This window comes from Labeo rohita, chromosome 12 (genome assembly GCF_022985175.1).
Source record: "Labeo rohita strain BAU-BD-2019 chromosome 12, IGBB_LRoh.1.0, whole genome shotgun sequence".
In the NCBI taxonomy this organism is placed as follows: domain Eukaryota; kingdom Metazoa; phylum Chordata; class Actinopteri; order Cypriniformes; family Cyprinidae; genus Labeo; species Labeo rohita.
In genome coordinates this window covers 1,718,493-1,862,671 of record NC_066880.1, presented here as the reverse complement: position 1 = coordinate 1,862,671, position 144,179 = coordinate 1,718,493, and the positions used below count along the sequence as shown (strand labels likewise).

At 29.8% G+C, this 144,179-nt stretch overlaps 11 protein-coding genes across 13 annotated transcripts in view; 4 read left to right on the top strand and 7 right to left on the bottom strand.

The window, feature by feature from the left end:
- vclb (vinculin b) overlaps nt 1-7,764 on the top strand; it is a 43,000-nt gene extending 35,236 nt beyond the window's left edge. The window contains exons 13-21 of the mRNA XM_051123578.1: nt 1,058-1,186; nt 1,276-1,425; nt 1,518-1,626; nt 3,108-3,410; nt 4,574-4,698; nt 4,781-4,966; nt 5,038-5,241; nt 6,685-6,789; nt 6,867-7,764. Coding sequence (XP_050979535.1) covers nt 1,058-1,186; nt 1,276-1,425; nt 1,518-1,626; nt 3,108-3,410; nt 4,574-4,698; nt 4,781-4,966; nt 5,038-5,241; nt 6,685-6,789; nt 6,867-7,013 — 1,458 coding nt within the window. The 3' untranslated portion in view covers nt 7,014-7,764. The remainder of the gene's footprint in view (nt 1-1,057; nt 1,187-1,275; nt 1,426-1,517; nt 1,627-3,107; nt 3,411-4,573; nt 4,699-4,780; nt 4,967-5,037; nt 5,242-6,684; nt 6,790-6,866) is intronic.
- A 4,751-nt stretch (nt 7,765-12,515) lies between these two features.
- adkb (adenosine kinase b) lies at nt 12,516-21,081 on the top strand. 2 transcript variants are annotated; one of them, XM_051123581.1, is made up of 11 exons: nt 12,516-12,662; nt 15,355-15,429; nt 15,618-15,671; nt 16,623-16,701; nt 16,809-16,981; nt 17,349-17,457; nt 17,576-17,746; nt 19,076-19,111; nt 19,228-19,342; nt 19,440-19,526; nt 20,562-21,081. In XM_051123581.1, exons 1-11 carry the CDS (start codon nt 12,544-12,546, stop codon nt 20,684-20,686), a joined length of 1,143 nt encoding a protein of 380 aa, XP_050979538.1. In that variant the 5' UTR covers nt 12,516-12,543; the 3' UTR covers nt 20,687-21,081. The 2 variants fall into 2 exon arrangements, with proteins under 2 accessions (XP_050979538.1, XP_050979539.1); XM_051123582.1 differs by lacking the exon at nt 12,516-12,662 and adding an exon at nt 13,170-13,321.
- An 83-nt stretch (nt 21,082-21,164) lies between these two features.
- On the bottom strand, nt 21,165-26,884 carry LOC127173672 (dual specificity phosphatase 29-like). The gene is made up of 3 exons (XM_051123583.1): nt 26,464-26,884; nt 23,114-23,337; nt 21,165-21,833 (listed from the first exon to the last, which is right to left on the bottom strand). The coding sequence occupies exons 1-3, from the start codon at nt 26,622-26,624 to the stop codon at nt 21,601-21,603; spliced, it is 618 nt and encodes a 205-aa protein (XP_050979540.1). The 5' UTR covers nt 26,625-26,884; the 3' UTR covers nt 21,165-21,600.
- Nucleotides 26,885-27,051: 167 nt separating this feature from the next.
- LOC127173675 (dual specificity phosphatase 29-like) lies at nt 27,052-29,865 on the bottom strand. Its single transcript, XM_051123585.1, has 3 exons — nt 29,726-29,865; nt 29,290-29,507; nt 27,052-27,683 (listed from the first exon to the last, which is right to left on the bottom strand). Exons 1-3 carry the CDS (start codon nt 29,863-29,865, stop codon nt 27,469-27,471), a joined length of 573 nt encoding a protein of 190 aa, XP_050979542.1. The 3' UTR covers nt 27,052-27,468.
- Nucleotides 29,866-30,592: 727 nt separating this feature from the next.
- On the bottom strand, nt 30,593-33,525 carry LOC127173674 (dual specificity phosphatase 29-like). Its single transcript, XM_051123584.1, has 4 exons — nt 33,387-33,525; nt 32,364-32,530; nt 31,144-31,364; nt 30,593-30,950 (listed from the first exon to the last, which is right to left on the bottom strand). Exons 2-4 carry the CDS (start codon nt 32,513-32,515, stop codon nt 30,748-30,750), a joined length of 576 nt encoding a protein of 191 aa, XP_050979541.1. The 5' UTR covers nt 32,516-32,530; nt 33,387-33,525; the 3' UTR covers nt 30,593-30,747.
- A 4,346-nt stretch (nt 33,526-37,871) lies between these two features.
- LOC127173676 (dual specificity protein phosphatase 13-like) lies at nt 37,872-43,021 on the bottom strand. Its single transcript, XM_051123586.1, has 3 exons — nt 42,789-43,021; nt 41,095-41,312; nt 37,872-38,847 (listed from the first exon to the last, which is right to left on the bottom strand). Exons 1-3 carry the CDS (start codon nt 42,911-42,913, stop codon nt 38,636-38,638), a joined length of 555 nt encoding a protein of 184 aa, XP_050979543.1. The 5' UTR covers nt 42,914-43,021; the 3' UTR covers nt 37,872-38,635.
- A 1,617-nt stretch (nt 43,022-44,638) lies between these two features.
- Nucleotides 44,639-47,320, bottom strand: LOC127173678 (dual specificity protein phosphatase 13-like). The gene is made up of 3 exons (XM_051123588.1): nt 47,172-47,320; nt 45,225-45,442; nt 44,639-45,072 (listed from the first exon to the last, which is right to left on the bottom strand). The coding sequence occupies exons 1-3, from the start codon at nt 47,285-47,287 to the stop codon at nt 44,873-44,875; spliced, it is 534 nt and encodes a 177-aa protein (XP_050979545.1). The 5' UTR covers nt 47,288-47,320; the 3' UTR covers nt 44,639-44,872.
- LOC127173670 (sphingomyelin synthase-related protein 1) lies at nt 47,240-63,011 on the top strand. Of its 2 annotated transcripts, none has more exons than XM_051123579.1 (7): nt 47,240-47,361; nt 55,531-55,859; nt 58,080-58,347; nt 59,725-59,820; nt 60,064-60,181; nt 61,813-61,963; nt 62,040-63,011. In XM_051123579.1, the coding sequence occupies exons 1-7, from the start codon at nt 47,321-47,323 to the stop codon at nt 62,342-62,344; spliced, it is 1,308 nt and encodes a 435-aa protein (XP_050979536.1). In that variant the 5' UTR covers nt 47,240-47,320; the 3' UTR covers nt 62,345-63,011. The 2 variants fall into 2 exon arrangements, with proteins under 2 accessions (XP_050979536.1, XP_050979537.1); XM_051123580.1 differs by lacking the exon at nt 47,240-47,361 and adding an exon at nt 49,867-50,036.
- A 3,771-nt stretch (nt 63,012-66,782) lies between these two features.
- Nucleotides 66,783-76,061, top strand: LOC127174336 (voltage-dependent anion-selective channel protein 2). Its single transcript, XM_051124729.1, has 9 exons — nt 66,783-66,903; nt 69,387-69,458; nt 69,554-69,603; nt 70,879-71,031; nt 71,141-71,193; nt 71,280-71,507; nt 72,843-72,993; nt 73,305-73,362; nt 74,539-76,061. The coding sequence occupies exons 2-9, from the start codon at nt 69,392-69,394 to the stop codon at nt 74,628-74,630; spliced, it is 852 nt and encodes a 283-aa protein (XP_050980686.1). The 5' UTR covers nt 66,783-66,903; nt 69,387-69,391; the 3' UTR covers nt 74,631-76,061.
- A 1,674-nt stretch (nt 76,062-77,735) lies between these two features.
- LOC127173689 (catechol O-methyltransferase domain-containing protein 1) lies at nt 77,736-83,435 on the bottom strand. Its single transcript, XM_051123604.1, has 7 exons — nt 83,278-83,435; nt 80,870-81,000; nt 80,560-80,665; nt 80,365-80,483; nt 79,726-79,780; nt 78,384-78,517; nt 77,736-77,930 (listed from the first exon to the last, which is right to left on the bottom strand). Exons 1-7 carry the CDS (start codon nt 83,357-83,359, stop codon nt 77,778-77,780), a joined length of 780 nt encoding a protein of 259 aa, XP_050979561.1. The 5' UTR covers nt 83,360-83,435; the 3' UTR covers nt 77,736-77,777.
- Nucleotides 83,436-99,542: 16,107 nt separating this feature from the next.
- LOC127173686 (zinc finger protein 503-like) lies at nt 99,543-103,682 on the bottom strand. The gene is made up of 2 exons (XM_051123599.1): nt 103,254-103,682; nt 99,543-101,120 (listed from the first exon to the last, which is right to left on the bottom strand). The coding sequence occupies exons 1-2, from the start codon at nt 103,479-103,481 to the stop codon at nt 99,846-99,848; spliced, it is 1,503 nt and encodes a 500-aa protein (XP_050979556.1). The 5' UTR covers nt 103,482-103,682; the 3' UTR covers nt 99,543-99,845.
- Nucleotides 103,683-144,179: the final 40,497 nt, after the last annotated feature.

Genomic DNA, 144,179 nt, shown 5'->3' with positions numbered 1-144,179 from the left:
TTGTAATTTTTATGTGCTTTTGTCATATTTTGTAATAACTTTCTTCTAATAATTATTCTGTTTATAATTATTATTATAAATAATAAATATTCTGTAACTGTATTGATTTGTTTTAATAATTTTAGTATTTCCCCACATCAGCTTATTTTATTTCAGTTATTTGTGTAAGTTTCTATACAAGTTATTATTTTATATAAACTTATATATTATATAGTGTTTTTTTACTTTTATTTCATATGAAATATTTTATATTAAACTGAATATTTAAAATTTATTTTGGTTTCATTTCAGTTAACAAAAACAATTTTAATAGCTTAATAGTACATGTGAATAATAGCAACACTGTAACTGAGGTCATTTAAATATAAACGTCTTAAAGGTACAGTAGTAAAAGTTTAGTTATAAACACCAGAGAAAGAGCAGAAAATGATGATGAAAAACTAAATTATGGTCAAGAAACCTTAGCTAAATGTAAAAGTGGACTTCAGGTAAAAAATAAATGTGAAGTGTAGAAAACAGTCCCTTATAATATGCATGCAAATACACAATTATCTCTATTTAAATGAATAATTGTGCTAAATGCATGCATGAAACAAAAAAGTGCACACAAACACAGGGTCATATTTAATATCCCACATACTGAATGCTTAAGTAAAGAGCTCCACCTGCTGGTAAATCATATAATTTTCACATGCATATTTCACGTGTTTATAATTATAGCTTTCTATTCATCTGTAAATTCTGAAAAATAAAATGCATCACGGTTTCCACAAAAATAACATTGCTAATAATCCGAAATGTTTGTTGAGCAGCAAATCAGCATATTAGAATGATTTCTGAAGGATCATGTGACACTGAAGACGAGTAATGATGCTGAAAATTCAGCTTTGATCACAGAAATAAATTCCATTTTAACAGATATTCACATAGAAAACAGATTTTCTAAATTGTAATAATATTTCACAATTTTACTGATTTTACTGTATTTTTTAATAAGTAAATGCAGCCTTGGTGTGCAGAAGAGACTAAAACATACATGTGTTTGTGTTTGTCGCAGGAGCTGAAGGGTAAGATGCAGGAAGCCATGACACAGGAAGTGTCTGACATCTTCAGTGACACGACTACACCTGTCAAACTCCTGGCGGTGGCAGCGACGGCTCCTCCAGACGCGCCCAACAGAGACGAGGTGCGACACAATCACATTCACACACACACTAATGCTGGAGTCTGATCGTGTTCCTCTGTGATTGATCATGTGTGCTGTGCTGCGATCAGGTGTTTGATGAGCGGGCCGCTAACTTTGAGAATCACGCGGGTCGTCTGGGAGCCACGGCGGAGAAAGCGGCCGCCGTCGGCACCGCCAACAAGAGCACGGTGGAGGGAATCCAGGCGGCCGTCAAATCAGCCAGAGATCTGACGCCTCAGGTAACACACGGACTTCACCCGCACGAGACTAAAGCTGACTGAGAATTGACTGCGAACAAGTGTCATTTTTATGTATTTATTTTTTTCTTCAGGTCGTCTCTGCAGCTCGAATCCTTCTGAAGAATCCTGGAAACCAGGCGGCTTACGAACACTTTGAAACCATGAAAAATCAGTGGATCGACAATGTCGAGAAAATGACAGGTGACTTGAACTATGACATCAGCTCTATCTATCTAATGTTTATATTTTTATTTTTTTATTTTATATTTTATTGTATTTTTTTAATATAGTTTTCTATTTTAGCATTTTTTATTTAGACAGAATGCTGTCTATTGATATATGTAATGCACTGATTTTTAATTAAATTTCATTTATATTTTATTTTTATTTAATTGTATATGTTATATAATTTAATAAAATTAATAAAAATACTTTTATTAAAATGATCATCCATCTATCTATCTTCTATCTGTCTATCATTTTTTACTTTTATGTATTTATTTATTTTATATTTTATTCTTTTATTTTTGCTTTATTTTTTATTTTATATTGTTTTCTATTTTTGTTTTTTGTTTGACATTTTTTTTTATTTAGACTGAATGTATCTATCAATACATGTAATGCATTTATTTTTACTTACTGAATTAATTTTTTAGCATTTCATTTTATTTTTAATATATTTATTTAAAATGTTATTTTTATTAAAATAATGATTTATTAAGATCTAACTATCAATCTGTATTTTTTATATTTATTTATTTATTTTATTTTATATATTTTATTATTTATTTTTATTTATTTAATTTTTTTTTTTTTTTTTTCAGTAAATATATTTTTTATGTCAGGCAAGATTCTGTCTGTCGATCTGAAGTATTTATTTTACTCATTTAATTTTAATTTAAATTTTATGGTTTTATTTTTTATTTTACATTTTCTTTTTTTGGTTTATTTTTTTATTTATTTAATTAATTAATTAATTGTTTATTTATTTTATGTCAGACATCTAGTGTATTTTATATTTTTATTTTTTTATTTTTTTTATTTTTTATTTTACATTTTAGTTTTCATTTTATTTATTTGTTTCTATTTTTATTTTATTTTTTATATTTTATTAATATTTTTTATTTTATTTTACATTTTTTTTAATTATTTAATATTTTTATTTCATTCTTTTTTTAGTAAATATCTTTGTCAGGCAGGATGCTATATATCGATCTAAAGATTTAGATTTAATTTTAATTTAGATTTAATTTTTTTTTTCAATTTTTCAATTTTTTTTTTTTTAGTTTATTTATTTTTTTAAATCATTTAGTATTTTTATGTCAGACATCCAATGTATTTTTTCCTTTTTATATTGTTTATTTTTTATTTTACATTTTAGTTTTCATATTTTATTTTATTGTCAGTAGTTATCAGACAGGATGTCAGCATTACTTGATACACAAATGGTTGTTTTACACAGAAAACAAGAGCAATGAAAAAAAAAATAGTTACAGTATTCTACAAATATCAAAGTAATTTAGAAAACAATAATGTTGAAAAATACACCATAAATAGGTTGAAATCACACCGTAGTTCTGTCTATGGATAGGGACAGTGTTTACTGTTGTATTCAATTTTCAGAAATCATCTGCACTACAATATATGAACAAATCCTGACTCTCTTTCTCTTTCTGTCTCAGGTCTGGTGGATGAAGCGATTGACACCAGGTCTCTGTTGGACGCGTCAGAAGAAGCCATTAAGAAAGATCTGGACAAGTGTCAGGTAGCTATGGCCAATCACCAGCCTCAGATGCTGGTCGCCGGAGCAACCAGCATCGCCCGACGAGCCAATCGGATCCTGCTGGTGGCGAAGCGAGAGGTGGAGAACTCAGAAGACCCGAAGTTCAGAGAGACCGTGAAAGCGGCGTCCGACGAGCTCAGCAGAACCATCTCACCCATGGTCATGGACGCCAAAGCTGTGGCCGCCAACATACAGGACCAAGGTGAGACACACAGAAAGATGTTAAGTACCTAGCAACACCTTAGCAACCATTTACTGCACCCAGCATCACAATCACACGGGCTAAAATAATTTTATAGTTATTATAAATCTAATATATATATTAGATTTATAATAACTATAAAATTATTTTTTTCAAAATAAATTATTAATTTATTAATTAATGTAATATTTCACTGCTGTGCTTGTTTATATCAATATACAATTTGGCAAAAAATGTTGTGAATTTATTATAGAAATTATATTTATATATATATATATATATATATATATATGTATATATATATATATTTAAATATAATTCAGTTATTATTATTATTATTATTATTATTATTATTATTATTATAAAATACAATTATTTAACAAAATTAATAATTTGTGATTTGAATATAAATATGATTGTTATGATTTTGATGATGATGATTATTATTATATAATTATAACTATACAATTATTATTATTATCATTATTATTATTATTATTATTGTTGTTATTGTTAAAATATTAAACAAAATAAAAAATATTACTATTGTTAATTTTTCCATGCTGTGTATGTTTGTATGGCTTCACAATTTGGCCCAAAAAAATTTGTATATAATGAGACCATATGAATATAAAGTTTTATTATTATTATTATTATTATTATTATTATTATTATTATTAAATAAAATTATTTAACTAAATTATACATATTATTATTGGAATATTTCATTGTTGTGTGTGTATTTAAGGCTTGAAAATTGGCCATAAATATTTATTTTTTTATAATAATATTTTAATAATATTTTGTAATAGTAATTATATATATATATATATATATATATATATATATATATATATATATATATATATATTATTATTTTTTTTTTTTTACAAAATATTGTCAAAATATTATTATAAAAAATGTGAATGTAAATATTAATTGTAATATTTATGATTATATTAATTTAAAATATTTTATTATTATTATTATTATTATCATTTTTAAATAAAATATTAAACAAAATAAAAAATATGTAATATTTCATTGTAAATAAAAAAAAAATGACAATTTAGTATATATTTATAAATAAATATATATATATATGTATATTCAAATTAATTCACAGCCTTAGTTAAACCTATAACCATTGTTTTTCTGAACAGGCCTCCAGAGGGGCTTCTTGGACTCGGGTTATAAGATCCTGGGTGCCGTAGCTAAAGTCCGGGAGGTGTTCCAGCCGCAGGAGCCAGACTTCCCTCCTCCACCTCCAGACCTGGAGCACCTGCAGGTCAGATTCCCCTCAGACCCCTCAGCTGCACACATTCACTGCACCAGCACCATTTCAAACACAAATCCCGCTTCTCCTTCAGATAAGCGACAACGCCGCTCCTCCAAAACCTCCTCTGCCGGAGGGTGAAGTGCCTCCTCCCAGACCTCCACCGCCGGAGGAGAAGGACGAGGAGTTCCCCGAGCAGCAGGCCGGAGAGATGGTCAGCGAGCCCATGATGGTGGCCGCCCGGCAGCTGCACGACGAGGCCCGCAAGTGGTCCAGCAAAGTGAGTCTGTCGGTCGGGTTTGGGTTGGTTTGCGCATATGTGCGGGTTACTAAACTAATGGTTATATGCAGGGTAATGACATCATCGGAGCCGCCAAGCGCATGGCTCTGCTGATGGCCGAGATGTCTCGACTGGTCCGGGGCGGCAGCGGGAATAAGCGAGCGCTCATCCAGTGCGCCAAAGACATCGCCAAAGCCTCCGACGAAGTCACGCGCCTCGCCAAAGAAGTCGCCAAACAGTGCACAGACAAACGCATACGAACCAACTTACTGCAGGTAAGAAGAGTTTTTATAAAGAATATTTATTTTATATTTTATTTTTTGTTTTATATTGTTTTATTTTTTTATTTTATATAGTTTTCTATTTTTTTTTATTTTATTTCACTTAGAATGCTAACTATCAATACATGTAATGCATTTAGTTTTGCTTAATGAATTTTAATTAATGAATTTTATTTTATATCTTTTTTAAAGCATTTAATTAGAATGTTTTGTTATTTTTATTAAAATAAAGAATTATTACTTTTTATGCCATACAGGAATTTTATTTTATTTTATTTTATTTTATTTTATTTTATTTTATTTTTTTTATTTTATTTTATTTTTATTTTTCTGATTAAAATTGTATAAAATGCAATAAAAAACTCATAAGTTTGCTTTGTTTGTTTGTAGGGCTACACAATTTGGCACAAAATTTTGTTATTATATATATGACAATATAATACTGTAATTTTACAGTTGTACTGTTAAATAAAATTAATATTGTTAATAATATATTGTTGTTGTTACTGTTAAAAATTATAGTATAAAATTTTATATATTAAAATATAATTTATTAAATATTGTTATTAAAATAAATAACATAAATTAAGTATTAAAATGGATTAAAATATTAATCAAAAATCAATATTACTATTGAAATATTTCACTGTAAAATAAAAAAAATTACTGTTTTATTTTATTACATATATATATATATATATATATATATACAATATTACTATTGAAATATTTCACTGTAAAATAAAAAAATACTATTTTATTTTATTATATATATATATATTTTTTTTTTATAGACTGGGATGCTAGCACTTGGTTCGCAATTTTTTATCATCATTTTTTAATAAAAAAAGCTCAAACTTGACAGATTTTTACATTTGTACTGTTAAATAAAATTGATATTTAAATTAATATTGTACCCATGAAGATTATTACTAAATAAAAATATTACTTTCAGAATTTAAATGATCCGCACTTACTGTATCTTCTTACTAAATTGTAATATTTTACAATATAATATACATTAAAATTTATTAAAATCTGAATAAAAAATAAATAATAAAATAAAAAAGTGAAAATAAATGTAAAAATAAGTTAAAAAAAAAAAAATAATAATAAAATATTAAAATGTAATAAAAAATTAATCAAAAATAAATATTAATTTCAAAAGTAAAAAATAATTTAAGAAAAAATTAAGAGAAAATTGTATAACTGTAAAAATACAAAAATATGCATTCATTCAGTAAAGTGTCCAACCAGTGAAAGGCTGTGAAGCAGCATGCATTCAAATGCAGTTTGCTTGTATTTATTTCATGCTTTTTAGTGAACAAAACATTAGATGCATGCATACAAATCAATGAGAATCCTGATTTAACACTGCTACAATACTTAAAATATTCCTAAAACAAACGTAAACCAACTTTTGGGCTCTTTCTGCAGGTGTGTGAGAGGATTCCCACCATCAGCACACAGCTGAAGATCCTTTCCACAGTGAAGGCCACCATGTTGGGACGCACCAACATCAGCGAGGAGGAATCAGAGCAGGTCAGATCTTGCCCTCCATTCCTTTCTAAACCCTGTTTATCAACGAAACCTGTCTAAACGTGCTGGTTCTCCCGTAGGCCACCGAGATGCTGGTCCACAACGCTCAGAACCTGATGCAGTCGGTGAAGGAGACGGTGAGAGAAGCCGAAGCCGCTTCTATCAAGATCCGCACGGATGCCGGATTCACCCTGCGCTGGGTCCGCAAGACGCCCTGGTACCAGTGAGAGAAGATCCGGCGCTGATATCCAGGCATGCACTGGGGGAAGCGTTACAGTCCAGGTCCTAAATGTCAGTACAGACGTGTCGTCCACATCTGGACTATTCCATATCACAGTGTAAAAGAAGGGACGTACTTGTTTGATTGCTTTTTTAATGATGTATTTTGTTTCGATGGATCCCGGTTTAATTTTTTTGTTGTTTTTTTTTGAGGGAATGTTTAATCCTGGTTAGGTCATAGTTTTGGTTTTTTTTACAGAGTTGAAGCCATTCATTCATATATCTATATATCTCATTTTCACTCTTTGAATGTATTAAATGTCACAAGCTAATATTATGTTTTCACCAACAAAACACAAGCATAGATTTTGGATTCTTAAATCCTCATGATGTGTGGATTCGATCAACTTTCATTCAGGGATGACGCTGCAAACTCGAGTACTGAAATGAAGAAGGAATCGAACCTGCGACCTGGTGCTTCCTGTGATCTATGCCAAACCAGTCCGTTTGCATTATATATCCACACACGTGCGCACTGCCGTCCCCGTATTTCCACTAAGGCATCACTGTGCTCAATACACTACTACAGAAAGCACACTCAAGTATATTTATATGAGTGAGAATCGGCTCTTTGCATATATTTGCCTTTTCTATCGCTGAGACCAGCTGTTTAATGTAAATAATGTGTTCATCTTTAAAGAAGACAGCCTGTAAGACCTGATGTGCCTTGTCATAATAAAAGAACTAATTATCAACTCAGTCATTTGTGTGGGACTATATTTGTTCGCATTTCGTAAAATGGGCAATGAATATGCATGCTTTAAGAGTCATGCAAATGAGATCGGTCTTCTGTAAATATAAGGCCTTTGATCTGATGTTATTTATCTTATTATAAGTCTATTTATTTTAGTTGTCACCACAGTTAACACTAACACTCAATTATGTTCTAACAATTAAGTATTTTTTTTATCAGTTAGAATATTTTTAGGAAGAAATTATATATGAAGTATGACAGATAATTCAGTATTTAAAAATGTCCAAAAATCATGTTTCCTTCATATTATTATTATTATTATTATTATTATTATTATTATTAAAAATAATAATTTCTCCAGTTAATTTTTGAAGTAAAATATGTACACTGTACAAACTGAACTCCTGCAAAAAAATATTAATTAGAATATTTTTTGACATATATTTTTGGCAATATTCCCAATTAAAGTTAAAAAGTGTTTTTGGAAAAAAGAACGAAAGAATAATGATTAAGGGGAAATTAAATTAGGGGAAATAATAGAAATACATAAATATATATATACAATTTTCAAAAATCATGTTTTTTCATGTTTTTCCAATTAATCTCAATCAAACTGCAGTTGCATTATGTTAAGTAAAAAATAACTACAATACAGCTAAGTAACAATTAAACAATAAAAACATTTTTGAAAATATTAAAAAACTAAGTTATCTGTTTTTGCAAAAAAAAAAAAAAAAATATATATATATATATATATATATATATATATAAAATTTAAAATAATATTTTTACTAAATATTAATTTCTCCAGTTTATTTATTTCAGTAAAATATTTACACTATACAAATGGAACTCTCTTACAAACCCAAATAATAATTTTATTATTAATAATTTAATATTGTAAATATCTAAGCTCATCCTCACTATTAGTTGTTTTATTTTATTTTTGCAAATAAAATCTAACCTTATCCACACTGACACTCATTATGATCCAACTAATTACTATTTTTTTATCAGTTACAACATTTTTTGACATACAATATTCCCACTTAAAGTTAAAAAGTGATTTCAAAAAAGAAAGAAAGAATAATGATTAAGGAGAAATTCTGGGGAAATATCAATTATATATATATATACACACACACACACACACACACACACACACATATATATATATATATATATATATAAATGTACAGTTGCAATCAAAATTATTCAACCCCCCAGAGACGATGGTACTTTACAAATACAAGCTTTTCTAAAGATCCAGGACTTTATAAAAATTGCATCTACAACAGTTTAATGGCGTATTAAAAGTTATAATGTCAGTATAGAATGTAATGTTTTTGAGTTATAGGATTTTTTAATATCACAGCTATGTCATAATTATTCAACCCCTGTTCAACATTGCTGTTTTAAGTCACTTATTTTTTTATGTTAGGGAACAAAATTGTCTTAAAACACAATTAAGCCTTTATAAACTTTATTAAAAAACAGAATTAGCTTGGGGTGTGACACATACACACAGTTAGCCCATGCATGTGCTGAAGTTGAGTCGCTAATATGACAGTCAACAGAGCTCTCACAAAAACTATAGAGAAGAAATTGTCTTATTTTATTAGAAAGTCTAAGGCTACATTAAGATTTCCAAGACATTAAAAGTTCCTTGAGACGCAGCTGGCAGCCTTATTCCTTAGTTTGAAGTGTGTTGTACCAGAAAACCTGGTGGTGTTGAACAAAAAAGCACAATGTCATAAAATGTTTGATCAGAGTAACTGAGAAAAACCTGCAGTGTACAGCCAAATACTTGCAAGATGACCCAACAAAAGGAGGAAAAACATTTCAATGCAGAGTATAAGATGAACACAAGACAAGTATGGCCTTCATGTTGAGGCATCTTGCCGAATACCACTCTTGCCCAAGAAGAACAAAAAGACAGACTTGAACATCCTAAAATTCATCTGGATAGACCTGTGGAGTTCTGGAAGAATGATTTATGGAGTGATGTAACCAATCTGACGTTTTAGACCTGTGGATCAGCAGTATGTCTGGTGCAAAAAAGGCAAAACTTATTGGCAGAAGAACACCATCTCCACTGTCAAACACTGAGGTGGATCAGTCCTGTTATGGGGTTGTTTTACTTTAGCAGGAAGTGGAAAACATGACTGTACGAAGGACATCCTGGATTCTTTGAAGTATCAGGCCATTTTGGCAAGAATTGTGATGCCTTTGATGCAAAGACTGAAGCTGATGATCAGTGGACTTTCTTGCAGGACAATCATCCCAAAGTATACATCAAAATCTACTTACGCTTGGTTCAGGGATCAGTCATAGAATGTCCTTGAGTGGCCTGTTCAGTCTCCAGATTTAATTCTCATTAAAAATATTTGGTTGAATTTGAAAAAAACTGTGGCAATGTGAAAACCAAAGATTATCAGTGATCCGAAAGCTTTTTCAGGCGAGGAATGGACCAAGATTGCAGTAGAAAGGTGACAGAAGCTTCTAAGCACTTCCAAACAGCGTTTATTGGTGGTTTTAAGGAATAAAAGATTCTGCACCAGATTTTACTTTTGGGGGTTAAATAATTTTGAACATGAATGTTTAGAGCCAATTTAATTTTCTTTCATTAGTCATCAACTTACGTTCTCAAAATTACTCAAATGTGTATGAATAAACTTTCTCTACTAGTGTACTGATGGCTTTGTTGAATTGTTTTCACAAAATTTTGTTCTCTGCACCAAAATGTCTTGCAGGTCAAGGGGGTTGAATAATTTCGATTGCAACTGTATGTATGTATGTATATTTAAAAATAATATTTTTTATTGAATTAAATATACAAATACAAATACACTATACAAATGATTTATAATTTATAATTTAATATTGCAAATACAATCTAAGATCATCCTCACTATTAGTTGTGTTTAATTTAATTTTTTTTTTCTGAATGCATGCAACAAATCTAATTCTTATTCTAAAGTCTAAATAATAAAGAATAATAAATGTGATTATTAAATAAATCTAAATAAAAATGGTTTTACCCCAAATGCATTTATGCTTATTAGAAAAACATGTCAACAGATTTTATCATTTTTTTCTTTAATCCACTTTTTAATATTCCTTGCTTAAAAATATCATAAATTACTTGGATTGGATTAAAGTTTATTTTTCCTACTGTACCTTTAAGACTAATACTGTAAATGTAAATAACCCCAGCTTTACTTTCAGCATAGTTCACTGCCGTTCTTCAGTAAAGCAAAATGACTGACTTACACAGATATTGATATTGAAAATATTGAGCAATTTTTCATCCTAAAATAGAAAGCATCCACACACCTGGACTGATTTTAATGCAGTGTATTACTATAAACACCAATATTAAGGTATTAAAAGAGTCTAGCAACTAGAGTATTTTGTCAGAAACTGCTATTTTATGTAAGAGAAGGTAGAAATGATTACACAGGCAGAAAATATATATAAATACCTTTACTGGGCAACGATTAATCATGATTAATCACATCCAAAATAAAAGTTTTTGTTTATATAACATATCTGTGTGTACTGTGTATATTTATTATGTATATACAAAGACACACACATTCAATATATATTTAGAAAACATTTACATGTATACAGTGGGTACAGAAAGTATTCAGACCCTCTCAAATTTTTCACTCTTTGTTATATTGCAGCCATTTGCTAAAATCATTTAAGTTCTTTTTTTTCCTCATTAATGTACACACAGCACCCCATATTGACAGAAAAACACAGAATTGTTGACATTTTTGCAGATTTATTAAAAAAGAAAAACTGAAATATCACATGGTCCTAAGTATTCAGACCCTTTGCTCAGTATTTAGTAGAAGCACCCTTTTGATCTAATACAGCCATGAGTCTTTTGGGGAAAGATGCAACAAGTTTTTCACAACTGGATTTGGGGATCCTCTGCCATTCCTCCTTGCAGATCCTCACCAGTTGGTGGACAGTCATTTTTAGGTGTCTCCAGAGATGCTCAATTGGGTTTAAGTCAGGGCTCTGGCTGGGCCATTCAAGAACAGTCACGGAGTTGTGAAGCCACTCCTTCGTTATTTTAGCTGTGTGCTTAGGGTCATCGTCTTGTTGGAAGGTAAACCTTCGGCCCAGTCTGAGGTCCTGAGCACTCTGGAGAAGGTTTTCGTCCAGGATATCCCTGTACTTGTAAGGTCTTATATAGACAGGTGTGTGGCTTTCCTAATCAAGTCCAATCAGTATAATCAAACACAGCTGGACTCAAATGAATTTGTAGAACCATCTCAAGGATGATCAGAAGAAATGGACAGCACCTGAGTTAAATATATGAGTGTCACAGCAAAGGGTCTGAATACTAATGTGATATTTCAGTTTTTCTTTTTTAATAAATCTGCAAAAATGTCAACAATTCTGTTTTTCTGTCAATATGGGGTGCTGTGTGTACATTAACGAGGAAAAAAAATGAACTTAAATGATTTTAGCAAATGGCTGCAATATAACAAAGAGTGAAACATTTAAGGGGGTCTGAATACTTTCCGTACCCACTGTATATTTATACTCACATAATTTACATTACATATAAATATACTTAATACATAAACGTATTTTTTTTTAAATATATACGTGCATGTGTGTGTATTTTTATATATACACATAATAAATACACACAGTACACACACTCATATATATTATGTACACAAAAACTTTTATTTTGCATGCAATTAATCGCGATTAATCGTTATATTGCATGATCAGCACAACATAAACAACGGCTAATGTGCGGCAGCAGCAGTATAAGATCTGATCTGAGATCAGCTCAGTCGGACCGCAGGAAGATGTCGGTGTATGACTCCACTGGTGCACAGAAAAACACGCACAAGAAGAAGACACTGAGGTAAAACACAATTCTGAATCTGATTGTCAGTATCACGGTGCGCATCTGAAAGTCGTGTTTGATGTCGACTCGAGTTCAGGCAGATGATGTTATGCTTTCATGATCACAGGTGCAGATACAGTACCTGCCACCATTAAACACACACCGCATTATATCATTACTAAAACACAAACATGCATCATGCACTCGCGTAGTTTATGATTCATCTGCCGAAATGACCATTGCAATACGGGTTTTGATAATTGCACGCGCGGCTGCGCGGATGCCTGAACAAAATGTACCAGCGCATCCATTCCTGAGCGTATGCATAATGTATTTCATATCATAACGTCATGTATATGCACCACAGTGCATGCACTTTACACGTCGAGAATGTAAGACACTGCATGCATGGACTTTTGTCCTTCGATCCTGTCAGATGCACGCAGCGAACGCGCTACACATGTTATGATAGTAAAATTTCAGCTTAAAAACACATGTGGGCCTGTCAGCCAACCAGAATGATGGATCTGTACGTAACCAATCATCTGGAGGCTGTTTCGGCTTCCGGGTTGCGGGACGCACGGTGTGGGAAACTAACAGCACGCGCTCGTAGCGTGCAGCTGAATCACCGACACTACAGACAGTGTAAAAGTGTGTGTGATCATGCCTACACTCAGGTAAAACTTCACTAATCCATTGGGAATGTTTTTTCCAGTGTCATTCTTTATGCTTCTGCTTCCGGTTTGGGTATTGTGTGTCTTTATGATGCAATGTGCTTTATTTCCTCATTTCTGAGAAATTCCTAAGAAATTCAAGTTTGTTGTTCATTATATATATGTGTATTCTTACTGTATTACAAAATGTAAGCAGTTGCTTTTTCTTTAGAAATTCTGTGATGTTATATCTATAATTAAGATGCAAAAAAAAAGTCAAAATGACCATATAATGACCATATACACAATTTAATGATAGTGATTCAGATATATTTGTACATTAATGCCTATTTTACACAACATTTATAGCAAATAATGCGTACTATTAACAAGGCTGTTGAAAATGGCATAACTGGATAGACAACTTTTGTTAGTCCTTCAAGCAATTAATTATTATGGTGTTTGCTGACTCATGTGGTTGTGGTTATTAAACATGCATGCACACGCACCCATTAGATGCCAGAATGCATGTTGCACATGTGCATTCACTTTCATTTGTGTTGCCGTTTTGCTTCCAGTTCCCCAAAAAAATCATTTTTGTCAAAGTGCATGAAAATGTTGCTTAATTGCACCCGTGTGCTTTTCAGTGAGGAAATAATTTGCAGTCCTGTGCATAGTTTAGTGTGTGTAAAGTGTTTAGTCAGCACTTTAGCATGTGCTCTGCTGTAAACACATTCCATTTAGACCATTAAACACATTTTGTGGATGATGCATGAATTTTACAGCGTGTTAATTCAAATTCATTGCGGTGTAAGCAGTGTTTTTGTTGTTAAAATCAAATGCATGTAGAGTTGGCATGATGCATGACTGGTTTGATGTGTAAAATGGATATTTGTCAGGCTAATATTAGACGGCAAGTTCCTTCAGAGCCACGAAGAGTCAACTCGAAAGCCTTCTGGAAGCTTAAACAGCAGATCATGGCGTTAGCAACACCAAAATCAATGGTTTGGTTTCCTGGGAAAGAACTACTAAAATATACACCTTGAGTGCAATCTGCAAAATGCAAAAAGTATACTGTAAATGTGAAGTATAAGGGCTGTAGGGCTAGAAAGTGGTGCTGCGGTGGTTTTAAAGCCAACAATATTCTACAATGTTAATTTCACGGTATGGAGAAGAGGAGGAATTCTGGTCTATTTGGTTCCCTGGCTAATAAACACACTCCTCATTCCAAGGGTTCAAGTCTCAAAGGCAGGGTCTCAGAAACCCGATCATATGACCTCCACCTGTTACTGTCACAGAATGCGTGTTAAAGTAATATTTCACTCAGGAATCTGCTCGTCTTTTGTGTCATTCCAAAGAAAAAGGAAATGATTAGCAGAATATTAATGCTGTTTTGATGCATATAATTAAAATAAGTGTGGACTGAAGATGGCAAACTCCAGAAATGCCAAAAGAAAATGCATTTTTCATTTATATAATATTATAAAAAAAAAACATGTGCGTGCACTGATGCGTTGGGTCGCAGTTGAAAAATTTGTGCTCTTCAATGCTTAAAACATAAACATATTTTATTGGACTGTCCTGCTTTTAATGCATGTAGAAAACTATTTTAGTGAACACACTTAGAGTTATTTAGTATAATTTTGCCAGAAAAAGTTTAAGAATTTTTATCATATAACTTGTGTTTTTGCTGGTTTTTATTGTATTTGCTATACTTGTTTTTTTTTTTTTTTAATAAATACTTGTTTTTGCCATGAATATAGCCTAAGATGCTGACATGGCATTAAATAAAAAATATACCACTGCTACTATGCTTAAAATAGGTAAATAAATAAATAATAATGCATATACAGATTTGGAGTGAGAGTGAGTACTTTCTAGGATTTTCATTTTTATGCAATGCATGTTTATTTATAAAGCACATTTCATATGCAATAGTAATTTAGAGTTCCTTACTGAAAGGTTATTAAAATATCAGTGCATTTTATTTATTTTTTGTTGCAAAATGATAAAATTAATTAAATAAGAATTTGCATCTGTGTTTCATGTGTTTGCAGTCAGAATGCTCTGTTCGGGATGGGGAATCCGCTGCTGGACATCTCTGCCGTGGTGGACAAGGATTTTCTTGATAAGTAAGTGTTGTGTGTGACTGCAGACGGATGCAGCGCTGTGCGTTTAAAGGTCATGTGTGTGGCTTGTTCTTATGATTGCAGTTGAAACGACACGCTTGAGTGATCATACAACCTCTGTGTCGATCATGTCCTCCAGCTCTGTTACTGTAATTATTTATAACTAACTGATTGATTGATTTCGTGTGCAGGTACGGCTTGAAGCCCAATGATCAGATCCTGGCGGAGGAGAAACATAAAGCTCTGTGAGTGTCAGCAAAATCTTTGTAAATATTAATACTACTACTGGTCAAACGTTTGGAATTGGTAAGTTTAAATAATTAATAATAATCACAGAACCTGCATTCGTTTAATCAAAAACACAGTAAAAATTGTGAAATATTATTAAAAGTCAAAAAAGCTGTTTTCTATGTAAATATATTTTAAAATGTAATTTATTCCTATGATCAAAACTGAATTTTAAGCATCATTACTCCAGTCTTTATTGTCAGATGATCTTTCTGAAAAAAACCTTTCAACTTTTAATGTTGTGTAGACTGGCACAAATAACATTTTAAGGAAATAAATGCAGTAAATAATTAGTGTAATGGTCATGAAATGAGTATGTAAATGTTGTTTTAGCATCTGTGGCCTGCAGGTGGCAGCAGCTGCTTCTGTTTACATGAGTGATGGGAAGTTCGGATCGTTTTACCGACTCTTTGAGTCTCGTTCAGCAAAATGAACGAATCTTTTTTTTGAGTCATTTTGTTCATTTTAGCAAAATATAATTAATATGTTACATGTTACTTCCCTAACACGTCTACTGCTTACACAAACGTTGATGACACTACAAAAAAGACAAAACTATAATGCTATAAGAAACAGAAAAGATTCATTCATTGTTTGTCTGGGTGTTTAGTCTATGATTAGCTCACCTCGCCTCTTATCTGACAAGTTTTTCGGGTTTGAGTCGTTCGTTCATCATGTGACAGCCCCATAAGATGAACGAACCACTCAAAAAACCAGAAGACTCGAAACAGGTGAACTAATTCCAGTACAGAACCTAATAGGATGTTGCACATGCACGATTGAACGAATCACTCCCCGAGATGACTCGTTCTTCCCGAGTCACATTAAAGATTCGTTCAAAATGAGCAATCAAACCTGAGATGTTTCATCTCATCAGGATCTCATATATTCTGATGTTTGTGTTGCAGGTTTGATGAGATTGCGAAGAAGAGTAAAGTGGAGTATCATGCTGGTGGATCCACACAGAACTCGGTCAAAATTGCTCAGGTACAGTACGTTGTCTGTATCTCATGTGCGTTATGGGTAGGCTGCTTTATATCAGTAATTTAAACCAGCATAACGGTAATGTATGTTTGACATCTTCTGTCTTTCAGTGGATGATCCAGGAGCCACATAAGGTGGCCACGTTCTTCGGCTGTATAGGAACAGATCACTTCGGTGAGATTCTGAAGCAGAAAGCGGCTGAAGCTCATGTTGACGCTCATTATTATGAACAAAGTCAAGAACCGACAGGAACGTGTGCGGCCTGCATTACTGGAGACAACAGGTCAGATATAAAACAGTCTCTTATGTTCACCAATGCTGTATTTATTTGATCAAAAATAGCGTAAAATTGTGAAAAAATATTGTAATTTAAACTAACTGTTTACTATGTGAATATATTATGAAATGTAATTTATTTCCGTGATCAAAGATGAATTTTCAGCATCATTAGTCTTCAGTGTCACATGATCCTCCATCAGTGACATTCATCTATGCGCTAATGCAGTTTTTCCTACAGCGTTCAAACTTTGATTCATACTGTTTATGACAATCCTGTCTGTTCTGATTTAAAACATAATGTTCCTTTTAGGCTTTTGCACATGAACCTAAGCCTCATTGGGATCAGTGTTTGACTTATTGTGTGTTTGCAGGTCTCTGGTTGCAAACCTGGCAGCAGCGAACTGCTATAATAAAGAGAAACATCTGGATGTTGATAGTAACTGGGGTCTGGTGGAGAAAGCAAGAGTTTACTACATCGCAGTAAGTGCTTCACATTGGGCATTATGGGTGTTTAAGTGTGAAAATCCGGTTTATCAGCAGCTGTAATTCATGCAACAAACTACTAATGTTAATCTGAATCCTGATTTCTGTCCTGCAGGGTTTTTTCCTGACCGTATCTCCGGAGTCCATCCTCAAAGTGGCCAAACACGCATCTGACAACAACAAGATCTTCGGTCTGAACCTCTCGGCTCCCTTCATCAGCCAGTTCTTCAAAGAGCCGCTGATGAAGGTCATGCCGTACGTTGATATCATCTTCGGAAATGAGACGGTGAGATAGATCATTGTGGTCTCTACAGATCCTTAATGTGTTTAAAGAGCTCATAAGACAGGGTTCATACAAGGTGCTTGAAGTACTTGAAGTTGACTTTGAAATTTAAGACCTTTTCACGCAAAATTAAAAAAACATCATCCTTTTTTCACTTATTTCAGTTAATGTCAGAAAACAGTCGAGCTAAGGAAGTATTAGTACTGGCAGTGTCGTGTAAACATGGCTGAAGATGTGAAAACAGGAACAGATGAACCAAGTCAATTGAGTCGTTTATGCTGGAACTGCTCAAATTGATTCAAACTCATGACTCCATTCATTTCAAGCGATTCAGTAGCCAAAACCAGATCAAATTAAAAGTCATTCATTTTTGAATTTATTTCATTTTTAATTTCATTCATTTCATTTTGATTATAAAAAGCATGTAGTGATGGGTGAAACGGAGCTTTTCAAAACTTTGAATTAGTGAAAAAATTGCATTGCAAAATGATTCACTATTTCGAAGCGATCCAACTGGATCACGTATCGTGAATCATTTGTTTCAGACCAGGACTTCAAGTCATGTATCACAAATGATTTGATTTAGATTCAGACTTCATGTATGGTGAATCATTTGATTCAGGTCGGGACTTTGGAGAGCATACCGCGAATCATTTGATTTAGATCGGAACGGTTTGTGAATCATTTAGCGAATTGAATTATTTGCGTGGATCGTGAATCTTTCGCTTTAGATGGAAACTTCGGAGCACAGATCACGAATGATTTGATTTAGACCTGAACTTTGGAGCGGGTTAGTGAATCTTTTGCTTTAGATTGAAACTTTATAGTGCAGATCGTGAATCATTTTATTCAGATTGGGGCTTCGGTGTGAGTTTGCAAATCATCTGGTTCAGATCTGGATTTTATAGCGATTTGGTGAATAATATTTTTCAGATTTTTTTTTTTTCCCCCTTAAGCATTAGAAAACATTAAATCATAAGTAAAGTACACTTTATATATAAATAATAATATAATATATATCTAAATATATAAAAGAAAGTTTACACAAACACATCCCTCAAGAAAAATAAAAGTGGTTTTACTATGGTAAAAGTGTAGTATACTTTGTAATACTTTAGTAGTAATTCTTTGCATGTGCTTCACTTTATTTACGGCTTTATTTATTGACTAAAGTCCTTGAAAATCCAAAAATAGTTCTTGAAAAGTCCTGGAATTTCATTTTACAGTATTTGTACAAACCCTGATAAGAGTCTAAAATATCATGTGTGGTGTGTGATTTGCATATGTGTTTTGTTGGCACTGATTATTGCACAATGTTTTTTTTGTCTGTAGGAAGCAGCTACATTTGCAAAAGAGCAGAGCTTTGAGGTGAGTGAAAAATACTGAAACGCCATTGTTTATTCTTGCACAATCAACACAAAATGGACTGCTCCTATAACATACTATCTAAACATCATCTTGTTCTGACGCTCATGTTCCTGCAGACAGAAGACATCACTGAGATAGCGAGGAGGGTTCAGCTTCTGCCCAAAGTCAATAAGAACAGGCAGAGGATTGTGGTCTTCACTCAGGGCAGTGAAGACACTGTGGCCACTGTGGGTACGTCCATCAAACAATGTCTGGACGGGTTTAGATGATTTGAGTTTTCTTTGAGTTGTGTTTCCTTCAATAACGGTCTGTCTTTGTCTTCTTGCAGGTGATAAAGTGAAAAGGTTTCCAGTTTTAGACATCGACCAGAATGACATCGTGGACACTAATGGTGCTGGAGATGCTTTTGTGGGAGGTAAATAATTCAGCAGATCATTTTAGGCAATTGTATTTGAATTAATGAAGTTTTGAGTTATTAATTCAGTATTTTTTTTTAACTGTGCATTCTTTAATATCATGCTAAGGTGTTTGATTTGTCAGTTGCAAATAGATTATTGGAGTACGTTTACAAGATTTTACCATTTCAGTTTTTTTCTCGAAAATCAAGTCATGTTTCATTCAGTGTTACTTGTGTTTTTAGCAGTTTCTGAGTGAATATTGTTTCAAAGTAAATCCTAAAACACATTTATATTTCAGTTTATGTAAAATATATGACCCTGGACCAGTCATAAGGGACCATTTTTTTAAAATTGAGATTAAATATGCTTTCCACTGATGTATGGTTTGTCAGGAAAGGACAATATTTGAGGTGCAGAAACATCAAAATATTATAAAAGAGACCAGTATTGTGAGTTTTTGTGCGGACTTTTTAGAAGTTATAAGCAAAAATGGCTATTTTTCATATCTCCAGACCACTAGGTGGCACTGTGCTAAAATTTTGCAGGTACCCTCAAACTATGGTTATTGTAACACACACCAAGTTTGGTCTGAATACGATGAAGCGTTGCAGAGATATAGCCTCACGTCCACCATAACAAGCTCCTCGTCAAATATGTTTGCGCGTTATTTGAGAACGGTTTGATTAATCAACTTGAATTTCTTGTTTTTTTGTCAACATGGAGAATGATCTGGTTCAATTTTTGTGAAAATTGTAACGTCTAGGTGGAAAATTGTCAATTGTTTCTAGCTCTTGTGGTTCATATGTTTTTAGCATAAACGTAAGTATAAACTTGGACAGTTGGTGGCGCTAGAGGGATTGAGTTAGAGAGTTCAAATTTTCTGTGGTTAATGTTCAGACTGTCCTCTAGACGTGTGCCAAATTTGACAACTTTTTACCATACTTTTGTACTGATGCCTATGTAGGAGTACAGTAGATATCAATACTGCTCACTAAACTTTAGAACAGAGCCTATACATGAACTGTATTTTTTTTTGTGTGTGTGTTCTGCAGGATTCCTGTCAGAGTTGGTTCAGGAGAAGCCATTGGAGGAGTGCATCCGTGCCGGGCACTACGCCGCAAATGTTATCATCCGGCGAGTCGGCTGCACTTTCCCTGAGAAACCCGATTTCTGTTAACTCCCTCACATATTTCCCAATAAGGAGTCTTTCCATCTCATTTTTTTTTTTGTTCTGAAATTCCAGCAACACAACCTGCGTGCCTCTGCATTCGTTTACACGTTTCCTGTTAAAACGGGCATTTATCAGGATTGCGACGACCACATATGTACACTCCGATGAATTTGTGTTACGGTTTGTCTTCGATCTGTTTTTATGCTACATTGCAGGATCATTTCTATATTTAATCTATTAAAGATCTATGATATCCTTTTAAAAAAGTGCATTTATATTTCTCAATTTGTCAAATAATAGTAGTAAATTAAAATAACAGGATTATATATTATAGGAGTTTTGCCTAGCAAGTTGATGACTTTCAGGTATTGTTACTTTGAAATACCAAATTGTATCTTAAACGCACAAAAGTCTTTAAATATGCATAAGCTGTATCTGATGTGGGAAATTTTTCCACTTGCTCTTTCCGCTTCTGAAACAGGACCGTTCAACTGACAAGTTTAATAAAAAGATTTTAATTGTTCCAATGTTGTACATCTCTGTTTTAAATTGTCAGTGCTTTTTTAGTACAAACATCATTTTTAAGTTTTTTTTTTTTTTTTTTTTTTTTGAAGTAATGTTTTTATTTCAAGTAACAATTTAATTTGTGGTTTTAGTTAACTGTAGTATCCCTGGTGTCTGTGTGTGTATATATTCTCATACTTTGATAGAAAGAAGCTCTAATACCTGGAAAAAGCTTTCTGTAAGCACTCCCTCTTATACATTTCATTGCCATGAAACCAAACTAAACCAAAACATACTTAACTTTAACACTGTTTACTGGCCACTTAACCAGTGCCATTGTCTACATCAGAAAATGCAATTTGAAATAGTTCTCATCTAATATTTAAATACCTGAAATATGTTTTTTGGTTGCATGTTTAGGTATCTGTATTCTCGTCCACTCGTGTGTTTTGAGCTCTTCTCTGCTCCAGCAGATGTTCATCCAGTTCTCTCAGCTGTTTAAGGAAGCCCCAGTTCGGGATGATGCGTCGCCGGCGTTTGACGTGATCGATGGCGTCTACAACCGTCATATTCTCGTAGATCATCAAGTAGGCCAGGAAGATTGTGGCGGAGCGACTGCGGCCCATCACGCAGTGAACTAGAAGCTTATCTGGAGAAATAAAGGGCGAGATGACACAACCTCACCAAGCAGTGTCGGTATAAACTAGCAGTCCAGAGTTTGGACACATTTCGTCGTTTTTTTGAGTATGTTCAACATGTTAAAAGAAGTCATGAAAAGTCTTGAGATAGCAAAAAAATATATAAATAAATAAATAAAAATAGTTTATATTCTAGCTACTTTATTGTCTAGATTCCAGCTCTATTCAGTCTGGACCTTCATGGTCAATTTCATGAGGTGCATCCTGGGATGCTTTTAAACACTATTGAAGGAGGAACATGTCTGGTGAGCACTTAATTATGCTTTTCCTTCAATATATATTCCAGGTCATTAATTTCACTTATTTTGCATTTACAATTTTAGCTTTGTGAGGAAATTCATTCAAGCATAAGACTTTAGATCAGTGGTTCTCAACCTTTTTGTCTCCAAGGCCCTCCATTGTTTACAATTGTAAAAAATATTTCCGCCACATTAACACTTTCTGCCAGACTAAATTAAAAAAATCTATAAATATTAATACAAAAATAAATTAAAAGTTAGGTAAAAGGGATCGCACTCTTTTAATCTAACAAATTTGCATGATTTCTTTAGTCCTCAATTTACTGGATAAGTAATATTCTGCATAATTCTACTCGTATATTAGTTGACATGATGCATATTCATTATAAAAATGGCTTTTCCAGGTCTACACATCACACTTTTAAAATTATGTTTTCTCAAATATTTAGGTATCCAAAACTTTTCAAGAAACTAAACTAAAATGTGAAATGCAAAATGTGTCGTAATCATCAGATTTATTTGTAACAATAGTAAACAATGCATTGTATGGGTCAAAATTATTGTTTTTTTATTTATGCAAAAATCATTTGACTATTAAGATCATGTATATGCATTACTAAAAACTTAATTTAGACAACATCAAAGGCAATTTTCTCAATTTTTTCACATTTTTCGGCCAAATATTGTCCTATCCTAACAAATCTTAACATTAGTAGAAAGCTTGTTTATTCAGCTTTTCAGACTGATGGTTTTGTGGCAGGGTCACAAATAAGAAATATCTTTTAATTTTAATAGTTTTAAGAGTTCAAATCATTTGATGCCCGCTTGTAAGTTGGCTGAGGGCCCCTATAGGCTCCTGGCCCCTAGTTGAGAACCACTGCTTTAGTTTGAAGGTTTTAAAATAAAAAAAAAATCAATGAAATGTGTGCACATTTTTACTGGTAGTATGTTGATTCACTCTTGAATAATATAAATGTTGTGTTTCAACTCACTCTCTGGGTTTCTGAGGGTCTGGTGGATGTATTCGGCTGCAGAATAGAAGTACTGGCTGAGGTTGAACGTGGGAACGTCTTCCGCTGTGATCCCGTAGTAATTCACGTCCATGTCTTTGTAGTATTCAGCGCCGGTATCCACATTGTTCCACTCGCCCTCCGCAGCGTTCAGGATGTGCGTGATGCCCATTGTCTTCAGCTTGTATCGGTCCATTGCTGTCTCTCTTCACAGAAACACAACAGCTTAGACGATCCATATGGTTCAGTCCAAGTCTCCCGTTTACGATGAATATTAACATTTTAAAAAAACGTTCGAACTCTATAAGATAGGAACTCACGACCGTAACTATAACTATAACCATAACTATATACAGTATACATTTTCAGCCAATCAAAATCCATAAAATTTAAAAGCGCGCGCTGCGGTTACGCTGACAGAACGCAACTTAAGCGCGCGCCTGAATAAACAAAACGACCGTTAACGGTTAGCGTCAGTTAGACGCTAGTATAGTGTTATCGTTCTTGGTGTGAACTGTCTTGAATTTGGATCTGGCATTTGTCAGCTGTCTTCACTGACTCTATTTCACATTTTTTGCGTCAGTTTACAACTGACTGACTTGTATTTTGACTAGAAACCACGTAGTTTACAATGAAAACCTCTGAATGATGGAGGTTTTTCTTACAAACACACTTTGTTTAGCTTTGTAAGATGTTAATTGATGAACTAGATAAGTAAAGTTTGAGAACAAACTTTAAGTTGGCTTGAGAAAGCCTAGCCTGAAAGTTTGAAGCAGTTGTAAAAGTACGGAAGCACCTAGCATGATTTAACACATTGCTTATATGATTTAACATGGTGTTAACATGTTTTAGCATGATTAGCTTATTGTTTGTATTTTTATAGGCTGATTACAATGTTGTTAGGATGATTAGCATGTTGTTATCATAATTTTCAAGTTACTAGAATGTTGTTAGCATGATTAGCAAGTTATTAGCATGTTTCAAACCTGATTAGCATGTTGATAACATGTTTCGCACATGATTAGCATGTTACTATCATGTTTCTAACATGGTTAACATGTTACTAGCTTGTTGTTAACATGTTTCTAGCATGATTAACATATTACTAGTATGTTGCTAGCATTTTTCTATCATGATTAGCATGTTACTAGCATGTTGGTAGCATAATTAGCAAAGCTGCTAGCATGTTTCTAGCATGATTAGCATGCTGTTAGCATGTTTCTGGCATGATTAGCAAGTTGCCAGCATGTTTCTAGCATGATTAGCAAAGAAACTTTAAGTTGGCTTGAGAAAGCCTAGCCTGAAAGTTTGAAGCAGTTGTAAAAGTACGGAAGCAGCTAGCATGATTTAACACATTGCTTACATGATTTAACATGTTGTTAACATGTTTTAGCATGATTAGTTTATTGCTTGTATTTTTATAGGCTGATTACAATGTTGTTAGGATGACTAGCATGTTGTTATCATAATTTTCAAGTTACTAGAATGTTGTTAGCATGATTAGCAAGTTATTAGAGTTTCAAACATGATTAGCATGTTGATAACATGTTTCGCACATGATTAGCATGTTACTATCATGTTTCTAACATGGCTAACATGTTACTAGCTTGTTGTTAACATGTTTCTAGCATGATTAATATATTACTAGTATGTTGCTAGCATTTTTCTATCATGATTAGCATGTTACTGGCATGTTGGTAGCATGATTAGCAAAGCTGCTAGCATGTTTCTAGCATGATTAGCATGTTTCTGGCATGATTAGCAAGTTGCTAGCATGTTTCTAGCATGATTAGCAAAGTTGCTAGCATGTTTCTAGCATGATTAGCATGTCGCTAGCATGTTTCTGGCATGATTAGCAAGTTGCTAACATGTTTCTGGCATGATTAGCAAGTTATTAGCATGATGTTAGCATGATTAGCATGTTACTAACATGTTGTTAGCATGTTTCTAACATGATTAGCAAGTTACTAGCATGTTGTTAGCATGATTAGCATGTTACTAGCATGTTGCTAGCATGTTTCTAACATGATTAACAAGTTACTAGCATGTTGTTAGCATGATTAGCAAGTTACTAGCAATTTGCTACCATGATTAGCATGTAACTAGCACGTTGGTAGTATGTTTCTATCATGATTAGCAAGTTGTTAGCATGATTAGCAAGTTACTAGCATGTTGCTATCATGATTAGCATGTTACTAGCATGTTGTTAGCATGATTAGCAAGTTACTAGCATGTTGCTAGCATGATTTAGATAGCTAGATAGATTAGAAATATTAGAAATATTAGAGTGGAAGCTTAAATGAGTCTAAATGGATTAGAAATAGTACATAGAATGGAAACTTGATTGAGCCTCAAGGGATTCTGGGAGTTTGAAGAGTGTTGCTCATTTGAACATTCCGTCAATGTAAGTCTATGGGATTTTTGGTGGCTTTGATAGTCTGGTTTACGAAAACTATAAACCGGATCAGTCTGAAAAGATACAGCACACCGAGTCAGACCAGTCTGAAGGTCTGGGCCGAGTTTGGTGGTTCTAGCCTGAAAGCTCTAGGAGGAGACAAATTTGGCTCAGAAGAAGAATAATGATAATCTTAAATAGTAGATCAGTAAGTTGGCTTTCTCAAGTCATGTGGACTACTTTTGGATTACTGTGATGTTTTTATCAGCTGTTTGGACTCTCATTCTGATGGCACCCATTAACTGCAAATGATCTATTGGTGAGTAACTGATATAATGCTAAATTTCTACAAATATGATTAAGAAACACTCATCTACATCTTCGATGGCCTGAAGGTGAGTACATTTTCAGCATTTTTTCATTTTTAAATAATTTTTTCTTCAAAGAAAATGTAAATAAATCAAAGAATTGAAGTTCAGAATATAATATACAACAAAAACAGCTCTGGCTCTGACTTTCGTGATGGTTTAAGGAAAATAATCAATTATAAACCAAGTTATAACATTATTTAGACTGTACAACTGGGTAAATATTATTAGCATCACAACTGATATGTGACCCTGGACCACAAAACCGGTCATAAAGGTAATTTCTCTGAAATTTCTACATGAATAAATAAGCTTTACACTAATGTATGGTTTGTTAGGATAGAGCAATATTTGGCCTAAAATGGGAAAATCTGGAATCTGATGATGCAAAAAATTGAGAAAATTGTTGTCCAAATTAAGTTTTTAGCAATGCATATTTTTGATCAAATCGATAATTTTGAGCCACACAATGTATTGTTGACTCTTGCTGCAAATATACCTCTGCTGCTTACGACTGATTTTTGTGGTCCAGAGTCACATATTAGTGTCAGTCAAACAAAACGACTCACTCATTTCCAATGTAGACGTTTGGCCAGACCTCATTGACGTGTGTGTAGGCGACGCTGCCGTGCGTGAGGTGTTTCTCCAGCTCGTAGTTGTTTGGTGTCACATATTCCTCTTTCTCTTCAGAAACCTCAGACTGCACCCCAAACTTCCTCCTTGAGGTCATCTTCAAGCACGCTTCGATTAAAACCGTATGAGAGGGTAAATATAAGGCCCAAAGGCAGAAGCTTGGATGAAAACCAGGCCGAACGCAGAGCTACGTCTCATTTTACGTGTAAATCAACAGCTGGATGTTGTTTGATCATCCCGAGGAGTCTCAGTATTGTTTCTGACTTCAATATCTGTCTCTTTCTCTGTATTTTGGTGTTCAGGTTGGGTTGAGAGGTGCTGAGCTGAGTCGACTGCTTTGGTCTGATGACGGGCCGGAGGTGGGTGTTAAATTCTGGGTTATTTTTAGAGGTCTGTTCCCTTTTTCTCTCACTAGAGAGAGCTGAACCCCCAAAACACATTTGCGTGTTTTCCTGCAAATTTCAACCAATGCAAGACACGGCATTATAAAACTGAACATTACAGTACACAAGTGAACCCAAATTAATGCTGAGAACTATAATCAGTCATGATTTAGGATTATTTTCCTCAAAGTCTGAGCCAGATTTGATTGTGCATCATTTTGTAAATGGCAATTCTGTCATTTATTTACACTTCCTTAAATGAATAGTGCTTGACAAGATGTTAATTGATGGACTGGAGTGGTGTGGATTACTTGTGATGTTTTTATCAGCTGTTTGGAATCTCATTCTGACGGCACCCATTCACTGCAGCGGATCCATTGGTGAGCAAGTGATGGAATGATAAATTGTTCCAAATCTGATGAACAAACAAACAAACTTATTTACATCTTAAATGGCCTGAAGGTGAGTACATTTTCATCAAAATTTCATTTTTGGGCAAACTATTCCTTTAAATTATATATGTTTCCTGTTGGAAACATATATAATTATATATGTTTCCTAATGGATCGCATCTTTTCTCTCCAGGTTGAGGTTGGAGTCCAGCTGACGGAGCTGTTGAAGGAATCCAGCGTTGGGTAGAATGTTCCGGTGTGCACAAACCGCATTTATGGCTTCTGTGACTGTGAGTTTTTCATATATCATTAGATATGCAAGAACTAGTGTTGCTGAGCGACTCACTCCTCTGGCACAATGAACCAAGACCTTTCCGCCTCCTGAAAAACAAATAAAACAACCATCACACATACAGGTTTAACCTCTTTCAAATCCAATGGCATCTACAGAACATCAATTGCTATTTGCAAACTCATTTGACCTCACATTCAAGTACAGTTGAGGTCAAAAGTTTATAACTTTTTGAAAACTTTTTGAATTTGAAGATCAGGGTAAATTTGGGAAACATGTAAGTATCTTCTACAGCCTCTGAAGGGCAGTACTAAATGAAAAATATGATATTCAGGCAAAATAAGAAAAATGTACACATCTTCATTCTGTTCAAAAGTTTTCACCCCCTGGCTCTCAATGCATCGTTTTCTTCTGAAGCATCAGTGAGCGTTTGAACCTTCTGTAATAGTTGCATATGAGTCCCTCAGTTGTCCTCAGTGTGAAAAAATGGATCTCAAAATCATACAGTCATTTTGGGAAGGGTTCAAATACGCAAATATCCTGACAGATCCATTCGGAATTGATTGAGTCCTGAAAAATGATTGTTATTTACCAGAATGGAGAGATCAGTTGAAAAGGAGTAACTGCTGAGGCAGAGCAAGTTAATATTACTGGTATACTGTTTTGAGTAAAATTATAATTTGGTATTTTCAGTTTTAATGTTAGTTAAATATTTACTAACAGTTATTTAATAATTGTTCTGTGCTTTTGTCATTTTTATTAGTTTTTGTTTTAAATGCACTGCAAAAATGATTTTCCTAATATTTTTGTTTTGTCTTGTTCTACTACAAATATCTAAACATTAAATTAAAGATCTTAAATCAAGATACATTTACATAAGCAAAATGGCTTGAGATATTAAGTTTAGTTTTCTAAAAATGTTTAAAAATTTTGTTTGTTTTTGCTTAAAACAAGAAAAATATCTGGCGATGGGGTAAGAATAATAATCTTAATTCTGAGGAGAAACAAAATCATTTTTCTTGCCCCATTGGCAAATATTTTTTCTCATTTTAAGAAAAAGTTCACTAAATTTTAAAGTTCAGAAAACAAGTCTTACTATTGATGTAATTTTACTTCTCAAGTAAATGTATCGATTTATTGATTTAAGAGTGTTTAGATATTGGCAGTGGAAAACAAGACAGAAATACTAAAAATACAGAAATAAAATACAAAAATAAAGTAATAATTTTTTTTCTATGTATATATGTATATATTGTTAAGTATTTTTTATTTATTAGTTTTATTTAGCTTTAGTTATTTTTCATACTTAAACTAAAAAAAGGGAAATGCTACACGTATGTAGCAGAAAGTTTAATGTAACGGAAAAGTAATGTAGCGTAGAAAAGCTACATTTTATTTCAAGTAACAATTTTTTTTGTTGTTGTTTTAGTTAATGATAAAAGATACTATCATAGTTTGATACTACTATAATGATACTATTATAGTTTTTAATAATATTTTGTATCAGTTTTACATTTATATCTTCCATTTTCAGTTCAAGTTATTTTGTTGGGTTTTTTGATGAAAAATAAATGTCAGTAATCATTCACAACAAGACCAGACACAAAGTAAATTGTCAATTTAAATGCATAAACACAATACACAATAGTATCTATGTAATGCAAACTCTATTTATGAAAGTTCACAGTGTCTTACTTTGCTGTGACAGTGCTTTGTGAATGAAACTGGCTGTGGGGTAGAAAAACGGTGTGATGTCAAAGTCTCTGCTGTCTGGTGCCTCCACGCCGTGATACTCTATGTTTGCGTCAGAGTAGAAATCAGCTCCGGTGTCGATGTGAGCGGGTCCGTGTGCAGCGTTGACGACATGAGTGATTCCTAGATGGCGTAGAAGTGTCTTGTCTCTCGCTGTTGAACTGAGAGTTAAAATTATGGCGTAGCTCTCAGTTCTCATTTACACTCATGTTCAAACTTGATCTGTCATGCGATGCATGAGATCCAATTGCATTTGTGCATTCTTTTAATCAAACATAAGCATACATTAGAGCTACTGCAGAGATAAAAATTACATTACATTAAGTGGAAATCATTGGAAATCATGTTGCATTCGAGTCTCGTGGTGTGATATACGTACGCGTCACTGATGTAGATGTTGTGCCAGACTTCATTATAGGAGCCGGTGGGTCGACGGTTCTTTAGCAGGAGGGTCAAAAGGTCACAGATAGGCGGAGTCTCGTATCCATCATCCTGTTTTTCAACTTCCTGTGTGCTCATTCTTTAATGGGTCACATTATGAGGAATTTAATGTAGATTGATAGTTTGAAATAGAAGAGCTTGATGTATCAAAACATACTGTAATTTTCTGTTCTTAACAAACTCACGTGGTGTTTCTCTGAACTCCTTAGTTCTTCTGCCAGGTCTGTAATCCACGAGGAGCCGTGTTTGTGTGTGACTGTGATGCAGTAAATGATACGTGTCTCTATTTTGGCCTCTTTGCGTGTTGGTAAATATAGATGAGAGACAAACTGACAGACAGCTGAGGATCTTTGAGATGATCTTTGAAGTGAAGCTCATTCAGTTCATTCATTTTGTGATTTTATGACATACATTTTACATTTCACTATATTAAATACATAAATATATTGTAATGTTTATATTTGAATATTTGAAATATAATCATATATTTTTATTACATTCTCTGAAGTCTAAAATGTTTGATTTCGTGATAACATTTTACATTTCACTATATTAAATATATAAATATATTTTATTATATTTTAATATATGTATATATTTCATATGAACTCTCTGTCAACACACATTTGTCTTATTGTGTACAAACTTCATAATCTATAAATTTAATAACTTTCTCAAACTCTTGAATCCTCTCATTTTTTAACGAAAACACTACATTGTTAAAATGTGAATCTATTTATCTAATTCTAAGCATTAAGCAACAGTAGAAGATATTTTTGATGACATCAAAAAAAAATACAAAGCCTTAAAAAACAACCAAATTTTAATTTAAATGAAATCCTGTATCAAATCATATTCATATATAGTCATATATGTGTAAAGCGGTTTTTAAACCATGTATTTCCGTCAGGGAATTTTCATAACCGTTCTTCATGTCAAACATATCGTGTCAGTCCGGTGTTAGAAGGCAGTGCTCTGGCAGTGCAATTTTTTGTCTAGTTCTCTCAGCTGCTCCATAAAGCCAGAGTTTGGGCAGATATTCCTGTGTTGTGCGACGGCTTTAATGGCGTCAACCAGCGTCATCCCCTCATGAATCATCAGATACGCTAAAACCAGCGACGATGAGCGACTCAGACCCATTGCACAGTGCACAAGCACCTTACCTAGGAAAAAAACAAGATAAAAAGAATTTTAAGTATTTATCAAAAGAAATAATATGAAATTATTTCTAGAAATTTTTTTTTAATTAAATTTTGAAATTTTAATCTTGCATAAAGAAAAATGACTATATTTTGCTTAAAGAAAAATGCATTTTAGGATGTATTTTAGCATTTTGACATTGTTTCCTTTCCTCACCTCCAGGGGTGCTCATGGCAGTCTTAATAAACTTGGCAGCAGAGTAAAAGAAGGGGCTCAAGTCAAAGGAGGGCATGTCAAAGGCCTCCACGCCGTGATACGTGATTTTAGTGTCTCTGTAGTAACTGGCTCCAGTGTTGATGTTAAACTTCCCATGAGCTGCGTTCAACACGTATGTGATGTTCAAGGACTGTAGCAAGTGCTTGTCCTTTGCTGCATACCTACATGAGATTCAATCACAACACATACACACAGACACTTATTATTAATCAAAAACATTTTTTTTTTTTTTACACATTATTATTACACATTACACACATTTATAACACAGGACATAGAGCATACCAACTTTGTGATGCACATTAATTAACAAAAAAAGGAGCATGATTTCAAAAATTGAATAGACTGATTTTAACAAGGATGTAAAACAGATTGAAACACTGCAAAAATGAGTTTCTTAGTATTTTTGTCTTGTTTTCCATTTTAAATATCTAAACATTCTTAAATCAAGATACATTTACTTGAAAAGCATAATGCCATAAGATATTACGTTTTGATGTATCAAAAGTGAGTTTTTGCTTAAAATGCGAAAAGGCAAAAAATAAATAAATAAATAAAAATCGAAATAATAATAACTATTTTTCTTACTCCGATGACAATTATATTTTCTTGAGCAAGAGAAAAAATATATATTTTCTTGATTTCTTGATTTAGATATTAATGGTGAGATACTGAGTAAAAAAAAATTTTTTTTTTTTTTTTGCAGTGAGTAGGAAATATTTTGTCAGAGAGGAGAACAAGTATTCTGTCTTTCTACTTTGTTTTTTAAAGTATTAGACACTTTGAAAAGAAATAAAGTGATAGAAGTTTTACATTTTTTCCATTTACATGTGTGAATATTTACGCACCAAATTTACGATTTAGAAAAACTGTGGATTCACAGTTTTCTTAAAAACATTATATTCCAAAACAAAGTGATGAATGTTATTAATTTTCTCTGAAAACCAAATAAAAACATCCAAAATGTAGATGTAAAACATCCAAAATTCAGAGTTAAAAAAAAAAGTATAGAAGCTATTTTCACTCAAAAATTGCTAGTAAAATGTACAAATAATTACAAAGAAATTAAACATGAAAATTTGAATTAGAAAAACTAAAATGGTATTTTCTTGTAAAACCATAATCCAGTAGTCTTACAGAATACAGGGTGGTTTTCTTACATGTCTCCGATGTATATTCCAGGCCTGACCTCATCCAGATGCCCGCTGGTTCCGGGTTTGACCCACAAGAGTCTCTGGAGCTCAGAGGCTGAAGGAGTCTCGTATCGGCCGTTCCCACCGTCAGCCATCAGGCGGCTGCCGTTACGGGGCATATCGCCCCACCGCCGCTGCACAGTGAGGAAAAGAATTGAACAGCCACCCAGAAATGATTCACAAAAAGGCCAAACGAGCACCATAACAGCAGTCAGTAAGACACTTGTGCTAATAGATTTGTGTAAGGAAGTGAATGTCATCATTTGCTGCAAATGTAATTTGAGGTTTGACACCAGGCACCTTTGTTTCTCTTGTATCTTGTCATGATTGCAACAAGCACATACTTTAAGAAAACTTTAATATGCTTTATTATGCTGTTTTTGTCTGTTTCAGAGCTCAATAGCCCACCATACACCTCGAATTTATGAGAAACACCAGCAAAACTCATTTTATGTTGCATGGAGAAAAGAAAGTCACATGGTAGCATAAACCACATGAAGGTACATTTTTATTTTTGTTTGAATAATTACTTTAAGCTTAAGGTATGCATCAAGTTTTTATATATAGTTTTTTTAACCAAACATGCCAGTTGTACTACTGTAAGATAGAAAATTCAATAAAATAATTATTGCTGATAATTGGCAGCTGATATTAAAACTGCTAGTTAGTGAGTTTTCAGGTCTAAAATGGTTAAAAATAAGAAAATGTTCAACTTGACATCCTCACGTAAGCTAATTGTGAATCTGTTAATGAGCAATGACTATATCTCTTTATGAACATCCTGATCATTTTCTTGTCATTGCGTAATTAAGTTATAATTAATACAGTTAAAGTGCCGTTATAAGTCCAATTGAGCATGCATGTGATTAAATAACAGTTTTACACATTGCAAATCAAATATTAATCAATATACCTTAGTATAACCAATGCGTTTGTATCATTACTAGTTGAATGAATCTAAAAGAGATTTTCAAGCACAAACAGACTCACGGTGTGTTGAGGAACAGCTCGTCAGTGTGTGTGCATGCATGTGTGTATGACGTGTTGTTCAAGCCTGTTGAGGACACGCTGATGACTTTATCTATTTATATATATAATCTGATTCATGCTGCTCTAAACACTCTTTCCTCAGGGATCCTGATCTGGAAGCACCAGGGAGCTGAAGAAACCATATGAGATCATCTGGTGAGAAGATCCTCTGTAATATCACATTGATTATACTGTAATGAACAGAGACAGAGGGATGATTCTGCTCATTTCCACACGCTGCAGTCGCCCTCGTCTCTGTCTGAGTAACAGCGTCTTAAATTAGACAAGCTCATTCCCTCAGCGGCAAGATAAAAATACACCAGCTCTCAAAGTCAACACTTCACTCTCAACACAAGGGAGTTCATTTGCTTTGCTGGACAGCTGCTTTGTATTATTAAGAAATAGGTTTGTTTTTTAATTTAATTATTTATTTAATTATTGTATACATTATATATACACTGCCATTCAAAAGTTTGGGATCAGTAAGATTTTTAATGTTTTTATTTTTAAACAAGTCTGCATTTAATTAAATCAAAAATACAGAAAAAAACTAAAATATTATAAAATATTATTACAATTTAAAATAACAATTTTCTATTTTAATATACTTTACATTAGAATTTATTCTTGTGATGAAAAGGTGAATTTTTCAGCATCATTACTCCAGTCTTTAATGTCACATGATCCTTCAGAAATCATTCTGATGTGCTTATTATCAATGTTGGAAACCGTTTTTGCTGCTTAATATTTTTTTGGAACCTGTGATACTTTTCTCAGGATTTTTTGATTGATTAAAAGTTAAAAATAAATACATTTTTATTTATTTATTTTATACATTATACATACAGTGCCATTTAAAATTTTGGGATCAGTAAGATTTTTAATGTTTTTTTTAAAGAAGTCTCTTATGCTTATCAAGACTGCATTTATTTAATCAAAAATACAGAAAAAAACTAATATTGTAAAATATTATTACAATTTAAAATAACCATTTTCTATGTTAATATACTTTAAAATGTAATTTATTCTTGTGATGAAAAACAGAATTTTTCAGCATCATTACTCCAGTCTTTAGTGTCACATGATCCTTCAGAAATCATATTTTTTGGAACCTGTGATACTTTTTTCATGTTTTTTTGATGAATAAAAAGTTAAAAAGAACAACATTTATTCAAAATATATCATGTGACACTGAAGACTGGAGTAATGATGCTGAAAATTCAGCTCACAGCATAAAAAATAAATAAATTTAATTTAAAAAAGTATATTAAAATAGAAAATTGATATTTAAAATTTGACTTTTTTTTGCATTTTTTTGTTTGCATTGATCAAATAAATTCACTCTTGATGAGCATAAGAGACTTTACATTAAAAATCTTACTGATCCCAAATTTTTGAATGACAGTCTATATATGAAGAGTTCATTTGCAAAAAAAAAAAAAAACAATTAAAAAAAAATCTGATTTTTTATGTTTAAAGTTTTCATGTAATCATGTTTTTTATTGTTAGTTTTTTTTTTTTTTTTTTTGTAATTTTACTTAATCAAAATAACCCAATTGCAATTTGATTGAGATTAATTGGAGTGCAAAATAAAAAAAAATATGATTTTCTGTTTTTGCAAATTAAATTTTTGTATATATTAAACTAAATAGTTTAGAGCAAAGCAAATTAACTCGCTTTTGTACAGAACTATAGCAAAAAAAAATTACAGTAAAATATCAAGTCAACATGAAATCAAGATAGACTTAATTTACTTTAATACATTATAATAGAATATTGTTTATTTAAAAAGCAGATTTAAAAACAACCGAAGGTTGACCAAAGTGCTGTAAAGAGACAATATGATCGATAAATAAAATAGCACATACCTGTAGTAATTAAAACAGTTTTATGTTGACTTTACATAGTTTACACATGAATCACTGATAAGACAACTCACAATATCAGTTCATGATATTTATTTTAATCTTTAACTAGGTGTAACCTATCTTACTGTACAGTGTCTGTCAAACTGCATGACATGGTGTTTTGGTCCTGTTGTTTATAGTGTGTGATGGTCCAGAATCTGCTGTACATGTACTGGAGGTAGTGTGTTGTGTTTGGGTGAGTATTTGTGAGTGTATTTTTACTAAACTGATCAGTGTTTTTTAATCTCAGATTTATCTGTATCATACTGTATGTATTTTCTAAAAGTGCATAGATATTTTTGCATATGAAGTGCATGTTCAAGCCTTTTACTGCAGTCAAAATTCACAGTGTTTACCCCAAAATCCACTGAAATATTAACCGAATAGACATCTTCTTTGCAGCGACCGATTGCCATCATTCATGCCTTCAGTGGATGCTGGAAGCATCTTCATTGACTCTTAGCAGTCCATCATCCTAACCGTCCCTAATAAAGTGACTGATTTAGACACTCTACAGGAGACTGAGATATACTTAACACACAAATATAGGCTGCAATAATCTAGATATATATAAATATAAAATAAACTACATAGAGTGGACTATTTCAACCAATATTTGTGTGTGATAAGAAAATAGATTTATTTATTCAAAGAACTAGTTGACCCAAAAATGATGTAGTGCTAAAAAAATGTGCTCATCCTAAGACCATCCAAGATGTAGCTGAGTTTGTTTCCTCATTAGATTTGGAGAAATGTGTCATTTCATCACATGCTCACCAATGGATGTGAATGGGTGCCGTCAGAATGAGAGTCCAAACAGCTGATAAAAACATCACAATAATCCACAAGTAATCCACACCACTCCAGTCCATTAGTTAACATCTTGAAGCTAAAAGCTATGTATTTGTAAAAAACTAATCCATCATTAAGACATTTTTAACTTCAAATTGGTGCTAAAATAACCCATAATGACATGTCCTCCAATGAAAAAGTCCATCTCCCATTGTCTCTCACATCAAAATCCAGCCACAAATTTGTTTAGAGCCGTTTTGGCTCATAAACGGTGCCGATTTCTTCTCTCCTGATTCAGACCAGACCACTTTTTAACTGTAGGATGCATTATTATGGATTGTGGACTTTTTAGTGGTTCAAGTGCGTTGCGCTGAAACCCTGTTGTAATTGTTAGAATGGTCACGGATCAGCAATCTCCACGTAAAACTGATCGTGCAGACCAAACCGTAGCTTGTAGAGACTTGAAACTTGGAGCGATGGTAGTACTCACACCGCCTACAACATGACCAAATCTTGCCCCAGTCGGCCTGACGGGGGCGCTACAGCGAACAAAAGTACAAACTTGGCATTTTGCATTTTTTGAAAAACCTACTTATGCGAATAGTCCTAGGTTTTTCGCCTGATCGGAACCAAACCAGTGCAGAAAGATTCTCTGGAGAGCGAATATCAATAATTATCAAAAAAAAACTTTCGACTCACTGTCGCAAAGGGATGCCAAAATGTTCGAAAGGGTCAGGGCCACTTTTTGTAAATGCCTATAACTCCTGAATAGAATGAGATATCTTCGCCAAACTCAGAACACTTATGTAAGAGCTCAATCTGAGATCACAGGAAAAAATGGAGCTTGGCCACTTGGTGGCGCTATACTAGGGGAAAAAAAACATGAAAATGGCTATAACTGCGCAACTATTTGTCCTTTCAACCTGATAATTGGTGTGCACGGACTTGGTCCAAAGTGCCACAAGTGTCTATAAGGACATTTGTGTATCTCAAAAAACATGGCTGCCATTGGCCGACGAAATTTGAACACCTGTTAGACAAGGTTAACGGAGGCCGATTGGAACGAAACTTGGTGGGCCTGTTCGACTTATGGCCCCAAAGGTCTGAGACAAATTTGAAAGAAATCAGCCACTGGGGGGGCGGTTTTTCGCTCAATCTGGAAAAAAAAACACTGCAGTACAATTCTCAGTCCAAGAATGCGATATCTTCGCCAAACTCAGAACACTTATGTAAGAGCTCAATCTGAGGTGACAGGAAAAATATCGTGGAGTGTGGCCACTTGGTGGCACTATACAAGTGAAAAAATGGGGAAAATGGCTATAACTGCGCAACCATTTGTCCTTTCAACGTGAAAATTGGTGTGCACGATCTTGGTTCGAAGTGCCACAAGTGTCTATAAAGACATTTGCATATCTCAAAAAACATGGCCACCATTGGCCATCGAATTTTACACACCTGTTAGACAAGGTTAATGAAGGTCGATCGGAACAAAACTTGGTAGGCCTGTTTGACTGGTCTGAGACAAATTTGAAAGAAATCGGCCACTGGGGGGCAGTATCACATTTTTCCAGGGCGTAAACGATTGTACGTTGTGTGTTTGTTCGCACATATGCATTATAGAACTCCTTATTTCAGACAGCTTTGCCTCTAAAACCACTGCTGTCAATCAAATCATTTGTTAAATGATTGAGAAGATGTAAAAAGCGTACTTTTGTGAACTAGTCATAGGTTTTTCACTCAATCTGAAAAAAAAAAAAAACACTGCTGTACAATTCTCTGGACTCTCTAGGTCAACAATTATCCAAAAAATGCACATGTGACGGGTGATTCTAAACAAGCATGCAAAGTTTTAAGGAGACTGAACCACAGCTGGTGCTATAACAGTCAAATATATTAATATTTTTATGGTAAATTACCTCGATTTGCCAAAAATGTTTTTTAAATCATTGATTGAGGTGTTTACACAGTTGCTAAATAACGTCTTTTTTCATATGTGCTTAAATGCCTTAAAGCACGTAATCGCTGCTTGCTGCTATATTTAATTTTTTTTTAAATTTATTTTAGCCAGAAGTCTAAAAACGTCTTAATGATGGACTTGATTCTTACAGACAAGCAGCTTTTGTCTTCTCAAGATGTTAACTGATGGACTGGAGTGGTTACTTGTAAATTATTGTGATGTTTTTATCAGCTGTTTGGACTCTCATTCTGACGGCACCCATTCACATGGTGAGCAAGTGATGAAATGCTGTTTCTCCAAATCTGAAGAAATAAACTCATCTACATCTTGGATGGCCTGAATAGTGGTTCATTTGTGGGTGAACTATTCCTTTAAGAAAAAAATAAAAACTTGCATAATGTAGCTCCGCCCACAATCAAATCTCATTGGTCCAAATTCCAGCTCCACATTACTGTAAGCAGAACATATTTTGCTTTCATTGTGGAGAGACAAAGCACTGGTTAGGATGCTTTGTTACGATTGTTCATCATGTGATCAGTCCTGTAGTTGTTTGCTCACAGCAGAACACATCGTCTGTGTTTCTTTTTCCTCTGCAAGTCCAGGTCCAGCAGCAGAGCCAGGAAGTTCCTGTTGGGATAGATGGCTCGTTTCTGGATGACGCGCCGTATGGCCGTGTGCAGAGGCATGTCGTGATAGATCATCAGGTAGGCCAGTACCAGTGACGAGGAGCGGCTCATTCCCATGATGCAGTGCACCAAAACTTTTCCTAAGCAGGAAGGCAGAGATCTGGTTACATACAGACTTTATGGGTTTAATAGAAGACGTGACAGCAGCCTCTCATTCTTGCCTGTTCCTCGCTGGTAAAAATAACACCCACAATTCATTGCAATGATTCATTTGACGGCCTTGAGCTCACTGCTATTAATACAGCTGTTTCTACAGACTTTGCAGACGAGACGCACGTCCAGAGTCCAACAACACGACCTCCAGTGAGTAAAACACTTCAGCTGCAGATAAGATGCTTTAATGTTTCTGAAAAAAAGCTGCATTTAATTGATCAAAAATACAGTAAAATTATAAAATATTATTGCAATTTAAAATAGCTGTTTTCTATGTGAATATCTGTTAAAATGTAATTTATTTTTGCGATCAAAGCTGAATTTTTAGCATCATTGTTTCAGTCTTCAGTGTCACATGATCCTTCAGAAACAATTCTGAAAACATATTAGTCTTTTTCCCCTCAGAACTGGACTTTATAGTTTGCAATTGCAGGTTACGAAGGCAGAATTGTGAGACAGAAACTCGCAAATCTGCCTTTTTTTTTATCACGTTATTTAAACTCGACATTCTGAGAAAAAAAGTCGCAATTGTGACTTTTTTCAGAATTGTGAGTTTACATCTCACAACTGTGGCTTTTTTCTCAATGTTGTGATTTTATATCGCAATTGTGTGTCATAATTGTGCTATAAAATCACAATTTAACACTTAAGTAAGAATTGTGAGATATAAACTCTGAAAACAATTCTGAAAATATATTAGTCTTTTTCCCCTCAAAACTGGACTTTATAACTTGCAATTGCAAGTCAGAAGTCAGAATTGTGAGATAGAAACTTACAAATCTGCCTTTAAAAAAAAAAAATATTCAAAATACTCGACATTCTGAGAAAAAAGTTGCAATTCTGAGAACTGCAAATTTATATTGCAATTCTGACTTTATAACACACAACTGAGAATTGTTAAGTAAGAACTGTGAGATATAAATTCTGAAAACAATTCTGAAAACATTAGTCTTTTTTTCTTTTTGCGAGTTTTGCGAATTGCGAGTTTATATCTCATAGTTCTGAGAAAAAAAGTCAGAATTAGTTGAAAAAAAGTCAAAACTGCGAAATATGAACTCTCAATTGCGAGAAGAAAGTCAGAATTGTGATATAAGGTGTCGCAATAACCATTTTTTAATTCAATGACGGAAATGGGCAAAAAATAAATAAATCAATAATAAATAAAAAAAAATGTAATAATATAAAGATAATAAAAAATAAAATATAATAATAAATAAAATATAAATAATATACATCAAATAAATAAAATATAAAAATTTTATGCATTTAATATACACTACCATTCAAAAGTTTGGGGTCAGTAAGACTTGTAATAGTCTTTAAAGAAGTCTCTTATGCTCATCAAGGCTGCATTTATGCAGTAATATTGCAAAATGTTTTTACAATATAAAATACTGTTTTTTATTTTAACATATTTTAAAATAGAATTTATTCCTGTGATGAAAAGCTGAATTTTTATCAGCTGTTACTCCGGTCTTAAGTGTCACATGATTCTTCAGAAATCATTCTAATATGCAGATTTATTATTAGAATGATCAATGTTGGATAATATCAACAGTTGTGCTGCCAAATATTTTTTGGAACCTGTGATTTTTTTTTTTTTTCAGGATTCTTTCATGAATAACAAGTTTAAAAAGTACAGTGTTTATTCAAAATATAAATATTTTATAACAATGTAAATTATTTATTATTAACTTTTAATAAATGTTTAATTATTAACTTAATACATCCTTGGTGAATAAAAGTATTAATTATAAATAAAAGTATTAAAAAAAAAAAAAAATAGAAACAATAAAAATGTACTGACCCCAAACTTTTGAACGGTAGTGTATATATGTATGTATAATAAAAAAAACATTTAAAAATCTGGGGGTTTTTTTTTATAATTATTTGATATGATTGTAGGTCATGTAGGTTATATGAAGTCACAGAAGCAGAGCAAATACATTTTTATGAAAGACTTTTTATTTTAGATAACATGCATTGTTTAATAAAACAGGGTAAATCTAGGAACATGCTTAGAAAGTAATTAAGAGTAGAGTAAGTAATAGAGTCCAAAGTGATTTCATATTCAGCTTTTTTCAGACTGTAGTGCAAAAGCAGTTTTAGTTCTTGTGATTAATTGTGCACAAGCTGAATTGTGAATTCTTCAGTGATTTATTGTGATTTCTTACCACCAGGAGAGTTGAGAGCTTTATGAATGAAATCTGCTGCCGGTTTGAAGTAAACATCCAAATCGAAGTGTGTGGAGTCGTCAGCGGGGATCCCGCAGTACACAAAACTAGTGCCGTAGTAGCTTTGGTCCCCGATGCTTCCTCTCTTGGAGTGAGCGGCGTTCAGAATGTGAGTGATGCCGAGGTTCTGCAGGGCACTTCGGTTCTGTGCTATTCCTCTGATAGGAAAAATAATAAATAATTAGCAGAAGATTACTAGCTGTACCGGTCCCATATCAATCAATCAAAATTTGGCCTAGTTTACTTTCTTTAAGGAATAGTTCAATTTCTCCTCCATTCTAGTCAGTGATATTTTAGAATCATAAATATAATATAAATACGATTTTTTTTTATTATTATTTTTATAATTTTAGTTACATTTTTAGTAATTTTGTTGTTTGTGTAAATTGTATTATTATTTTTTTAAATACATCTATATGTTTTATTAATTTTAAATGCATTTTTTCTTTAATTTTTATTATTTTTAATTTGAACAAAAATTGTGTGTTTTTGTGATTTTTATTAGATTTTTAAAATGTCTATAGATGTTTTTATTGATTTTAAATTTAGTTTAGTTTTAGTAGTTTCAGTACATTAAGTTAAACTACACAAAAATGAGAAATACTTGGCAACTAGCTAAAATAAAATAATTATTTCATAATAATACATTTAAAAAAAAATTAAAAAAAATCAAATGCTTTTTTTCTGTGAATTATTAGTGAATTAGTGATTATAGTGGAAATTTTAAATAAAAGAAATAGTGTTATATTTTTTAAAAATATTTTATTATAATATAATAAAGATTTTAGTTATAAACTGTTTAAATAAAAATGGTCAAAATATGAATACAAACATAATAATAGTGTATATATATTTTTGTTATTTGTTTATATATACACACTGTTTTTCCATTTTCATTTTAATGCTAGTTTAGTTTTATTTGTTTTCATTTTGTTGTTTTTGTCAATGTATTAGTAATTTTTTAAGTTTATATACTTTTTTTTTTATTTGAGACAAAAAAATACTAAAAATTACGAGCACAACAAAATCACTAAAACGTTGACTAAAATTAAAATGAAAATGGAAATATAATTATAACAATAAAAACTATTAAAACATTAAATAAAATTAAAATTAGTTTTTATTTTGTATTTTCCATTATTTACAATTTTAGTTTTTTGTTAATTTTGTTAATTGCTTTTTTAATGTCTATATAGTTTTTTTTATTATTTAGACAAAAAATGACAAACACAACAAAATTACTAAAAATCTGACTGAAATCAAAATGACAAAAAATAATAAATTGTTAAAGTATTTAAAATAATAAAAAAATATATATATATTTAATATTTAAATATTTGATTGCAGTTCAGTTAAAGTTTATTTTAAATAATTTTTTTTTTATGGTTTTAGTTTTAACTATAGTAACCCTGATTCTAGACTAAAATATCAGGTTTATTTTATCTTGTTGAATACCCTGTTTCACTCATAAACGCTTCAGTTTATGAAAGTAAAATGTTTAGTGAAGGTTGTTTGTTGATTTCAGTGTGTAGATCAGTGTTGTGAAGTCTGTTTGAATAAGACATTACATGTAAAACAGTATAATTATGATTTCTAACCGTCAAACCGAACAGTCAAGCAGCTTGTATACTCACACGTTCCCGATGTACAGGTTTGGCCAGACCTCATCGATTTGGTGTAAGTTTAACTTACACGAGTCCAAAACTTTCTCCAGGTCCTTGACTGACAGATACTCTTTCCTGCTATATTTACGGGCCATCGCTTCTTTCCTGAATTACCCGCCAAATAGATGAAGAGAGCGTGTTTATAATGATCCGGCGCTCCTGACTCGGGGCTCTCGCACTGATCCGACACAACAGCTGCTGCCCAATTTAGTGTTGTAGTGTGCAGATAGTCTTACTCACGGAGACGTGATGTACATACACATAGACACACACTCCACGAATGCACTGCAAACAGGCAGATCTGATTTTTATGGCTTTTCTGTTACATTTTCGTATAGTTTATAATGGGTACATCTGTCAAGCTCCAAAAAGGCATTTTAAGAAACGAGGTCATTATTCACTGATAATCTTCTGAAATCTATTTGCAGTCTAAACCGGTGCATTGGAAATCATCGCATAAAGGTTTACAGAAATGAAAATGAAAAAAAATCTCTTGTTGTTTTCCACAGATAAAATAACAGCACACATTGTGGAACGATATGAGGGTGAGTAAATAAAGACAGAATTTTCCTTTTTTCTGGATGAATTATTATTGAGTGAAATTTTGAAATCTATTATTAAAAAAATGTGGTAATATAACAATTCATCCTAATGTATAACACTACACAAAAATAGGAAGAAAAATAACTGTTTTCAGAGGTTCAAAATGATTTTTTTTGGTAAAAATTATTATTGAAGGAAATTTTGAAATTTTAGAAATATATGTTTTTTTAAATCTTTGGTAATGCCTGTTAAAAAAATGAATGAATAAATAAATACATAGCTGCAGGCCAGTATAACAAAACACCCAATGTACAAAAGTTAACAAAATAATAAGAAGAAAAATTTGTTTTTGCATGTTTTCTTTGAATTATTATTGAATTAGTAATTATAGTGACAACTTAAAATTGTGTTATAAAGATTTCATATATTATTTATTATTTTTAAATATTTTATTATATGTTTTATAATGAAGATTTTAATACAAAACTATTTAAGTACATAAAAATGATTAAAATATGAATTTGTTTATATATGTGTTATATTTTCCATTTTCATTTTAATGCTAGTTAAATTTTGTTAATTTTGTTGTTTTTGTCATTTTATTAGTTTTTTTTTTAAGTCTATATGGTTTTTTATTTAAACATGATGAACACAACAAAATCAACACAACAAAAATGACAAACAACAAATTCACTAAAACTTTGACTAAAATTAAAATTAAAATAGAAAATATAATAAAAACTATTAAAATATCAATAAAAACTATAAAATTTGTTTTTATTATTACATTTTTTGTTTTTTGTTAATTGTGTGTTTTTGCCATTTTATTAATTACTGTTTTTTAATGTTTATATAGTTTTTATTTACTAAAACTAAATTGCTGAAATTAGGATGAAAATGGAAAATATAACAATAAAAATGTTAATAAAAACTATATAATAGTATCTCAACACTGATATATAGTTTTTATTCATTTTTATTTTTACTTTTTGTCTAGCTGAAATAAAATGTTTGATTTGATTTTGTTTTATTTAATTTTAAAAGAATGAATAAATAAATACATAAATAAATAAAATACTGGCAACTACCTAAAATTAAACGTTTATTTGTTGCTATTTAATTTTATTTTATTTTTGATGGATTGATTGATAGATGGATGAATAAATAAATAAATAAATAAATAAATAAATAAAGCTGTGTGCAAATATAACAAAAAAAAAAAAAAAAAAAAAAAAAAAAAAACTTTTTAAATAAAAACAAAATAAATAATGGGTCATGCAGGGACTTTTATTTTTCTTTTATTTTTTACTATAAATTATGGGTGAAACATATGTTACAGTAAAAATATACATATATCAAATATACAATAATCTCTGAATTAAATACATTTTATTTCTAACACATGAGAGTTGCGGTGTGCTAACCTCACATGTATTTGTTTTATTTTCACAGCGGGTGGTGATGTAGGAATGTTGTTGGTGTTTATATCCAGTATATTGTGCTCATTCAGATCAGCGTCGCTCCGTACGGCGTAGAGTCGCATCCAAAGCGCGCAGCTGTTTGAGAAAACCTCGGTTTGGGAAGATCCAGCGATGCCGTTTGACCGTTTTAATGGCGTCCAGTAGAGAAAGATGCTGGTGTATCATGAGATAAGCCAGAACCAAAGACGCCGAGCGACTCACACCGACCGCACAGTGAACCAGAACACGCTCTGCAGACAACAACACAACTTTTATATCTATATAGCTTCAAAGCATCAAATCTTAGCATTTCAACTTGTATTTGAGAGAACAGGCCTATATGAAACCCATATTTACAACTTAGGGTGAAGTAAATACAAGCTGAGGCAGTAAATGGTTTTACCTCCTGGAGAACTGAGAACCTCCTTGATATAATCGGCGCAGGGGTGAAAATAAACCGACAAGTTGAACGATGGCGAATCGTCGGCGGGGACTCCGTAATACTTGACCGTTGAGCCGTAAAACTCGTGGCTGCCCTGGCAGTGCATCTTTCCATGAGCGGCGTTCAGGACGTGAGTGATGCCCAACTTCCACACACTGAAGCGATCATTGGCCACAGACCTACAGGTCATTAATATACGGCTGTTAAAACGTCCCTGAGAGAACGCAGATTTCTGGATGAATTTATGATGCCTATAAAATCTAACCCATCTAGAAAATAAGCATCTGACTGACTTTGGTTCACATAATTCTGCTGAAAGATTCATGTGGTGTATGATTATAAAAAAGGAGACATTATTCTGCTTTTATATTGGTTGGAATTATACCTAGACAGCATTTTTGGGCACTTTATGTGCAAAACTTGCCTATTATGGCTAGAAATGCTGTCTAAGTCTGTTTAAAACTGCCTGCAGCTCAATGGAGTTATTTTAGTTTTACCAAGATGATTTATTTACACAGTGTATGTACAATAATTTAATATAATAATTTAAATTTACTGGAATAAAACTGAACTGAAATTAAAAAATCATGCATATAGAAATACTAAAACTTAAAAATTAAAATGAAAACAAAAAGTAGTTCTGTTGTTATTGTTGTATTTTTATTTTATGAGTTCTTTTAAAAATTCTATACTGTTTTTATTTTTATTTTATTTAGACAAAAAACTACTACTAATGACAAACACAACAAAATCACTAAAACTTTAAATAATTTAAAATGAAAACAGAAAATATAACAATAAAAACATTTAAAATATTAATAAAAAAAAATTATTTTTATTTTTGTATCTTCCATTTTTTGTATCTTCCATTACTTACTGTAATAAAACTGTAATGAAATAAAAAAAAACATGTATATAGAAATACTAAAACATAAAAAATAAAATGAAAAGAAAATATAAAATAAAAAACCTTAAAATATTACTAAAAACTGTATATAAAATAGTAAATTACATTTGAATGAAAATACAATTTTTTATTTTCTTTATATATATATATATATATATATATATATAGTTTATTTTTGCATTTTCCATTTTCATTTTAATGTTAGTTAAATTTTAGTTTATTTTGTTTTATTTTTGTAATTGTATTAGTTTTTTTTAAATGTCTGTATAGTTTTTTTTAGAAAACATTTTGACTAAACTTAAAATAAAAACTGAAAATATAACAACAAAAACCAAAATATTAATAACAACTAGAATTTGTGTTTATTTGTCCATTTTCATTTTAATGCAAAAATGTTAGGTTTTTGTTAATTTTGTCATTTTGTTATTGTTTTTTAAAACGTCTATAGTTTTTATTTTTTATTTAGACAAAAAAAAATGACAAACAAAATCACTAAAACTGACTAAAATTAAAATGAAAACAGAAAATATAACAAAAACTATTTAAATATTAATAAAACTATAAAATTAGTTTCTATTTTTCTATTTACTATTTTCATTTTAATGATAGTTAAAATAATTTGTTTTGTTAATTTTGTCATTTTATTAGTTATTGTTTTCTAAAATGTCTATATAGTTGTTTTTTAATTAAGACAAAAAATGACAAACAACAAAATCACTGAAACTTTGACTAAAATAAAAATGTAAAATATAACATTTAAAATTTAAATATTAAAATATTAATTAAAAACAATATAATAGTATCTCAACACTAATATATATTAATTTTATTTCAGTTTTAGTTTTTGTACACGGAAATGAAAACGAGAAATGTTGCTTTGGCAACTAGCTGTTTTGTATAAAATAATGTGTTTTATTTAATTTTGTTTAATTTAATTTAATTTAATTTCAAGTAATGAGAGTGTTTGCAGTTTTAGTTTTAGTTATAACTCTGTGACTCACATATCACCCAGGAACAGGTCGGGCCAAACTTCATCCACATGATTTCCGCTCTTCTTCCCTCCAAACAGTATTTTCTCCAGTTCCTTAATGGAGGGCGTTTCACGGATGTCATCCATTAGACAGACTCATCGTGAATCTCTGTGTCTGATATGACCACGAACACAACTTCCACATCTACTGCGTCTGTCTGGTAAGATGTGCATTTCATATCTGCTGCTGTCCAGTTTAAGCAGATACATTTATCTGAAATGACAGGAACAGGTGCAGCTGGTCATCTAAATTTAACATTTAGCCATGCGCTGGTGTCCACCTTGTTCATTTTGTTGTGTTTTGTCATTTTATTAGATGTTTTTTTAACAATATAGTTTTTTTATTACAATTATTTAGACATAAAAAACTAATAAAAATGGCATACAACAAAATCACTAAAACTTTGACTAAAATTAAAATGAAAACAGAAAACATAACAATAAAAACTATTCAAATTTTAGTAAAAACTAAAATTAGGTTTTATTTTTGTATTTTACATTTTTATTTTAATGTTAATAATAATTTTTTAGTTTTGTTTTTGTTCATGTTGTGATTTTGTCATTTTATTATTTGTTTTTTATATGTCTAAATAGTTTTTATTTTTTTATTTAGACATAAAAATGACAAACACAACAAAAATTAAAAAGAAAAAATCTAACAATAAAAACTAAAATATTAATAAAAACTATACAATTATTTTTATTTTATTTTATTTATTGACTTTATTTGTTTGGAGCTTGTTTACCTTGCTCATTTTGTTGTGTTTTGTCATTTTATTAGTTATTTTTTAAATGACTATATAGTTTTTTTTAGTTTTTTTAGACATAAAAGACTACTAAAAATGACAAACACAACAAAATCACTCTGACTAAAATTAAAATGAAAACATAACAATAAAAGCTATTCAGTTTTTAATAAAAACTAAACTTAGGTTTTATTTTTGTATTTTACATTTTTATTTTAATGTTAATTATTACTTTTTGTTTTTTTGTTCATGTTATGTTTTTGTCATTTTATTAGTTATTGTTTTTTAAATGTCTAAATAGTTTTTATTTTTTATTTAGACAAAAAATGACAAACACAACAAAAATTTGACAATAAAGACTAAAATATTAATAAAAACTAAAATGAGTTTGTTCTTTCATTGTTTTTTGTAGCTGGTGATCTAAAATTAACATTTGGCATTAAAAACTAAAATATTAATAAAACTATGAAATAATTATTTTATTTTATTTTATTTTATGCATTTTTATTTTATTTTTTTTTTTTTTTTTTTGAGCTGGTCATCTAAAATTAACATTAAGCAATGCATTAGTGTTCACCTTGCTCATTTTGTTGTGTTTTGTCATTTAATTAGTTATTTTTTAAAATGTCTGTATAGTTTTTTTTTTTAATTTAGACAAAAAAAACTACTAAAAATGACAAACACAACAAAATCACTGACTAAAATTAAAATGAAAACAAAAAACATACAAATAAAAACTATTCAGATTTTAATAAAAACTAAAATTCGGTTTTAGTTTGTATTTTACATTTTCATTTATTCTTAGTTAAATGTTTTTTTTTTGCTGTTGTTGTTAATTTTGTGTTTTTGTCATTTTATTAGTTAAATGTTTTTTTGTTGTTAATGTATATTATAGTTTTTTTTTTTGTCAAATGTATTGAGACATAAAAAATAAACAACAAAATCACTAAAATATAGACTAAAATTAAAAAATATAACAACAAAAACTAAAATATTAATGAAAACTATAAAATTTGTTTTTATTATTATTTTTGTATTAATTATTTTGTAGCTGGAGATCTAAAATTAACATTTGGCATTAAAAACTGAAATAATAAAAACTATAAAATAATTATTTTATTTTATTTTATTTTATGCATTTTTATTTTATTTATTTTTTTTTTTTTTTTTTTGGAGCTGGTCATCTAAAATTAACATTAAGCAATGCATTAGTGTTCACTTTGCTCATTTTGTTGTGTTTTGTCATTTAATTAGTTATTTTTTAAAATGTCTGTATAGTTTTTTTTTTAAATTTAGACAAAAAAAAAAAAACTACTAAAAATGACAAACACAACAAAATCACTGACTAAAATTAAAATGAAAACAAAAAACATACAAATAAAAACTATTCAGATTTTAATAAAAACTAAAATTCGGTTTTAGTTTGTATTTTACATTTTCATTTATTCTTAGTTAAATGTTTTTATTTTTATTTTTTTATTTAATTAGTTTTATTAGAATGAAATTTAGTTTTATTAGAACAGTTTTAGTTTTATTAGAATGAATTTAAAATTTTCATTTTATTGTTAGTTAAATTTTTTTTGTTGTTGTTAATTTCGTGTTTTTGTCATTTTATTAGTTACTGTTTTTTAAATGTATATTTTTTTTTTTTATTGAGACAAAAAATAAACAACAAAATCACTAAAATATTGACTAAAATTAAAATAAAAAATATAACAACAAAAACTAAAATACTAATAAAAACTATAAAAATTGTTTTTTTTTTTTATTATTATTATTTTGTAGCTGGTGATCTAAAATTAACATTTAGCAATGCACTGCTAGTGTTTACTTAGATTAGAGCATTAAACATTAGAAACCCAGCAGCGCCGGACGGTGTAGTTCCACCTGGTGGCCAGTAGATGTCGCTGTGGGCGCGCCAGCGGAAGTGACCTCATCTGCAGTATTTACACACTGAAACACTTTCACAGCTGTCAGATCGACTGTGCTCCGCTACCTGGGTCACGGCGCGATGATTTACCACAGATGTCCCGACAGACTGACATTTAGGAGATTCGTCGCGATTCGGAGTGAACAATCTAATGTGTAACGTAAGTGAAGCGCAGCAGGCTAACCGCTAGCAGGCTAACACACTCACTCACATCTGAAAAATCACACTGACACCACACTGATCAATTGCAATAGGCGTATGAACCCTTTTCAGCTCCATTCTTTGTTTTATGATCGTCTTTTATTGCTGTGATAGGTTTATGGGTGGCACACTGCATATTTATGCCATTTGGTGATTTGGAATATTTTGTGTTATGATTATAAATCTCGTTTAGACAGTCATTTAATGATTTAGGTCAGCTTCAGATATCAGAAATCATTTCCTGAGCTGTTTGATGAAATAAAATGTAGTTAATCTACCACAGGTAAACAAAATGTTGTGTAAAATGCTTTCTGATAGGCAGACACAGACGTTATTCTGACAGGTTGATTTACCTGCGGCAGGTGCGGGGTCCTTTTCCTTATCAACACGCTTCTCTGTATCGGGTATTGATTAAAGTCCTTAGTGTAACGAGCTGAGAGATATAATTATACCTAAGGGTACTTCACCAACAGGCTCATATTACTTTACTGTTGTTTTCTTGTGTCTGATAACAGAGAGGGCGTGGTTAACGGTGGGCGTGGTGTATTTGGGTGTGGCTACGCGCTGGTTGGAAGCGGTGGGCGTGGCCACTACTGTGATAAGATGCTCAAAAGTACATATTTTAAAAATCAACTCGTTTTAAGTGAATAAATAGCTGACTAATTAGTCTTAACTGGAAGTATTCTTTATTAAACAATTAATTAATATACAATTAATCGCGATTTTTCGCATCCAAAATGAAAGTTTTTGTTTGCATAATATATGTGTGTACTGTGTGTATTTATTATGCATTTATAAATAGACACACATGCATGGATATATTTAAGAAAAATGTTATGTTTATATATTAAATATATTTATATATAATATTCATGATATAATAATAAAAATATAAAGATGTAAATACATGTAAATATTTTTAAATATATATATATATACAAGTTTTTGTTTACATAATATATGTGTGTATTGTGTATATTTACTATGTATTTATAAATAAACACACATGCATGGATATATTTAAGAAAAATGTTATGTTTATATATTAAATATATTTGTAGATAATATTCATTATGTTAATAAAAATACATGTAAATATTTTTAAATATATATACAAAAGTTTTTGTTTACATAATATATGTGTGTACTGTGTATATTTATTATGTATTTATAAATAGACACACATGCATAGATATATTTAAGGAAAAATATGTTTATATATTAAATATATTTATATATAATATTCATGATATAAATAAAAATATAAAGATGTAAATACATGTAAATATTTTTAAATGTATATTCAAAAGTTTTTGTTTACATAATATATGTGTGTATTGTGTATATTTATTATGTATTTCTAAATACACAGACATGCATGGATATATTTAAGAAAAAATTTAAGTTTATATATTAAATATATTTGTAGATAATATTCATTATATTAATAGAAATACATGTAAATATTTTAAAAAATATATACAAAAGTTTTTGTTTGCATAATATATGTGTGTACTGTGTGTATTATGCATTTATAAATAGACACACATGCATGGATATATTTAAGAAAAATATGTTATGTTTATGTATTAAATATGTGTATATATGATGTTCATTACATGAACATGAATATTTTTTTAATATATATATATATATATATATATAATTAAATATTTTAATACAGTATATGTATTTATATATACATAATAAATATACATATTACAAACATATATTATGTAAACAGGGTTTTTTGATTTTGGATGCAATTAATCAAGATTAATTATTTGACAGCACTAATTGAGTTTTTGTCTCCCAGTTCATACTTTTATTCAGAATTGCGAGATTTTTTGTGTTTTGTTTTGCTATTTTTTTGCAGTTGCAAATTGCAATTTTTTATCTCACAAATTTCACTTTTTTTTATTGCTATTGCAAGTTTATATCTCACAATTCTGACATTTGTGCCAGTGTTTTTTTTCTCAGAAGTATAATTTTATGTTGCAGTTCAGATTTTTTTTCTCAGAAATGTGATGAAAAAAAAAAATTGCATTTAGTTGCACTTAACTTTTTTATGCACTATATGCCTTAAGCCGTACATGAACACAAATTACATATAAACTACTTTTACGGTACTTTTCCAAGTTCCTTTCCATATTTGAGTAAAATAAATAGTGAATACATTTATTTTGAGTAAATTGAAGACAATATTGTTCATAATCAGCAGCTTGTTCTAGAATGCAAAACAACATAAATCTAGTTTGATAGAATAACACCAGTGACATCTGCAACAGTGCAGTCACTGACTTTATTTCACTGAAGGTCATTTTCTGACATTTAAATATGATGTTTGCTCTTTACTTACGTATTTGTTTAAAATATGCAAAATCTGATAGACGTGCAAGTTTAGATGTGATTTCACATGCATTTCTTGTCATCTTGTCATGTTTTGCATGTGTTTAATGCTGTATTTTAGCTTCTTTTTCTGAAGAAAAAGACTATGAAGTCACTGTACTGTCATTAGGCTGAGGACACATGATGATGCAAACCTGTTAGAAGGCCATTCAACACGTGTCCTGCTGAGCTGTGAGGGTTCGCCGGCGTGCAGTAGTATTTTAGTGATGTGTCAGTAGATCTTTTCAGGGAAAAGAGGATGTTTCCTCACATCTCACACTGATGCTAGCACAAACGTTTCTGTGTTTCATCTGTGAGACGTCAGCAAAAAAAAGACTTGTTTCTGTTCCTGTGGTGTGTTAAAATGAAGTGTTGTTATTGGGTGAAAAGTGTGCTTGTGCTTTCTGAAAGTTTGTGTAAGTGTGGGTGTGTTTCTAAGCATTAAGGATCTGTTGCTTCCGAGCAGAGTTAACAGACGTCCACAGGGAAAAAGACGGACACGCTAAGTGTTTTCTGAGAGCTAATGAACCGAGGTTCAGGAACAGAACAAGATGCATTCAAACCTATTTGTTTAAAACAGTTGTGCCAGCAGTTCTTAACCTTTTTGACTCCTGCGGTCCACGACAATATTTGTCGTTTCTGACCATTAGGTTTTAGGATTCCAGAGGGTTTTATGAGCCAAATGTTCTTCTGGATTCATTGAAGCAATAAATTAGCAAAACTTTAACAGTCATCCATGATGGGTAAATGAGTAAAAATATTTTTACTCACAATTTCTACCTGATTAAAAAAAAAGAAGTTGGCATAACAAGAATTGCCCTTAACACTGTAAATATTGTATTATTTCTTTTAACCTCCTGAGACCCTGAATCATCATATGAGGACATTATATTTTGGTGAATTTCTTTATGACTGTAAATGCCACTGGATGTCCTGTACAGAGCACATTCAGGGCAAAAATGTCTGAAATTAATTTAGTGACACTCTTGTGGAAATATGATTGTATTTATTAATTATGATTTAAATCGGACTGATTTTTAAACTGTGTCATGAATCAACATCTCAGGAAAATGTTGTGAGTTTTCAAATCAGAATATGACTTTCTGTTACGGAAAAGGACGTTGATTTCACACATGTCCTCTGATGAGGACACCGGGACTGAAAGCATGTTTATTACGCATTTTGGGAGACACAACAAATGAATAGGGAAATTATGTTTCAGTATTCCTATGAAATATTATATATTATTATGAAAATCTTGTAAATTATTACTCCCATTATTACACTTGTTTTTTCATTACATGTTGCCCCAGAACACATTAATATGCAAATTAGATTTATTTTGGTTATTTTGGTTATTTACATTGGTGATTAAAAAAAAAAAATGTTTTTTTGTTTTTTGCCCATGCATGTTTATTCATGTCTTTATATTTAAAAAAAAAAAAAAGTCCCGATGTCCTCTACCAAGGACGTAGCATGACTTGTGAATGAAATATTATTTATTTTTTTTGTAGCATTTTTTTAATGCTCTAAACAATGTAATGACATGAAAAAATACAAATATTTTTTTACTTTTTTTTTTTTTTTATATATATTTTTAGGTTAATTCAATTAAATTTAAAAAATGTAATTCAAACTTCTTTTTTTTTTTTTAAGTTATATGAGATACTTTAATTCGATTTAATATTATTTAATTTAAAATGTTTTGTACAGCCAATTTGATTACTTAAAATTAAGGCAGCAACTGAACTTGATATTTGACATTTTTATTTATTTATTTTTGCAGTGTTGTTTTAAAATTATATTAATTTACATGACTGCACAGGTCTAGAAATAACACATTTAAAATTAAAAATTTAAATTTTTTTAACAAAAACATTTGTTACTAAATGACAAAATATTTTATTTTTATTTATTTTAGCCTATTTTAATACTTGTCTGTTTTATTTCAAATCAGTTTAAGTCTTGAGATTGGTTGGGAATCACTGCTTTCAATTAAATGTTTTTATTTGTTTTTTTATTTTGTTTTATTATTTTTTAGTATTTAATTTAATTTTATTAATTAATTTATGAATGTATTAATTTATTAATTTATTTTTATTTATTTTATTTTATTTTATGTTATTTTATTTTATGTTATTTTTATTATTATTTTTTTATTTTTTTTTTTTTTTTTTTTACAAAAATTATGTTTTTCTTCCATACTAAGTAACTGACCTATAATTTGTCAATAAATATTCTGGTCTTTAATAAAATTGTTCACATGACAAATGAACGAAATGATTTGGACCAGATGACACAGCAGCAAAGCGGAAACTAATCATAATTTATCTCAGGCTGCATTATAACCATTTCCTAATTCAGAATATGATCAAAGATTGCATATGTGAATGTGTTCAATTTTATTTTAGCTCAGAATAAACTAACAAGATGAATGAAATGACTTGTTTTTGGCTGAACATCAAAGTCAGTAAAATTCCCCAATCCTAATAACCAGCAGGAACATATAAAGAAAGACATCTTGCAAAATGTAATGAGTTTTCAAAGCTAGCAGGAGAAAAAATGTGAAGAGTTCAAGAAGTATTCAACTGTGTGCTGCATTTTATGATCAGAACGATTTATATGCACAGCTTCTGTTCTTTCAAGTTTGGTATTTTTCATCGTTTTCACCGCACTGGTGCGCAGACGACAGCGTTTGGCACTTGTGGCTGCATTTTGTGATTTGATTTTCATCTTGTGGATTTAAGAGGCAGTTTTTAACGTCTAACAGACACCGCTTACTCAGACTGATCCTTAATGAACGAGTTGGTCACCAGCCAAATAATCAGAGCTCAAGCCAAGAAGCACAGCTGGGATTCAGTGCTTCAAATCCGTAGTAGTGTATCACGAGATCTTTGTGGCCTGTTTTACTCGAGTATGTGCTAGTTTATATCTAGATGTGATGTGCAACTCAACGTTACGAACAAGCACATGGTGCTAAAATGAAGAATAGCTCATTATATGTCTTATGCATTTCACATAAAAGTTGTTCCTACAAATTTCTTATTCTTTATTTCTGTCTTCAGTTCGTGTGAGAGGATGCGCGAGCGAGAGATGGCCGGTAACGGCGGGCAGCTCAGCGTGCGCCACTGGACCCCGAAGCACGTGGGCCGCTGGCTGCGCGAAGAAGGCTTCTGCGACTACGTGGACCTGCTGTGTAACAAACACCGCCTGGACGGAACCAGCCTGCTGACGCTGAGCGAATACGACCTGCGCTCTCCTCCGCTGGAGCTCAAGGTCCTGGGAGACATTAAACGGCTCATGGTTTCTCTCAGGAAGCTGCAGAAGCAGAACGCCGACGTGTTAGAGGAGCTCGGCCTGTCCTACGACGGACACTCGCCTCAGAACAGCGCAGGTGCCGTTTCTGCTAGTTTGTATAATCACATTTACAGGAGCATTTACATTAGAAAGGATGACTTTGAAGGGTTTTACTATACAAACAACTAAAGCAAAGCACAAACATTTAAGCACTAGTGCTAAAAATATGTCAGGCACCAAAAAAGATGCAAAAAACAGGCCATTTGAATTGCATGAGCGCAAATGACAAATTTCAAGCTCATTTTCAGTTTTGAGTAAAACAAGTACTGTAGTTAATAAATTCATTATGGTTCATTGAAAAAATGTTCTTTCACTGTTTCAGCATTTAAAATAGGATGAATTTGGTTGATATTATAATTGCAGTAGTGCCGCATTCTACTTTTTTCTTCAAAGGTCATTTACAGACTTTTAAATATCTTTTTTTCTGTTTGCTTAGTTATTTGTTTAAAATATGCAAAGTAAACACTGATACAGATATAGGCTGTGGATTTCATATGGGAGGACTTTAAGTGGCCTTTCAAGGGTTTTACTATACAAATAGCTAAAGCACAGTGCAATCATGCAAACACTAGTGCTAAAAATGTCAAAAAGGTGTTATAAAAAGCAGTCCATATGACTTATGCACTGTATACCAAGTCTTCTAAAGCCATACATAAACACAAATTATATAAACTACATTTGTACTTTACTTTTCAAAGTTCTTTTCCAGTTTTAAGGTATATAATTAGTGAATAAATTTATTCTGATGGGACTGAAGACTGATTTTATTTTATTTTATTTTATTTTATTTTATTTTATTTGTGTTTAGTGTGATTGTTTGGGAATTTATTATTTTATTTATTTATTTATTTGTTTGTTTGTTTGTTTTGCATAAAGGATTTTTTGATGTCCCCAAATAATAATAATAATAATAATAATAATAATAATGGTTATAATAATAGTCATAGTAATGATAGTAATAATAATAATAATAATAATTATTATTGTCATTCAAAATTTTCTAAAAAACTTATTCTAATGAGAGTACAAATATGGAACTAAAATTATTTTATAATTTTTTTTATAATAATTGTATAATTATTTAACAGCTTAAATTAAAAAAGCAATGTTTATATATGTAAAATTTTTGTTGCATAGACTTTTATAAGTCATAGACTTGCCATAATTCATAATTCTGATGGGACTGAAGAAAAAACAGCAACTTAAGCTTTTTATATTTTATTTTATTTTATTTTATTTTATTTTATTTTATTTTATTTTATTTTATTTTATTTGTGTTTAGTGTGATTGTTTGGGAATGCCTGCATTAATTTTTTATTTTATTTATTTAGTTTTTTGTTTGGAGGATTTTTTTGACGTCTCTAAATAATAATAATAATAATAATGGTTATAATAATAATGGTTATAATAATAATAATTAATAATAATAATAATAATACTACTACTACTACTACTACTACTACTAATAATAATAATAATTATAATTATAATAATTATTATTATTATTATTATTATGTCATTGTAGATTTTCTGAAAACTTATTCTACTCTGAGAGTAAAAATAAATATGGAACTAAAATTATTTTTATTTTCAACAGCTTAAATTAAAAGCAATGTTTATATGTGTAACATTTTTGTTGCATAGACATTTTTTATTTTTATTATTATTTTTTTTTTTGTTGTTGTTGTTGTAAGGACCACAGTTGCCATAATGTGTAAATACCTGATGGTTTTATTTAGCGAAAATATTATTTCTAACTTTTATAAAGTTAGTAAAATAATGAGTAAATACATTTATTCTTAAGAACATATGAAGAACATATCAGCAGCTTTAGCTGTAAAGCAGGATAAAATGTGGATTATAAAGTGACAGTTTCAGTAGTGCAGTGTTTTAGCTTATTTCAGTGAAGGTCATTTTCTGACATTTAAGTATCTTGTTTGCTTTTAACCTACTTATTTGCTTAAAATATGCAAAGTAAAGTCAGAAACAGATATAGTTTGTGTATTTCGTGCTGTTTTAATGTTGTTCATGTGGACTGGACTGGTTGTAAAACAGTGAATAAATAGTTAATAAATGTATTTTAATGGGATTTAAGAAAAATCTTCAGCTTTTAAGTGTAAAATGAGATGTTGCACTATTGCAGTTGTCAATTTTATTTAGTTATTTTGTAACATTTAAATGTCTTGATTTCTGTTTACTTATTTGTTTGAAATATGCAAAGTCTTATACAGATATTTTTCTGTTTTGTGTCGTTCAGGTGGAGTGGATTGGTTGTGTAACGGTGAATCCGCGCGGGATTGCGATGCCGTGTTGGACACTTTGAGCGGCGATCAGTATCACCAGTACAACAACGGTAAATACAAGCAGCAGCCGCGGAGATTGGACCCCGAGTACTGGAAAACCATCATCAGCTCCGTCTACGTGGTCTTCGTCTTCGGCTTCACGTCGTTCGTCATGGTGATCGTCCACGAGCGAGTGCCAGACATGAGGACGTACCCGCCGCTGCCAGACATCTTCCTGGACAGGTGAGCCTTTTTTAAGCTGATATGCTTAATAAGCTTAATATGCATTTAATTGATCAAAAATACAGTAAAAAATTGTGAAATATTATTGCAATTTAAAATAGCTGTTAAAGTGTAATTTATTTATGAGATCAAAGCTGAATTTTTAGCATCATTACTCCAGTTTTCGGTGTCACATGATCCTTCAGAAATCATTCTAATATGCTGATTTGCTGCTTAAGAGAGCTTTCTTGAATCTTTAAAAGCAGAAAAATGGTCTGCCATCTTGAAATAAGAAAAATGCACTTGGTCTTGATTAAACCTAGTTATAATTGCCTATTTTATTTTTTATTTTATTTTATTTTATTTTATTTTATTTTATTTTATTTTATTTTATGTTATGTTATGTTATGTTATGTTATGTTATGTTATGTTATGTTATGTTATTTTATTTTTTATTGGGAATGTCTGGAATTACCTGCAATAAAATCACGTTTTTATGATTAAATTATTAGCTTTAAAAAAAGCTCATGAACATCCTGCCGTAATCTGGCACTATTTTATTTTATTTTATTTTATTTTATTATTATTTTATTGGGAATATCTGGAATTACCTGCATTAAAATCACGTTTTTATGATTAAATTATTAGCTTTAAAGGAACTTATGAACATCCTGCAGTAATCTGGCACTATTTTTTTATTTTATTTTATTTTATTTTATTTTATTTTATTTTATTTTATTTTATTTTATTTTATTTTATTTTGTTTTGAATGTTTCCCAAACTGGCGTTGAGTGGATGAAAAGCTAATAATTAAATAAAATATTTACATTTAAATAAAAATAATTATTTTAAAAATAAAATCAAAATCACTACTAAAAAAAAACAATTCTTGCCTGCATGTGACCATTGGTTGTCATTAGAGAACTGTATATATGTAAAAGTGTTGTTAAATGATTAACGTTTAAATATCTATTTACATTTTTAAATATTATCTTAAAAATTTCAGGTTCATCTAAGTGAATATTTTCGGTTTCAGTTCACATTTTTAAATCATTTCAGTATGAGAAAATCATATCATCAAAAGAACAAGAAGCCAGATTTAAACACCACTGACTAAAACTCAGACTAAAAACATATCATTTTGTTTTCATTTGCTGATGATTGAGGTTTCTGGCAACAAAAATAGAAGTAAACAGCTCTGATGGTGAGCCGTACCCATTAGAGGTTTGCAGTTGATGATAATTTTCTCCATCATGCACCACAGGACGTGGTTAGAGTTCACAGATGAGCATGAAAACATCATAAAATAACAGCATTAATCACCATCTGTTTGGAGGAGGATTATGTTTTGCTCACTCTGTCTTTCTGACCTTTCGCCTGGTTTTCTCCTCCCTCCAGTGTACCCAGAATCCCCTGGGCGTTCGCGATGGCTGAGGCCTGCGGCGTGATCCTCTGCTCTATTTGGCTGCTAGTTTTGCTGCTTCATAAACACAGGTAACACATATGCACACATATATGTAATATATGCATACATGCAAACAAACATTTTTCTCGTGTAGAACAATATTCAGCAATGAAACGTGCAGGAATGTGTTTTGAGAAACTTATTTTAACTCTTGAATCGTGTCGGGGACACCGACAGCCGCATCTTTTGATCTGACGCTGATAGAAAGTAAAGGTCAGACCATCAAAGAGGCTTTTATCCCTGACCCAGTTTGACGCGTGTGTTTCTGTCAGGTCGATCCTGTTGAGGCGGTTGTGTAGTCTCATGGGGACGGTCTTCATGCTGCGCTGCGTCACCATGTTTGTGACGTCTCTCTCTGTCCCGGGTCAACACCTGCAGTGCACTGGGAAGGTACAGACATTATCATCATCATCATCATCATCATCATCATCATAACACACACACAGACTTTGATCTAAAACATAGTGAAAACTATTCTGAAAGATACAGTAGGCTTTATAATCATGAGATCGCATTACGTCTTTCATGACGAAGCAAATCACAGTGAATGTTTTGTTCTTCAGTGAATGTTCCTATGACTCATCACAGTTTTTGGTCCTAAAATATTTTAATAAAATACTTTAACTTTCCTTGAGATTTTTGTTAAGAATAGTTATTAATAAAAAGTCATATTTTAAATTATTAAAATTCCCAATAAATAAATGAATAAAATAAAATAAAATAAAATAAAGTAAAATGTGTGGTTAAATTATTAAAATATGACTTTTTGTTAAGAATAGTTATTAATAAAAAGTCATATTTTAATCATTTAACAACACATTTTATTTTATTTTGTTTTATTTTTTTTATTTTATTCATTTATTTATTGGGAATGTTTGGAAATGCCTGCATTAAAACCACATTTTTATGATTAAATTATTAACTTTAGAAAATGCATAAACATCCTGCAGTAACCTGGTACTATATTTAATTTTATTTTGTATTTTTTTTATTTCATTTCATTTTTTTAATTTGGGAATGTTTGGAAATGCCTGCATTAAAACCACATTGTTATGATTAAATTATTAGCTTTAAAAAACACATGAACATCCTGCAGTAACCTGGCACTTTATTTTATTTTATTTTATTTTATTATGACTGCATTAATTTTGTATTTATTTATTTGTTTGTTTGTTTTGCATATTTTTTTGAATTATGACATCCCCAAATAATAATTATAATTATATTCATAAAAATAAATAATAATAATAACAATAATAATAATAACAATAATAATAATAATAATAATAATAATAATATTATTATTATTATTATTATTATTATTATTATTATTATTATTATTATTATTATGCCATTCTAAATGTTCTAAAAACGTATTCTAATAAGAGTAAAAATAAATAAATTTTTGTTGCATAAAGAAGGCATTATGGCATTATTTTCATGACACATTTATCCTAATTTTGTATTATTATTATTATTACTATTATTATTATTATTATTATTTTGCAGTGACCACAATTGCCATATTGTTTAAATGCCTGACAGTTTTATTTAGCTAAAATAATATTTCTTACTTTTTATCATGATTTCACCTGGATTAAATGCAAAAGAAAAGTTGATGAAAGAGTATAGATAAAAATGGTTTGATTTCATTAAAAATAGACAAATTTTTGTGTATTTTTCTGCTTATTAGACTATAATATCTGTGCAATATATAATTATTTTTATTTTTAACTGCTTCAGTTAAAACTAGAACAACCATAATTGCAAAAACATTTAAATATTTGTAAATAATATTTCTTCTTTTTCTTGTGATTTTTATTTATTTTTTTAAATCAAGACTTGAACAAAATGCAAAAAATGTTGATTAAACATATTGTTCATTCCATTCATACCAAAAAGTATGAATGAAAAATAGTAAAGTTGATTAACTTAGAAACACATTAACTGCAAACTCTATTGAAAATAAACTCATTTTTCATAATAAACTGTGTGTTTCTGTTTCGATTTGTGTATGTCAGATATACGGTGACATGTGGGCGAAGCTGCAGCGCGCCGTGGCCATATGGAGCGGTTTTGGCATGACTCTCACCGGAGTGCAGACGTGTGGAGATTACATGTTCAGCGGACACACGGTCGTCCTCACCATGCTCAATTTCTTCGTCACTGAATGTAAGTTCACACACACACATTCATTACTATAGTTTTTGTCTCCGGTATCATGTTTGATCCTCCCGTCCGTCCGCAGACACGCCGCGCAGCTGGAACTTCATCCACACGCTCTCGTGGGTCCTCAACCTGTTCGGCATCTTCTTCATCCTGGCGGCGCACGAGCATTACTCCATCGACGTCTTCATCGCCTTCTACATCACCACCAGACTCTTCCTGTACTACCACACGCTGGCCAACACTCGAGCCTACCAGCAGAGCCGCCGCGCGCGCATCTGGTTCCCCATGTTCTCCTTCTTCGAGTGCAACGTCAACGGGCCCGTGCCCAACGAGTACTGCTGGCCGTTCGCTCGGCCCGCCATCCTCAAACGCCTCATCGGCTGATTCCCGACGGGAGCGTGCGGTTCCTGCGTTGCCATGATGTAGAGGAGGCCAAAACCTCACATGCGTTTCCTCCAGTAGCTGTCGTCTTTACAGGGATTTCATCTTGCTTTACTTTATGATGGAAACTAAAAATACTAAACTGGAACTATTGCAGTCTTGCTCTTCCCGGTGACTGGGAAACTTTTAGGTCTCTTAAACTGGTTTGCATGACAGTATTCGTTTGGCCTAGTTTCTTAATAATGCTGTAGATACTTGACGTTGTAAATTCCTCATTTCTCCCAAAGACGTTTCAGATTTTTAGCGTTGTGAAGATACTGACGTGATCAACTTTTGAAGCAATATGAAACTTCTTACTGTTGTTTTAAAACGTTTCGTGTGAAACCGGATGGTTTTCATTGAATTCTGATCATCGTATTGGTCTTATTGCCATTATTGTTGCTATTTTTGTAGTGCGATGATTTTATTTAGGCAGTATTAGTAGCTGTATGGGATGACAAAATGAAAATACTGTGTTTAAGACGTAAATTGTCCCCTGTATTTTAGTGAATCTCACAAAATGTGTTATTTCATATTTTTTGTTTTATTTTCATTTTTTTTTTTTTGTAATTCTCAGTGTTGAATAAAATATGTATATTTATATATATATATATATATATATATATATATATAAAAATGCACACATACATTTTTAATATAACATTAAAAAAAATTAAATAATATTCTTTTTAGATATATATTTATATTTATATATTCACTTCTTTGCTTTTTTTTTTTTTTTTTTTTTTTTTTTTTTGCATTTTTGACATTTTCTGTTTTAAAACCAGAACATGCCATATTTAAATATTTTTACATTTTAAATTAAAAAAATATGTTTGGCAAAAAATAGGAAGTGTGTGTGTGTGTGTGTGTGTGTGTGTGTGTGTGTATATATATATATATATATATATATATATATGTAATTTTTGGCAATTTTTTAAAATATTATAACATTTTAAAAAAATTAATGTTCTTTTATTTATATATATACTCGCACACACACACACACACACACTTCTTTGCTTTATATTTAATAGTTTAAATATTAGATATTAGATAGATATATATCTATATATGTGTGTATATATATATATATATATAAGAATATTAATTATTTTAAAAAAGTTATATTAACAAAATATATATATATATATATATTTTGTTAATATAACTTTTTTAAAATAATTAATATTCTTATATATATATATATATATATATATATATACACACATATATAGATATATATATATACATATTATATATATACTTTTTTGCATTTTTTTTTTTTTTGCTTTTTAAGCTTTTTATTTTTTAGCTTTTTGACATTTTCTGCATTAAAACCAAAACAAGTGATATTTAAATATTTTTACACACACACATATTTATATATATATATATATATATATATATATATATATACATATATATACATATACATATATATTTAAAAGATATTTTTAAACAAATGCATTTATTCTTCTTCTTCTTTTTTTGTTTGTTTATATATATATATATATATATATATATGTATACACACAAAACCAAAAGAATAATAATAATAAATGCATTTGTTTAAAGATAGGAAATGTGTTAATCATGAGCAATGCAACATAAAAAAATGCAAAATGCTTATAATAATCCATAATGCAAAAAAGTATGTGTGTGTGGTGTATGTGTATATATATATATATATATATATATATATATACGTAATTGATTTTTTGTTTTTTGCATTTTGATATTTTCTGCATTAAAACCAAAACAAGTGATATTTGCATATTTTTACATTTTAAATGTTCTTATTTTTAGAGTAAAGTATGACTTTAACAGGTTTTGTGAGATTCACACTCAAACTTTTGTCATTGTTGCTGTATGTTTTCCCCCATTTTTAATGAAAATCTATTTCAAAGCAAATCTCGCCAAACCGTGGAATGAAGACGAGGCGTTTTTCGCAGCATCATTCCAGTTGCCAATGACCTTTGATATGTGACTTTGTCTTCTTACGAACGTTTGTTTTTGACCGATGTCCTGACTGATTTCAGATTTACTGTATATGATGGTCATGAGGGTTTTAGTTACTTGAAAGTTTACAAAAAGTATGTAAATGATCGTAAAACACGTGCTGAAAGCAAATGAGGAAGATCTGGCCGTGCTCGTCTTATTTCACGTCTTACTGGATGTTTAAAGTGTGTTTTTGTGGTAATCGGGGCTAGTTTTGATGAGGTTTTCTGTGTTAGGTCATTAGGATTTTAATTTGGTTATTTATAGACATTTGAGCACAGAGAATTGAGTGACCTCATGCGTGTTTGATGGAGATGTACAGAATCGTGAGGAATTGAGATGTTATTGTGTATTATAATTTTCCCTTTTGTCTGCAGTATGTAATACTGAATTGAAAGCAAACTACAGAAAACATTTTTAAAGGTAGCTTGGGCCATTTACATCTGTTTAGCCAAATAATTGATAGAGTTTTCACACTCCAGACGCTTCATAACATGATCTAACATCTGTATAATTTCATGTTCTCTGTGCTTGAAAATGCCATTCAGCCTCTTACAGACTTTTGTTAAGCCTGGAAGTGTATTTTTGAACATTTGAGTGGATATTGATGGGATTTTGGATGCTCTGGGTTTGTTTGGATGCTCAGCATTTATCTGCCATCGTCAATAAAATGTACAAATTTAACTGAAATGAGAGAAGTGAAATTTCTGTCCATGCCAAACAAGACTTTTAGGATGATAATAGTATCACTAATGATAAAAATGATCATAACAGCTAGTCTTCGGATCCTGATCACGGATCTTGAAAGGCAGCTATATATTTAACATATAAAAATCCAATTTAAACAGTGAAAAATTAATAATGTAAATATGTGTACAATTATTTTATTTTATTTTTAATTCATTTTAATAAAAAAAAAATTATCTATTATTATTATTTATTTTTTTAATTTTTAATCAATATATATATTTTAATCTTAAAATTTTTATTCATGGATTTTTATGTATTTTTTAAAATCTTATTTTTATTATTTATTTATTTATGTGTCTTATTTTATCTTTCTAATCTTCTCCATGAACCTCCAAGCACTTCCTTGTAGCCCTCATAATAATAATAAAATTAGAATATAAAATAAATATTAGACTTTGCCTCTTTCAAATGAGTTAATAGTAACAATAAATATTACTAATATTAATAATAATAATAACAACAACAATAATAATAATAATAATAATAATAATAATGATTATTATTATTATTATTATTACTACAAACATTTACAATATAAGTAAATATCAGAAATGTTTATTATTTATTCTTTTTTTTTTAACATACCTTCTATAGCTCTTCAATTATCATCCCTATATAATTATATTATTAAGAAACAAATCATATAAATTATGTGTGAAATATTATTTGGAACATATTTTTATTTTTTAAATTTTTTTGTATTATTATTTCTTCATTTTTTACGTTTTTAATTTAAATTTAATTTTTTTATTCCTGAATTTGTATGTAATTTTTTCTTATTTATTTATTTATGTCTTTTTTATGTTTCTAATCTTCTCCATGAACCCCCTAGAATGTCCTTGTAGCCCTCTGAATAATCATAAAATTTGAATATAAAATAAATATTAGACTTTGCCTCTTCAAATGAGTTAATAATAATAATAATAATAATAATAATTATTATTATTATTTATAGACATTTAGAATACAAAAGTGAATATCAGAAAATGACTGTTAGCAGCTCTAGTGTTATTTTCCATAATAAATGATGTACATTTGCATAAAAATATAATTTTAAATGAAGTCAAAGCTGGTAATAACAATACTAATAATAATGAATCGTAGTAATAATAATAATAATAATAATTATTATTATTATTATTATTGCAAACATTTACGATATAAGTAAATGTCAGAAATGTTTATTATTTATTGATTTATTTTTTTATTTATTATATTTTATTATATATATATATAATAAAACAAAAACCACTGAAACAACTAAACAATAGTTAACATTTTCTTCCTTTTTCCTTAGGACATATTCAGCAGTTGCAGTGGGGAACTTTATCAGAAAAGAATTTCTCCATCAAATCTAACAATACGACATTCTTTTTATTATTAATTTGCATTAGAGACTTTTTCAAAATCTCCATTTCTGATATATTTTTTTATTTTTTTACATAGCTTCTCTAGCTCTTCATTACGTCACACTGGGGGTCCTTGTATCGTGATATTATTAAGAAACAAAAAAAAAGTCCGATATGTATGTATTTATACAAAATGATCAATATAGAAATGAATTTTTATGCACTCTTACTAAACCAATCGTTATTCCAGCAGTCGGAACTGCTGATCATATACTTTCAGTCAGGCATTACTCGGGGCAGCGCTTAGAGGTCCTGACTCTGCTGTGTTAGCATTAGCGTTTAGCGGGGCGCGTGAGTCTCCTTCATCTGTCGCCGGTGCGCTGTGACCCGGTTCTGCTGCGCAGGTTCGACCCGCATTCTCCGGTTAGTGCCGTTTAAACCTTTTAGACTGTTCTGTGTCTGTGTTTGCTGGTGTGAGGCTGGCTTTGAACTGAACTTTTAAACTGATCCAGGCCGGTTCGAACCGATCCAGAGCGCTTGAGGCCGGACTCAACTCCACTCGACTCGGTTCGGCTGACAGCTGTCAGGTCACATCACATCACGCACTGCTGCTGCTGCTCTACAGCTGTTCGCTGGGTTTTTTACACCGGCTCGAACCAGACCGGCTTAATGCGCAGATCTGACTCTATAACTCTCAACTCTAAAAATATATATATTCATTTTTAGGTTTTAGAAATTAAATGGCAATACTAGAAATGCTGTATTGTTGTGCATTTGACACAAAAAATGTCTGCAACAGACTTTGTCTTTTTTAAAGTTAATAATAATAATAATAATTATTATTATTATTATATTATACATTTTTGTGTTATTAACAATTATTATTATAATAATGAATTATAAATATTATAATTTATTTTTTTATAAATTATTGTAAATGTAGAAGATGCCACAAAATAATTACACACACAAAATGTTTTCCAGCTTTGAATATTGTGCTTTTGTGTTGTGTAACTTTATAAATGACACATCTACATCAATTGTAAATTCTCATTTTAAATTTAATATTAAAAGTTAATATTATTTAAAGTTAATATTAATAATACATTTAGAATATTAATTAAATATGGGACTTAGCCATTTAAAATGAGCTATATAATATTATATATAATTATACATTTAAAATAAATTGTCAGAAAATGTGTGAACAGCAGAAGTTATTTTATCCAGTGTTATTTTTTGTAATAAATTGCATACATTTACATTAAAAATAATTATATTTTATTAAAAATCTTTGGAATAATTTCTATTGAAACAGTTGAAATTACTGATCATTTTTGAACTTGTCAAGTTTAATTTTGTGCATTCTTTTCTTTATGATTGAAAAAAACCCCATAAACTTAATTTTATATATATATATATAATTAATGGAATAAAATAAAAAAATCTATAAGAACATTAAAATTAGATAAAATTATACATTAAATTAATTAAATATAAATTATGGTTTATTCATCACATTTGTAACTGAAAAAACACATACGATTAAATAAAATTATAAAATATAATAATTAATGGAATGAAATATAAAATCTATATTAAAACATTCAAATTAAATACAATTATTGTCCATTCATCACATTTATAATAAAAACAAACTTAAATAAAATATAATAATTACAAGAATAAAACAAAATATATAATAACATTACAATTAAATAAAATTATGGTTCATTCATCAACAAAAATATAATAATGAAATAAAATAAAAACAAATACATAGCATTACAATTAAATAAAATTATAGTTCATTTATAATTTAAAAAACAAACTTAAAATAAAATATAATAATTAATGGATTAAAATAAAAATATATATAATAACATTAAAATAAATAGTTGTTTAATTCAATTCATTAATTCAATTTAAAAAACATACTTAAAATAATAAAAAATAGCAATTAATAGAGTAAAATAAAAATATATAATAACATTAAGTCAATTATGTTTAATTCATCACATTTATTATTGAAAAAAATGCAAACATAAATAAAATAAAATAATAAAATATAATAATGGAATAAAATTAAAAATATATATATATGTTAACATTAAAATTAAATAAAATCATGGCTCTTGTATCACATTTATAATTAAAAAAACTTAAAATAATAAAATATAATAATTAATAGAATAAAATAAAATTATATGATAACATTAAAATTAAGTAAATTATGTTTAATTCATCACATTTATTATTTAAAAAATGCTAACTTAAAATAAAAATAATAAAATATAATAATGGAATAAAATAAAAGATCATATATATATATATATATATATGTTAACATTAAAATTAAATAAAATCATGGTTCATGTATCACATTTATTATTAAAAAAATGTAAAATAATAAAATATAATAATTAATGGAATAGGTGGGTTGCAGTGTTCAGCATAGTATGCATTGTTGTATACTGCACAGTGCACACTTGCAGTAGTTTGTTCAGGTGTTGTATGCATACAATGTGTTTGCATGCAGGGTTTGTTCTGTGCTGATCTGGTTATATGGAGTCTCCTGAGGCTGTAGGTGTGTGTGTGTTTACTCTGACCGCACCTCATCTACTGTATAACCACACACACACACACCGCATGATCATCGCACAACTCACACAAATGTCCTCAGCTGTTTTCTTCTCTCTCAGGTGAACATAGTGCATCTGATCACTTAGTGAAATAACAGCGCATATTAATTGAGGAATCATTCTTCACACACTCCACTTTAAGACTGACTAAGCCTCAGTATGAGTAATACTGAAGAAAACGCCTTGAAATATCACTTACCTTCAGCCTGCAGTTACAGTTAAAACACAGACGATTCTAATCACTGCTGTTTATTGTGTTTGCAGATATAATGGCTGTTCCTCCAGCATACGCAGACCTGGGAAAGGCTGCGAGCGACATCTTCAACAAGGGCTACGGTAAAACGCTTCATTCCCTCACCTGTGCATAAAACATTGATTTCAAACATTCATATTGTATTATATTTTCATGTGTGTTTTTCTGAATGCTGTAGGTTTTGGGACGGTGAAGCTCGATGTCAAAACCAAGTCTGCTAACGGAGTGGTGCGTGCTTTCTCCATTACTTTCTTAAGTCACATTTTCTGTGTGCAGTTCATCCATTTACGTTAATGTAACGGGTTTCTGCGGGTCTTAAGAAGACTTAATTTACCCTTCCACAAATAAAGACCTTAAAATGTCTCAAAGTCATGGCATCAACTGAAAAAAAAACTGTCTGTTTTCCAGTACAAATATAAAATATATAAACACAAATATATAAACATCATTAAATAAAGATGTGTTTACTTGAGATGCAAAATAAAGAAATTAAGTCTTATTTTATGCAAGTATAATGTTATAAATTTTTAATTGTTTTTTTTTAAGAATATTTTAAACATTTTTTTATGGTTTTTATTTTTATCATTTATTTCAGTTAGTTACCAAGCATAATGTGTAATGTTACAAATTTTTAATTGTATTTTTTTTAACAAATGTTTTATATTTTTTTTAAATGGTTTTACCAAAAAATGGTATCTTGTAAATAAAATAAAGAAACTGAAATAAAATGAAAATATAAAAAAAACTATATATATGTATATTTATATAATTATATAAAATTAAAAATCATAAAATTATTTTTTTCGACTAGTTACCAAGGCAACATTTCTCATTAAAAACCCCCTACATTTTATAATGTATAATGTTACACATTTTTATTTTATTTTTATTATATTTTTTATTATTATTTTAATTTAATTTTTACATTTTTTTTTTTTTACTTTTTTGTATTTTTTAATTTGTAACTTAAAATAAACTTAACTGAAATAAAATGAAAATCTTATATATATATATATATATAGTAAATAAAAGAATTAATTTTGTTATTTTTAATTATATATATATATATATATATATATATAATTATTTATTAAAAATGACGAAATTAATTATTTTATGTATTAAAAATAACTACAGTTTAAACTGAAAAAAAAAACTACAGGCATTTAAAAAAATGGACAAATCACACAAAAAAACACTAAAACCTTTAACTAAAATTAAAATGACGAAGATAAAATAAAAACTCGTTAAAAATAATAACTATAATAGAATCTAAATTACTCTAAAGTGACTCTAAATGGAAGTTGGAATGTCATTTTTGTAAATGAAAATTGATCTTAAAAAGGTCTTTAAAATGTCTCAAATTTGCCTTCATCAAATCCCTGTTTAACGAAATCATCTAAATGTAATGAGTTGCTCTTCCTCTAAAATGTCTTTCCTCAGATGTCATCTAGGTCATGCAGGGTGTTGTATAATATATTAATGCCTCTTTTTGCTTTTCAGGAGTTTAAAACATGTGGCACGTCCAACATGGACTCAAACAAGGTCAGCGGGAACCTGGAGACCAAGTATAAATGGGCTGAGTACGGATTGACCTTCACTGAGAAGTGGAACACGGACAACACGCTGGGCACCGAGATCACCGTGGAGGACCAGGTGCAGATACACACATGACAAAAAATAACTATGGAGAAGTAAATCCTGAGAATTGATGAATTTATGTATTTCTTCAGCTGGAAATGTTCATGTATATTTTGTTTTGTAGATCACCAAAGGACTGAAGCTGACCTTTGACACGACCTTCTCACCAAACACTGGGTACAGTGACTTACTGTAGATGCCACATAAGCATCATGAGCCTCAGATGAGGTGATTTCTGATGTTTTTTTGCGTTATTTTAATAGCAAGAAGAGCGGCAAGGTGAAGACGGCCTATAAGCGTGAGTATGTGAACGCGGGCTGTGATGTGGATTTCGACTTCGCCGGTCCTGCCATCCACGGCGCGGCTGTGCTGGGATACGAGGGCTGGCTCGCCGGATACCAGATGACCTTTGACTCCGCCAAGTCCAAAATGACTCGCAGCAACTTTTCGATCGGATACAAAACCGGAGACTTCCAGCTGCATACTAATGTGTAAGATATACACCGTCTGCAATGCTTTAGCAGTCATTATTTGCTTAATATTGAATAATAATAATTATTATTAAAAATTAATAAACAATAATTAATAATTAATATTATTATTATTTAAATAATTGTTAATAATGGTACTACTACTAATAATTATTATTGCTACTACTCTTATTTATAATTAATAAAAATAATTATTATTATTTAGAAAATATAATTTTAAGAATTTTATATATTAAATGTAATTATTTATTATTGTTTATAATTGTTTATCATAATACTAATAATAAATAATACTATTATGTTACTATTTACAATAAATCAACAGAAATGGTACTACTAATAATTATTATAATTATTATTACTACTATTGTTTTTATTCATAATAAAAATTGTTATTTATTAGTATCATTTTATGAATTTCATGTAATATAATTATTAACAACAGCTATTTAGTAATTATTTATCTATTCATTTATTTTTAATTAATAAATAAGTAAGTTACTTATATTTCTTATTCAATAATATTATTTATCATTGTTTATAATTATTGTGTATCACAATATTAATAATAAGTATTATATTATTAGTTACAATTAATAAACTGTAATTATTATTTATGAATTATTACAAAATGTTTTGTCAACAATAATGGCACTACTACTAATGATAATTATAGTTATTGCTACTATTTTATTTATAATTAATAAATACAAGTTGTTATTATTAAGAAAATATCATTTTATGAATTTGATGTAATAAATATATTTTTTATTATTGTTTAATTAAAAAACAACAACTATTTAGTAATTATTTGTTTATTTATAATGAATAAATAACAGTTATTAGTATTATTATTTGCAAAATGTTAATTTGATATTTATAATAACAATAATATTTATTAATAATATTTATTCATTTTTATATATTAAAATAATAAATAAGAATATTTATTACAATGGTCATGATGATATTTTAATTTATAAATAACAGTTGTTATTATTTTGTAAATATATTTTATATTAATTATATAAAGTATTTATTTATTATTATTTAAAATAAAAACAATTATTCTTGTTCATTATTGATGATGATTATTTATAATAATAAATAACAATCATTATTATGTATCATTTATTTATTTCTTTATCAGTGCCGGTGTTGAATGGAAATGTGCAGCAGTTCTTTGACCCGTGTGTTTCTAGTTCAGAATATTCCCTGTAGACCCTGTAAATCTTCACTGGTTTTGTCCTCGATTTCTGCCCTCAATAGTCTTAAGTTTAACCGTGACAGAGCTGCATGATATAAGGAATGATTGTTTCTCTGTTTGTGATGCAGGAATGATGGCACAGAGTTCGGCGGCTCCATTTATCAGAAAGTGAGCGATGATCTGGAGACGGCGGTGAATCTGGCCTGGACCGCCGGCAATAACAGCACACGCTTCGGCATCGCCGCCAAATACATGCTGGACTCCAGCTCCTCTATTAGTGTGAGTTTCACTGGCACAAATGCATTTTTATTATATATAGAGGGCAAATCTGTCCAAGTTTTAAATAAAAAGGGAAAATAATCAAACCTTTCATTCAACTCCCTGGATTATCCAAAAATATACTGGGTTTGAATTTAAATTTCAGAACAACAGTATATACTGTGATTATATACTGTTGTCATGATATAAAATATTTTTTATATTGTTCATACTGCTCCCCTCTGTTTGGTCAGATGTCTTCAGACTGTAAGAATGTGTTTCTGTCAGTGAAATGCATCAGTCATTAAACAGCATCTGTGTTTTTCTTTCAGGCTAAAGTGAATAATGCCAGCCTGGTTGGCATCGGCTACACTCAGACTCTCAGACCAGGTGAGTGTTTACTCTGTTTAGGACTGTTTTATTTTATTTTATTTTGGATATAAAATATTTGTATTTTGTTTTATTTTTCATATGATTTTTTTATTTTTTATTTTGGTTTTGGGTTTTTGTTTTTTCTTTACTTTTTTTTTTGTTTGTTTTGTATAAAATATTTGTGTTTTTATTTCATTTAGTTTTTATTTTTTCATTTTTATTTGTTTTACCTTTTTGTTTTATATAAAATATTTTGTATTATTGTTTTATTTGTTGTATTGCATTGTTGTTATTTATTTATTGCATAGTCATTTATCATTTTATTTTATATGTTACTTTAGATATAATTTTTTTATTTATTTTATTTTAGATATGAAATATTTATTTTTTAATTAAATATTTGTTTTTATTTTTGTTTTGTATAAAATATTTTGTTTTTACTTTATTTTATTTATTTTGTTTTTTTGTATAAATGTTTTTTATTATTTTTTGTTTAGTTTGTTTTATATAAAATGTTTGTTTTTATTTAGTTTAATTTAATTCATTTAATTTATTTTATTTTATTTTTTGTTGTATTGCATATTTATTATTTGTTATTTATTATCATTGTGTTGTATAAAATATTTTGTTTTTATTTTGTTTTATTATATTTCATTTTATTTTTTAGTCTAAAAGTGTATTGTTCATTTTTTTTAATTATATTATATTTCATATAAAATATTTATTTTTACTTTTATTTCTTTTTTAGTTTTTTTAATTTTTGTTTTGTTTTTATAAAATATTTATTTTTTTATTACTGTGTTTATTTGTTTTATTGCGTAATCTTTGTTATTATTTTATTACTTTTTATTTTGTATAAAATATTTGGATTTGTTTTTATTTTATTTTAATTTTTTTGTTTAAAATATTTTATTTCTTCTTTTTTTTTCCCTATTTATTTTAATTGAATTTTTTCCTATAAGCAGTTAGGTTAGCATGTAAGCACAGCAGTGTTTCTATCATATTCTGTAAAACTTGGAACATGATTGCCAAAATGAATAACCATGTCATATTTAACTCAAAATCAAAATTTTACAAAAAAATGCTTCTAATTTCTTCCAATTTGATTCTGGCATGAAATGTGAAGCAAACATGAGTTTTCATGAGTTCGCTTCTTTCGTCTAATTCAAACTGTCTGTATGTGTGTGTGTCCAGGAGTGAAGCTGACGCTTTCCGCCCTGGTTGATGGAAAGAACATCAACGCTGGAGGGCATAAGCTGGGTCTGGGACTCGAGCTGGAGGCGTAACAACCGGCTGAGAGTCACGTCGCATTTCTCACGGGAACATCCGGCAAGGGAAGAGTCTGAAATCTCCACACGCAGACGACCATGGAGTTTAACCTGAATGCCGAACCCAAACCTGCGCCTCGTCTCTTATTTATTTGCAGCACTACCTTACTGTCAATATTTCTCTCCAAACTGGCGCTTTCCATCTGTATGTGCTTTCCTTTCCAGGTCATTTTTAGAGGAATAGTTTACCAAAAATGTAAATTATTATTATTTACTCATCCTCATGTTGATGCAAACCTTGATTTTGATTAACATAAAGATTTCTGCAGCTCCTTTCTGTGCAACAGCAGTAAGTACGACTGTCAAACTTCAAAATAAAAGTCTCCTGAAACCAAACAATGGCTGCGTCCAAAAGCCTAGTCAACAGTTGTACATTTTGTAGAAAAATTATCTTAAAGTTATGTATAAATGATTTAATAATACATAAAGACCTCGAAAGTCTGTGCGTCAGAAAAAAGACGGCAGAGAATGGCATTTTTTGCTTAAAAAAATAAAAGCACTGTTGCAAGTATTATTGCATAACAGTTCATTGTTATTAGTGGCTGTTTCGTTATTATCGGTAGTGTATTGTAAATATTCTTATTTACTACTCATTTGAACCCTTTTAACATTTCTAGAAAATACTGTTACTACAAACAATATTGTTTATGATGCTTTTTACACTATTACTACTCGGTCAAGATCTCATCTATTATATAAAGTAACAAGTTTAATTTCACCAGAATATCTTTATTTATATTGTCTATAAGACGCACACGCACAGGATTGTGGGAAATCGAAGACCGCGAAGGATACATCTATGCTACCTTCAAAAATTCGATCAAAACAAGGTACCTCCGGAGACAGGAAGTGAATTCGGACGTTCCTTGATGCCTTCCTGCCTTGGTATGCTGCCTAATAAGGCAGCATTTTAGAGCTTTGGGACACAGCCAATATCCTTTTGTGAGAAGCAAATATAAACGTTGATAATTTGACTGTTTTTGTTTGGAAAAAACTGTGCAAAGATTTTAAATATAACCACATATGTGTTTCATCAGCATGAGGGTGAGTAAGTTTATTTTTTTGGCCTGATCTTGTTCTCTTGAATGTACGTTATGATGATTTGCACACGGGGCGTTTCCTCTTACCGCTGCTGTTTAGTGATGTCCGGACGCTGTTGTTGGCTGTTTGTCGTGGTAGTTCGGCTTTATCGTCCTTCTCTCTCTGTATTCAAGCTTTATGGTTCTCAAACGGGTTCTTTCGTAGTGAGATGTTGCGGTTGTTTGCACACGACCTCTCCGGAAACACTCGAGCAGACACGGTTGAGGGAGACGAGAGGCTTTCCTTGCTCAACCGCACAATCACAACCTTCTGTATGTCGACCTTTGCAATAAAGTCCTAAAACTGGAATTGTGTTGTGTTTTATGAACTATATTTTAAAAATGTATTTTTTAAACAACTATGCGAAGAAATAATAAAAGCGCAAAAAAATATATATATATTTATCCGGAGAGCAACGATTTCTGAGCTAGGATTGGTCAGTAATGCTTTAAGGCGGGGCTTAATTAGGTTTTAAATTAGAGCCGTTAATAACGGCTCTCGGAATGAGTCAGAAGTCCCGCCCAATAATTAGAAATGGCAAATTTTCTTCTAAATATTTGTAGTTCTTGCACTGCTTCGCTGTATTTGTTGTTAAAAATAAAAAATAAAAAATAAAAAAAATAAATGTATTTTTTAGGCTGGTTTGCTGAGCTGTTTAAAGCGCTCGTTAATGTCAAATAGACTGAGATGGCCAATCAAATCACAGTGGGCGGGGTTTAGTGTCACGGAAGCAAGCGAAGCGTCGCAAGAAAGCAAGGTAAGATGGAAGTAGCAAAACTTTTAATATTTGACAACTGTTTTATGATAAAAAATGTTAAAGGATGGACAGTATCTATCCAATTATGCAAATTACTCAACTTTTTTCAAATATGAACGTCTTGAATTAAAACTAGATAAAAAAAGTTTGTCGAGACAAACTTTAAGTTGGCTTGAGAAAGCCAGAACAAAGTTTTAAAAAGTTTAAAAAGTTTTACATTTGATGGTTTTCAGTCTGAAATAGTTTTAAGTCTAAAGTAGTTTTAAAAGGTTAAAGTTTGAATGTTTTGAAGGCAATACAGTCTGTCAGAGATAGATAGATAACATAATTAGCAAGTTACTAGAATGATTCTAGCATGATTAGCATTTTACTAGCATGTTGCTAACATGTTTACCATTTTATTAACATGATAACGGGTGGTTGCTAGGGTGTTGCTATGCGGTTGCTAGGGTACTCAGGGTGGTTGCTAGGGCGGTTGTTAAGGTACCCAGGGTGGCTGCTAAGGTGTTGCTATGCTGTTGCTAGGGTATCCAGGGTGGTTGCTAGGGTGTTGCTATGCAGTTGCTATGGTAACCAGGGTGGTCAATGTAAGTCTATGGGATTTTTCCGAGTTTTAAACATCATTTTTAGGAAAACCGTAAGTCCAATCAGTTAGAAAAGATATAGCAACTCGAGACCAGTCTGAAGATCTGGGCTGAGTTTGGAGTTTGTAGAGTTAAAGCTCTAGGAGGAGTAACAGTCAGAAATTTTAGTCTCAGAATAATAATAATAATAATAATAATAATAACTTTAAGTTTAAATAGCATATCAGTAAGTCGGCTTTCTCAAGCCAACTTAAATATGGTATCGGTTACGTGATTCATGTAAATCCTTACTGAATGTGACCAAACATTTGACATAAAAATAAAAATACATGCTTGCATATTTTAAAATATTATTAGCAAATAGTTAAAATGATTACTTCCCAGCTTAGAATTTCCTTCACTGTTTTATTTTTCAAAAAAGGCCATGTTTTGACTTTCATTCAGAGATTACAAACATTACTAAAAATATCCAGATTTCAACGCAGTAGCTAAGTTTCTTGAAAATTTTTATACCACAAATGCATATCTGAAATGTATTTTTAAAAACATAATCAATAGTTGGCACCATGAGCTATTTAATACAAAACTTTCAATTATTACAATGCCTGTTTTCAATTGGACAGCCTAAATAAATGATTACAAATGTTTTTTTTCAGTCTGTTATGGTGGTATATCAGTATAAAGTTAGATTTTAAATGCTAATGTGAGCCCGTCGCCTACTGGTAACATGCTCAGTTGGATTCGGATGTCTTGATGGAGCTTCTTGTTCAGTTTATCGATGCTGATGGAGTCGACGTCGCCTTCTTGTGGGTTCACCACTTTACCGCTCCACAACACCTTGGGATCAGATATTTGATTTGAAAGAAATTAATACTTTTATTAATCATGGATGCATTAAATTGATCAAAAGTGACATTAAAGACATTTATACTGTAAGAAAAGAATTCTACTTCAAATAAATGCTGTACTTTGAACTTTCTATTCATAAAATAATTCTGAAAAATAAAACGTATCACGGTTTCCACAAAAATATTTGGCAGTGCAACCGTTTTCAATATGGATAATGATCAGAAATGTTTCTTGAGCAGTAAATCAGCATATTAGAATGATTTCTGAAGGATTGTGTGACACTAAAGACTGGAGTAACGATGTTGAAAATTCAGCTGCGCATCACAGAAATAAATTACATTTGAACAGATATTCATATACAAAACAGTTCTTTTGAATTATAATAATATTTCACATTTTCACAGTGTATATCATATATTATGAACTCTTGTGATTACTCACATTATCTATAGCGATTATTCCTCCTTTCCTGACCAGCTGCAGGGATTTCTCATAGTAGCTGTCGTAGTTGACTTTGTCAGCGTCAATGAAGACAAAATCAAACGTCTCTGCTTCACCAGCGGCCAGAAGCTCATCTAATAACACACAACACAAACAAATACATTATAGAAAAATAATAAGGTTACGTTTACATTTTTTGCTCAGATCATTTTGGTTTTGAGGTCGTTCACGTTTGTAAAACACCCTGACGTGTTCAAAATAACATAAATTAATATAAAGTGAAATTGTAAAAAATCTTTGGACTTCCAGATGTGTTAGGATGTTCATTGTTAAAAGCAGATGAGACCTAACGGACATCAATTTATTTTATATTTTAAACAAATATATAAGTGTATATTATTTTATTTTATTTATTTTATTTTTATTTTTTTGCATTTTTCAAGGTTAATATTCCAAATAGTATAATTATTTTATGACTTATGCCAAAGGTAAATTATGTGTGAAATTACGGTGAATGTCAAGTTCACATTAATGTCAATTTATAAAAATTTAAACACATCTAGTTTATTTCCATGAATAAACAACAGCTCAGATCAGAGTTATTGTTAAATAAAACTAAAACTAAGACCATAAAAAATAACATTTTAATTACTTAACATTTTCATTAAATAAAATAAATACTAACTGAAATAAAATATTGAAAAAAAGTAAACTTATTTTATTTAAGCTAGTTGCCAAGCCAATATTTCTCATTTTCATTTAACTTGATGTACTAAAAATAACTGAAATAAAATATTTTTTATATATATATTATATATATATATTATTATATATTATTATTATATATATATATATATATATTAGTGATAAACACACAAAAATACTAAAACCTAACTACAATTAAAATAAAAAAGTATATATATTTATAATAAATAAAATAGTAAAATTAAAATAGTAGTATCTCAGTAAATCTCATAAAATTTGTACTACAGTAAATATGCAGAAGAAAATTCATTACAGTAAATATGCACTTTATGCACTTCGTAAGTTTGTCTAAACTAAAATATATATATATATATATATATATATATATATAAATAAGTTTACATTTTATATATATATATATATATATATATATATATATATATATAATGTAAACTTATTTAATTTCAGCTATTTTAAATTTTAGATATATTATTAAAGTGTTATATTAGTCCATTGAAATTTAGTTTTTTATCTGTGTCAGACATGAGGGGAAAAAATAAAAAAACAGATGTGAATGTAGTCTAAAGGTTATGCGGATATAAACAAGTTCACAATGCTTGTAAAATCCAAATCTTACCTAGAGTTTGCAGTGCTGGCTTCAGACGCACGTCTATTTTGTGCTCAACAGAGGCCTAAGAAGATTTCAGAACATGAGACAAAGATTATTAAATACATAATTATAATATTTACATATTGTCAAATCCACTGTAATCAAGCCTGAGGATGATAACACAAATTGAATGAGTCTAGACATCCAAAAACTTCATATTTGTTTATTCATACAACGACAGTGATTCAGTGTATGAATATTAAATTCATCTATTGGATCAAACTGGGGTTAAACATCATTATTCATTTACTATGTTAAAAGTCACTTCGGTTGAAATATTAACCTGCATATAGGTGAATTTAAGGTGAAGGTGTATGGACTGATAAAAGACAGATAAACTGTGTTAATATGCAATAAATTATTAAACTGTTAATGTGACTGTGGAAAATCCAGGTCTCCACTCCCTACTTGAAAATATTACCATTAAAAATTTACATTACAGTAAATATGCACTTCATAAAATCTGTCTAAAAAGGTTTTAATATTACAAATGGCTTTGTATAGTGAGTTTATGAAAAGTAAAGTGAACTAATAATGACGTTGCTTCATGCACAATAAGATCAGAAATAAGCATAGTTGACTTTAAAGCGCTCGTATGTCTCTCACCAGTTTCCAGAAGGGTCTGCCGATGTTGATGTATTCCTCACTGATGTCACACGCGATCAGCTTCCCGTCTTCAGGCAGGGTGAGCGCGATACTCAACGCATTATATCCCGTATAAACACCTGAACATGCACAGATTGCTTAGACATGTCGAGTGTTTGACAGAATATTTGTGCAGCTTACTAGAAAGTCACTTACCAATTTCAATGGCCTTCTTGGCCTTGATTAAACTGGCTAAGTTTGCCATGAACTGCGACTGCTCACAAGCCACCATGATCATGCTCAACTCATGCTCCATGGTTTTCTAGAGATAAAAACACTCTGATTAGCAATAATTAAACACAAGTTACTGTATGAATGTATCACGTTTGTGCATTACGAAAGCAAACAAATTGTTCTTAAATATCTATTAGTAGTGACACTAGTAATGATGCCTTTAAAATGACTGGATTTTATCACTATCATCCATATTAAAGTCACAGACGTCATCATGAACAGAAATACATACCTGGCGTAGTTTTTTCAGGGCTGGATGTTCCCTCAGCGAGTGATTCAGGAGGTACTGCATCACTGGATCATTTTTTCTGCCCACGTGACTTTTACCCGACGACATTCTGAACAATTTAGACTTGCGTTTGCCTTTACAGGGAAGAAATTAGAGCAAGAAATTGTGTGTTATGTACACTAGTGTGAATTTATTAAGACAACACCTTACTTAATTCTTCTTACTGCAGATGGGATTTCATGCAGTTTTTGTATTATTTATTTACATTTTTATTCATTGATTTAAATTAATGTTTATTATTTATTTGCAATTTTAACATAAAATAAGCATTTTGATTTAGCTAAATATTTAAATTTCACATGAAACTAATACTATTATTATTATTTATTAATTAATTTATCTATCTGTTTGCAATGTCAACATAAAATACTCATAAGTAGTTTTCACTGACACACCTGGAGAGTTTTTTTAATATATACATTTCAGTATTTTTTTAACACTTAATGTATTTGCCGTTTTTTAAAATTAGTTTTACTTATTTACACTTTTTATTAAATTATTTTTAATTCATGTTTATTATTTATTTGCAATTTCAACATAAAATAAGCAGTTTAATTTGACTATATATTTAAATTTCACTTGAAACTAATACTAATATTAATATTATTATTATTATTTATTTAGTTATCTATTTGCGATGTCAGCATAAAATAACATTTTCCATAAGCAGTATCCACTGACACCTAGAGAGTTTTTTTAAATATATAAGTTTCATTTTTTAACACTGAATATTATTTGCCATTTTTTTATTAGTATTATTTATTTACACTTTATTAATGGATTTTTAATTAATGTTTATTATTTCTTTGCAATTTTAACATAAAATAAGCAGTTTAATTTAGCTAAAAATTTAAATTTCACATGAAACTAATACTATTATTATTATTATGTAAATATTTATTTATCTGTCAACATAAAATAAGATTTTTGAATTGATAAGCAGTTTTCACTGACACCATACATATTTATATTTCAATATTTTTAACACTTAGTAGTAATGTATTTGCCGTTTTTTTTATTAGTTTTTTTTTTACACTTTTAATTAATTGATTTTTAATTAGTTTATTTATTTGCAATTTCAATATAAAATAAGCAGTTTAATTTCCGTGAAACTTAAAATTTCACATGAAACTAATACTATTTTTAGTATTATTATTATATTTTTTATTTTAAAGATATACATTTCAATAATTTCAATAATTTTATTAGTATTATTTATTTACACTTTTTATTAATTGATTTTTAATTAATGTTTATTATTTCTTTGCAATTTTAACATAAAATAAGCTGTTTAATTTAGCTAAAAATGTAAATTTCACATGAAACTAATACTATTATTATTATTATGTAAATATTTATTTATCCGTCAACATAAAATAAGATTTTTGAATTCATAAGCAGTTTTCACTGACAAACCAGTTTTTTTTTATATTTATATTTCAATATTTTTAACACTTAGTAATGTATTTGCTGTTTTTTATTAGTATTATTTTTTACACTTTTAATTAATTGATTTTTAATTTATTTGCAATTTCAATATAAAATAAGCAGTTTAATTTTCGTGAAACTTAAAATTTCACATGAAACTAATACTATTTTTAGTATTATTTAAATATTTATTTATCTGTCAACATAAAATAAGATTTTTGAATTCATAAGCAGTTTTCACTGACACACCAGTTTTTTAAAAATATTTATATTTCAAAATTTTTAACACTTAGTAGTAATGTATTTGCCATTTTTTATTAGTATTATTATTATTACACTTTTAATTAATTGATTTTTAATTAGTTTATTTATTTGCAATTTCAACATAAAATAAGCAGTTTAATTTTCGCGAAACTTAAAATTTCACATGAAACTAATACTATTTTTAGTATTATTATTATATTTCTTATTTTTCAATAATTTTTAACAATTAATATTAATGTATTTCCCATTTCAACTGCAGCTGTATTTTCTACAACTTCATTTTCACCAAAAAAACAACAAAAAAGTTTCTTGCTTGTACTTTATATTTTATTTTTTTATTGATTTATTTTTTGGTACAATTCCACATGCTATAATTTGATTACTCTATACATAATAATAATAATAATAATAATAATAATAATAATATATAAATAAAATAAAAAAAGTTAACACATGACCTTTGGTTTTCATAGGCTCAGCTAATAATGTAAACATTCGTCTCAGTTAACTCACTGGTTTCATTTTTTTTTTTAAATATATAAATGAATTGAGCGCTGGGTCTTTAATTGCGGCTTGTTGTATCAAAGTACACAAACTTCCGGAAAGAGCAACCGGTCACTTCCCCTGTATTTCTTGGGGTTCTCGTTTTCGGCACTTACCCACATAATATCCCGCTATAAAAATCACTCCCAGCGTCGCTGAGCCTATAAGCGCTTCTTTGGAGAAGTTATGATATGACATAATTATTATTATTGTTAATATTACTACTACCGCTCTTCACCTGAAGGTCTTTACATGTGACAGAGGTGAGGCGAGACAACACAAATGAACGCGGTTACCGTAAAACACACTGTATGTGCGTAACGTTATATTGCTCTAGTATTTTCCGCAAGATTAGGAACATTTTTGATGTTTGATAATTTAATTCTAAGGAATTATTTTTTCAATTGAGTTTGCAGATTCCTTATTAACGTGAGCTTTACGGTAGTGTATTCGACTATAATGTGCGGTAATTAGGCGTTATGACTAAAACAGCGCAAAAAGTTCGTGTTTTGTTCTAAAACATTGTGTAATATTTGTGTGTGTGTTTCAACCAAAACTCCTTAAGACAAGACTCTGATTTAAAGATTCACACATGTTTGTGTTTTAAGAAATTAACTGTTCTGGCTGCGCTTCAACTCGGAGAATTACGACACGCCCGAGCGAGATCACATGAGCTGCTTTACACATGGAGACTTTCTATTTACTATTTGACTTCGTATTTAAAACGTTTAATGTATTGACAGCTGTAGTGTGTGAGATTGTTATTTTAATTTTTTAATTAATTAATTTTTATAACGATTCTTAAACGTGTTTTGTACTCCGTAGGCTATCCGTCGACGCTTGTAAGCAAACACACGAGTAATAACAATACTGAAGCGCATTCGACAGCTCAGAAAACTCGTTAAATCCGATCCAGAGACTAATGTATGCGCTGGTTAATGAAATAATTTTAGTTCATTATTCGACACATCCATGACTGCATAAACAAATTATCGTGCAATTAACATCAGCGATTATGAGCGATAACATGCATGTAGAAACGTATTAAACTCCAGTAGAGATGTAAAGCTGTAACTCACTGTAAATCGGTGTTGTTAGTTGTGTTTTGGGGTTTGTTCTCTCTTGATGCTGCCGCTGCTCTTCTCTTTCTTCTGTAAAATGGCTTCAAATTGGGGGTGGAGATTGTCAGCTTGATGAATATCAAACATGACCCAGTAATCACTTTGTTTGAGAGCAGTGCTTAGAAGAAATGAATAGACAGTCAGTTTTTCCATGAAGTGCTCCAAAACAAGTGTTTTGCTGACTTAATTTAAAAGAGATTATTTTTCGCTATATATATAATTTATTTTATATAATTAATAAGAACATATTCAATTATTTTTAGAATTTGATGACGTATTTTTAGATTTTGAAATGATTATTTTATGTATATATATATATATTTTTTATTAACATTGTAATTATTATTATTATTAATGTTATCTTTAGGTTTTTTTTAATTTGTTGTCATTTATCTGGGACAATTACTATTAGAATTTGGTTACATATATTTACGTTTTGAAATGATTATTTTTATGTATGTATATATAATTGTTGTTATTATTATTATTATTATTATTATTAATGTTATCTTTAATTTAGTTTTAGTTTTTTATTATTTGTTGTCATTTATCTAAGACTATTACCTTTTTTTAATAATATAAAAAATAAAACTTATTTTTACAAATTAAATGTAATTGTATCTATTTATATAATAATAATAATAATAATAATAATAATAATAATATAATATATATATATATATATATATATATATATATATAATATATTATTGTAATTATTATTGATGTTATCTTTAATTTAGTATAAAAATTTAATGTAATTGTATCTATTTATTTATTGATAATGTTATCTTTAATTTAGTATAAAAATTTAATGTAATTGTATCTATTTATATTATAATAATAAATAATGAAATTATTTTTAAAATTTGATTACATGTATTTACATTTTTAAATTCTTATTTTTATGTGTATATATTTGTATTATTATTGTAATTATTATTATTAATCCTATCTTTAATTTAGATATTTTTCATTTGTTGTCATTTAGGACTATTACTATTTTTTTTAGGGCTGTGAAACGATTAATCGCATACAAAATAAAATTTTTGAGTTTACCTGATATATGTGTGTGTACTGTGTGTAATTATGTATATATAAATACACACAATTTAATGTATATGTTTAAGAGAAACATGTTATTTATGTACAAAATATTTTTATTTATATATAAGTTATATAAAATTATTTCTTAATTATTTCTTAAATATATAAATGAATGTGTTTGTATTTATATATACATACTTACACACAGAACACACGCATATATTAGGCAAACTCTAACTTTTATGCGATTAATTTTTTGACCGCGATACTATTTTTTAAATAATAACTCAAATTAAAAATTATTTTAAAAAAAATTAAATGTAATTTTATCTATTTATATCTAATTAATAAAAAATTATTAAATTATTTTTAGAAGTTAATTACATATTTTTTCCATTTTAAAATATTTTTATGTGAATATATGTATATATATTTGTATTTATTGTAATTATTATTATTAATCTTATCTTTAATTTAGATATTTTATTTTTTTAATTTGTTGTCATTTATGTAGGACTATTACTGTTTTTAATATATAAAATTATTTTTTAAATTAAATGTAAATTTATCTATTTATATATAATTAATAATAAATTATTAAATTATTTTTAGAATTTGATTACATATTTTTATATTTTAAAATGATTATCTATTATCTATTTTCTTAATTAAATCTTCTATTATCTACTGGTATATAATTTTGAATGCATTAGTGTATTTGCTGTCAGCTTTGAGAATGTCTTGTCAAAGAACACTATTAAAGCTGATTAATAGAGTAGTTCATAAAGAAAGGTTACACTTGTACAGAGTAATTTTGCTGTATCATTGTGTTTGGAAAGGCTGTAGTTGATGAGATTCAGCAGCAGGTGGCGCTCTTATACTGTAATACACGTGGCTGAGGCACATTCTGCAGGTCATGATGACTTGCAGGAGTTTGTTTTTTTGGAAATAAATCATCTGAGGCAGAAATAAAGCACACCATCCATAATCCAGTTTTATTTTCATTATAAATTAATGTGCACTGAAACTTGATTTTGTAGAACATTTCATTTCCAAAGTGCGCTGTCTGAAACTTTAGGTTCAAGAAATGTAAAGGTGTTTCAAGTAAACATATTTGGAGAAGAGCGTTGTGTGCTTTGCATAATGCTTTTAAGTAGAGTTTGTTGACACGTCTTAATGCTACTGTAAATCTCCCGATGACTTTGAATGTTGTGCGTTTAAAATGATGGTAATATTTTAAAGCTGGTTTGTGATTGGTTTTCTTTTCGATTTTGACCTTTTTTCTTGCATCCTTGGCATTTTCTTTAACCAGCCTTTAGCTTTATGCTGCAGAAATCTTGCCATGTTGTGTTAATACAGAAACAAAGCTTAAAACCTAAACTTAACTCAAATTTAATTTGTTTTGGGCATTTATAATATTACAAAAGATTTTTTTTATTGTATCGCTCAATTATAAACCTTAAAAACAATTCTAAACATAAAATGCAAAAATAGTTTGTAATGGGCATTTATAATATTACAAAAGATATTTTTTATTATATTTTAATTATAATATTTTAAATATTTTTTTAAATAAATGCGGTTCATTTAAACTTTATTCATCTTTATTCATTTTACTGTTTTAATGTATTTTTAATAAAATAAATGCAGCGTTGCTGAGCAGAAAATAAACCTTAATAACAATTATAAGCTATAAAATGCAAAAATAGTTAGCAGAAATAGCACTATAATATTACAAAATATATTTTATTTTATTTCAATTCTAATATTTTAAATCAATATTATATTGTAAAATAAATGCTGTTCTTTTGAACTTTATTCATCAAAAATTTTTGGAAAATAAAATGTAAATTTACCAAATTGGCTCTAGTAATGGCTGCAGAAAATTCAGCTTTGTATCGCAGGAATGAATTACATTTTACAATATATTCAAATAAAAAGCACCTGTTTTAAATTGTAATAATGTTTCACAATTTTACTGATTTTACTGTATTTTTAATCAAATAAATGCAGCATTGCTGAGCAGAAAATAAACCTTAACAACAATTATAAGCTATAAAATGCAAAAACAAGTAGCAAAAATAGCACTATAATATTACAATATATATATATATATATTTATTTTTTATTTCAATTGTAATATTTTAAATAAATATTATTTTATAAAGCAAACACTGTTCTTTTGAGCTATATTCATCAAAAAATCTTGCAAAATAAAATGTAAATTTAGCATATTGACTCTAGTAATGGCTGCTGAAAATTCAGCTTTGTATCACAGGAATAAATTACGTTTTCAATATATTCAAATAAAAACCAGCTTTCTTAAATTGTAATAATATTTCACAATTTTACTGTTTTTACTGTGTTTTTAATCAAATAAATGCAGCATTGCTGAGCAGAAAATAAACCTCATCAACAATTATTAACTACAAAATGCAAAAATAGTTAGCAAAAATAGCACTACAAAATTTGCAAAAATATATTTTGCATTTTATTTAAATTATAATATTTTAAATAAATATTATTTTGTAAAACAAATGCTGTTCTTTTCAACTTTTAAACCTTAACAACAATTATAAGCTATAAAATGCAAAAATAATTAGCAAAAATAGCACTATAATATATTTTTCATTTTATTTCAGTTATAATATTTTAAATAAATATTATTTGGTAAAATAAATAGTTTTTTTTTTTTTTTACTTTAATTATGAAAAAATCTTGAAAAACAAAATGTAAATTTTGCATATTGCATATTGAAAATTCAGCTTTTTATCACAAGAATAAATTACATTTCACAATATATTCAAATAAAAAGCAGCTATCTTAAATTGTAATAATATTTCACAGTTTTACTGTTTTTACTGTGTTTTTAATCAAATAAATGCAGCATTGCTGAGCAGAAAATAAACCTCATCAACAATTATAAGCTATAAAATGCAAAAATAATTAGGAACAATAGCACTATAATATATTTTTCATTTTATTTCAAATATAATATTTTAAATAAATTATCTGGTAAAATAAATAAATTTTTTATACATTTTATTCATGAAAAAATCTTGAAAAACAAAATGTAAATTTTGCATATTGAAAATTCAGCTTTTTTTATCACAAGAATAAATTACATTTCACAATATATTCAAATAAAAAGCTTAAATCTTAAAATCTTAAATTGTAATAATATTTCACAATTTTACTGTTTTTAAGCAAATAAATGCAGTGTTGCTAAGCAGAAAAAAAAACTTCTTTTAAAAAATTACAAAACCCCCCAACTATTTGAACAGTAGTGCAAATATAACACTATAGTAAAAAAAAAAAAAAAAAAAAATAATGACATTGCACATAAATTAACAACCTAAAACAGTATAAGTTGCTTAAAAGATCAGTTGTAATAATTCATTGTAATATGTCAGTTTGAGTATGGCGAGTCATTTTATTGCAATAACAGTTCATAATATTTGGTGAGCAGAAGAGACTTCTGTAGTGCATTTTTTTTTAAATCATAGATCATAAAGTATCGTGTGACTGACTGTAAGAGCACCTGTTCTTCACTGTTTGACTGATGATCTGTCAGTCAATCGTCATGACGGGCGTTAGTAACCCGTCAGAAATCAGGTAATACAGCCGTCATCTGCTCTCGATCTCACCCGTCTGACCCGTCTGAAGACAGCGGAGATCAGAAAGCACGACGGGAAGATCTGGACGGCGTGTCACGCGATCGATCACATCTCAGGTTCCCGTTAAAGCGCGTGACGGCATTAATGCCGCAGTTGAGCGCTCGAACGTTTTTATGGACTTTTCCTCTGGATTGACTTCAGAGCCGCGTGTCAGAGTGACTTATGGGCTGAGACCCGCTCCAGAGCCCAGCTGGCATCCATCAGGCCAATGAAAGCGGTAATTGGGCAGCATTTGAAGGCTGGTATTTGTAATTAAGTCGCTGGAGCCGTGATTTCGGCCCGTATAAAGGCGGCATTGAGCAGAGGCGTTAAGCTGTTTCTGCTGAGTTTTGCATGTGTGCAACTCAACACCCTCATCAAAGCGTTCCTCTGATCTCAGATCAGGCCTGCTGGATGATTTTCATTTGGAGAATCGGCCTGTTTGTGTTTCTCAGCTCGACTCCCGCTGGGATAATGATGCTGCTGATTCACACACATCATGTTTGATATTAGATTGATTTCACAATCGTAAAGTGGACTCTACAGCATTTTTCTTCCGAACTTAAATACCCGCGTGTAAATGTGCATAAACACATTTTTTATGATGGGTCTTGAAAGGTGAAATAATTGTTTAAGTGTTTCTAATTTTATTTCAGATAAAATTGGATTTACAAACAACACATTTAATTTGTGTAAAATATTCTGAAGATATTTTTGGAAGTAAAACACATCAATAAGGCTACTTTTATTATTTACTGCAAAATATTTTGTTATTAAAAAGGCATGTAGTTTTACAGAAAAATTGTTTTAGTAATTGAAAAATACTAATCATCTTTATAATTTGTTTATGTGGCATTCAAAGAAGTTTCATTAGTTTATTATTTTTTAATATGCTTTGGAGTTACTATAAAAGTATTTATTACTTTTTATTATAATTTTAGTTTTCATTTTATAAGATTTAGTCATTTTTATGTGGCTTGTGGTTTTATTTTTTATTTCTGTTTTTACTCATTTAGTAATTTAATCTTATTTTATTTCAGCTAATTGCCAAAGCAACTTTTCTATTTTCATTTTCCATTTAATATTTTTATTTATTTATTCTGCTATTAGTTTTATTTTAGTTTAAAAAATATTTTCAAAGTTTTAGTTTTAATGTGCTTTTTTTCATTAGTAAACTTTTTTTTATTTGTTATTTTAGTTTTAGTATTTTTTTAGTCATTTAAACATATTTTATTTCAGCTAGTTGCCAAAGCAACTTTCCTAATTTTCATTTTCCATTTAATATTTTTATTTATTTTTTTAATCTGTTAGTTTTTTCAGCTGTATGTTAGTTAATGTGCTTTTTATTTATTTTTCTTTTACTAGTAAACATTTCTATTTTTGTTTTAATTTATTTAAGTTTTAGCATTTTTAGTAATTTAAATGTATTTTATTTCAGCTAGTTGCCAAAGCAATATTTCTACTTTTCATTTACATTTTTCATTTAATATTTTTTTTTCATCTGTTAGAAAATATTTTTTATATTTTCAATAGTTTATTTTTAATAGTTTGTTTTTATGTTCTTATTTTGTATTTTTTTTAAAATTAATTTTTCAATTTTAGTAATTTAGTAATTTAATCTTATTTTATTTCAGCTAGTTGCCAAAGCAATATTTCTAATTTCTGTTTACATTTAAAATTAATATTTATTTTTTAATCCATTAGTTTCATTTTCAGCTTTATTTTTGTTTAAAAATATTTTTAATAGTTTTAATGTTTATATGTGCTTTTTTAAAATTTTTTTATTAGTGAACATTTCTATTTTTATTTAAATTTCTTTTAGTTTAAGTATTTTTAGTAATTTAATCTTACTTTAATTCAGCTAGTTGCCAATGCAGCATTTCTAACTTTTTTAATTAACATAAAATACTTTTAATACACTTAAAAAAAACCAACAATTTTTACCCAGTAATTGCTAGTAAATATCACAAAAAATTTGCAAGTAAGTATTATCTTCTAAAACATACTTAAATGTTTTATTTTCAACTTAGAAAGATGCTTTTATATATACAGTGTTTTATTTAATAACACTTGTTTATTGCAAACTTTTTGTAAAGTTAAACTGGAATTTTGTCTTCTTTTGATGAAAGACTTGTGTTGCGCACTTTAGACGTCTGTAGTTAACATTATATAATTGAATTACGAATACATCTGAACCACAAAACACACAGTCAGTCAAATATCATCCAGTAATGTCTTTTTTTAAGAGCTCCTGCGTGTCTGAGGTTCAGTTCGAAGCATACGTTTAATCGTTTTTCCCATGCACCCGTGACGTCTTTGCTGCCGGCATCAGATGATCGTATTCAGAGCTCCAGCACATGCTGTGCTCATAAATGAGTGATACTGAAACAATATTTGTGCTTTGACATGCGGGCTATTCAGAGCAGAGGTCAGATATGGCAGCGCTCTGCTATATTTGTTTTTATGATGCCATATTTCGTGTTTATGTGGAAAGCGGCGCTGCTGAAGATTCATGCGGCTGTCACTGACGTCTTATTGCAGCAGAGTCTCGTCTCGTGTAGTTTTCACATGTTCGCTGTGTTTCTGATGTCTCTGTGTTTTTCATGAGGACGGCCGTGTCAGAATGGAATGTCTGCATTGCAACAATGTAGCAACCTCTTAGCAACCGTTCAGAACTCCATAGCGACTCCAAAGCAACTTGCAATGTTTCTTTACTGTAACAGTTTTTTTAGTGTGAAGAAGTAACAATGAAGACAATGCTAGAAAACATCAAAGACGAGCATAAAGTAAAGGCAGAACCAAAGTTGTGCAGGAACATTTTTTCTATGATGCTTACCAAAGGGAAAAATTATAATTGTTTGCATGATGCTCCACATTTTATTTTGCATGCTATACATTTAATTTGTGAAATATTAAAAATATGACTTGGGCTACCTTTATAATTTACTGTAAAATATTATATATTTAACAATACATTTTATAAATATAATTTGTTTTAAAATATTAAAATATTTAATATTTTAATATTTTATATATAAAAAAAATCAAATATTTATTAATTTATGTAATTTGTGTATTTAATATATTTTTCTATATTTTTATAAGTAATAAATATATTAATCATCTTTATAATTTATGCTATGTAGCATTTAAAGAAGTCCCATTTCAGGATTAACAAAAAAGTTGTGTTGTATAAAATAATAAAAGGCTACTTATAGTTTAATGTAAAATATTAAAATATTTAATATTTAATAATGAATGTACTTTTGCTACATATATATATATATATATGTATATATGTATATATATATATATATATATATATATATATATATATATATATATATATAAAAGTAAAAATATATTTAGATATTTTTATAAGTAATACATATATTAATCACCTTTATTTGTTTATGTAGCATTCAAAGAAGTCTCGTAGCATTAGCAAGTTACCATTTCAGATTTTTTTTTTAATTAACAATGCATGCATTTTATTAAATATTTATAAATATTTATTTTTAAAAAAAATATTAAAATATAAACTAATCTAATATTTTATATAATAAACATATATTAATCATTTATACATTTATTTAATTTTTTTTTTAAATTAATGCAGTTTTATTAAATATTTATAAATATTTATTTTTAAAAAAAATATTAAAATATAAACTAATCTAATATTTTATATAATAAACATATACAATATTTATACATTTATTTAATTTTAATTAATGAAATAATTCAAGATAAAATATATTAAAAGATATTAAGACTTGTGTTATGAGAAAGCTTATATGTATAATAAAAATATAAAATATTTATTCATTTATTTAATGTTTTAATATTTTTCTATATTTTTTATAAGTAATAAATGTATTAATAATTATTGTCTTTATAATTTATGCTATGCAGCATTTAAAGAAGAACTTATGGTAGCATAAGTTACCATTTCAGAATTAAAAAAAAAAAAAAGAGTTGTGAGCACACTAAAAAGTGCATGAATGTATTTTTGGTTAAAATAATAATAAATAAAAAGTATTAAAATATTGTGAAGATATTTCATAGGTAAAAAGCATAAGTTAGGCTACCTATAATTTACTGTAAAATATTTTATATTTAACAATACATGTACTTTTTCTAAAAATATATATATATATATATATATATATATATATATATCATAAGTAATGAGTAATGATGCTGAAAATTCAGCTTTGAACCTGAGAAATAAATTACATTTTGCAATCCATTTACATAGAAGACAGCTATTTTAAATCATAATAATATTTTGCTATTTTACAGCATTTTTGATCAGACAAATGCAGCCCTGATGAGGCATAAGATGCTTAAATGTAAAAAGGACTGATGTCGATTTGAAATGAATCTGAGATGTCATGAGTTATGAAATCGTTCCGTTTAGCCTGAGAGGAATGTCTTGAAGTGTTCTGCTAAGACACACATGCAACCGTTTCGGCACGACAGCGCATCAATCTGAGCTCGAGAACAGACATCTGTGTGAAATATTCCAGCGGGCCGACTGCTGTGCTGTCTTTGGAGGGACTGTCGAAAACAGCCCTGAGAAAGGCTTTGAGACGCGATGCCAGACCTGATTTAAACACCTCAGCGGGGAGAACTTGGACTGCAGTTTCGACCCGAAGCACGAACATCCTAAATACTCTCTAAATTACGGTGTGCGTCTGTGGCCGAGGCCTGCTTGTGTTTGTGGAGCGCTTGTTGAGACTTCATTTATCTTACTCACTGCACATGTGTTCGCCGCTAAGAGTTTCCATGTGTGCACGTGTTCAGATGTGTGTGTGTTTGTGTATTTGTTTCCAATCTGTGGCTAATTTTCAGCCTCTGCAGACTTGGAGAAAGCGGCCCGTCATTAATCACCTGCTCTTAATGCTTCAGAGGCTTTAAAACAACCGTGTAGCTTTGCACATTTCGTCGCTTCGCTCGCAAGTCGTTCCAGACCGGACTGTGCGTTTCTACTGTGTTAAACAGACGCATTTTAATCTCTCGTTTTCAATTTAAACTTGCTCAGAGCAGCCTAGCAACCGCATGGCAACGCGGTCTATTTTGTGGGACACAGAAGCGCAGCTGTAATGATTCTGTAAACAGGCCTTCAGAGTGAACGATCGTCTGTGTATCATCTGCGTTATTTGTGTTGACGACAGGATTATTAATGCACGACTGGCTTTCGCTCTTCTAATATGTGTGAGAGTGTTTAGTTTTGTCTGTTTGTGTATCTTTGGTGATTTACACTAAACACAAATCACCCTAATCGGTATCTTCGTCTCGCTTTCCAGTAAACAAGATAGAATTAAAGGAATAGTTCAGCCAGAAATGAAATGCGCTCACCTTCAGGCCATCTGAGATGTAGATGAGTTTGTTTCTTCATCAGATTTAGAGAAATGTGTCATTGCATCACTTGCTCAACAATGGATGTGAATGGGTGCCGTCAGAATGAGAGTCCAAACGGCTGATAAAAACATCACAGTGATCCAAACCACTCCAGTCCATCAGTTCACATCTTGAGAAGACAAAAGCTGTGTGTTTGTAAGAAACAAATTATTATGTAGACGTTTGTGATTCATGTACGCGTTCTGAAGTCCAGAACTGAATCAAATGATTTGTGAACCCAGAACAAAGTCCCAAACCGAATCAAATGATTTGTGAATCCACAACAAAGTCCCGAACCGAATCAAATGATTCGTTAACCCACAACAAAGTCCCGATCTGAATCAAATGATTCATGATCCACGCTTTGAAGTCCCGATCTGAATTAAATGATTCGTGATCCACGCTTTGAAGTCCCGATTTGAATCAAATGATTCGTGATCCACACTTTGAAGTCCCGACCTGAATAACGATTTGCATTCAATAATTTCAGATCAGGACTTGGATTGTGAATCATTTGACTCAAATCAGAACTTCACGTATTGCAAATCATTTGATTTAGATCTGTATGGGTTTGTGAATCTTTTCGCAATTGGAGTGATTTAAATCAAATGATTCGCGATACGCAATTTGAAGTCCCGATCTAAACAAAATGATTTAAGATTTGGAAGACAAATGATTCACGATCTGTGCTTCAAGTCCTGATCTGAAATGATGGTTCGCGAATCATTTGATTTACATCGGGACTTTGGTGTTGGTTCACGAATCATTTGATTTATATCGGAACGGGTTTGTGAATCATTTCGAAAATTGAATGATTCAAATCAAATGATTTGCAATATGCAATTTAAATCACATGATTTAAGATACGCAAAGTTCCGATCTAAGTCAAATGATTCATGATGAGTCCTGATCTGAAATGATGGTTCGCGAATCATGATTCAGATCAGCACTTCGATGTGGGTTTGCAAATCATTTGATTCAGTTTAGGACTTCAGAGCATGTATGGTGAATCATTTGTTTTACATTGGGACTTCAAATCGTGTATTGCGAATCATTTAATTTAGTGTAGATTGGAACAGGTTTGTGAATCATTTCGTAAATTGAATGATTCAAATCATGTGATTTGCGATACACAATTTGAAGTACCATTCTGATCTGAAATGATGGATTGCGAATCATTTGATTCAGATCAGGACTTCGGTGTGGGTTTGCAAATCATTTGATTCAGTTTGGGACTTCAGAGCGTGTATGGCGAATCATTTGATTTAGATCGGAATGGGTTTGTGAATCATTTCACAAATTGAATGATTCAAATCAAATGATTTGTGATGCACAATTTGATGTCCAGATCTAAGTCAAATGATTCACAATCTGTGCTTTAAGTCCTGATCTGAATCTCATTTGATTCGGATCAGAACTTCAAACTGCATATCGCGAATCATTTGATTGAGATCGGAATTGATTGAAATGATTTAAGATACGCAAAGTTCCGATCTAAGTCAGATGATTCAGTGATGAAATGATGGTTCGTGAATCATTATTCAGATTGGGACTTCGGTGTGGGTTCGCGAATCATTTGATTCAGTTTGGGACTTCAGAGTGCGTATGACGAATCATTTGTTTCAGATCAGGATTTTGCACCGAAATCTTTTTTTTTTTTTTTTCCTGATTTTTCTTTTTTTAAACAGTAGAAAACATCAAACCACTAAGGAAGTACAGTTATAAAAACAAAACATAGATAAAAGAAAGTATACACAAATACAGATCACTTAAAAATTAACCGTAGTTTTACTATAGTAAAAGTGTAGTATACTTTGTAACACTTTAGTAGTGATACTTTGCATGTGCTTCACTTTATTTTTGCCATTTCTCTCTATTAATCTTTAGAATTTGAAAGATTTTGATTAAAGTCCTTAAAAATAAAAAAGAAGTGCTTGAAATGTCCTTGAAAGTCCTGGAATTTCATTTTACAGTATCTGTATGAAATGTCTTAATGGATTTGTTTCAGCTTTTGTCTTCTCAAGATGTGAACTGATGGACTGGAGTGGTGTGGATTACTTATGAATGTTTTTATCAGCTGTTTGGACTCTCATTCTGACGGCACCCATTCACATCCATTGGTGAGCAAGTGATGTAAGTCTACATTTCTCCAAATCTGATGAAGAAACTCTTTCTAATCTTGAATGGACAGAGTGAGTACATTTGTAGCAAATTTTCATTTTTGGCTGAACTGTCCCTTTAAAAACTGAGTTTGTTTTTCTAAACATAAATCAAATCAAACATTTAGTGAGGTTTTGAATTTGGAACTATAAACATAGATGAAGATATATTGTCTGCAGTCTAAATTCAGTAAATATATCTTGTTTTATGGACAGTTAAATGTTTTACTGGAAAACAAGACAGATGTAATGATTTTTTGTGCAAAGTTGTGGTTTGAGCTCAGCGTGCTGAAAGATTGATTGTTCGGATGGGCTGTAGTGCAGAAGTGACTGTTGTTTCGTGTTACTAATATATGAACGTGTGGTCAGTCGGCGGTCACGTCTTCATGTAGGATCGGCGAGAGACTAAATGCGAGCGAGTCGTGCGTTGAACTGCCAGCTCGACTCCAGGGAAGCTGTGGGTTTGGTTTGTAAGTAAAACATGCATACGGTCCAGTGCTGCGACTCTTGGAGTCTGTCATGATGAATATTTAAAGGAACTGTGTTTTAAGTTTGCACACCGCAGTAAACTCGGTAATGCAGAAGTTTGAACCAAAAAATCGCAAAAATGCACAAAAACAAAATATGCGGTGTGGCCAAAAAATGCCTGTATCTGCAATTTATTTGCTCCATTTAGCCTTTGTGCTTTTTCGTTGTTGTCCAGAATGGACAATGGGATTTCTTGCATATACACGTCTTATTCTAGACAAAACTATCTCATTTGGTTTAGTATTAGACACAAAACCGAAAACTAATCTTCTCTTTTATGCTGATTTTTCAGGTTGTAAAACAAACCTTTATTTTTTAAATTTTAGACTGAATGTAAAATGTTTTTATAACAGCATAATTACTGTATAAACAACCAATATTCCCTACTGGGTACAAATTCTTAATATTGCTAATTTACAAATATTATTAATTTATTAAGCATATAACACTAACCTACAGTATGGTTTCTGCTTTAAATGTAATTAAAATAATTTTTAATTAAATTCAAGTCTTGCCTGAGTATAAATTATTTCTATACGTGTTATTTTTATATTTTTTGTGTAAATTAAATTGAATTAAATCAAATTCAGAACTTATCTGAATATAAACTACTTCTATATGTGTTATTTTTATATTTTTATGTGTAAATTAAATTTAATTAAAATCAAATTCAGGTCTTCTTCTTCTGTTTTATTTTTATATTTATATGTTTAAATTAAATTAAATTAAAATCAAATTTAGGTCTCGCCTGAATAGATTTTTTTTCTATATGTGTTGTTTTTATATTTTGATGTGTAAATTAAATTAAATTAAATTAAATTAAATTAAAATTCAGGTTTTGCCTGACTATAAATTTCTTCCATATATGTTACTTCTATATTTTTATGTGTAATTTAAATGAAATGAAATGAAATTAAATTAAATTAAAATCAAATTTAGGTCTTGCCTGAATATAAATTTCTTCTATATGTGTTATTTCTATATTTTTGTGTAAATTAAATTAAAATCAAATAAAATTCAGGTCTTACCTGAATATAAATTTCTTCTCTACGTGTTATTTTTATATTTTTATGTGTAAATTAAATTGAATTAAATTAAATGAAAATCAAATTCAGATCTTGTCTGAATATAAATTTCTTTTATACGTGTTATTTTTATTTTTTATGTGTAAATTAAATTAAATTAAAATCAAATTCAGGTCTTCCCTGAATATAAACAACTTCTATATATTTTATTTTTATATTTATATGTTTAAATTAAATTAAATTAAATTACAATCAAACTCAGGTCTTGCCTGAATATAAATTTCTTCTATACGTGCTATTTTTATTTTTTATGTATAAATTAAATTAAATTAAAATCAAATTCAGGTCTTGCCTGAATATAAACTTCTTCTATATGTTTTATTTTTATATTTATATGTTTAAATTTAATTAAATTAAAATCAAATTTAGGTCTTGCCTGAATATAAATTTTGTCTGTATGTGTTGTTTTTGTATTTTAATGTGTAAAATAAATTCAAATTAAATTAAATTAAAATCAAATCAAATTCAGGTCTTGCCTAAATATAAATTTCTTCAATATGTGTTACTTTTATATTTTTGCACCAGTTTGTTCACTATGTTATTGATATGAAATACTAACCTGATTGTCCATGACTTACTAATTATAAAAACTTTCTAATATAAACCATAAATAAATATATAAAAATCTGACATTTCTTCTAATATTCGCAGACAAACTGAAGCTATGAAACACTTTAATGCTCTTCTGGATAAATAAAATAATGGCTTTTATTTTCAGCAGAAAAACCTGCCGGATATTTCATTTGTAATGTCAAAAACAAACCATCTCTATCTGTTTATCAACATCAGAACAGTAGTTTACGATCCGTAAAACAGATTAATTGAACGTGCATGAATTACTGCTGTGTTCAGTGTTTATTTGAGACTTACTAATATTATAAATGATTACCAGCGGGTTTGCATCATTACTTTTTCATTGCATTTGGGGGAAAAGTGATGATAAATCCCTTCCTAGCACATTCCTGTATTTAACTCATTTTTATTTCTTTAACAAGGTCATAAAAAAGACTTTATAGCTTTTTATGTAAAATTTATACCTATTAAATTTATTTTAGATCTTCAAGCTATTCTTCTTCAGGACCTGATTTATTTAACACATGTAAAAAGTAATGCATAAAAGGCAGGCTCATAAACTCCAAATACTGTGGGCAATAAAACCAGTATTTTAAGAGGAAAAAGGCTTGCACAGTGAATGAAACGGATTGAGATAGAATGCAAATTCATGTTTGTGACAGATGCATTTGTGGATTAATTTTACTAATTATTATTGAAGGCTGTATTTATTGCAAGGTTAACATACTGCAATGCAGATCGCAAACTGAGCCAAACTTTTTAGCATCTAAATAACCAGTGCATTAAAAATGCAAGAACAGTCAGACTGAATTGAGTTATTCTTTAATTGCTGTCGTTTTTCCCTGAGTTGCACAGTAAAAACTTCTCCCGCACAAACTTTAAAATATACTTCAAGTAAATTTAGAAATAAACATGCAAATTTTGGCTATAAGACATTACACAGTGTGGCTTGTTTTTTTTTAAGAATTACGTCTGTAACAGTTTAAATAAAGCCATGTGAGTCTTGTTTCATTTCATTCGCTTTAAAGCTAACTTTAATAAATAATGGTCCACTAGTAAGTCCTGAGGCGAACAAAAACACTTAAAAAAAAAAAAAAAAAATCCGTTCCTCACTGATATCCGAGCCCAGGCGCAGTGGTCAGTCTCTGTCCATAAAGAGCGTATGGGGAGTAAAACGGGCCCGTGGCTGCGGGAACCGGCACCGGCGCACCCGTCGGTAACGGGCTTTTGGAATACGGGTGATACCGTGCGCCAAGCCCGAGCGTGTGATGAGGGGTCCTGAGCGCCAGCGGGGCTCCTGGCACGTGACAAGCCATGGTTAAAGAGTTCGGATATCCCGACATGAGCTTCTCGGCACCTGCGAACGCAGTGTGAGTCCGCAAATGGGCCAAAAGCTCCTCCGAGGATGAAAAGCGCTTGTCGCAGGGTCCGTTCGCGGAAACCCAGTTGCAAACGTGCGGCTGGGATTCATTCGGGAGCACGAAGCCGTAAGGATACAACGGGTGTCCCGGGAACGAGGGCGTAGAGGTGGTTAACGGGTGCAGAGAGTGGCTGGGATACATAAGCGGGTATCCGGACTTTAAGGCCGCGGCGCTGTCGTGCGAGCCGCCGGATGATAGATGGCTAGCGCAGTGGTAGCTCAGGCAGAACGGGTCTCTGCACAGGCCGCTGGACATGATGGATGGCGGAGAGGCTCCGGCGAGGGGACTGGACCCCGCCTTACCGCTGAGAGCGCCGGACAGCTGAGCATTAATCAATTGGCTGCCGCCGCCGCCGGCTTTGCTCGGGTCCAGCGTCACGCCGTGCGATAGGAAGGGTTGAGGGTAGGCGGCGTACGCCCCGGGGTAGGGAGAGATTGGGAATACGGTGTGACCGGGTCTGTAGGGCGAAACGGGCGCGACGAGTCCCGAACCTAGTACGGATGACGCCGAGGATGCGGGGATGCTGTCAGACAGGGGTGGTTTGGAAACATCCTGTTTGTTTGTTTCTCCACTGCTTTCGGTTCTCACCCCGGATGTGTCCGGCGTCTTAGCCGCATCATTTTCCTTCTTCCCCGTTTTATCCCCCGATTCCGGTCGTCCGGGTTGAGGGGAGACGGAGCTGCAGGAGCTCGGGCTGCCCGTCCGAGGCGTGGCCGGACGGCAGGTGGCGCTCGGCACGCGGAAACCCGATTTATCTCCACCCGTGTCTTTTCTCTCAGATTTGGCGTATGGCTTAAAACTAGATTTGTCCTCGGCTCCGATGTCGCTGATTTTCAGCGGGCTGGATTTGCAGTCTTTGTCCGAGGCGACCGCTGAGAGTTTGGTGGAGGACGGCGGATCCGATTTGCCGATTTGGGAGCATGTTTGTGCGAGGAGGGCGAGGGGACTCTTCTTGGCATCCAGCTGTGAAAACAGACAGTTTTAAGTATATAAATATTCAAAATACAGTGTAAAATAAGTATAAATTATACAATACATTATATAAAATTAAAATATACAATTATAATATAGTAAACAAGTATATAAATATTTAAAATAGACAGTTTTAAGTATATAAATAAGTATGAATTATAAAAATATAATATTTAAATATACAATTATAATTAAAATTGACAGTTTTAAGTATATAAACATTCAAAATATATTATAAAATATGTATAAATTAAAATAAATGTATAAAGTTAAAATATATAATTATAATTATAGTATATAAATATTTTAAATAGACAGTTTTCAGTATATAAATATTCAGAATATAGTATACAATATGTATAAATTATAAAATAAATATATAAAATTAAAATATACAATTATAATTATAGTGTATAAGTATATACATATTTAAAATAATTTTAAGTATATAAATATTCAAAATATAGTATAAAATAAGTATAAATGATAAAATAAATTATATAAAATTAAAATATACAATTATAATTATAGTATATGTGACCCTGGACCACAAAACCAGTCTTTTTATATATATAAAATTACGTATATTTGTAGCAATAGCCAAAAATACATTGTATGGCTCAAAATTATTCTTTTTTTTTTTTTTTTTAAATCATTAGGATATTCAGTAAAGATGATGTCCCATGAAGATATTTTGTACGTTTCCTACCGTAAATATATAAAAACTTAATTTTTGATTAGTAATGTGCTTTGAACAACTTGATTTTCTCAATATTTAGATTTTTTTTTTTTTTTGCACCCTCAGATTCCAGATTTTCAAATATTTATATCTCAACCAAATATTGTCTTATCCCAACATACATTACAATACATTACATTACCATACATTAATGGAAAGCTTATATATTTTAGCTTTCAGATGATGTATAAATCTCAGTTTCAAAAAACTGACCCTTATGACTGGTTTTGTGGTCCTGGGTCACATACAAGTATATAAATATTTAAAACAGACAGTTTTAAGTATATAAATATTCAAAATATAGTGTAAAATAAGTATAAATTCTAAAATAAATTAAGTAAAATTAAAATATACAATTAGTATATGTATATAAATATTTAAAATATTCACACTAGAGAAAATCCTGCGACTGATGCTGTCCACATTACATGTGCATTTAATGAACACGCATTTTAAGACTAAAAAAGGTCATGTTTAGTGTTTATGTTTTGGCATTGAGCAAGACTCCAGAGTGTTAAATCTTAAATGCTGCAGAGACATTAAATCAAATGTCAAGAGGGTTTTTATTATATCCCTCTGTACAGGCTATAAAATGCGTTTCCATATGGCAACATGCATTGTTTTCCTTCACTTTATAGCTAAAATAATTGCATTGTTGGAAGTAGGTCAGTCTTAAACAAAAGCAATAACATGCTGTTATTAATATAATATATTATCAAGCTACATCCAAGTGCGCATTTCATTACATTTTCCTTTTATACTTGCATTTAATTTATCAAAGATGCATTCACAGTCTACTTTGCCTTTCAGAACTGCATATAAATTAAGATTAATCAAGAAAATATGAATGCATTTAGCAATAATGTAATTGCGTGATGCACTTTCTCATCAGGAATTTCATAAATGATAAACTTTATAGTAATTGTTTACGCATAAACAGTAATATTTGTTTTGTTTATATTCTACAGAGCGCATTCATTGCGCTCAAAAGCGATTATCACCAATATTAAATTATAATATAATTTTCACTCATTTTGAGGTTGTAAGAGTTCAGAATTTTTTTAATAAAAAAGAATGAAATTAATTAGCGGATAAATAAATACTTTATTTTTTTGAGCCATACGTAAGTATTTAACGTTGTTTTACGTCAAAAATATGTGCATACATAAAAAAAAATAAAAAAATAAACACATGATTTAAAAAAATATCGTTTTAACGTACTGCGTAAAAGCGTTAAAAATAACTTCAGGTAAATATTAGTGTATTTTCCACATGGCAAGGCTGTGTATTCTCTGTATTACGCTTTGAAAATAATGCGCGAAGTGAAGAAAAATGAACACCCAGGCGTTGTTTGGCGTTAAGGTCCTCGTAAAGTGTCGCTTTACCTCAATGGGGCTGACGGGAGTGGACGGTAACGGCTGCAGATAGTCCGGGTGCAGGATGTGTCCGGTCCGCGCACTCAGCATTTTCAACACTTTGACGGGCAAACGCTTCGCCTGGCGCTGCGGGTCCGCGGGAGGCACTGAGTGCAGGAACGGTTCACGGTCTCGCTTCTTGTCCCGCACTAGATCAACCACACTAAACACAGCAGACTCCGTAGGCAGTGTGATCATGTCCCACTTGTCTCCGCGTGATCTGGAAACGCATCTGTAGATGGACGAAAAGTACCTCCCAAGATGCCAAACAAATGATATGAGGAAAAGCAGAGTAATCCTTAAAGGTTCTTGCTGGGGAAAGCGTAAACGGAGAGTTCGGAGCGCATCTTTTACCTTCCGCGTAGCGCACTCGAGTTCAGCTCAGCTCACACAGCTCTCGCTTCCAGGCGCACCAGAGATTAAAGCCTCCGCCGGCGGCCAATCACAGTGCGGCGTGAGGTGATTGACAGCTCAGGGGGAGGTGGCGCCGCGTTTGTGGGCGTTTGTTTTGGCCATACCGGAGAGGTAAAAACAAACGCGCATCATGATATAAATCACATATGGTTATGATATAAATTTATAAGGTGTGTGCGTTTTAAAGTGAACAGCACTTCATTGTTATTAATGTTTCTAGTCTGATTAGAAGTTGTGCTTAAACATGAGTGATGGCTCAAAAGCAGGTCAGATGACTTCATAGGCAGTATAAAAAAAAGAATAACTAATAAAATAACGTTTAAATAACGTTAAAATGAAAAAAATGCAAAATCAAAACTATTTTTATAGTTTTTATAAATATTTTAGTTTTTATTATATTGTTTGTTTTCATTTTAATTTTAGTCAAAGTTTTAGTGATGTGGAAATTGTAATTTTTTATATAAATAAAATAAAAACTATAGACATAAAAAACAAATAAAACGACAAAAACAATAAATTAACAAACTACAATTTGAACAAATATTAAAATGAATATTAATTCAATTTATTAATATTTTATTTTTAGTGATTTAGTTTTAGTGATTTTGTTGTGTTTGTCATTTTTTGTCTAAATAAAAAAATATTTAGACATTTAAAAACAATAACTAATAAATGACAAAAACAAAAATAACAAAAAATAATACTAATATTAACTTATTAATATTAGCTAAATATTAACTAATATTAAAATGAAAATTGAAAATACAAAAATAAAACAGATTTTATAATTTTTTAAATATATATTTTAATCGTTTTATTGTTATATTTTCTGTTTTTATTTTAATTTTATTATGTTTGTAATTTTTTTGTCTAAATAAAAAATAAAAAACTATATAGACATTTTAAAAAACAATAAATAAAATAACAAAAACACAAAATTAACAAAAGTTTAACTAATATTAAAATAAAAATAGAAAATACAAAAATATAAATAATTTTATAGGTTTTATATATAATATTTTTTATTGTAATATTTTTTTGTTATAAAATGTTTGTCATTTTTCATGTCTAATTGAAAAAAAATAAAAACTATATAGACATTTAAAAAATGACAAAAGCACAGAATTAAATATTACAGTAAAAATAGTAAATACAAAATAAAAAACTAATTTTATAGTTTTTAAAAATATTGTAATGGTTTTTATTATATTTTCTGTCAAGATTTTAGTGATTTTGTTGTGTTTGTCATTTTTATGTCTAAATAAAAAAATATATAGACATTAAAAAACAATAACTAATAAATGACTAAAACAAAAACAGCAAAAAAAAAATTAACTAATATTAAAATGAAAATTGAAAATACAAAAATTAAAACTAATTTGAAATTTTTTAAATATATATTTTAATAGTTTTATTGTTATATTTCTGTATTCATTTTAATTTTAGTGAAGGTTTTAGTAATTTTATTATGTTTGTAATTTTTTGTCTAAATAAAAAAATTCTATATAGACATTTTAAAAAACAATAAATAAAATGACAAAAACACAAAATTAACAAAAAAAGTTTAACTAATATTAAAATAAAAATAGAAAATACAAAAATTAATTTTAATTTTATAGGTTTTATATGTAATAGTTTTTATTGTTATATTTGTTGTTATAAAATGTTTGTCATTTTGCACGTCCAAATATAAAATAAAAACTATATAGACATTAAAAAAATGATAAAAGCACAAAATTAACTAATACCAAAGTAAAAATAGTAAATACAAAATAAAAAACTAATTTTACAGTATATCTTGTTTTAATTTTTATTTTAGTCAAGATTGTAGTGATTTTTCTTTTTTAAATATAAAATAAAAACTATATAGACAATTAAAAAAAAACAGTAACTAATAAAATGACAAAAAAAGGTTTTTTTAACTAATATTAAAATAATTTTTTTTTTTATATATTTTAAGTTTTTATTGTTATATTTTCCATTTTCATTTTAGTTTTAGTCAAAGTTTTAATGATTTTGTCATTTTATGTCTAAAAAAAAAAAAAAAAAAAAACTACGAACTTGAGTACTGCTGCACCAATTTAATAAAAATGACTGCACTCTGATGACACATCCAGCAAATATTTCCAAAACCCATAAAGCCCAGGCATATAAAATAAATTAAATGCGATAAGAAGCCATAAATGTCATATGTGCTGATTTAAAGTGTTTCAACACCTATGAATATTAATTGTTTACTAATCCAGTGTCGATTGTTGTTAATGGCGGCGCACGCTCACGAGACTTTCGGCGCGCTCCGGTCAGAGTCTCGGGGCCGCGGCTGATGGATGAGCGGCAGATGCTGATGGATGAGCGGGGGTTGCTGTTTTCGGCGGCGGCTGTCAGCTCTCGGTTCTGGCCGTGAGTTATTAGGGCCAGAAACTCCCCCTTTATTGTGCGGGTGATGGATGACGCCCAGCACACGGGCGTTATTCCATAATGGGAACACATTTCAGACGGGCCATATTTCACCACATTTAAGTAGAAAGTTTTGAACGCCTCCTCGATATTTCACATCCCTCTGGCATATTTATGGAAAACTCCACACATGCAAATATAATTACACACGACAGCCTGCAGGACTAAACACCGGGAACAAACACACTCATACAGTCTCATTAAAGCAAAAGATGTTCATTTGTGTTAATGTTTTATACATTTAACTCTGAATTTCAGTAAATGTTTGTTTAATATGCATGCATTTTAATGCATTTTGCTTTATTTATTTATTTTATTATTACTTTTTTTAGTGACTCTCCAAACTTGTTTGACCCTCTTGCTTGTTTGTTTGTTTTTACATAACAATATCCACATAATCTAGAGAGATGAAGACCAAGAAGTTACTACCCTGAACAAAAGGCAAAATATTAATAAAAATCAGATATTTAATTAACATTATATTCAGATAGCACATAACCTGGCTCTATTTTATTTTATTTTATTTTATTTTATATTATATTTTAAGGATATGAATTGGACACAAAATTGGAAATAAGATGTACTTTTTTTTTAAAAAAATATTCACATATTTAGTATTATTAATCAGGTATTTATTTGATATTATATTTAGATTTTATTACATTATATTTAGATTATATTTAACATGTGACAAGGATCTATTTTATTTTATTTGTAATTATTATTATTATTATTATTATAGGTATTTAATTAACATTAAATTCAGGTAACATGTGACCAGAATTTTTTATTTTATTTTATTTTTTAATTTTATGTAATAATCTGATTTGGACACAAAATTGGAAATAAAATGTACAGTTTTTCTGAATATTCACACATTTAGTTTATTATTAATCAGGTATTTATTTTACATTATATTTAGATAATTTGACCAGGATATATTTTATTTTATTTTATTTTATTTTATTTATGGATATGTGTTGGACACAAAATTGGAAATAAGATGTACATCTTTTTTAATATTCACATATTTAGTATTATTAATCAGGTATTAATTTTATATTATATTTAGATTTTATTACATTATATTTAGATTATATTTAACATGTGACAAGGATCTATTTTATTTTATTTGTAATTATTATTATTATTATTATTATTATTATTATTATTATAGGTATTTAATTAACCATAAATTCAGGTAACATGTGACTAGGATTTTATTTTATTTTATTTTTTTAATTTATTTAATAATCTTAATTGGACACAAAATTGGAAATAAAATGTACCGTTTTTCTGAATATTCACACATTTAGTTTATTATTAATCAGGTATTTATTTTACATTATATTTAGATAATGTGACCAGGATATATTTGGAAATAAATTACACAGTATTTTGAATATTCAGGCACTTAATATAAATAATAAATAAATTCTTTATGTATTTATCATTATATTCAGATAAGACAAATGCATTTTAAGTTTACAAACTGATTCCACACTGTAATAATAAGAATTCTTTTGAATTTTTACGTATGTAGGCCTGAGCAAGGTTTGGAGGCTTATTATAAGTAGATTTTGGTAATTAATAGCAGTTGAGATTGTGTTTACAGTTGCAATTAGTTGCATTATGTTTTATATAAAGTCACCATCATGGACATTTGCTTACTTTACTCACTATTTTCAATTATACTGACTATATTAAACTATTCTGAGTGCAGAAATATTGTGCAAAATAAGTAAAACAAAAAACCTTTCATTGCACGTTCAGAGAGGAGCATCAATTAGTAACAGATAAGCGTTGTAATTGAGCGTATTGCTTTTATTGGGAATTGGAAACTCTGGAGATTGGTTCATTGGGTACGGCAGGATCATGTGAAGCTCTGCTCATTATCTTCTCCTCATTAATCTACGCCAGAGACGCATCGAGCAGGACCTGATGGGGTAGTAAAGAAAGAAAAAACGCCATTAACCACCGCTGAGCACATGCAAACATATGGCGAGCTGCTTTCCCTGGACGGCGTGCGGTCGAGCAGCGTTGCAATAAATAAAGCTGCGCGCAAACAAGGGGGAAGAAAACACTTTCCTGCTCATCCTGTTTGTGTAATACTAACCTGAAAACTCGCAGTCGTTCCTGCGCTTAGGGCCAGGTTTTAACTTTTAAGCAAATGCACATTCAACAGTTTATTTTTTTGACTTTATTTTTAACATTTCTTTTATTTTTATTATTTTCGTTTGTTATTATTTTGTTATTTATTTATTTATTTTGTTTTTATTTACATTTCTTAAAATTTAATTTAAATTTGTTACTTTTTATTTCACTTTTTGTCATGTTATTTTGTTTTTATATTTTTTAGCATTTTATTTTTTATTTTATTTTTATTGTATGTTTTTATTTAGCATTTAGATTTTTGTTTTTTAATTTAACATTGTATATTTTTACATTTTATTTATTTTATTTTATTGTATTGTTTATTTTTTATGTTTGCCACCTTATGTTTGAATATTTTGTTTTTTAATTATTTTTTTAATTTTATAATTTTATTTGTTTGTTTTATTTTGTTTTTATTGTATTTCAATTTTAAAAAATTTATTTAATTTAGTTATTTTGTTTTTATTTTTTATCATTTTAGTTTTTCATTTTACTGTCACTATTTTTAATTATTTTTTAAAATTAATTAGTATTTTATTTTATGAAATAAAAAGTTTTTTTATTTTATGTATCATTTTGTAATTTTTTTATTTTATTTTTATTGTGTTATATTGTGTTATGTTATATGTATTTATCATTTTGTTATTTTGCTTTTAATTTATCATTTTATATATATATTTTACGTTTTATTTTAGCATTTTATTCACTTTTTAATTATTTTATCTTATTGTTTAATTTTTTATTTTTGTCACTTATTTTTTATTTTTAAAATGTATTTTTTAATTTTATTTGTCCTTTTTTATTTGTTTATTTATTTGTTTGAGGGTTAAAAATTAAATGAAAATAAAAAACAATTTACTTTAGGTACTGTTTATTTCTTTTTTGTTGTGTTATATTGTTTTAATTTTTAATCATTTTATTTTATTTTTATTTAGTTTTTATGTTTTTATTGTTTTTATTTATTTTATGAATTTTGTTGTATTTTTATATTATTTTTTTTAGCATTTTATTTATTTCTTTATTTATTATAGTTTAAAAGATCTGACACAGAATTGGAAGTAAGGTCGAGTATTTTGAGTACTCATTCATTTAAAGTCATGCTTCAAGTTGTCTGAATGTCATAACTTCTGTTTTGAGAAGAGCTCCTGCAGCAGACGACACTTGATTTTGCTGTTTTATCGAATGCGATGACATTCAGACACGTTTAAGTGTCACACGAGTGTCTAAATACTTTCTTGGGTGGCTGTGTGGTTTAACAGCTCTTGTCATTAGTTCAGAGCGACAGGCTGTAATATTGGCACAGATCGACAGACTAAACCATCAGCTCTGACAGACAGGCGGTCAGGTTTAGATGGGTGAAAGGAGACATTCATGCCTTCTAAGCTGTCATTTTATACCCTCTTTCTCTAGCTGTCAAGATGCCGGAGCTCTTAAGCGCAGTTTTAACCTTGTCACAAGGACTGCTGTCATCTCTCTCGCCGTTATCGGACAGAATCCTGCAGACAAACTGTTTGCTGTCTTAAAGTGCTCGAGTCAACAGATGCAAAGGTCAGACGCAAAGAGACGAGAACCTGTGGAGATTTTCATTGTGCATCGCTGCTCGTTAGGGTGATTTGGTTTAGATGATTTTCATTTTAATTTTGGTTAAAGTTTTTAGTTTGTATGTTTGTCATTTTCAGTAGTAGCTAGTAGTTATATGCATAATATGTGTGTTCTATATAGTTTTTATTAATTTTTGTTTTCGCTATTTTAGTATATCAAGGTAAACTATATTTTACTTTATTTCAAGTAAGATTTTTATTTCAGTTTTTTAGTATAGTTGAGATACTATTATTTTTTTTTATTTTTAATGTTATTTTTATTTTTTATTTTTTTTTTTGCTGTCATGTTAATTTATTTTTTATTTCAGTTTAGGTCATTTTAGTAAATCACACTAATTGAAAATGTGTTTTTAAATGTTTTTAATATTGTATTTCACTTTACATTTATTTTATTTCAAGTTACAATTTTTTTTTTTTTTTTATTTTTATTTATCATTTTGTTACATTTTTATTTTTATTTGATAATTTTATTTTACTTCAGAATTTGATTTTATTGATTTTATTTATTTTTTTTTTTTTTTAAAGACATCACAATGAACTAGTTGAAAATGTAAAATGTGTGCTTGGGAAATAAAACAAGTTAAAGTTTTTAATATTTTATTGTATGTCACTTTCAAAGTTTAAGTTTTGAAATAGTGAAAAGTAAAACATTTAATCTTATTTTATTTTATTTTATAATTCGGTTTTATTTATTTTATTTCAAGCTATAAACATATTTTTTTTAATGGGTTTGGTTAACTATAATAACCATAGTGAAAAGTAAAATATTTAATGTTATTTTATTTTATTTTAATTACATTAAGTTAAAAATGTAAAATGTGTGCTTGGAAAATAAAGTTAAAGTTTTTAATACTTTATTGTATTTCATTATCAAAGTTCAAGTTACAAAAATATGTTTTTTGATGGTTTTAGTTAACCATAATAACCATAGTGAAAAGGTAAAATATTTAATGATTTTTATTTTATTTTTTATTTTATTTTGTATTTATTTATTTATTTATTTATTAATTATTGATTTTAAAAGACATCACATAGTTGAAAATGTAAAATGTGTGCTTGGAAAATAAAATAAGTTAAAGTTAGTTAACCATAATAACCATAGTGAAAAAGAAAATATGTAATGTTTTTTTTATTAAGTGTTTTTTATTTTATTTTATTTTAATTTAGATTTTTTTTTTTACTTATTGATTTTAAAAGACATCACATTAAACTAGTTGAAAATATAAAATATGTTGAAAATATAAAATATGTGCTTGGAAAATAAAGTAAGTTAAAGGTTGTAATAATTTATTTCACTTAACATTCATTTTATTTAAAGTTACAAAAATATGTTTGTTTGTTTTTATTTTATTTAAGTTAACCAGAATAACCATAATGAAAAGTAAAACTGTAAACTGTAAATTTTACTGTAAAGTAAATTTATCTGATTATTTTATTTTATTTTATTTTATTTATTGTTTTTAATATATATAGGGCTGTACGACTTGCAAAAAAAGTATATTGTGATTATTTAGTGGTATATTGAGGTTGCTGTTTGAACTGCAGTTCTATTTCAATCAATTGTGCAGCCTCTTTTTTTTATTTTACATTTAATCCAATTAATTATTAGCTTTTCAACAACTAGCAAACCCTGATTTGGGAAACCCTGACCTATACCTTAAATTTGACATGCTATTATAGTTTATGCATAACTAAACAAAATGCATGTACAATATAGAGTATATACATAAAACTTGCAGGCTGTTTTTGGTAAACTAAAAACAATCTGATCAACGCACTGCATGCTTTTGTACAGTATGTAAAAAAATTCTCTCTTCCTGTGCTCTACAGAAAGTCACACGGGTTTGAAACAAGTGCATAAATGACGAGACCATTTTCATTTTCGCCTGAACTCTTCCTTTAAGCTTCCGTCTTAAACTCTGAGCTGACAGGAGCCATTACCCGCGAGCCGATCTGCCAGCCTGCGACGTGATCTACAGCCGAACGGCGCTCTGAGAAGACGTGCGTCTGACTGCGCCATTCATCTCCATAGCAGGTGCGTCTCAGGTGCGTCTCAGCTTAGGACGGCCCGTCCTCCATCACGCTCCTCTCCTTCATTAGTCTGGCAGCGTTAACCCCGTCAGGCCCTAAGTAACGTCTCCAACTCTCAAAAGTGTTCAAGTCAGTCTGAGAGGTGTGACTGTGGACACGTCTTGGACTCGTTTTATTTAAGGGTGTCTTATTAATTAGTTAAAGCTGTGGACCTCGGAGACGGGATTACAGACGGACATCTACATTATCAGCAGGTGCGTCCAAAAACCGGCTGACTTCAGTTCTGCCTCCCAATACATCTGACGAGTCTGGCAAACTGCTCTGACGCTGGAACGAATTCCTGCAACGTCTGCCGTATTATTGTCGTAAGAACGCTTTGAAAAATCCCTTCACTTTTACTAAAAGTCTTATGAGGATCATTTGCCACAAAGTTTCTTCAAGGCAAGTCGGTCCAGTCTGCGGCCATCTTGGCATTTTTTAATGTAAACAATAGACATTTATGATCCTGGACCACAAAACCAACCTTAAAGGAGAAGTCTGCTTCCAGAACAACAATTCACAAACTTTAAGTTGGCTTGAGAAAGCCTAGCCTGAAAGTTTAAAGCAGTTGTAAAAGTATGAAAGCAGCTAGCATCATTTAACACATTGCTTACATGATTTAGCATGTCATTAACATGTTTTAGCATGATTTGCTTGTTGCTTGTATTTTTATAGGCTGATTACAATGTTGTTAGCATGGTTAGCATGTTGTTAGCAGAATTTGCAAGTTACTAGAAAGTTGTTAGCATGATTAACAAGTTACTAGCACGTTTCTAGTCTGATTAGCATGTTGATAGCATGTTTCATGCATGATTAGCTTGTTACTAGCATGTTTCTAATATGGCTAACGTTACTAGCTTGTTGTTAACATGTTTCTAGCATTATTAGAATATTACTAGCATGTTGTTAACATCGTTGGCATGTTGCTAGCATGTTTAGCATTTTACTAGCATGTTGTTAGCATGATTAGCAGGTTACTAGCATGTTGCTAGCATGATTAGCATGTTGTTAACATGTTTCTAACATGATTAGAGTGTTACTAGCATGTTGTTAGCACGATTAACATGTTACTAGCATGTTGTTAACATGATTAGCATGTTACTAGCATGTTGTTAGCATGATTAGCATGTCACATGATTAACAAGTTACTAGCATGTTGTTAGCATGTTGTTAACATGTTTCTAACATGATTAGCATGTTGTTAACATGTTTCTAACATGATTAGCATGTTGCTAGCCTGTTGTTAACATGTTTCTAGCATTATTAGCATATAACTAACATGTTGTTAACATGATTGGCATGTTGCTAGCGTGTTTAGCATGTTACTAGCATGTTGCTAGCATGATTAGCATGTTGTTAGCATGTTTCTAACATGATTAGCATGTTACTAGCATGTTGTTAGCACGGTTGGCATGTGACTAGCATGTTGTTAGCATGTTTCTAGTATGAATAGCATGTAACTAGCACGTTGCTAGCATGATTACTAAATTAATAATTTTTATGCTACTGTAGGTCATATATTGAGGAGAAGAAATGATGTAGAATTTACCATGAAACTATTTTTTTTGCATATAAATTTACAGAAGAAACAACAAGTGACATTGAATTAAACATGAAATTTTGAAGTAGAAAGACTCTGGATGACTAATATTTCTTTTATTTATAACTTATTTACAAAAAGCCATTCTTTTCCCACTTCAATTTCTTTTTTATTTCTCATTTATTTCCATGTTTAAATTGTGGAGCAATAATATTTTCTGTATTAAAGTATAAAATCTTTCTTTTCTTTTTTATTTACTTTTTTATTCCTTACTTTTTCCACTCCCTTTCCTTCCTTACTTGTTTGTTTTTCTTTTCTTTTCCTATTCTTTTTCCATTTTAGTTTACTTTTGACTTCCCTTCCTGTTTTCCACATCCATTTCCTTTTCCTTCCTCTTTTTAATTTCTTTTTACAGCTTTTTCCTTCCTTTCCTATTTGTTCCTTTTCTTCTTTTTCTTTTGATTTCCTTTCCTTTTCCCATTTGAGTTAACTTTTTACTTCCTTTTTCTGTTTTTTCCCCTTCCTTCTTGTTTCCTTACCGTTTCTACTTCAATTTCCTTTTCATTTTTCATTTCTGTTTGTATGTTTACAAGGGAGAAAAATAATATTTTGATGTATTATAGTGTAAATCTTTCCTTTCTTTCTTACTTTCTGTTCTATTCCTTGTTTTTTCCACTTCCATTTCAGTTTCTTTTTACGTCTTTTCCTTTCTTTCATTTCAGTTTAATTTCCCTTTCCCTTTCCCAATTCTTTTTCTTTTTTCTTTTCTTCTTTCCTTTTCCTTCCTTATTTTATCTTCTTTTTACATGTTTTTCCTTCCTTTCTTTCTTGTTTGTATTTCCATTTCCCTGTCTTTTCCCATTGATTACTTTTTATTTTTCCTTTTGATTTCCTTTTCTTTTCCCATTTCAGTTTACTTTTTTATTTCCTTTCCTGTTTCCTTTTCATTTCTCGTTTCTTTATTTCCATGTTTACATGGTGGAAAAAGTATTTTGATACTATATTACAGTGTAAAAACCTTACTTCCTTTCTTATTTGCTTTTCTATTCCTTACTGCTTCCACTTCCATTTCCTTTTCCTTCCTCATTTCAGTTTCTTATGTCTTTTTCCATTCCCATTTCTGTTTTTTACTTTTCTTCTTTTCCTTTCTTTTTGCCATTTCAGTTTACTTTTTACTTCCCTTCCTGTTTTCTTTCCATTTCCATATTTACAGTCCACTTTCCTTTATTGTTTCTCATTTAAGTTTTTGTTTATTTCCATGTTTAAATGAGGGAAAAATTTGGATTTTGTTATGAAATCAAAGAAAAACGATAATATGAAATGAAGATGAAATATTAAAGCAATAAGCTACTCTATGCAGTTTGCATTTTTATCTCAAGTGAAAGAAAGTTTTTAGCTTTACACCCTGTTTTATCATAGTAAATCACTGTGATGCTGATGGTTGACTTTAAACAACCTAATGACCTAATATATCACATAGAAGAATTCTGATTATTATTTTTAATAAATTTCAAATTAAATATAAGCCTCAAGCAATAAGACAAACGGGTGAAATGAAATTTTTTTAAATTTATTAAAAAGAATAAGTAATTGAGTTCATGTTGGTTGTTTACAGTTGTCGAAGGTTGCAAAAGGGTTTCAGTTTTTCACTCAAAACCTCTGTATATGTACTTGAATGTTGTATTGATGAGTTAGCGTTGATGTCAGTAGGTTTGCGTGTGTCTGGCTGTAGTGGGGAGTTTCTGCAATGTTTCCCCTCATGCTCGTGCGCGTCTGAGAGCGCTATCAGGTTAAGTGCATTAACGCAGTGATGGGATTACTGTCACCCGAGTGCCTCGTCGAATGAATAGTCTTAGCGTGTCTCATGGGCCAGATTAGGGATTACCTGCCGGGAAGCTTCCGTCAGGATTATGGGCGGAGAGAGGAGCGCTGAGAGCAGTCAGGTGAGGATGAGGAGTCAGTCATCACATGTTCTGTCCTGCGCTCTGACAGTCTCTTTACAGTTTTTCCTATTTCCTTTTTGTTTCCTCTACCTTTTCTGTTTCCTTTTTTCATTTTTGTTTCTAATTCCTTCACTGTTCTCTTTAGCTTTTTGTTTTCTTTTCTTTTTCCCCAATTCAGTTTACTTCTTACTTCCCTTCCTAGTTTCTTTCCTTCTTTTCTCATTTCATTTTCTTGTTAGTTTCTTTTCCCACTTCTATTTCCTTTCTTTTCTCATTGCAGTTTCTTTTTTCTTCGTTCTTTTCCTTTTCATTTTCATGGTCTGGTTACATTGTTTCTTATTTAAATCCCTTCCTAGTTTCTTTTACTTTTTCTACTTCCTTTTCCATTTCCTTTCTCATGTGTTTATTTTTACCTTACATTCTTTTTCGTTTCATTTCATTACATTTTTCCTTTACTTTCTTATTTCTGTTTGCTTTTACAATTTCATGCTTTCTTTATTTTTGTTCCTTTTCTGTTTATTTTCCTTTCTCATTTCATTTATCTTTTACTGTTTTTCCTTTACTTCCCTTCCTGTTTTCTTTCCTTCCTCTGTCGTTTCCTTTTTTTTTGTACTTTTCCACTTCTATTTCCATTTCTTTTTTTCGTTTTGTTACTTTTTACCTCCCTTTCGTTTTATTTTCTTTTTCCTTACCTTTACCATTTCAATTTCCTGTTTACATCTCTTCCTTTTTCCTTTTCTTTTACTATTTCCATATCCTGTGTCCTTTCTCATTTCCTTTTCTTTTTTATTTCACTTTTCCCATTTCTGTTGTAATTTTTTAACTTCCCTTCCTGTTTTCTTTCTCTCCTCTCACGTTTCCTTTTTTATTTTCCACGTTCATTTCCTTTTCCTTTTTTGATTTCTGTTTCTTTTTACCTGTCTTTCTTAGTTAGTATGTCCTAATTTTGGTATTTATTTAGAAACATTTGTTAGTTAGTTAGTTAGCTAGTTAGTTTTAGTTAGCCATTTTCGAGGTAGTTAGGTACTTCCATATTTATTTAGTTTATTTTTTTAGTAACTTCAATTAGTTAAATAGTTAGATAGGCCTACTTATGTATTTGTTTTGGTATTTATTTAGTATCTTCTATTATTTAGGTAGTTAGCTAGCTAGTTAGTTTTAGTTGGGTACTTGTGTATTTATTTAGTTCTTTATTCAGTAACTTAGTTGGTTATTTATTATTTCTATTATTTAGTCTAAATGGTTAGTTAGCAAGTTAGTTTTAGTTAGGTACTTATGTATTTATTTTGGTATGTATTTAGTAATATCTACTTTTCTGTTAGTTAGCTAGCTAGTTAGTTTTAGTTAGTTTGTTAGTTAGGTACTTTATTTAGTAACTTCAGTTAGTTACTTCTATTATTTAGTTAGATGGTTAGTTAGCAAGTTAGTTTTAGTTAGGCATTTATGTATTTATTTTGATATTTATTTAGTAACTTCTATTATTTAATTAGATGGTTGGTTAGTTAGTTAGTTAGTTAGTTAGTTAACAAGTTAGTTAGTTTTAGTTAGTTAGGTACCTATGTATTTATTTTGGTATTTATTTAGTAATTTCTATTTAGTTAGTTAGCTAGCTAGTTAGATTTAGTTAGTTTGTTAGTTAAGCACATGCATATTTATTTAGTTCTTTATTTAGTAATTTCTACTATTTTGTTAGTTAGCTAGCTAGCTAGTTTGTTAGTTAGGTACTTGTGTATTTATTTAGTAACTTCATTTAGTTACTTCTATTATTTAGTTAGATGGTTAGTTAGCAAGTTAGTTTTAGTTAGTTGGCTACTTATGTATTTATTTTGGTATTTATTTAGTAACTTCTATTATTTAGTTAGATGGTTAGTTAGCAAGTTAGATTTAGTTAGTTATGTATTTATTTTGGTATTTATTTAGTAACTTCTATTATTTAGTTAGATGGTTAGTTAGCAAGTTAGATTTAGTTAGTTATGTATTTATTTTGGTATTTATTTAGTAACTTCTATTATTTAGATAGATGGTTAGTTAGCAAGTTAGTTTTAGTTAGGTACGTATGTATTTATTTAGTAACTTCTATTATTTAGTTAGATGGTTAGTTAGCAAGGTAGTTTTAGTTTGTTAGGTACTTTTTGGTATTTATTTAGTAACTTCTATTATTTAGTTCGTTAGCTAGCTAGTTAGATTTAGTTGGTCAATTAGTTAGTTACACACTTATATTTATTTTGATTTGTATTTAGTAACTTTTATTATTTAGTTAGTTAGCTAGTTCGTTTTAGAAGGTTAATTACTTGCGTCCTTATTTTGGTATTTATTTAGTAACATTTGTGATTTAGTTAGTTAGCTAGCTATCTATTTAGTTTTAGTTAGCCATTTTCTAGGTAGTTAGGTACTTGTGTATTTCTATTCTCATTTCCTTACCCTTACCATTTCAGTTCCCTATTCTGTTTTTTTGTTCTTCATTTCTTTAAACTTTTTTCTTTTAGCTTCTGTTCTTTCTCAGGTACACTTCCTTTTTTGATTCCTTCCCTTCCTATTTGGCACTGATGGTCAGTCACAGAAAATATGGGCAGAGTGATGCATATTGAGTCCCGTGACGATGTTAATGAGACAAGCTTTCATATCCAGAATTGAAACATCTTCAACATAATACCATTTCCTAATGAACACTTCAAGACTTCACATTTGATGCAGATCCCCAGCATTAAAGCTGTGCTGTCACGCACATGTTAAAGCAGCACGTCTTTTCCTTTCTCTCCACTGTCCTGCGTGAGTTGGATTTGTGGAGCTGTACGCAGTCGCTGTATCATGTCTCATGTCAGCGCTGAAGTTTGCCGTGTCTGGGTTGCGTTTAGCAGCAGCTCATCGGAATGAATGATTAAGTGTGAAACGGGACGGGAGGCAGGTGCTCCCTCCGGCTGCCTGATCTCTCGCTCACTCGCTCCTTTACACCAAATCAATCGCGGCCTGGACCGCGGGGCCTGCTGGGATTGAGCCGCGAGGGCCTGACGCACACTGACTCTTTCATGAGGCTGTTTGAAGTTTGAAACATCGTGAGGAGAGAGTCGGGCTGTGAGTAACTCATCTACCTGTCTGCCCAGGGGCCGTCACCGCAAACTTTCTCGTAAACTCGCACGTTTCGTTTTGATCTGTATTTACCTTTAACTTTCAGATTAGAGTGTTGCTTATGTTGCATCAATAATGCAAAACATAAAAATCAATCACAGACTCTGTACAGAATTCAGATTAGACCTAACTGACAAAATTTCTTTGGAACTCTGAAAATGAATCCATGTTATGTTTTATTTTTATAAACTATCTATCTATTTATTGAGGTACTTTAGTTAGTCGCGTTTGTAGGTATGTCCTTATGTATTTATTTAGTAACTTCTATTATTTATTTAGTTAGTTAGTTAGTTAGCTAGCTAGCTAGCTAGCTATTTTTTTTGGTAGTTATGTATATGTATTTATTTAATTCTTATTTTAGGTACTTTTTTTAGTTGTTTATACACTGATGTATATATTTAGTAACTTCTCTTATTTATTTAGTTAGTTATCTAGCTAGTAAGTTAGTTTTAGTTAGATAATCAGTTTGATAGTTAATTACTTATGTATTTATTTTGGTATTTATTTATTAACTTCTATTATTTAGTTAGGTAGTTAGCTAGTTTATAAGTTAGTTTTAGTTAGTTTGTTATATCTTATGTGTTTATTTTGTTATTAATTTAGTAACCTCTATCATTTAGTTAGTTAGTTTTAGTTAGTCAGTTAGTTTGTTAGGTTCTGATGTATTTATTTTGGTATTTATTTAGTAACTTCTATTATTTAGTTAGTTTTAGTTAGGTACTTATGCATTTATTTTGGTATTTATGTAGGTACTTTGTTAGTTAGGGACTTGCATATTTATTTTGGTATTTATTTAGTAACTTCTATTATTTAGTTAGGTAGTTAGCTAGTTTATAAGTTAGTTTTAGTTAGTTTCTTATATCTTATGTGTTTATTTTGTTATTAATTTAGTAACCTCTATCATTTAGTTAGTTAGTTTTAGTTAGTCGGTTAGTTTGTTAGTTAGGTTTTGATGTATTTATTTTGTTATTTATAGTAACTTCCTTTATTTAGTTAGGTAGTTAGCTAGTTAGTAAATTAGTTTTAGTTAGTTAGGTACTTATGCGTTAATTTTGGTATTAGTTTAGGTAGGTAGTTAGTACATTAGCATTAGTTAGTTTTAGTTAGTTTGTTAATTAGGTACGTATGCATTTATTTTGGTATTTATTTAGGTACTTTGTTAGTTAGGAACTTATGTATTTTGGCATTTATTTTGTAACTTCTATCATTTAGGTAGTTAGCTAGCTAATTAGTTAGTTTTAGTTAGTCAGTTAGTTAGGTTCTGATGTATTTATTTTGGTATTTATTTAGTAACTTCTGTTATTTAGTTAGCTAGTTAGTAAGTTAGTTTCAGTTATTTAGGTACTTATGCATTTATTTTGGTATTAATTTAGGTACTTTGTTAGTTAGGGACTTGCGTATTCATTTTGGTATTTATTTCATAACTTCTATCATTTCGGTAGTTAGCTAGTTAATAAGTTAGTTTTGGTTAGTCAGTTAGTTTGTTAGGTTCTGATGTATTTATTTTGGTATTTATTTAGTAACTTCTATTATTTAGTTAGTTTTAGTTAGGTACTTATGCATTTATTTTGGTATTTATTTAGGTACTTTGTTAGTTAGGGTTAGCTAGCTAGTAAGTTAATTTTAGTTAGTCAGTTTGTTAGTTTTTCATTACGTATTTATTTGGTTATTATGTATGTTAGTATGTATTTATTTTGGATTTATTTAATACCTTTTATTATTTAGTTAGTTTGTTAGGTACTTATGTATTTGTTTAGTTAATTCTTTAGTAACTTCGATAGTTTAGTTAGTTGGGTACATATGTATTTATTATTGTGTTTTGTTATTTATTTATTTCTTTAGCTATATATTTATATTTATTTAGTTGTTTATTTGGGTATTTTAGTTATTTAGTAACTTTAGTTTATTTATTCCTTCATTTCCTTATCTTTTTTGTCTGTTTGTTGTATCTTCAGGTTTAAATATTCTTCACCCGTGTTTAGATGAGTGGTTAATGGATATGTGCGTATGGTTTTTCATGCAGTAGGTGTGTGTTGAGGGTCTGCTGGTCTCTGCTGGTCTCCATGTGTGCGTGTCTGTGTTTCTGATGGAGTCACCTGCGTCGTGCCGTGGTGTTAATGAGAGTCTCGGCTCCTGCTGAGTTTAAATCTCCAGCGTTAGTTACACTCCGTTGACCCGCGTGGTTTAACATGCCGCTTCCCAAATGATCTGGCTCCACGACTCACGATTTTACACCGGACATCAAGTGGAGATTCAACACGGCACCAAAATCTTGATGGCTTCATGCTGTCAGCAGCAAATAATTCACCACACAAAACACATTGCGGTCAATAGAGATCATGATGAGAGCATGTCGCACAACCTGTCCATGCTGGCATCTCATTGGACCAGCTTCAGATACCAAAGCGTTTGATATGGAAAGTGCTTTTTCCTTAAAAAAAAGGGATATTTGCAGTTTCATTATTTGCATTTAGGACTGTTTTATGATTTGTTTTTCTTCTGTCTGTTGTTACGTCTCATGCACAGTCGAGCATTCAAGCCTTTGTACAAATGCAGGAACTGATTGAACTTCAAATTTAGCAGTTACTGAAACCACAGTTATAAATCTGACCGACTTCAGGAATCCAGTAAACATTTTATAGGCATTTACAGGCCCTCACAGAACTGAAGAACCATGAATTAATGAGAAATAAAAGAAAATAAACACAAATGATGCCACTTTCTAAAAAACACTGTGCTACTATTGCACTGTGATTAACACTTTAGGCGCAGCGTTATTATAGTTAACTACAACTAAAATCATAATATATATATATATATATATATAAGATCTGTCCAATAATTAATTGCATAAGTAATTTGTGTTTGTACTGTGTATATTTATTATGTATATATAAATACACACATGCATGGATATATTTTAAAAAATAATCAATGTTTATATATTAAATATATAAGTACTTTTATAACAGTCATTTTTCAGTTACTGAAACTTTAACTAAAATGAAAATTATTTATTATTATTTATTTAGTTTTATTTCATTTGTTAAGTACTTATGTATTTATTTTGGTATTTATTTATTAACTAATATTATTTAGTTAGTGCTAGCTAGTAAGTTTTATTTAGTTAGTTAGTTTGTTAGTTAGTTTGTTAGTTGTATACTTATGTATTTGGTTATTTATTTAGTAACTTCTATTATTTAGTTAGTTTTAATTAGTTAGTTAGGTATTTATGTATTTGATTTGGTATTTATTTACTAACTTTTATTATATAGTTTTAATTAGTTTGTTAGTTATGTATTTATTTTGGAATTGGTTAAGTAAATTCTATTATTTAGCTAGTTTTAGTTATTTAGTCAGTTTGTTAGTTACTTATGTATTTATTTAGTAACTTTTATTATTTAGTTAGTTAGCTAGCTAGTAAGTCAGTTTTAATTAGTTAGGTATTTGTTTTGGTATTTATTTACTAACTTTTATTAGTTAGCTAGTTTTAGTTATTTAGTCAATTTGTTAGTTAGGTACTTATGTAATTATTTTCGTATTTATTTAAAAAATATAAAATGAAATCTAATTCAAAAATATTAACAAAATATAATAATAGTAACAACACTGTGTAGATGTTAGTATTTTGTGTACTATAGTATTTTATTTATACCATGATAATACAGGATTATGACATGCATGCATGTATAAAAGTCCTTAATTTAATAATTAATGTTTTTTATACAGAGATATTACACAATAATAATAATAATATTAACAATAATAATCAGAATTTTATTTAAAAATGTATGCATTTATATAATTATTTTTATATAATATTTGTAATGACCACTTTATATTTTAATTGACCTGTAATTGACCTCATATATATATTTATACATTTTTTTTTATAACCTCTTGGTCAGATTGTGCTTGTGTTCCAGACTGTTTATGAGCTGAGAATCCACACGTCTTGTTTTGCTACTTTTCATTTTTCTGTCTTGTTTGAGAGTCACTAAAGAATCAGATGAAGTTGAAAACCCCGAGTATGAGCGAGAGCTGAAAACAGGCGTTTCTCCAGGCAGTGTGAAATGAGCCATTTGCTGTGAGATTGATGGGAGCAGCAGATCTGTGGCTTTCAGCATGTGATTCAGAGCTCTAATTCACTCTGACACAGCTGCTGCGGTTACACGCCGACCGCGTCAGGTGTAAATCAAACGCCGCGCTGCTATAATCACACACTTTTATTGTCCCTTCTAGGTGAGCTGAACTCTCAAAACCCAACAAATACACTCAAAACACCCACGTTTACACAAAAAGCCAAGCCAGATTCTCCAAAATATATATTTTATATATGCATCCAAAAGGAGGTCACATGGTTCAAGGGGAGGAGTTACAAAGGAAGGGATTGATGACATCAGCTGAACAGAAACATCGTTTGAGGCGAAGTCAAATCAGTCACTCTATAAAGTCGTTCTTTTCTCTGATGAGTTAAATATTTGTTGATTTATCATTCTAACTTTATTTCAGGTGTTTCTTCCAAACATTCTGGACACTGTGAACTGACTTAGTAACTCCCAGTAACTCCCTCTCCAAACACACATACGGCCAGCTGTGTGTAAAGGTAAATAAGTTTTAAGATCTCGGGTCGAGCGTTCAGTGAGAATTTAAAGCCGTGGCATTTGCGGTGCAGCCGTTTGTCACAGCGCTGTCTAAAGAGAAGAAGATCAGCAGACTCACAGCTGACCTCAGACTGACCCGACACACAACAGCTGCGAGTCAGATGCCTCACACTCACACGGAGAGCCTTCGTTTGGGCGATGTGCGACTTGCTTCCGAAATTCTGAACTTTTTACATTTTCTTTGCAAATGTAGATTCATTTGTTTCTTCATTAGATTTGGAAAAATGTGTCTTTCCGTCACTTGCTCACCAATGGATGTGAATGGGTGCCGTCAGAATGAGAGTCCAAACAGCTGATAAAAACATCACAGTAATCCACAAATAATCCACACCACTCCAGTCCATCAGGTGACATCTTGAGAAGACAAAAGCTGCATGTTTGTAAGAAACAAATCCACTGTTAAGACTTTTTTTGAGTCCATAATCCATAAAAATGCTTCCTCCAGTGACAAAGTCCATCTTCTGTTGTCTCTCATATCAAAATCCAGACACATATTTGTTTAGAGCTGTTTAGGACTGCTTATAAATGGTGTTTGGACTGTGCAGATTTCTCTCCTGATTCAGGCCAGACCACTTTTTTTTTAGTTATAAATGTCTTAATGATGGATTTGTTTCAGCTTTTGTCTTCTCAAGATGTTAACTGATGAACTGGAGTGGTGTGGATTACTTATTGTGATGTTTTTGTCAGCTGTTTGGACTGTCATTCTGACGGCACCCATTCACATTCATTGGTGAGCAAGTGATGGATTTTTCAAAATCTGATGAACAGGGTTTATACAAGGTGCCTAAAGTATTTGAAGTACTTTAATTTGACTTTTTGAAATTTAAGGCCTGGAAAATAGAAAATATAATAATATTGCTAAAGAGGTACTTGAAAAGTGCTTACATTATTTAAAGACAGTGTATCTATGAAATAAATGCTCAGTTTTTTTTCAATAAGCACATATCTTTTCAAGCAATTTAAAAAACATCATACCTTTTTCGCTTATTTCAGTTAATTTTATAAAACTAGTGAAAACTAGTAACCATGGCTGAAGACGCAGAAGATAAACAGATGAACCGAATCGATTGAGTCATTTACACTGGAACCACTCAGATTGATTCAAACTCTGGACTTTGATTATCCGTTTCAAGCAATTCACTAGCAAAAATCAGCTGAAATCAAAAGAACCATTCATTTTTGAATTGACATCACTTGTAATGATTTTAAAAAGCACGTAGTGATGGGTGAACTTTGCGTTATGTTAATCATTTGATTCAGATTGGGACTTCAGAGCACATATTGCTAATCATTTAAATTAGATTGTAACAGGTTCATGAATCATTTAGCAAACTAAATAATTCAAATCAAATGATTCGCGATTTGATGTCCTGAAATAATGATTCCCAATCGCACGCTAAAAGCTCTGATCTGAAATGATGATTCGCAAACCATTATTTAGATCGGGACATCGGTGTGGGTGTGCGAATCATTTGATTCAGTTTGGGCGAATCATTTGTTTCAGATCAGAATTTCAGAGCTGTATTTCACGAATTGTATTTTTTTTTCTTAAACAGTAGAGAACATTAAACCATGAAGGGAGCTTTTCGAAACTCTGAATCAGTTTCATGATTCACTGTTTCAAAGCGCTCCAATCGGATCACATATTGTGAATCTTTAGATTCAGATTGGGACTTCAGAGCACGTACTGCTGATCATTTGATTTAGATTGTGACGGGTTCATGAATCATTTTGCAGTTGAATGATTCAAATCAAATGATTCGCAATTTGAAGTCCCGATCTAATGATTTACGATCATGCGCTCTAAGCTCTGATCTAAAATGATGGTTTGCGAATCATTTGATTCAGTTCGGGACTTTGGAGTGCGTATGGTGAATCATTTGTTTCAGATCAGAATCTTTTCTTAAACAGTAGAAAACACAAACCATGAAGGCCGTACAGTACCAAAGGAAAAATAAAGAAACTATACACAAATACAAATCCCTTATGAAAAGAACTTTTACTATAGTAAAAGTGTAGTACACTTTGTAACACTTTAGTAGTGATACTTTGCGTGTGCTTCACTTTATCTTTGCCATTTTTATTAGTATATATATATACATATATATATTTATATATATGTATATATATATATATGTATGTATGTATATATATATATGTATATATATATATTTTAATATCTTTATCTTTAGAACTATTCCTTTAAACAGATCACTAACCAGAGGTATTTTGCATGTTTGTGGTTACATTAAGATAAATGATTTCATTCAAATTTCTGGATGATTTATTGCTAGCTCTTTGGCCCTCAGGTGCAGGGGTGTGTGTGTGTGTGTGTGTGTGTTCTTGAGCAGGTGGGGCTGCAGACGTGTCTCTCACCTGTGCTAATGGGTGTTCATGAGTGCTTTGATCAGCTGACAGCTCAGATTCGCTCCTTGAGTTCAATCATGTCTCTAGTTGTCACTCAGGCTGATCGTCTGAACTGAGACTGACCTCTTACAGGAATGTTACGGGTTCACTAACAACCGAAGATCTGGTGACAACCCTGTGGCGTAATGTTGTTTACACACAAGACAGTTCTAAGTCCTTCAGTTTGTAAATCAAACAATAATTGTGTTACTCTAGTGCACTTACAATGGAAGTAAATGAATTAGGCCAGTTCAGTTTCAACTGCTCTGATAACATTAATTATTAACCTTGTCTGTGTAACATTATATCCACTATTTCTACTCCTGTTATTACCATGCAAAGCCAGTAAAGTAATAACTTTAATAACCTGTGCTACCATTCAAAAGTACTTTTTTTTTATATTTTTGAAAAAGTCTCTTTAATGCTCGTCAAGGCTGCATTTACTTGATCAAAAATCTAGTAAAATCAGTAAAATTGTGAAATATTTTTACAATTTAAAATACCTGTTTTCTATGTGAATATGTGTTAAAATGTAATTTATTTCTGTGATCAAAGATGAATTTTCAGCATCATTACTCCAGTCTTCAGTGTCACATTTGCTGCTCTAGAAACATTATTATCAATGTTAAAAACAATTGTGGCGCCCAATATTTTTGTGGAAACTGTGATGCATTTTATTTTTCAGGATTCACAGATGAATAGAAAGTTCAAAAGTTCATTTATTTGAAATAGAAATCTTTTGTAACATTATATGTCTTTAATGTCAGCTTTTATCAATGTAAAACATCCTTGATGAATGAAAGTATTACTTTCTTAATTCTTTTATTCCTACTAACCACAGATGTTTGAAAGGTAGCGTGTGTGTCAGGTGTCTGGAAGGGAAAAGAAAGTTGGCGACTAAGTTATTATGTTTTGATTAAAAGATTACAAAGGCAAACAGGTTTTATTATTGTGAATGACGTGTGCTGATGAATCAATGACAGTGAGAGCAGGAACACGCTTTAAGAAAGCAAACAGTTCATTAAATTGGCATGAGAAAGGCAACTTCCTGCTATATAAGCCTATTCTTCTTCTTCTTCTGAGCCCAAACTTAGTCAGTATCTCCTCCTAGAGCTTTAAAGCTACAACCACCAAACTCAGATCAGACCTTCAGACTTAAGTGAATGGCTGCTTTGGCAGGTCTCCTAGGCTGGTTTTGGCCACTTTTTAGGTTGGGTCAGATTAGGAGACCTGTTAAACCAGGTTAAACCAGCTATTTTCAGCTTAAACCAGCTAAGACTAAACCAGCCTAGGCTGGTTTTAGTTAGTTTTAAATGGTTTTTAGTGATTCAACTGGTTTTATCACTTGCTAATAACATGCTACTAACTTGGTAACCATGTTAGAAACATGCTTGCAACATGGTAGTAACTTGCTAATCATACTAGCAACATGTTAGTAACCTGCTTAATATGCTAACAACATGCTAGTAACTTGTTAATCATGGTAATAACGTGCTAGTAATATACTAATCATGCTACAAACATGCTAGAAACTGGCTAATCATGCTTGCAACATGCTAGTAATTTGCTAATCATGCTAGCAACATTAGTCATGTTAGCAACATGCTAGTAACTGGCTAATCATGCTAGCAACTTGCTAGTAACTTGCTAATCATGCTAGCAACATGCTAGTAACATGCTAATCATGCTAGCAACATGCTAGTAACATGCTAATCATGCTAGCAACTTGCTAGTCATGCTAGCAACTTGCTAGTCATGCTAGTAACATGCTAATCATGCTAGCAACTTGCTAGTCATGCTAGCAACTTGCTAGTCATGCTAGTAATTTGCTAATCATGCTAACAACTTGCTAGTAACTGGCTAATCATGCTAGTGACATGTTAGTAACTTGTTAATTATGCGAACAACATGCTAGTAACATGCTAATCATGCTAGTAACTTGTTAACCATGCTAACAACTTGGTAGTAACTGGCTAATCATGGTAGTAACATGTTAGTAACTTGTTAATCATGCTAGCAACATGCTAGGAACATGGTAATCATGCTAGCAACTTGCTAATCATACTAGCAACATGTTAGAAACTGGCTAATAATGCCAGCAACATGATAGTAACTTGTTAGTCATGTTAGCAACATGCTAGTAACTGGCTAATCATGCTATTAACATGCTAGTAACATGCTAATCATGCTAGCAACTTGCTAATCGTGTTAGCATGCTAGTAATTTGCTAATCATGCTAGCAACATGTTAGTAACATGCTAATCATGCTAGCAACATGTTAGAAACTGGCTAATAATGCCAGCAACATGATAGTAACTTGTTAGTCATGTTAGCAACATGCTAGTAACTGGCTAATCATGCTATTAACATGCTAGTAACATGCTAATCATGCTAGAAACTTGCTAATCGTGTTAGCAGCATGCTAGTAACTTGTTAATCATGGTAGCAACATGCTAGTAACATGCTAATCATGCTAACAACTTGCTAATCGTGTTAGCAGCATGCTAGTAACTTGTTAATCATGCTAGCAACATGCTAGTAACATGCTAATCATGCTAGCAACTTGTTAATCGTGTTAGCATGCTAGTAACATGTTAATCATGCTAGCAACATGCTAGTAACATGCTAATCATGCTAGCAACATGCTAGTAACATGCTAGTCATGCTAGCAACATGTTAGAAACTGGCTAATAATGCCAGCACATGATAGTAACTTGTTAGTCATGTTAGCAACATGCTAGTAACTGGCTAATCATGCTATTAACATGCTAGTAACATGCTAATAATGCTAGGAACTTACTAATCATGCTTGCAACATGCTAGTAACTTGCTAATCATGCTTTTAATTTGCTAATCATGCTGGCAACATGCTAGTAACTTGCTAATCATGCTAACAACTTGCTAGTAACTGGCTAATCATGCTAGTGACATGTTAGTAACTTGTTAATCATGCTAGCAACATGCTAGTAACTGGCTAATCATGTTTGCAACATGCTAGTAACATGCTAATCATGCTAGCAACATGCTAATCATGTTAGAAACTTGCTAAGAATGCTATCAGCTTGCTAGTAATTGGCTAATCATGGTAGTAACATGTTAGTAACATGTTACTTGTGCTATAAATATGCTAGCAACATGTTAATAATGATAGCAACATGTTAATCAGGCTATAAACAGGCTAGTAACCTGTTACAGCTAATCATGCTAAAACATGCTAACAACATGTTTAATCATGTAAGCAGTGTGCTGAATTATGATAGCAACATCGACGTTCATACTTGTACAGCTGCTTCAAATGTTCAGGCGAGACTCTCTCAAGCCCACTCAAAGTTTGCTCTCATCTAGCTCTGATTTGATGTTGACTCTGAAAGCACATTGAATTCCTGTCAGAGGTCAGGACGGGGTCAGTGCGTCAGCACAAACACCAGCGCTCGCTCTTTATCGTCTTGTCGAGTAGCTTGTAAAATCTACAGGAAATGTCTTACAGGATGCATGTAAATCACATGACAGCTTCTCCATTAATCCTGGAGCTCTCAGCAGGCAATAAAACTAAAAACCAGAGGTGCGCAGGCGGACGGCAAACGGACGCTTTCTCTCGCTCGCGCGGATGAAACAAAGAGGCGCTGTGTGCGGCATCAGCTGATAAGGTGCTCACGGTGTCATAAGAGCTGTAATATAATGCAGATCTCAGATGTTTTGAGTTGTGATAGGCATCAGAGCACAACAGAGCGGCTTCATCAAACACAAACACAGGCCTCACTGGATACAGATACAGTAACCGACCGCTTTGAAGATCTTATCGCGTTAGCAGTTCATTTCCTGTGTGAACGTCGCCAGTGTTTGTGCTGAACTGATTTTATGGCCTCCTACCAAAACCCGGTGAGCCGCCGGCAAACATGTTTTGTGAACAAACGTTCTTCCAGTAACATTAACATTCATTCAACATCTTTTAAACAGTATTGCTTCCTACTTGTTTCAGAACATTCAAATATAGAACCATTAATTGCGTTCAGTTTATATTAGGTATAATAATATTACATTTATTTACAACTGTAATTTTAATTATGATAATGAATTAATTAGTTATATTACATTAGTTTGTCATTTAAAATTTAAATATACAAAACAACAAATTTTTAAAAAACATTAATATAATGTTCATTTTAAAGTTTAAAAACATTATTCATACATCATTTTTTTTAAGTTTTTTTTTTCAGAATATTCAGAGAATCAAATTATCAAAATAATAAATTAATACAATTCAAATTACAATTAGAATATAATGTAATAGAACTTAGTATATTACTATAATATTATTATAATAAAATTGTAATGAAGGTAATAAATGGAAAATATTTTATAAAAAATATAAATATTAATATAAATTAATATTATCATAAATGAGTAATATAAAAATTACAATTAGAAATTAATGTAATATAACCTTCATATATTACTATAATATTATTATAATAACATTGCAATAAAATGAATAAATGGAAAAAATTACTATTAGAATTGCTATTAGAAATTAATGTATAAATATTATAGTAATATTACTATATAATATATATTACTATTACTATAGTAATATATATTATAGTAATATTATCATATTACTATAATATTAATATAATAAAATTGCAATGAAAGTAATAAATGAAAAATAATTTATAAAAATGATAAATATTAATATAAATTAATATTATCATGAATAAGTAATATAAAAATTACAATTAGAAATGAATGTAATATAACTTATTAAATTACTATAATATTATTATAATAAAATTGCAATAAAACTAATAAATGTAAAATAATAATAATAATAATAATAATAATAATATAAATATTATTAATGTGAATTAATATTATCATAAATGAGTAATATAAAAATTACAATTAGAAATTAATGTAATCCAACTTAATATATTACTATAATATTATTATAATAAAATTGCATGTAATACATGAAAAATAATATATAATAATAAAAAATCATATTATCATAAATGAATAATATAAAAATTACAATAAGAAATTAATGCAATATAACTTTATATAATTCTGTAATATTATCAGAAATGAGTAATTTAAAAATTACAATAAAAATATTTTATTAATATGAATTAATATTATCATAAATTTACAATTAGAAATTAATGTAATATAACTTAATATAATACTGTAATATTATAATAAAATGGCAATAAAAGTAATACATTAATATAATATAAATAATATAATAATAAATATTATAATAAAGTAATGTAAACTGTTTGCAATTAATCTGCCAAGTGAATAAATTAATAGATGAAATTAGTTGTGTTATTTTAGTATCATTTAGATACTATTATAGTTTTTATTCTTATTTTGAGTTCATTTTTATGTTTTATGTTTTCATTTTAATTTTAGTTACATTTTGTTGTGTGTTTTTTGTAATTTTTATTCCTTTTTTTTAAGCATATCTATGTAGTTTTTAGTAATTTTTGTGATTTTTAGTTTTAGGCAATCCCATGATGCATTGTGTGAGCTCAGTGCAAAAAAAAAAATCTTGCATAATAAACACATGGAATCAGTTCAAATATTTAAAAGTAGCACTAAAATTGAATATTTTCTAAATATTGGTATATGCCATGGTAAAGTGTCCATGCATGGTTTGTACAGTATGACAGAATGTGTGTGTGTGTGTGTGTGTGTGTGTGTGTGTTTTCATTGATTGATCATTAACAGGCTCTCGGGTGGGAAATGAACGTGACCCAATCAGCTGCTGCCTGTCAGAAAGTGACATCATAATCACAGCGTTCAGCTCCGGATGTGTGTGTGTGACAGCCGTGTCTTTGTTCTGTGCTTGTGTGTGAAGCCTCACCTGTCCCGATCCTGACAGCTCCAGCATTACCAGAGCCATTAAGAGCTTCTGAGGCCATTCCAGCAGGTTTAATTACACGCTGCGGCTCAGGACAATCATCACGGACAGCACAACAGACACGTTATGTGCCGAGTCTCTGAGATTTAGAGGCCCGTTTCAAACAGCATGTGAAAGCAGTCTTAACTGGATACAGTACACATGCGTTTCTAGGGCAAAATCACTCACTCGTTCACTTGACAGAATTTCCCAGAATGCACTTTTAAATCAAAGCGCTCAATATATCAGAATCACTTTACTGTGGTATTTATGGAGGTACCTGGGAGTACCATGCAAATACTGATAAATTGATATAATAAATTAATATAAAATTGCAATTACGAATGGATATAAAATTGTTAATTTTTTTATAAAATTAAATTTATTATACAATAATATAACCATAATATAATACATTTTTATAATGACTATAATTGTAAATACATGCAATTTGAATACTGTTAATGGATATATGGATCTGAGTTATTCTAGTTAACTGAAACTATTTAATTTATTTATTTAATTTAACATTTTTGTTACTTGTAATAAACTTTAACCAAAATAAAATAAATATAAAAAATAATCCATAAATGAAAATATGAAAAGTTTTTTATTTACACGAGCTGCCACTCATTTAGTTTTAATTTAATGTGCTAAAATAACTAAAACGGAAATAAAATTTAATAAAAAGTATATCTTAAGAAAAACATGAAAAGTAATAACACTGTAGCTAAAATTACACATTTTATAAAATATAAATATTCCAAAATATTAATAAAATTATAATTGTATCTCAATTATACCAAAAAAAAAAAAAACAATATTAATTAACATTAAATGAGTAATATAATAATTACAATTAGAAATTAATGTAGTATAACTTACTAACTTATATAACATATTGCTATTATTATATATATATTATTATAATAAAATTGCAATAAAAGTATTAAATGAAAAATAATTTATAAACAATAATAAAAATATTATTAATATAAATTAATACATCATAAATGAGTAATACAAAAATTACAATTACAAATTAATGCAATATAACTTAATATATTACTATAATATTATTATAATAAAATTGCAATAAAAATATTACATTTAAAAATAATTTATAAAAAAATAATACAAATATTATTAATATAAATGAATATATGATAAATGGGTAATATAAAAATTAAAATTAGAAATTAATGCAGTATAACTTAATATATTACTATAATATTATTATAATAAAATTGCGATAAAAGTAAAATAATAGAAATATATTAATATGAAGTAATATTATCATAAATGAGTAATATAAAAATTACAATTAGAAATTAATGTAATATAACGTAATATGTTACTATAATATTATTATAATAAAAGTATTAAATGGAAAAATGATTGATAAAAAATAATACAAATATTATTAATTGAAATGTATTGTTCTATTACGTTAATTTATATTTGTCATTGTAATTATATTAATATATAATGCTTATCTGCACACATTTCCTGCTAATTGAACCCCCTTTTGTATTTTTTTTAATGAGCGATTTGTTGTATTTGCTGTTTGTGTGTTTCAGTGTGAGAAACGGATGTAACCTGATCTGAGCGTGTAATGAGACTCTCGTAGTTCTTCAGATGCCAGCGTGCCGTTCATGTCAAGACCTGCCGCACACACACCTTCACATCCTCCACCGTAACTCACACCAAAACACTGAATCAGAGCAGAACCGGTCAAAAGTTCACTTTTTATCACACTGACACTCTATGAGAATCAAGCAGGAATGAGGACCAATCAGAACTCAGTATTTGAACAGTGAACATTCTATCAGCGCGAGTCAAACGAGGTCAGGCTGTAATATTACATTTCTACACTGACAAAAACAGTTAGAGCTGAATTCATTAGAGAAGTTTAATTCAAACCCTCCGCAGATTCTCTGTGTGTGTCTCTCTCTCTGTTTCTGATGATGTATGTTGTGTCAGTGATTCTGTTCTTCTTTTCTCGCTCCTCGTTTATCATGATGATCACATTTTCCTTTGCTGGTTTTCTTCTTCTTTCTCAAGAAGATAAATTCACACCACGTGTGGAAGAGCCCATGAACTGAATTCTTTCTGAGTTTTATGTTTTGAAACACACACCAGTGAACAAGCTGTAAAAAATTATAGTAAAAGACTGTTAATGGCTAACTTTAAATTCCCTTGAAGAACCGTGGTACTGAATAATTACTAGATTATTTATCCATATTATTCAGCAACATGGTTTTGATTTGTTGTGTTTTTATTTATTTATTTATCAAACCATCAATTTACATATATTAATTTATAATAATATATTGATTTCTTATTTTATTTTTAATTATAGTAATTTATTGTTATTTTTCATTCATTTTGAATTATAATTATATAATTTTTTTCATTTTGATTTAAGTTACTATATACAGTGAAAAATTAATAGTTCTAACGGGACATTTCATGTACTTTTACACTAAAATTCTGTTAAATGTACAGTTTTTGGAAGTCATAGTTTATGATGAAAAACATAAATTGACATTCCCAGAATTTTCATTTTTTGTATGCATGTATGTATTTATTCACTTATTTATTTAATTGTAAATAATGTTTCGTAGTTTTAAGTTTCTTCCCAGTCTGTTTGTTTTTTTATTATTTCATGAATTTAGTAATTTTATTTTAGTAATATTCATTTTATAACTATTTAGTTGTTACAAAACAGGTTTTATGACTTTGGTATATTAATATTACATCATGAAATATTAACTTATAAAAAATCTGGAACATTTAAAATGTTTCAACCTTATTATTACTATTATTTTATTTATTTATTTATTTATTTATTTTTCATATTTTTAGTATATTATAGTATATACATATATTTTACATATTATTTTAGTATTTTTGTTATGCACTTAGGTTTTGGGGTTTGCATTTGTTTTCATTTCTATTTCATTTTATTTTTAGCAATTTTAGTACTTTAACTAACTAGCAAATTAAAAAGAAAACTGGCAAATTAACAAAAAATTATTTCAGGCAATATTTCAGATTTTTATTTGTTTTATGTTTTTCATCTAATATTTATATTTTATTTTATTTCTACTTTATTTCAATTAATTAAATTATTTCAGTTTTAGTAATTTTAGTCCTTTTAATTATTATTTTTTTATTTTAGTTAGTTGCCAAGGCAACATTTCTGAATTTTATTTATTTATGTGTTTATGTATTTATTCATTTTTATGTTTATGTTTTATTTCAGGAAACAATTTCTAATAGTTTCTAATATTCTAATAGTTTTATTTGAATTATTTTAATTTTTTTTTTCATTTAGTTGCCAAAAAAAAATTTTTTTTTAAAGTTTTAGTTTTTCATCTAATATTTATATTTTATTTTATTTCTACTTTATTTCAGTTAATTAAATGATTTCAGTTTTAGTAATTTTTGTGGTTTTAATTATTTTTTTCTTTATTTCAGTTAGTTGCCATGGCAACATTTCTGATTGATTGATTGATTTATTTAATGTTTTATTTCAGGACATAATTTCTAATAGTTTCTAATATTCTAATACTTTTATTTGAATGATTTTAGGTTTTTTTTTTGTTTGTTTGTTTGTTTGTTTTTTTTAGTTGCCGAAAAAAAATCTGATTTTTGTTTTAAGTTTTAGTTTTTCATCTAATATTTATATTTTATTTTATTTCTACTTTATTTCAATTAATGAAAAGATTTCAACGTTTTTTTAAATACATTTTACATTTCAGTACTTAAACTTATTTTATTTCAGTTTTGCCAAGGCAACTTTTTTTTTAAGTTTTTTTTCTAATATTCATATCTATTTTATTTCTGCTTTCTAAGTTTTAGTTAACAGTGACAACAAGTAGCATGTTTTTAAATTCAAATGATATCTATAAAATGTAAAACATTGCTAGCATAAGTTTACAGTAAATTTCTGGCAACCAAGGCTGCAGTGCAGCAGTCAACTGTCAGGCCACACAAAACATGTTCAAACCTGTTTTTAGTAACATTAGGGTTATGATTTCAAAACTCAGTGAACACACTGGGAAACCAGATCACCTGAATCGTGTGTGTGTGTGTGTGTGTGTAAATGCTGAGGCAGCGGCTCGGTCTCTCCTCTCTCCTCTGAACACATGATTGATGAACTCCATCAGAGAGAGAGAGAGAATGTGGTGGAGAGAGGAGCACAAAGAGCTGAGAGACAGTGATGGATGTGAGCTGATTCCGCTGCAGTTTGACACTCTCAGATTTGTCATGGTGTTGCTGTTTAATGAATGAGTGTGTGCTGTAGTTATTGTGTGTCTCACAGGCTCAGAGCATTCACTTACACTGGACCGCAGAACATCAATATTTCCTCAATGCTTAAGAAACAGACTGAAGGGCTTTCGCTCAGATGATTTGCAGGTGTTGATGGGAATCTGAGACTTAAGTCTGTGTGTCTGTAATTCTGATTCTTTCCTGGCAAGTGTGTGTGTGTTAATTTGATCAAAAATACAGTAAAATTTTAAAACTTTTACAATTTTAAAATAGATGTTTTTTATGTGAATGTCTACACATTTTGTCTTGAAATTAAGTCAAATTTAAACAAAAATTTGAAAAAAATGACAAACTATTGGAAATTGTTTCCTTAGCTGAAAATGCAAAAACGAAGTAAAACTTAAGCAATAGAAAAAAAAAACCTCAAAACAAAAATTTTGGCTTGAAATCAGAAAGTTTTTTTGAATTAAAAAAAAAAAAAATCAAACAATTAGAAACTATTAGAAGTTGTTTCCTTAGTTGAAAAAGCAAAAATGAAATAAAATATAAGCAATACATTAAAAAAAAAAATAAATAAATAAATAAAACAAAAATATGATTTTTTTGTGAAATCAAAAATGTTTTTGTTTTGGCTAATTAAATAAAATGTAAAAATAAATAAATAAAATACAGGGTTTTTTTTTTTTTTAAATATTATAAATTGTTTCCCTAGTTGAAAAAGTAAAAATGAAATAAAATATAAACAATAATAAAACATAAATCAAAAATTTTGGCCTAAAATGTGTTTTGGCAATTAGGTGAAATTGAAAAAAAACTACTAGAAATTGTTTTCAAAAAGGAAATAAAATATAAGCAATACATTAAAAAAAATTACAACAAAAATCTAAAATGTTGGCCTGAAATACGAAATGTTTTTTGCAAATTAAAAGAAATGTAAAAAAAATACCAAAAATTAAAAACTATTAGAAATTGTTTCCCTAGTTGAAAAAGCTAAAAGGAAATAAAATATAAGCAGTAGATTAAATAAATAAATAAATAAATAAAACAAAAATCAGAAATTGAAAATGAAGAAATGAGAAAATGTTTTTTAACATTTTTTTAACATTAGCAATTAAGTGAAATTAAAAAAAAAAAAATTACAAAAAATTAGAAATTCAGTGTTGCATGATCGTTCAGAATAGAAAGTTTAAAAGAACAACATTGATATATCAGGTATCAGGCAGGTGCAGTGAGTTGCGTTGTGTGTTGATGGTAAGTGTGTTTGTGCTGCTGTCCGATTAAACTGTAACTCAACATTACTGACTACACTGGCGTACGACAGCCAATTAGAGCTGATTTATGAGCCTGACGGACAGTGGCGGCGGGGGATGCGAATGCGTTTACGCTGCTGTTTTTAGCTCTTGTGTAGCTATTGAACAGGTTGTGGGGTCAGAGCCCAGCCTGAGAGCGCGTGACCCCGTGACCTCTGCCGTGAGGGTTACAGTAGCGCTTCTCCGTGGACTTGAGGTCAGAGGTCACACTGTCCTTGAGTCTGGACAGATGATGGGCTGAACTTTATGGTTTTAAGAACTAGTTAGCAGACTTGCCGTATGCTGCCTACATAGACAGCGGTCTTCAAAGACCCTGGACCACAAAACCAGTCATAAGTAGCACAGGGATATTTGTAGCAATAGACAACAATACGTTGTATGGGTTAATAATATATTATAATATTTATATTTTGCATTATTTCTGCTTTATTTCAATTAAGGTTTTTTTTTTATAGGTTTTACATTTTAACACTTAAACTTATTTTAGTTTTGCCAAGGCAACATTGTTTTTATTTTATTTTATTTTATTTTATTTTATTTTATTTATGTATTTTTATTTACATTTTATTTTTCATCTAATGGTTATATTTTATTTTTGCTTTTTTGCTTTTTCAGCTAAGGAAACAATTTCTAATACTTATTTCAGTTTTGCCAAGGCAATATTTCTGTTTTTTTATTTTATTTTATTTTATTTTATTTTATTTTATTTTATTTTATTTTATTTTATTTTATTTTATTTTGTTTTATTTGTTTTATGTTTTTTCATCTAATATATATATATATATATATATATATTTTTTTTTTTTTTTTTTTTTTTTTTTTTTTTTTTTTTTTTCTTTTTTCAATTTCTAATAGTTTCTATTTCTGTCTTTTCTTATTTTTTTTTTTTTTATTTTGTGTGTTTTATGTTTTTGTCTAATATTTACATTATATTTTTCATCTAATGTTTATATTTTTTGTTTTGTTTAGTTTTTTTTTTTTTTTTTTTTTGCTTTTTCAATTTCTAATAGTTTCTAATATTTTAATATTTTTATTGTATTAATTTTACTTGTTGTTTTTGTTGTTGTTGTTTTTTAATTTCACTTAGCAGTCAAGAAAACATTTCTGATGTTTGTTTTTTTAAGCTTTAGGTTTTTTATAATATTTATATTTTGTTTTATTTCTGCTTTATTTCCATTAAGGATTTAAAAAAATAATAATAAGTTTTACATTTTAACACTTAAAATTATTTCAGTTTTGCCAGGGCAACATTTCTGGGTTTTTTTTTTTTTTTTTTTTTTTTTTTTTGCTGTTGTTGTTTTTTGTGGGTGTGTGTGTTTTATGTTTTTTATCTAATATTTACATTTTATTTTATTTTCATCTAATGTTTATATTTTATTTTTGCTTTTTTGCTTTTTCAAATAAGGAAACAATTTCTAATAGTTTTTAATATTCTAATAGTTTTATTTTATTTTTTTTTTCACCTAGTAGTCAAGAAAACATTTCTGATTTTTGTTTTAAGTTTTAGGTTTTCATAATATTTATATTTTGTGTTATTTCTTTTAAAAATAAGTTTTACATTTTAACACTTAAACTTATTTTATTTCATTTTTTCCAAGGCAACATTTTTTTATTTTTAAGTTTTTTTTCTTCTAATATTTATATCTATTTTATTTTTATTATGTTTTTTTATGTTTTAGTTAACAATAACAACACTAAATAGCATGTTTTTAATCTAACAACACTAATTTAAGTGCAAAAAATAAAATAAAATAAAATAAACTTTTAACTTTTTTCCAACATCATGGATGTTTGTTTTTCTGTTAAGCATTCTGGGATTTCCTTCTCTGCAAAGACATGAGTCTGCTTTAATATTTAGCCAAAAGAAGGCGTCTTAAACTGTGAAACATCCTTCAGTTTTTACGAGCACACATCAAATGCTGTTCTCATGTGTGTGAACGTCCCGCAGCTTTAGGTTTGCTAAAGAATTAGTTGTTGTGCCTTGTTATTGGCTACTAAATTGCTGGTTACTGTGTGTTTGTCAGGTTAATTAGTAGCTGGTGTGTTGGTGTCTGGCGGCCCGTGGGTGTTTGTTAGCTGAAGATGCCCACAGGGAAATTTACACGCTCTCTGCGGCTGCTGTTTTTCCCTACCTCATGCAAAAATACAAGATCTGTGGAGTCTGTCTGTTCCCTCCGGAATAAATCTAGTTTGTCTTTAAGTGAATGACTGAGTGTGAACAAAGCGGGTAATGTGAGGACATGAAAATGTAATGACTTGGCAGCACAAATCAGAAATGTTTGTTGAGCAGCAAATCACATATTAGAATGATTTCTGAAGGATCATGTGACACTGAAGACTGGAGTAATAATGCAGAAAATTCAGCTTTGATCACAGGAATAAATTACAGTTTAAAAGATATTCACATGGAAAACTGCTGGTTTAAATTATAATAATATTTAATATTTTTACTGTATTTTTGATCACATGAATGCAGCCTTGGTGAGCTGTAGAGACTTTCAGAAATGTTATTATATTATATTATATTATATTATATTATATTATATTATATTATATATATTTTTTTATTATATTTATATTTATACTTTATTTTTGATTAAATGCAGCCTTAGTGAGCAGTAGAGATTTTCAAATGCTTAAAAATATATTATGTTATGTTATGTTATGTTATGTTATAAATTGTAATAATATTTCACAATTTTTACTGTAATTTTTAACAAATAAATGCAGCCTTGGTGAGCAGTACAGACTTTCAAAAACAACTTAAAAATATATTTTATTTTATTTTATTTTTTTATAAATTGTAATAATATTTTACAATTTTTACTGTATTTTTGATCAAATAAATGCAGCCTTGGTGAGCAGTACAGACTTTCAAAAACAACTTAAAACTATATTTTATTTTATTATTTTATTTTATTTTATTTTAAATTGTAATCATATTTTACAATTTTTACTGTATTTTTGATCAAATAAATGCAGCCTTGGTGAGCAGTACAGACTTTCAAAAACAACTTAAAACTATATTTTATTTTATTTTATTTTATTTTATTTTAAATTGTAATAATATTTTACAATTTTTACTGTATTTTTGATCAAATAAATGCAGCCTTGGTGAGCAGTACAGACTTTCAAAAACTTAAAAATATTATATTATATTATATTATATTATATTATATTATATTATATTATATTATATTATATTATATTATATTAGATTAGATTATTATAAATTGTTTTAATATTTCCAAATTTTTACTATATTTTTGATCAAATAAATGCAGCTTTGGTGAGCAGTAGAGACTTAAAAATGTATTATTATATTATATTATATTATATTATATTATATTATATTATATTATATTATAAATTGTATTAATATTTCAACATTTTTATTGTATTTTGATCAAATAAACGCAGCTTTGGTGAGCAGTAGAGACTTTCAAAAACTTAAAAATGTATTATTATATTATATTATATTATATTATATTATATTATATTATATTATATTATATTATATTATAAATTGTATTAATATTTCCAAATTTTTACTATATATTTGATCAAATAAATGCGGCCTTGGTGAGCAGCAAAATGTATTATTATATTATATTATATTATATTATACATTGCTGTTTTACTGAATCATTTTAACATTCCTGTGACTCAGTTTAGAGTCGTGACCTTTGTGACCTCTGTGACCTTTTCAGTTGCATTCAGTTGATGTGGAGTTTAGTTTTGACTGTGTGTTTTCCATGTCAGCTGTGCATCTGTGTATTTACATCAGTGACAGGTGACGGTTGTAAATTTTCTAATTTGCCCCTGGTCTTCTGATCTCAGATCTGTTCCAGACCACCTGAGACCGGGACAGAATGTCCCGTGTACCTGTTAGTCTCGTCTTGGACAGGTGACGTGTTTGCTGAGGGTTAATTTATGACGACTGAGAGCGGCTGATAATTGTAACTGCTGTCTGTTGGTTTTGATGTATAGCGTTAATAACGATTGTCCCGCGTTTGACCTCGTTCTGACTATAACCAGGTTAACCGTTCCTGAGTTACAGCTGTTCAAAGACGGGCCTTTTAATCTGTTAACAAGCGTGTTTGTGTTGTAGTTTGATGGTGAAGCTGTCAGGAGGCTCGTAAACGCAGGCGCACCCTGACGACAGAGCCATTTACACCACTGAACTCAATCTCGTAAACGTTTAACACAACACACAGCCGTTTACAGCTGGTAGTTTAGTCGTCCTTCAATTATTCGCTGTCTTTCTTTTGTGTTGTTCAGATTCAGACCGCTTTTGAAGACTCACACTGATGTTTAGGACTAATTTTAAAGCCTTTTTACAGCATTTGAGCTTTCATTGTAAGGATTTCCAGATCACACATTAGGTTTTGTCTTATTAAGACCCGTTTGCAAAACATTTGATCTGTTTTTGTCAAACTGGATATTCAGATTCATACTTGTGTTTATCTCTTCAGGCTTTTTGATCTCTACATATCCCAAAAAGTCTATCCATATTGGATATTACTGCCGTAACTTTTAGATTAACGTTAAACAGCATTGCATTATTGTCAAGATGTTAGAAAGGCTGCATTACTTACAACAGTAGCCTGAAACGACCAATAGCTTGTGTAGTTTAGAAGACATAATTTTTTAAAATAGTATTTTAAAGATTTAATTTAATTGAATTATTTAATTGAATTTTAATTGAATTTAATTTAATTGTATTTAATTTTATTTAATTGTATTTAATTTTTTTTTTATTTTATTAAAATAATGTGCACTAAAGAATCATTTACATATGACAGAATCTGTATTAAAGTAAATCATCACAGTGGTTTAGATATTTTATTTTATTTTATTTTTCCTTTTTTTCATGAAATAATGTAGCCTACACTAAGTAAATAGTCACAATAGTTCAGACATTTTATTTTATTGAAATAATGTACAATAAAAAATCATTCACATATGACAGAATCTGTATTAAAGTAAATATTCACAATGGTTTAGACATTTTTATTCTATTCAATTTAATTTAATTTATTTTATTTTATTTTATTTTATTTTATTTTATTTTAGTGAAATAATGTACAATAAAGAATCATTCATATATGACAGAATCTGTATTAAAATAAATCATCACAATGGTTTAGATATTTTATTTTATTTGTAATTTATTTTATTGAAATATTTTATTTTATTTTTACTTTTTTTAATAAAAATAATGTAGCCTACACTAAGTAAATAGACATAATAGTTCAGACATTTTATTTTATGTTATTGAAATAATGTACAATAAAAAATCATTCACATATGACAGAATCTGTATTAAAGTAAATATTCACAATGGTTTAGACATTTTTATTTTATTTTATTTTATTTTAGTGAAATAACATACAGTAAAGAATCATTCACATATGACAGAAAGTATATTAAAGTAAATAGTCACAACGGCTTAAGTATTTAATTTTAATTTTTATTTTATTTTATTGAAATAATGTAGTTTACACTAAGTAAATAGCCACAATGTTGGAGATATATAAAATATATTATATATATATATTGTAAATTTATTTTTATTTTATATTTTATTTTATAGAATTAATGTACACTAAAAAAAATCACATACAGAATGTGTATTAAAGTATATAGTCACAATTGTTGAGATATTTTATTTTATTTTATTTTATTTTATTTTGTACACTACAGAATGAGCCAAATATGACTAAACTTCAGACAATTTTTAAATTTTATTTTATTTTATTTTATTGCAATATACACAAGAATTTTTAGATTTTTTGTTGACTTTGAAAAGTCAAGACTGACGTGTCATATAAATAGTAAATAGTGCAGTCTGACAGATGAAAGAGAGCAGAGTTGTTGCATAGAAGGTGTGTGACTCTGTAAAAGCATTTGGTTTCAGCTGGATGCTTCTGATCTAATTTGGTCTTGTTGGAATTTTTAGGGCTGTTCCTGCTTCTGGAAAGTCTTCAGGCCACCTGTGCCGACCGGATGCTGCTGGAAATCCCCCTCTAGGGATCTTCATATAGCACCGCATCTGTGTGTGTGTGTGTCTATTACACATAGAAACTGTGCCGCATGAATCTTTCAAGCCGTTTGTCATTATTAGCCTATTTTAGAGTCTCAAAAGCACACCAATTATGTTCAGACCAATTTAGACCAGTGAGAACCACCTAGCAACCACACGGCAACAAACACTCACAGCATCCTTGCATTATAGCAGCTTTGCACAGTCAGTTTATTGGTGCTCGTGCAGCAGCTTGTTTTCACCGTAAACACTAATCAAGCATCTGCTAAGCCGATTTTGGCAGGAAATGTGTAATACAACGACACACACACACACACTCGTACGGCTGAAGACTGAATTAATTACAGGCTGGAGTGAGAGTGTGCTGATCTCAGCTCAGCGTCTCATGCCTTTATTTAGTGTGTAAACACTAAGCTGCTAATACTATTAAGCGAGGATGAGATTTACAGTCAGTGAGACTGTAAGAGAGAAACGCTGGGCTGGACCGGCATCATGTGTGTGTTTATGCAGGCAACTGAGCTCAGACAAAGCTCTGGCACTTTGGGAAGAAGCCGACTGGCCGGGGTTGTGTTGCATCACAATGGTTTAAACACATTGTAAGACTCGGGAAGAGAGTGAGGCTTGAAAATGTAAATCTAAATGAATTATTAGTGTAAATAATTATAATGTATAAATATAATTATGCAATTATTTAACATTTTTTTAATTAAATTACTTTTTTTTTAAATAGTAAATTTGGACATTTTAAAATTGTAAAATTTGTACATTTTACTTTTTTTATTTTTAAAAATGTACATTTTAAAATATTTATTTTTAAATTTAGTCTTTAGATGTAGAATTACATTAAAATACATTTTTATTTTTAATGTTATTATTATTTTTTTACATTTGTACATTTTTTAAAACTTGTAAATTTTATTACATTTATTTATTTATTTTTCTTATTAGCAAATTTGGACATTTTAAAATCTTAAAATCTTGT

What these genes read in the sequence shown, in the direction of transcription:
- LOC127173672 (XM_051123583.1), bottom strand. Translation starts at nt 26,624, where the DNA reads ATGACCTCAAGGAGGAAGTTTGGGGTGCAGTCTGAGGTTTCTGAAGAG. An exon ending in AACGTCTACATTGGAAATGA is followed by an intron (nt 23,338 to 26,463) that starts GTGAGTCGTTTT and finishes GTTTCTGTGAAG; the next exon opens with AGAGACAGCAATGGACCGAT. An exon ending in GACCCTCAGAAACCCAGAGA is followed by an intron (nt 21,834 to 23,113) that starts GTGAGTTGAAAC and finishes TTATTTCTCCAG; the next exon opens with ATAAGCTTCTAGTTCACTGC.
- LOC127173678 (XM_051123588.1), bottom strand. Translation starts at nt 47,287, where the DNA reads ATGGATGACATCCGTGAAACGCCCTCCATTAAGGAACTGGAGAAAATA. An exon ending in GACCTGTTCCTGGGTGATAT is followed by an intron (nt 45,443 to 47,171) that starts GTGAGTCACAGA and finishes AATGACCTGTAG; the next exon opens with GTCTGTGGCCAATGATCGCT. An exon ending in GGTTCTCAGTTCTCCAGGAG is followed by an intron (nt 45,073 to 45,224) that starts GTAAAACCATTT and finishes TGTTGTCTGCAG; the next exon opens with AGCGTGTTCTGGTTCACTGT.
- LOC127174336 (XM_051124729.1), top strand. Translation starts at nt 69,392, where the DNA reads ATGGCTGTTCCTCCAGCATACGCAGACCTGGGAAAGGCTGCGAGCGAC. An exon ending in ACCTTCTCACCAAACACTGG is followed by an intron (nt 71,194 to 71,279) that starts GTACAGTGACTT and finishes TTATTTTAATAG; the next exon opens with CAAGAAGAGCGGCAAGGTGA. An exon ending in TTCCAGCTGCATACTAATGT is followed by an intron (nt 71,508 to 72,842) that starts GTAAGATATACA and finishes TTTGTGATGCAG; the next exon opens with GAATGATGGCACAGAGTTCG.
- LOC127173675 (XM_051123585.1), bottom strand. Translation starts at nt 29,865, where the DNA reads ATGAGCACACAGGAAGTTGAAAAACAGGATGATGGATACGAGACTCCG. An exon ending in AACATCTACATCAGTGACGC is followed by an intron (nt 29,508 to 29,725) that starts GTACGTATATCA and finishes TTTAACTCTCAG; the next exon opens with TTCAACAGCGAGAGACAAGA. An exon ending in CAAAGCACTGTCACAGCAAA is followed by an intron (nt 27,684 to 29,289) that starts GTAAGACACTGT and finishes TTTGTTTTTCAG; the next exon opens with GAGGCGGAAAGGTCTTGGTT.
- LOC127173674 (XM_051123584.1), bottom strand. Translation starts at nt 32,515, where the DNA reads ATGCCCCGTAACGGCAGCCGCCTGATGGCTGACGGTGGGAACGGCCGA. An exon ending in GGAATATACATCGGAGACAT is followed by an intron (nt 31,365 to 32,363) that starts GTAAGAAAACCA and finishes AATCTCATGTAG; the next exon opens with GTATGCAGCAAAGGACAAGC. An exon ending in TGCCATGAGCACCCCTGGAG is followed by an intron (nt 30,951 to 31,143) that starts GTGAGGAAAGGA and finishes TTTTTTTCCTAG; the next exon opens with GTAAGGTGCTTGTGCACTGT.
- LOC127173686 (XM_051123599.1), bottom strand. Translation starts at nt 103,481, where the DNA reads ATGATCACACTGCCTACGGAGTCTGCTGTGTTTAGTGTGGTTGATCTA. An exon ending in CTCCCGTCAGCCCCATTGAG is followed by an intron (nt 101,121 to 103,253) that starts GTAAAGCGACAC and finishes CTGTTTTCACAG; the next exon opens with CTGGATGCCAAGAAGAGTCC.
- LOC127173676 (XM_051123586.1), bottom strand. Translation starts at nt 42,913, where the DNA reads ATGGCCCGTAAATATAGCAGGAAAGAGTATCTGTCAGTCAAGGACCTG. An exon ending in AACCTGTACATCGGGAACGT is followed by an intron (nt 41,313 to 42,788) that starts GTGAGTATACAA and finishes TTTTCCTATCAG; the next exon opens with AGGAATAGCACAGAACCGAA. An exon ending in AGCTCTCAACTCTCCTGGTG is followed by an intron (nt 38,848 to 41,094) that starts GTAAGAAATCAC and finishes CTTCCTGCTTAG; the next exon opens with GAAAAGTTTTGGTGCACTGC.
- adkb (XM_051123581.1), top strand. Translation starts at nt 12,544, where the DNA reads ATGTGCGGCAGCAGCAGTATAAGATCTGATCTGAGATCAGCTCAGTCG. An exon ending in CAAAAGAGCAGAGCTTTGAG is followed by an intron (nt 19,112 to 19,227) that starts GTGAGTGAAAAA and finishes ATGTTCCTGCAG; the next exon opens with ACAGAAGACATCACTGAGAT. An exon ending in TGGAGATGCTTTTGTGGGAG is followed by an intron (nt 19,527 to 20,561) that starts GTAAATAATTCA and finishes TGTGTTCTGCAG; the next exon opens with GATTCCTGTCAGAGTTGGTT.
- LOC127173670 (XM_051123579.1), top strand. Translation starts at nt 47,321, where the DNA reads ATGACCACGAACACAACTTCCACATCTACTGCGTCTGTCTG. An exon ending in CTCGCCTCAGAACAGCGCAG is followed by an intron (nt 55,860 to 58,079) that starts GTGCCGTTTCTG and finishes TGTGTCGTTCAG; the next exon opens with GTGGAGTGGATTGGTTGTGT. An exon ending in ACCTGCAGTGCACTGGGAAG is followed by an intron (nt 60,182 to 61,812) that starts GTACAGACATTA and finishes TGTGTATGTCAG; the next exon opens with ATATACGGTGACATGTGGGC.
- LOC127173689 (XM_051123604.1), bottom strand. Translation starts at nt 83,359, where the DNA reads ATGTCATATCATAACTTCTCCAAAGAAGCGCTTATAGGCTCAGCGACG. An exon ending in TATAGCGGGATATTATGTGG is followed by an intron (nt 81,001 to 83,277) that starts GTAAGTGCCGAA and finishes TTCCCTGTAAAG; the next exon opens with GCAAACGCAAGTCTAAATTG. An exon ending in CAAGAAGGCCATTGAAATTG is followed by an intron (nt 80,484 to 80,559) that starts GTAAGTGACTTT and finishes GTGCATGTTCAG; the next exon opens with GTGTTTATACGGGATATAAT.